This window comes from Melopsittacus undulatus, chromosome 5, assembly GCF_012275295.1.
Source record: "Melopsittacus undulatus isolate bMelUnd1 chromosome 5, bMelUnd1.mat.Z, whole genome shotgun sequence".
Taxonomy (NCBI): Eukaryota; Metazoa; Chordata; class Aves; order Psittaciformes; family Psittaculidae; genus Melopsittacus; species Melopsittacus undulatus.
In genome coordinates this window covers 57,361,830-57,495,094 of record NC_047531.1, presented here as the reverse complement: position 1 = coordinate 57,495,094, position 133,265 = coordinate 57,361,830, and the positions used below count along the sequence as shown (strand labels likewise).

The following is a 133,265-nucleotide window of genomic DNA, read 5'->3' as shown; positions in this document are numbered from 1 at the left end:
TGACAGTTCCAGTTGTTTTAATATTATTTAGCTCCTGCCCTGGGTAACAGTAAAGTGGTCCCAAGATACAAAATATCAGTGCAGTTGCTAACCTGCATTATAACATAATTGCAATACCGGGGGAAAAAAAAGTTACATTTGCATTTTGCAAAACGCTTTTTCACATAGTTAAAAAGAAAGTCTCAGTAAAAATCGTCAAATTCGAAATAAGCCTGAAAGAAGCATTAATATGACAAATACCACATTTGACACTGCTTTGTAAGGAACAGTTCTTTTTTTTCCACTAAATATACCTGCAGAATGGAATTCCTGGCAGCTAGAATAAATACTGTAGGTTATGAAGATAACTTCAAATTTTGCCATAAAAAAAGAACCCGATGGAAGCAGTAACACAACTCCTCAATAATCAGCACATCACAGAAGGGTAATACTAATAATGCTCTGAGTCCCCACCATGTATTCCTACAGCGGAATGCTGTTGCCATGGCTGTTAATCATAAATGTACAACCATCCTGAGGGGCCCATCACAGGACTCCCCTTACACTGTCTTCCCCTGACAGCCAGTGACCTCCAGCCTCGCTGCTGCAAGGCCTTCTCTCACCTCTGCCACCATTTTCCTGAGTCCTTCTGCTTTTCTCTTTGTGCCCCTTAACGGTACCCCACATCGCATCTTGGGTTGAAAAGACAGTTTAATTCCTCACTGCCAGCCCAAACCTGGAAAATCAGTGAGATTTTATAAACAGCATTTCAGAGCTTTACACAACAGCTAAAACTGACCCTGGGATATCAAACCACCCTGGGATGGGGAGGCGAAAGTATTTCCAGAAGAAATCTACTTTAAGTCCTTAGAAACACCTATCTCTCCACATTTAGCTTTTCCCCGCTGCGAGTTAAACACATTGCAGCCTTCCTGGGAAAAGAGCTCAGCTGTCTGAAACCAGAAACAACATTCCCACCAAAACCTTTAAAGCACTACACACAAGTGAAAGATTATTTCACCCCAGTCACGCAGCACCCCTGAGCTCCGACGGTCCAGCCTCTGTGTCCCCACTCGAAGGCTAGCTCCCGCCTGTGCGGCACAGAACCGGACAGAGCCTGCAGTTTATACCCCAGAGGAAGAAGGGAGGGAGGCGAGAAGGACGCCCCGCCATCCCGCCGGGCGAGCTCTGTCCCAAGCAGGGGAAGCAGCGCCCCTCCTCAGTGCCCCTCCTCTGCGCCCCTCCTCTGCGCCCCTCCTGAAGGTCGCTAAAGCAAGACCTATCCCCACCACTAGATGGCAGTATAGCGCCCCATGACGCCGGACAGAGCTCAGGTTTCTATTGGCCAGGAGGAGCAAGTGGGCGGGGCGGTGTGACACAGCGACTGCAGCCCAGGCTGTGACCCGAACCGGATTTAATTCCCCTCGCGGTCGCCAACGGCTTGGGAGCTACCTTCACTCGGGTCCAGTCACCGCCGCCGCCACCATGGCGCTTAGCGATGCCGACGTCCAGAAGCAGGTAGGGCCGTGGGCCCAGCCCGGAGCGGGGGCCAGGCCTGTCTCCTCCACACTGCCCTCGGCCCGGCCGGGGGAAGCTGACGGGGCCGACCCAGAGTGAGAAGCGGGTCACCGAGGGCTGGACAGGCGCTTTCTTGACAAGAAAGGCCGTGCTAGGTGGGGGTTAAGCTTGAAGGGCAGTCTGTAAGGGAAAGGGAGAGTCGGAGCGGGTGGGGTAGTGACAGCTCTGAACCTTGCAACAGCAGGGCCAGCTGCGGCCCGTTTACGTTTTCGTTGTGGAATGGGGTTTCCTGCTGTGAGGGTAAAACACTGGCAGGGGGTGATGAAGGGGAAATATTTTGTCTGGGAATCTCACTGAGAAAGAGAAGTCTCTGAAGAAAGTGATTTTTTCCCTGGCAGCATTAATTTGCCACCCATTGCGAAACTTTGGTGAAACATTTTCATGATACATTATGCCAGTTTACAATGAAAGGGATCATGAGTAGCCTTTATGCCATCTACAGTGTTTAAGTGCACTTTATGACAGATAAATATGTTGTCTTTGGTAACTGCTGTCTCTTTAGATGTTGCTTTCTTAGGACTTCCCATCTTCTCTTTTTTTTTACAGCTGTATTACATCTGATTAGCTGTAACTTAGATTAGGGCAGGCTATTCAGCATTCTCAAATGGCTTTTCACTTTTACATCCTAAACAAAGTAGTGCAATATGGGCTTCTCTTGCAGTGGAAACTTACAGCTGTGACTGTGGACACTTCTTCCTGAGGCAGGACTCTTTGTCCTTATTGACAGTAAACACTGGCCTTGCCTAAAAAAGCTGCTTTGAGCTGGGTTGAAAATGGTGTGCCATATTAAGGACTGCACAGATCCAGTCAGCACTGGTCTGTGGAGTTTCCTACAGGTGATGAGCAGATCAGCCAAGTTCCCTTTGTCCTTTGCATCAGAAGTGCTTTGCGTCTCACTTTCTCATTCAGTAAACATTGTCTCTTGGCAAGGAAGCATCACATTGAAAGTAAAATCAGTAGCTTGCCTTTTTCCAAAAGGGGAATGGTACGTTCTGTTGCCTTTTATCTGCAAAGCTTGTTTGGTTAATCCATGAAGATGATACAAATAAAGCTGACATTGGAGTGGTGTTGCTCAGCCACCACAGGCCTGAACTTCCGAGGTTAGTTCAGGATCTGTTGATATACTAAACAGACAATGCTAATAGCATTTCCTATTGTTTTATACTCCCGAGCCTAGGGTGATTCTGTAAACTGGAAAAGAGAATGCTGCTGATTGCATGACAGTTCTGCATGCGTACACATCTGGTATGAACTTGCCAGCTAGTGCTCTGAACTACATGCCAGAGTATTTACAATCATTTTCACTTTGAAAATCATCACTAATTAAGAGTCAGAGATGAATTAGAGAAGAATTTTTCCCATTGATAGACTTGCCTGCTTTATTCTATCAAAGGTGTTTAATAGATTGTTCTGTCTAGCCTGGCTAGTCACTTTTGGCTAAAGTTAATCTAATATCTGGAACTTCCCATGGAAAGAGTGGTCAGGTACTACTCATGGGAAAAATACGTTCTTCCTTTCTGTAGGAAATACTACTATGGTAAAGTTATTAACTTCATTTAAAATTAATTTACAATTTAAAAATACATATTTTTTGTCAGTGTTGTTAAAACTAATCCTATTTATAAATGTGGAAGTCTCACTTAGGATCTCTTTTAATTCTATGAAAAGCAGAAAAGGATTTCAGTACAACAGATTTTGAAGGACATAACCCTGTTCTGTCTTCTGGGGGAAGTGGATGCCTTATTAGCTTGCTTCCATCTTATTCCTCTTCATTATGCAGGGGGTGTTTCTTGAACTCTCAGAACTGTTTCAAGTACATTTCTAAAATTCAGAAACCAAACCAAACTGGAGGAAGTGACTCAGTAATGTAAGGATTACTACTCCTGTCCAGAACCCTTAGTTACCTTCAACAGTAGACTGTTCAGCAAAATAGTTTCCTTATTTTGCATGTGTCTGCTGTCCTTTCCGAAATGCCGGCAGAGCTAAAGCTTGGTTTAACCAGTTGTCTAATCAGGTGAGCAGGGTAGGAAAGTGGCACTGTAGGTGGACATGCACTGGGAAGTGTTGCAAAATGGAATTAAAAGAAAAATTGCTGATTTGATTTTGAGGATGTAGATATTATTGTTCACTTTTTCTACTGCACATGCTTAAGATCTGCCACTTGTCTGTTCACTTCTGGTTTTTCATCCATAAGGGCATAGCGCTGTTCTGCACATTGGCCAGTTTTCATATTGATATCTTTCTTAGTTCTTTAAAATATATCATTTTAACATGAGGTTATATAACTAGAATCTTTTGTGCAAGTGTATTCAGACCAGATTGTCTGCAAAACATGTGTCATCACTAAATGCAAGCAGAAAGTCATTAGGTTTTTGTGGTCTGCTCAAGTACACAGTCCACTCCATCTGCTCTTGGAAGGGGCTATGCCTGTTTAAAGCTACAGTTTGGTTGGGCACAAGTCCTTACTGTCTTGCCCCAGATGTGAACCTAAACTTATGTCTGGTAACAGAAAGGCATGTGATAAATAATCAGAACTTCGTATAATTCCCTTCCATGTCTTTAATCTGTCAGACCTATGCTTTATAGTGTTTTGAGGTAGTTTTAAAAAGGTTCTTCGATTACAATGTATTGGTGTATATCAGGCTCTAAAGGAATATGTGATGTTCTTGATGTGATCTTGGCCACCTATTGCTGCTCCCCAGCTTCTCCATACCAGTAGGCAGCTACTTTATGAAGCCATTTTGAGTGGCTTCATAACTTCTGCTTGTGCAGATCTGACCAGAGTGGCCAGTAGTCCTTTGCTTCACCAGTCATGTGTTGTGAAAGGCCTAGGTTCATTCAGATACCATCTATGCCTGATGTAGAGCAGGGACTCAACATTAATTTTCTATGTTTCCTGTAAATGTCTTAACAAATAGAGTAATTGCACTGTGAGGAAGGTGGGTTTTTTTGGATTATGATTTTTGATTTTTTTTCACTAAAACTGAGAGAGGGAGGAAGTTGTTCTCACTAGTGAAGAATGAAAATACTCAGCTTCACAGTTATAGACATTTACTTTTGGGGTTTGGTTTTCTTTGGAATCTTTTTTGCATAGTTGCATATCTAATGTACATTCTAATAGCAGCAATGAAACATCATTATGTAGAATTATTTTAGTTTTCTTGTAATCTGTGGTAAAATGAATTGACTCTTTTACCTGTATGTTCAATTTAATTCATTGGAAAACAACATTATAAAGGAGCCTGTTAAATGAGGAATGCATACACTTCCTCTCATCAAAGTCCTTTTCAACAGGAAATACTTTCTTTTCTCTCTGTTGTTACAGATCAAGCATATGATGGCTTTCATTGAGCAGGAAGCCAATGAAAAGGCTGAAGAAATAGATGCAAAGGTAAAAATGGGAGTTCATTGTCAGTAAGTGCAAAATGAAAACTGCATCTGACATCCTGTTTTGATAGTTGTGGTCAGAGCAGTCCTAGAATGCTTCTGTGAGTTACAGCTTACTTCATATTTAGTTATTACACGGCAAAAAAAAGGATGCTACAAAATAAAGTTAATATTTGTCAGCTTTTGACTAATGAAAACAAGTCAGAACAAAAGTTTTCTTAGTGGTTCTTAAATATAAATTTATTCATATGCAAGTTCACACATTCATTTTTAAGCAATCTGGAGAGCTGAGTGGTAATATGAATAGACTGGATTAAGTGGAACACCTTCCCCACCTCCTATACCTAACTTAACATCACTGAGGATTAAAGGAGTTCTCTGCATAATGATGAATTCTGCTAAGGTTTGTCATAACAAGCTGTTACCTGAAATTTTAATTTTGTGACTTCCCTAGCATGTCAGGCAGAAACGTAAGTAGGAAATGAAAGCAGTAATCTTACACAAGCATTCATATGTATACCAAAATGATAAAAAAATGGGTTAAACTGGTTGAATTATGTTTGTGGAAGTTTGTAAACAGGTTCATACCTAAACCTATGTTGCCACATGCAGACTTAATTCTAGATGTGATTAAGAGGTATCCTGAGGAACTGAAACATATAAATTTATGTTTAAGGCATGAGCTGAATTACTTGCAGAATTCTTCCCTTAGGTTAAGCCACAGGAGACAGAGTTTAACATTAACCTGGTGAATACAGATGTTTAATAAAGGAAAATTAATGATGCCTTACAACTGTAACAATCTGCACTATACCAGTACTGAAATAGCTTGTTGGTATTGGACTCAGCATGTGTTTTACTGATAATATTTAGTCTTCCTTAAACATTTAAATCTATATAAATATTTAATCAGTACTAGAGTAGGTATTCCTGGAGATATGCAAATAGAAGTCAGAAGTTGAGATTGGATTCTCAGGTATAAATAGGAAAATTTGTCATCTCTTTTCACATGCTGCCTGGATAGGCTTTGTAAAAGGCAATAGCTATACTGTCACTCTCCTCATGTAGGACCTCCTCAAAGTCATGAAGTTTTTGGACACTGACAGCTGGATTGCTTGTTTTAGGTAGAATCAGGAAGAGATCAATTCTACAAAACCAAGTCAGACCTAAAGCTCAGATAAAATGAGTTTTATTTAGCAATATCCATATATAAATTTTCTAATTTTTTGCCTGAGGAATCAGTACTTCAAAGAAATGTGCATCAATCAAAAGATAAAGTAAGCTGTATGTTAGTTAGCAAGGTTCTAGTTCAGCAGAACACTTCCTGTACTTCCTTTGACTTGCATACTGATTGAAATGTTTTCTGTACATGGAACCATAAATTGTATCATTCTAGTTTATCTATGAATGTGCTATGAAAGCATGGGTGTTTCATTTTGATTCTGACTTTTTCAGCCCATGGAATCAATTTCCACTCAGTTGTTTAATTTTTCCTACAGGCAGAAGAAGAATTCAACATTGAGAAGGGTCGCCTTGTTCAGACACAGAGGCTGAAAATCATGGAGTATTATGAAAAGAAGGAGAAACAAATTGAACAGCAAAAGAAAATGTAAGCTGTTTAGTTTAAATGTCTGACTTCAGAGCCTGAGCTCTCATTTTATTGCTTATTTTATACAAAGTGCTTTTCCCTGGCACATTGTAGCAAATATATTTATTTCTAATTATGAGTTTCTTGGTTTTCCTGAGGATAAACTATCAAAGGTGAGCTACGGTAGTATAACTGTTAGTAAGTGTGGTGAAACAATCTTTCAGACTTCTTTATGTAGTTAACATCTAGAACTCTACCCTGGTCTGTTACTCTGGGTCAAATGATCAATGTCAGGTTTAGTTTTGATGGGCTTTTACTGAAGGACAGGGTTCTGCAAGTCATTTGTGCAAGTTCAGAAACAAATTCAAACGTGTTAACAGGCTTTGTTGTTAAATGTACTACTGTTAACTTTAAATATGAAGTATACAGTTAAATGTTGCAGTTCTTCTGTCAAAGTCTGGTGGATTGATTTAGCTTTATCTGCAACTTGCAGTCAGATGTCCAACCTGATGAATCAAGCAAGACTGAAGGTCCTCAAGGCAAGGGATGACCTTATTACAGTGAGTATCTCTGTAGTAAAGATAACAGAGCTTTTGTTTCTACCACTTGTTAGGAAATGTTTTTAATCATTCTCTGAAGAAAAACACGATTTGTAAATGAGTGATGTCATACAAAACATACAAAAATGGCTTTCCCAACTGCTCTGGAAAGTTATTAAAGATTTAGTCCAACTTTGCTAATCTGCTTTAGCTTATTTTCACAGTTTCTATTATCTGCTTTTAGGGAAGTACAGTTCTCTGCCAGGATCATTGCAGGCAGGGTTGTGTCTATCGTTTGGACAATAGCTTCTTTCTTTAAAGAGTAGGAACTCTCTCTTGCACAGTTTGAAGTTCTGTTTGCCTGGAGCAACATTTATGCATGAAAGCTGGCATGGCTTATGCAAGTAAGCTTAAAACACCACTGACTGGGTTTTTCTGCCTCGTTTGGTGACCCCTAGTTCATGAAAAGGTTTGTTGTTTGCTCTAGTAGGTGACCTATCTATGTGTTGATGTACAGGATGAGTATCATTTATTGGAGCAGGCTACATGTAGTCTTAGTTCAAGCTTACTATGTTTGTCTTACATCAGGTGTAGTGTATTCTGCTCATTATACAGCTTGCAGTTTTCCTATTATCTCTTACTCCATCTCAGAAAGAGTGTTCCATACTCTGCTAGATGGTGCTGTTGAGCTATTGGAAAAGCTGTGAGACCTGTAGAAGTAAAAAATAAAAAATCAGCTACTGTTAAAAGTTAATGCTACTATGAAAAAGGGAGTTAGCAGAAAAAAAGTCACCAGTTTATTGATTCTTTAAACCTAGTTTCAAACTTTCAATTGTATTCACAGATGGGAGGAAGGTGGGTGGCTGAAGAGCTAATTCTATTGTGATAGTCTCTGCGGATGAGTCTTCCTCATTTATCTGCTGACTCAACCTCATGCTTCTGAGTAATGCATAACACTCTTCCTCATTTTAAAACATTTAAAGTCACATGCTGCTAGCTCTTTTTTTCCCTTATCACATCTTTGGCCTCTTTCATGAACAAGAGACATGAGAGGTTCCAGAAATGCTGTTTACTCTAGGATGGACAGTATAACTAGGCTTCTAGGTTTGACATTAAATTGTGATAGTCTTATATCCTAGCATTGATTGTGTTAACATGAAACGCTGAGGCAGGACAGTAAAGAAAGGTTTATACCAAATCATACAATTTCTTTATCTGATGGTTTACTTCAAGAAATTGTGTTTGAGTTGACTCAAATTTCTTAAAAATTCAATCCCATCTGATACTGATTTACTGAAACAGAAATAATCAAAACCAGCTACTGCAAATTAAAAATAGGCTCTTGCTTTTAAATTTTAACTTGCACTAACTTACAATTAAAAAAATGTAAGCTGAATATTTCCTGATAAAAACATAGATTCTATTTCCTTGCTTGACCACAAAGCAGAAAGAATCTTATTTGGATAATTTTAATAGTTTACATTAGGCAGTGATTTACAGCATATTTAGTTTGTCTGAATTAATATTAACCCTCTTACCACTGAGTTCTCATTTTTTAGTGAAAAAGGAATTATTGTCAGGTTATAATGGGCTTGGATCAGGGCAGGGAGAAGGGAACTGTTTGGAAAGGATATTGTGCCATGCACAGAGATGAAGGTCTAGCTTGGATGAACACCAGCTGGAGTGTACATTTACGTGTTGGCAGGGTGTGATAGCTATAATAGGAGTACAGAAAGTTGGTAGGCATGAAACCAAATGCCAAACAGATGGGCTCTGCTGATCTGATTTCTTTGAATGTAGGATTTGCTGAATGAGGCCAAGCAGAGACTTGCTAAGGTGGTAAAGGATACTGCCAGGTACCAGACACTGCTGGATGGACTAGTTCTACAGGTAAATATTTAAATTGTAAAAAATAGATTATCGCATCCTCATAGGTGTCTGTCTTCAGAAATAACCCACTGGAAGTTAACTGTTGTGGTGGAATTTAGATCAAATGTTGCTGGGTAATCTTTGAGTTTTAAACATCACTTCTATATCTTTGAATCTTGGATTCCGAACAGATAAAGTTGCAGCTTGTTTTGAGGTGTAAAACTGCTATACCATGAAGCAGTTCCATTGTAAGAATAATTGTAGATATGCACACATACATTATAACATGCACTCTTAGGATGCACACTTTAAGCTCTGTAGTAATTAGCTGAATCAAATGCACTTTGGCAAAAGCTGTTTCTCCAAACCTAGAAGTCAATATTTAGCCACTTTTTAAATCTTTTTGGCATTTGCAACTTAGAAGTCCTGGGTTTGACACATTTCCTGTGGAATGGCATGCGCCTGTGTCAGACATACAGACAGAAATCAAAGCTTTGCTTACCTAGAATACTATCCTCGAGCCCGAGAAATTAACTGCTAAAAATCCTGTGAGCATTCGGCAGGGTCGATTGTGCGGCCACTGGTGCCACCCTCTGGTATGAGCTCAGCCTGTTGCTATAAACTCAAAATCCAGCTGGGAGCTCTCCTGTTCGCAGTTTAATGTCATTTCTTAACAGTGTTTCCTACTGTCTTGTGCTTCTAGTTCAGTTGTTTCTTTGTCACACTTAGGTTTGGTATTGTTGTACATCAAACAAACCTGTGTCACTTTTGCAAATTGGCCACATCTGTCTTGGCTCATTATATTTGATCCAGTGAGGGATCTGTAGTCACAAGTAGTCACAGTTGGACTAGGTGGTCATTGCAGATTTCTTCTAGCTGGAACTGAACCTCTTCTATACTCATGTAATACTACAGGAATTGCAAAGCAGTAGTTCTTAGAACAGGCATTTGAAACTACTGCATGTCTTCTCCAAGAGCTGCATAGGACAATGTCAGCTTGGCTACATGCTCAGTCTACTTAACAGCAATGATCCTTAAGTACATTATCTGGGCAACTCAATCCTATGATACATATGTTTAGTTGCACTTGAGTTCCAAATGTGAAGCCAACAAAGAGACACATAATCCATAGCTGTTGAAAGAATCTCTCTTTCCCAGTATTGGTGCTGTTTTCTCAGAATGTCTGCATGAAGCGAACTTGCAAGCAAAGAAGCTAGTATTGTCAGGTTTTGGATTTCAGATTGATCAGCTTCATTCCTTTCTTGGGTTTGTGTAATTCTAAGACAATTAAAATGTTGATTTTCTGATACAGTAATGGTTATCTTGTGCAGGGATTCTACCAGCTGCTTGAGTCCAGATTAGTTGTTCGGTGCAGGAAACAGGATCTCTCTATGGTTAAGGTAAGACACTTAGGCTAGTTTGACAGTATACTGCTCACAAAGGCTGGATCCTGACTGCAAATACTTGCTGCTCAGGTCATATCTGTGTGACATGAAAACAAGCTTGGCTTGCTGCACTTCTGCTGCAGATACAGTGCAATAGAACAAGTGTGCTTTTCAAGCTGGGGATCATTTTCTTGGATATTACCTAGGAAATTTTAGACAATGCTGCAACATTAAGAATAATAATTGGGTTTGGCTCAAAAGCCATACTGAAATACATTTGCTTAATTAAAAAAAAAACATGTAAGTCCCTTAATTTTATTACTACAGATGATTGAGTGGCCAAACCCAAGTAGTATGCTAGCATTTGTCAGTACTAACCAGAGGTTTATCTTATATCCTAGACTGCTGTACAGAAGAGCATTCCCATCTACAAAAATGCCACAAAAAGGGATGTGGATGTCCACATTGACCAAGACAACTTCCTGCCAGAGGATATGTAAGGAAAATGGGAGCCTTTTATACAGAGCACTAAGTCCATGCAACTTTTCAAGCCATAGCTCCTACTAGAACAGCCTCAGAAAATTACGTATGGAATATCCTCACAGTGTGTCTGCTGCTGTTCTAGAGGAATTTGGCACTTCTTTGTGTTAATCAAGCCCAGACTCTGCAGTTTTCTCCAGCCAAGCACTGTCTCAATCAAAAATGTCAGTAAAAGTTTTGTGCGACCTCCAGCCTGGTTCACAGTGCTGGATTAGAGAATAACTATGTAGAAACTTAACCATTGGTCTTTTAAAGAGAGGGAATGCAGATGTAGCCATGTCATCTATCTCAAGAGAAAGCAAACTGAGTGATAAGGTGCTGCAGAATAATCACTTGATGGGGTTTGTGTCTGTTATGTCTGCAAGGGTCTATTTCCATGTAGTATGATAGAGACTGTGGCACAAACCTCTATGTTCTGCTAGTTATGTATGGGCCAACAAACAATACTTTTAGCACTCTTCCTCACTTCCCAAATCTGAAAGCTGTCTACTAGTAATAAAATACAGTCTGAAGCTGTTCTGAAGTGACAAATTTCATAGCTCTGCTTGCATTTAGATCATGCTAATGTGGACCCTTGTATGTAGCTGTGGTCTCTGATAACTCCAAAGGTGCTTTGCACTGCTGCTTCACTGGATCCCTCTGTGATTCCTGTTAAGACATGGTCAAAAAAAGATTGTTTTTCAAACATTAAAAATCTTATCCACATATCTGACTTGCGTATAAGTGCTGATTTTGGATAATATCTCTGCCACATTCTGACTTTGAGATGCTGCATGGATTTCACAGATATTTTTTATTTCCCTCTCTAGTGCTGGAGGAGTTGAAGTCTATAACAGTGATGGTAGAATTAAGGTTTCCAATACCCTGGAAAGCCGGCTGGACCTTGTAGCACAGCAGGTGAGTTTCTTTAACAGCCAAGGTGAACAAGATATAATTAACTAGTTTTGTCTTGTAATTAAATCTCGATGTGTCACAATAGTCTGTGGGATCAATTTCAATGTGGGTGACAAGGAAGAAGTTATTTTTGAATGGAAAGAAGCAAGTTACCTACTGTTCGTACTTCTCTACAATAAACATGTCTTTCCTTTCACTGAGGGCCTAGTCTGCAAGTTTTCTTAACACTTCCAGGAACGGTGATTCCACCGCTTCTGTGGGAAGCCTGTGCCAATGCCTCTAAGCCATCCTTTAAGTCTGTAGAGTAGCAGGCAACGTGTGATCAGGTAGAGGCTTCAGAAAATTCAAATGAATTGACTTGTTAATTTTGAAGCCTAGCCTAGCCATCCTGCAGTGCCTGCAATGAGGAACGTGTACAGTGATTGTATTGCCTGTTGCATGTAACTGATGTACTCTTTCTCAACAGATGATGCCAGAAATCAGAGTGGCTCTCTTCGGTGCTAATGCCAACAGGAAGTTTTTGGACTAAACCTCTATGAGAGAAGGTGGGATCTGTTCCACTGCCATACTGAAGGGGATGCAAAAGCATCTGCTAATTTAAAATCTTGAAATATAACATTACCGTGTCATCCAATATCTGTTCTTCAATGGAATAATTTTGCATACCTGCTGTGCTTAGCCTCTCTCCTTGTGGTTAGAATGTATTGCTAAAAGGATGTGAAGACATACATATTCATCCAGAAGTGACACTAGGAAATGAAGGCATTTGGGGCTCTTGGCTTTCCTTGCACTGTTGTGGCTCTATAAAGACAAGTGGTCCATTTAGGGTCATTCTCTTTGCCTTGGCCACATCTCTTTCAAATTGTCTAATCTGTGAAGTAAATTACTATGCTACTGGTGGAAAATTCCTTTTCTGTCACAGAGGGCATGCATTTCTTCCCAAGTTTAGTAGTTTAATTCATGTTAGTTGGTCAGGCATTTCTCTGTTCTGTATATGTGATTAAAAAAAAAAAAGCCTGAGCCTGTAAAACTTTATTTATTAAAATGAAATTGTGTGTGTGTATGGAGTTCTTTTTAGCTTCTCTCTGGGGGATTGGCAGCAACCTGTGAAAATGGGTTTGTGTGTATAAGGACTTACTGCTTGAGGGCTACATGTAGTAACTGTTCTGTGAAGCTGCAGTTCGAGTGCATGGAGTACTGTTGAACTATTCACTTGAGTAGCATTGTATTGTAGGCAAGCCTTTTGAACAGGACTCTAGGATGAGCTTCATTTTTCCTGAAAAATGGGTCAGTAGTTTTGTTCCCTCAATCTTCTTTCACAAAAGAGAACTAGAGTAACACAACTGCCCTACTTAGATACAACAAATACGGTCAATTTCCAGTTACAGGTTTGTTGCTCCTGTGCAGGAGATCCAAACCAAACCCCTGTAGTAAGTGCTGTTCAGGATCTGAGGAACAACAGCTGACTCTTGTAACTCTTCTATTAGAGTAACTATTAAGTTAAATAACACCAGTGTAGCTATATACATTATGTAATTTGTTAAGTTTTACTAAAGCTTCTCCTTTGCTTCTGCTGTGATGACTAGTATTCTCTCCACATTTTAATGGTGTAGGACAGAAAAATTCTGGAGGTGACTTTCCATATTACAAGCCTCTGCCTGACTACCTGACTCTTCACCTAGTGGTCAGTTCTTATTTCATGGAAATAAGAAACTGGTGGATCACTGCTTGAGTATATTTTGAAATAACTCTAAGTACTGCAGTGATTGAGGAATGGTAGGAATTTTGCATTGTGCTATGAAGAATACTTGTCAAGCTGCAGGAACACTGCTTTAGGCAGCATTTTTAACCTGAGGCCCTTGCTTCTCAAGCTGAGGTGCATGCCCTCCTATAAAGTAGACATTAAATGCTAGATAAGACTTCTACTGCCTTATTTCTTCAGGTGGGCTTTATTCATTAAAGAAGAAATTGTATTAGAAGTCATTGACACTTTCTCTGATACCAGTAACATAAACATGCTTGGCTGTGACAAAAGAGATTCTTTGTACAGGTTCTGATGCTCTGCTTCTTCCATGAAGGTAGCAAGACCTTCTCAAATCCAGATCTTGTATACTTTTGAAAAGCAAAATAATAGCTCATTGACACTGGAATTGCTATTTACTATTTACTTTCCTGTGGTAGTTTTGTGTTTTCTCTCATATCCTCCTGTTCAGGAAACAGGAAGAAGTAACCGCTGTGATACATGTATATAAAAATTAGTGACCTCAAGGATGTGTTTAGTGTTGGTCAACCACATGGGTAGCAGTAATTCAAGGAAGATCTATAAGAAATGGCCTGAGCTTTTCATGTATCGCATCTGACAACAGACTAGTGGGTTTGTACCCCCTACACCCTCCCCACAAGCTAACTGAAACACTTGTGCTTGCTCAGTTTATTTGCAGGATTGCAGGCACTCTTAGCTTGTACCATGGCAGCTGGGACAGGAACTTCATCCTTCATTAGCAATTCCCTGCAAGTGTGTTGCAAGAAGATACCGATTAATTTTACTCCTGGGACACGCACATGAGAGAATATGATTATAAGCAGTGCATTACCTGGAATATCATTGTCCTTCATTCCAGGCAATAGGGTCTGTTTCCAAATCTTATTACCTCAGAGATGCAGAGAAAACCAGAATATCCCAACCAGGTTTAGCTAGTGTGGTTAGCAACCCTGTTGTGAGTTCTCTCAGCTTCTCTTCAGCATTTGTACACAGGTTTTTACAAGTAAAATGTAAAACAAAAGCAACATTTCAGGTAGATTTTGGAGTTCCTACTGCAGAATCGTTGCAGGGGTGTTTCATTATTTGAGCTGTACTGCTGTTACAGGTGGGAGTAGGATGCACAATTTCCTCTTATTTACCTGCTGACCTAGGGCAAATCAATGAGGATATTGATCTATTCATCTTTGTATAAACATGTAAGCTATCACAGCTGGGTATAGTAAACAAGGCCTAAGTCAGATCAGCACATTAAGAAACTGGACAAATACAGGGAACAAAAGAGGCATTAAATCAGGTTTCAGGCAAGAGAATTAAGTTGTGATGGGAGAAGCAAGCATTGAAGATTAATGCAGAGTGCAGAGCCGGTTCTCTCTGGTGCTGAAAGAGGAGTTAGGGAAATAGATAATATACTTGTTCTGCACAGTTGGCAGTGGAAAATTTAAGAGCAGGTTTGGCACCAAGTGATCAGCAGAGGACTTAAAATGTTACTGCACACCTGAGTCACAACGCCTTTTTAGTACTTAGTTTTCACACTGAGAGGTATTAACATTAATTAGAGAGACACATGCTGTGCGAATGATCCCTGGAGGTGCACACAAGTGTCAAGGTGAGAGAAAGATTAGAATTAAACAACCAGAAAGTACCAAGAATTGAGGCCTCTATGTCTTTATTGCACCAGTAACAGTCGATAGAGTAGTAACTTCTGAAAGGAAGCTCCGAGCTGGCTGGCAGGGGTGACTGCTACCCATCAGAAAACTGATAGTGGCAAGGATGCTGCTGTTGAAGTGCCCAGCTCTCCACTTCAGAGCCAGTCTTGGAGGAAAGCACAGCCATGTTTTCCATAACCAGCCTTGTTAAAACCTAGCAGTGAGGATGTGGCTTTTGGGTGACTCCATGAAAGCCTTGCTACAGGCCTTTGGGTGCTCACTGATTCCAGCGTGCAGCTGGAGGCAAGCTGGCAGAAGGAGGATACCTTGCTTGTCACATGCCCCTGTCCAGACTGCTGATGTTAGCAAGCAGTGGGAAATAAGTAACAGAAGAACATTCCTCTGTTGGAAAACAGAAGAGGTAGAACATACCTTGCACAGACCAATAGTGTACACAGTACAATGAGGCTGGATCCATCTCTGTAGATCCATGATCTGTGCCTTAAATAGTCTGGGAGATTAAGAGTGAATTATCCTTTTATTTAATTCCAATGGAGTGAGACACAGAAAAGCTGGGAAATCAAAGTGAACTACCACAGAGGGAAACTCAGAACAAAAAATTGTGAACTCTAAGCTGCTACTCTGTGGAGCAAAGACTCGAGACTGCAGTAAAGCAACTTGGCAAAAGGTGTTTAGCCTTGAGCGAGAGTGCAGACAGACTGCAGCGCGGTTTGGCTGTGTTTGCTGTTTGATACAGGCAGCTCAGAGAGGCAGGTGGGGGCTCCCATCCTGCCTCTCAAAACGTGTTTGTAGGGAACAGGCTGTGACAAGAAGGCCCTTCCAGGGCTGGGAAGATCCTGCTGCTCTCAGCCAAGGTAGAGCTGGCTGGGAACCCCCAAATCTGTCTTCCTAAGCATCTCTTTCAGAGCATCCCATACCACTTCTTTGGCTTTGCTTTAGAGAAAGCAAGGAAAACATCTGTACAGAGCATTCTCAGGTTAAGAATCATACTGCCAGTGTGCCAAAAAATGTCATTTCCCAGCCCATGTTACATGATGGATATCAAAAGCTGTAGAAATCAAGGCAACCACATTATTTTAGTTAGTTCAAGGCTGGTGTGTTGGGAGAGACTGCATAAGGAAATTATAAAGGTAGTTTCTCCCAGCATTTTTTTCCCATCCTATGACCAGGAGTACTTGCATGAGGTCCTTTTTTTCAGGCAGTGCTTGGACAGCATGTCCCCTATCTAAACACCAAGTTATTACACTCCCCAGCCTAGCACCAACTGGAAACCCTGGGGCTATTCAGGATCCTGGATTTCATCCTACCATCTGCCAGTGGCAGAAACATCCCTACTTTTCCCATGAAACTTTCAGAAGTCTTCTAACAGAGAGATTGGGTGATCATTGGTTTCTGAGCAGCTTTGACTTCATTTCATGAATCTCTAAGGTCTGACAGACTTGTTACTTCCTAAACCAGCTGCAGGGTGTGCAGGAAGTTCAGATCCTTTCTCCTTCCTTTCTTCCAGTTGCCCCTGTGGGTTCTTCAGCCCTGTGTATTAGCAGGTATTTCTCTCCCCATCTGCTGACCTTAGCAGGTAGCTACTGGTATAGAGCACCTACCACAGACAAAACCTTCTTGGAACATCTTCTGAAGAAAGGCTCATGCTTTCCCCTCAGAGGGCCTCCAGAAGGAGAGAGGAGCCTTGCTATCAGCAGCAAAATGCTACAGGTTAGTCCCAGAGCAACTCCTGAGTGAGAGCACAAGAAAATTATTGATCTTACTAAAACAGAAAACACAAGTATTTTCCCACCATGCACATGGTGTTGAGAGTTTAAATGCAGCTGCTCATTCCACATGTGTGCTCCCAGCTCCAGGCACTTTGAAGAAAGATGGTAGCATCACTAGCCAGGGCCACACTGGCAGCACCCACCCATGCACTTGCAGGTCTTCTGCCCCATTCCCTGCTCCAAAAATGCACTGACCCACATGCACCAGCCCAAGACCACCCAGCAGCAGCAGTGGTTCAAGGCACAGGAATCCAGCAATGGTCCTGATAGTGGTATGACAGAAAGGGATTCCCTCATGACTTCAGCTGGTGGTTGGCTTTGCGTCATGGTGCTTGAAATAGATAGCTCTGAGGAGGTTTTTAGCACTTAGAACTGAGATACTATTTTATGCTGCTCTTACACACTGATGTTATTTCCTTCTTCAAATAAAGAAATCATGTGGCTTCCCAGATAGGTGTCCTGCAATGAGCTCCATGGATTACTTACTTATGTACTGGGTAAAAAGTTTTATAATAGATACGCTTATTGTGATCATGCCATTTTTTGATGCTATGCTAAAATTGGGTCACTAGAGCAACTATTGAATAATTTAGTCTCTGATGATTATCCTCTTTACTTAGGCCTAAACGCTGCCAGACAGACAAGACTCCACACACCTCGTATGTATAGGCAGCAGCCCCATACTCCTTGCATATTTGTGTACTGATCTGTGTGAATCAAACACCCTGTAGGGCTGATACTGTTGGATCCACAAATGCCAGAAATGAGACACCTGAGATACCTACACACCATCTGCACAATGCATAAAAGTATATGCAGCTGTCCCCATGGCTGTATGGGCATACTTACATCTACTCACTATGGCATATTCATGGTGCAAATGCACAGATGCTACTGAAAATGAGTGTGGGTGACCTCATACAAATACTGCATCCACAGAGCTGTGCAGAGTATTAGTGCGTTCAGCCTTTGCTAAGTGGTTGCTACTCCAGAGCAGCAGCAGCTCTTGCAGCCCTCCGACTGTCATTGGGACGATGTGGTGGGAGATCAAGGCAATGGGAAACTTGGGTTGGTGGCAACAGCTCCCACAGTGCCTGCAGTGGCCCCCTGGCTATCTGAAAACATTGTTTGGGGTGGGAGAAGTCCCCGCACAAAAATGATCCCTAGGAGAAGAAACACTGGTGAAGCAACAAGGCCTCCTGAGTCTGCAGCATCACTGGACTTTAGGAACAGGCACACAGTAATTATTAACACTAAGGATGCCCATGTCCTGCCTGTGACAATAATCCACATGGATGAAGCTGTGTCCAGGGGGAACCATTCTTGACTAAGAGCATGAACATCTCATCATTTTGGAAACGCCAGTATAACAGCAACTACTGGCTGCAATGCAAGTTAAAAGCACTAATCTATTAAAAACAATTAAAAATGCTCTTACTCCAGCTATGTCCATGCCATTCTGCAGCAGGACATTCCTTGGCCTCATACACACTGTATTGGCAGGCACGAAGTGTTTGCTTTCATCCAACCTGAAGCATTTGCTTTCCAGTTCCACCAAGTGACCTCTTGTGAAGTCATCTGGAGCTGTAAATTAGATCGGAACCACCATCTGGCTTTTTTTCTGTTCCTTATTTAATATATTGCTACCATATCTCCCAGCATCTGATGGGGTTTATTGCTCTGCACTAATAATTTCTTTTTCATCTCCTGTTTCTCTTTTTCATTAAGCACCAGCTATGCACAGTGCGTAGAATTGCTGGCTGCATGTGGGATAGCTGGGCTAGAGATGGGTCTTGCCTTGCTGCCATGGTGGGCTGACAGCAGGCTGGTGTCTATGCTCTGGGCCAGAGTCCCTCATGCTCCCTTTGGAGATAGGCTGGGCACTCACTGGGTTTTGCACTGTGAGCACCACTCTGTGTGCCCCCAGCAGCTATAACTATAGGTTAGCTATAGGTAGCCAGCATGTGCTTTTCCAACCGGATGGCTGGAGGAGCACCGTGTGCTGAGGACACAACATGTCTCTGAAGCACAGGCAGGAAAAAGTCAAGGCTATGACTTCCTGCAAGAAGAGCTGGGCCAAGAGCCTGCTGGACTTGTGAATTAGCCACTGAGGGGAGGCTAATTAGAGGAGGGGAGACCTGACACAGTGGGAAGGTCGGAAGGCACGTGTCTCCCAGACAAAACTCAATCTGCAGCACCTATCAGGAAGGTTTGTGCTCACTTTTTGTCTGTGTACGAGGTCCCCCTAAGCCTCCTGACCCCTCATTTGGCAGCGGTGGGGGAAAAGAGGAGAGAGGCAAAACCCTTGAAGCTGATCAAAGCTTGCCTGCTTTAGTTCTGTAAAGTGGTTTCCATGCTGCTGAATGAGTTGCTGGTATTCAGGCATCAACCTTTGTTTTGATTTTAACCTTTTGGCCGCTGATTTAGGCCAGTGGGTTCCAAACTTCTGTGATTGTAAAAGTAAATACGTATATTGGGGGGCATACTCCCAATATATATGTTTACTGACAAATTATATGCATGTACTAACATGTACTAACATTGTGTAAGTTATAAAACATATTGAAACTAGAATTTAAAAGAAGGATAATATAAAGATGAAATAAGTATTATTTTACTTATTAATAGTACAAGTATTTTCTTCCTGTACCCCCCTGGTGTTTTCTTCCGCATGTACCCCACTTTGGAGACCTCAGACATACCAAAAAGGCTTTCTGCATTGGTAGATGTAGCAACCTCTGTGCTGGAGGGGTTGCATTGCATTCAGTCCCTCGTGCATCTCCAAGGTCGCAGGGCTTCCCCAGAGGCTGGAACTGGGAATCTCCCCCCACGACTATGAGGGGATAAGAAGAGGGTTTCCTTGTTCCCATGCGGCAATGTGCACCCCTCGGCTCCTCTCAGCTGTGCTGGGTGGGGTGGGAGGTTCAGGGGTACTGCAGATCCTCCCTCACATCCCACCCCAAGAAGCGGCAAATCCCAGAGGCAAGGAAGCAGGATGGAAACCCACTTACCCCCCACAGCCCGCTGCTGTTAGTGGGAGCAAAGGGTGCCTTTCCCCTCTGGTGTGGCTCAGGCTGCAGGGAGTGCCAAAGACTAAATGGGTTTGGAAAGCAAACAAAGGAAGGGAAGGAAAATATCTTGGACAGAAGATAGAGAGCATAAGTTATAAGTCTTTTGGGAGGTGGGGGGGGGGGGCGATGGGGGGGTGTGCGCATGCGTGAATGGAGGATGCAGTGAGCAGCAACTTTGATCTCCCAGGACATCTGGCATGTGGGCATCCACCATACATCTGCCTATAGGGCAGGCCCAGAGACATGCGTGACTGGGAAAGGGGGATGACAACCCAAAGCAAGATGCTCTCTGTTTCCCATGATCCGCACACCCTCTTCAAAGCAGGCAGGGAGCATCAGCCCCAGAGAGAAGACAGGTGCTGGTGGAGTCAAGCAGCATCCAGCCCCTGCTATTCTGTTCCCATGCCTGCCTATGCCCTAGGGTGAGCACTCTGGTGTTCCCTAAACTGCTGTGAGCAACATGGGAGCTGTGGCTGTGGCATGGAGGGAGATTAGCTAAAGCAGGGCCTGGGGAAAGGAGAGAGTGAGCTATGGGACCCTTGCCATTGGTTTGATTTCATCAAAGCCTGAACATGGATGGTATGAGCCCAGACGGCATGACACTGACATTCATGCTGGGACAGGCTTGGGGTGCTGGGCAGGATGGTGAGGAAATGCTTGGTGCTTTGGCAGTGATGGACCCTAAACACCAGCAGGTCCAAAGACAGCATGCACAACACCCCCAGCTTGCAGCCACTGGCTCTGTTTAGCTGCAATGGTGGTCACTGTGTGGTGGGATGTCACAGACTTTGAGCCCTGGCACTGCTGACTCAAGTGCTTTAAAATTGAGCCCTGAGAGATTTGCTTACAAGGGAAAGGATTTGTTTCCCTTTGCTACGTGAGCAGGGTGGGCATTCAGGCTTTTCTTTACAGGTAATGTATTTAAATGAAAGATGACTGACAAATACCATCACCTGCAGCTTGGGAAACAGAGAAACCAGCCCTGCCCAGACCCATCCCAGAATCACAGGCTTGGGCTATAAGCCCTGCTGGCAGGTTTCTGGCCTTTCAGGGGCCTGTACTGGGGTACTTTTGTCCCTGCAAGGCTCCAGAGCAGCTTTCCCTGAGCTGCTGCAGCAAAGCATTCCCTGCTGCAATATCCTCTCTCCATTACCACCAAATCCCAGGTGTCCCCATTGCATGGTGCCCACAGACATGCCCCGTGGTCACATGCACGGGATGGCAGCTAGCACATGTCCCCATATGATGGTCACTGCCTTCTCCTCTTCCAGACCTGATGTCTGGCTGGTCATGGGTTGCACCAGTAAAACAAGCCCTCATTCCTGCAAAAAGGCTGTTTCAGTGGTAGGCTTTGTTCCTTTCTACCTATAGAAGAAGCTGCCCCTGACCCTGCCTGGGCATCCTCTTGAAGAGACAGATTGGTGATGCGGGGTCATAGCTCTCTCATACATAGGGGATGCTACCACTGTACTTGGTTCATAACGGCCTCCCAGCAGCTGGAGGGAAGCAGTAAGTGAATGCTCTCAAAGCTGTCTCACACTGGGGGCTCTCAGCACCACGAAGCACTGGGACCTGCAGGGCAAAGCAGTGGAGGGAATGTGGGGTTTGTGGGCTGGGATGGCTCTGAGGGAGATGGGCACTGAGCTGGGTGTTGGGCATGTGCTTGGAGACACATCTTTGGGTTCAGTATGAGTTGGGCAGTGGGCACAGAGGTGCAGAGGGGAAGTGGCATTGGAATTCAGGCACACAAGTTAAAGTGTGGCAGCAACTGACATAGGACAGGAGGGTGATGCCTCCAAAGAGGTCTGGTTTGTCTTCTAAAGGCTTTCTGGGGGACTTATGCATCCCTCCTTTCAGTCCAAGAAGCTACCTCTCCCAGCATAAGGTTTTCAGTTTGAAGTGTAAAAGGCCTTTCCTTTCCCTTTTTCTCCTCTCTGAGCTCAACAGATCCTCATCAAACAAGGAGCCAAGCAGCACATCATGGTCTGCTGTGCCTGGAAATCAGCACACAGCTCCTTCCCAGGGAAAATCATACCTGTTTCCCATGCAAGTGGTCAGTTGAGCTGGAAAGGATGGTGCGAGGTTTCAAGGCCATGCTTGATGTTACAAAAGGGGCTAGGGAAAATACTGCAACCCTCTCTTCTGACCCAAAAACTGAGTTGCCTCTCCAAGGGCTGGTCGAAGGGGGATCTGGGACAGAATAACTTCCCAAGGGAATTTGTATTCAGCAGCAGGGAAGTTTGGTAGGATGCTTTTCCCTAGGGAAGCGGAGATCAGAGGGAGGGGAGGCAGGGGCAGGCAGCCAAAGGAAGCGGGGTAGACTGGTATGCACAGGCTGCATTCCTCGGGGGAGATTCGTTTCATATGCAGGTATGTCTTCAAAGGGGACACCGGGTGCTCCTGGGATGAATTGCCCCCCTGGGAACTTGAGTGAAGAGGCAGATACCTACAGGAGCTGTTTCCCAAGGGATAGATCTAGTTTACTGCTGATTTTCCTAACAAAACATAGTGCTGCTGGATTGGGATCTTCCAAAAACCTGGAAGTGCAGGGACCATTAGCAGCCAGGGCTTTGGAGGTGGTAAATCGGCTGGCATCTCCCATTTTGCCCAAGCTCCTGCCAGAAGTATGATCCTGATGCAGCTGGCTGGTCTGCAGGGCTGGCTCAAGGCACAAACCCTGCAAGACATCTCTCCTGCAGCAAATCATGATCCAGCATCCATTTGGGAAGGAAAATCAAAGCAAACTTCCAACTCTTAGGAGCAAGTCCTGTGGCTCCATTTTCCTCTCTGTGCCCTCCTGCCCCTCATAAAGGCACCCTGTCCGCCAGCCAGAGGCAGCCCTGATTTTGATGTATTGCAACCCTCCTCCACCATAGTCAAAACAAAGGTCATGGCCCGAGGAAATTGCAAGCAAGTTTTGCCCATCGGCCCCGGAAGGACGGGTGCGCTGGTGACAAGGGGCTGAACTCTTTACGATCCCTCTGCCCCGGCAGCCTCCCTGGGAAAGGACTTTAAACAAGCGGGCAGGGAACATGTGGCCTCTTGGTGCTGACCGAGGAGGAGGGGGCAGACCTGAACCCCACGCCAGGCACAAGGTGAGCCCCAGCCCCTTCCCACCTTCTCCTCTAGCAAAGCCGCTGCTGTCTCTCTGTTGGGCAAGCACAGGGTCCTGGGTCACAAAACGAGTTTGCATTTCTTTGCTAGTGCTTGGGAGACCCTCAAGTTTTGTTTTGTGTACATAGAAATACAGGTACAACAACACCCCCACTCAGACTGGGCTTATTCCTGGGAGCAAGGTGTTCAGGTCTGTTGCTACCCACCAGGGCAAGCGGCTTTGCCTTGCCTTTCTGTGCCTGTGCCCTCTCCACCAAACAAAAATTGCAGCTTTGAGGGCCAGAGGAGGACAAAAATCGAAGTCTTGAGTATAGGAGTGTATGTGTTTTTCCTAATACCTATAACTAAACATTCCTGCGAATAGAAACCATTCCTTTTAGCCTCAGTCTGAGTCCTCCTGACCTACCCCAAGTGCCTTAGTCCTGCCCTTCTACACCTTAGCATGGTGTGCCCCATGCTAAGTGTGGTGACTAACTCTAAAACTCAAGATGGAAACTTTATCTGCAATATTCTTTATTTTTAGGGAAATACACAACCAAACCCCCACTAAAAACACTGATGGGTGCCAAGGGCACTGTGGTTATTCCTTTGCTGTGAGGCATCCCCCAAAGATGTACCATTCAGTCTAACAAAGCCTTCCTGGAGCCACAGGTCTCCAAAGTGCCTGGCCCATGACAGAGGTAAGGGGCAACCATTTATCTGTGCTCCCAAACTGGGCACTAACCTGCTCCCTATTGAAATTGATTTATCCACCCATCCACAATTCAAGCCTACATGGATTAGTGAGCAGCTCTGAGACAGCTGGATAAAAAGCTGGATGTGGGAAGCATCCCAGTTCTTAGGGAGGAGGCTAGAGAGGAAGCCAAGAGTTTAAATCCACAGCCTAAGAGCTCAGGAAAGCTCTTTCTTAGCAAAGGGGATTAAGCTTTGCCAACCCATAGGAGGAAGGAAGTAGGAGAAAAAAAAAGAATCATGGACAGCAGAAAGTAGGAAGAAAGGTAAACAAATAGGTGGACAAGTGGCCTAGCTTGATACTGTCGATTGGTAGCATCTTGTCAAGGTTAAGATGTGGCATTTCCTACAGCACAGATAAGCTTTGTCTTTGCCTGGGCTGCGAGGCAGCTCTAAAAGCAGCAGCTCTCTGCCCCTTCTCTGGAACTGGTTCCAATTAGCGCTGGCTCCACTCAGTGCTGGCTTAGCCCCAGGATTAGAAATCTCCCCCTGCCTATCCCCTCTGACCCAAACACTTCCTGGGACTGATGGAGCGCCCAAATTCCTCCCCTTCCTCAATCGGTCACCCCGAACCCTGGCCCCTGGAGGGGGTGAGAGGGAATGTGACAGAGAGCAGCCCTTCACCTGCCTGGGAGCAGCTCACCTCAGAGGAGCCAGTATCCTCAAACAGCCCCCACAGGGACCAGAGAAGCACCCATTGGGATGCTTGGCTTCACCTGCACCGCTGGCCATTTTGGGGTGCTTAAGGTGTTGGGGTACAGCAGATCACATCTTAGACTCCTCCAAAAGTCCAGGGGCAGGAAGGTGCTAACAAATGCTCCTGAGGGCTTATTTTAGTATGAAAAATGCAATGGAAGGATAAGTTACTCTTGGACCAAGCCATGGAGGGTGAAGTGAGTGTCTGAATGGCCCCAGGAGCAGGAATGCCCTGTTGAGGATTTACAGTCAGCTCTTAAACAATTCATTCACCAGGGTTCAATGACCCATCTTTGTAAAATGCTGGTGGTGTGAGGCATCAACTTGCTGCTTAGGGCACACAGAGGGGAAGAAGAGCTATGAGGACAGAATGAGGCCCCTGGTTTGGCCAGTAAGTGTGGGGTCCTGCATCACAGACAAATGTTTCATGAGCATCTCTTTGCAGAGCCAGCTTTGGTGCCGAGAGCCAGTGGAGCACACTGGGCTCAGGAACAGCCCCAGCCATGGCTCTGGCAGGAGGGGCAGATGGAGCTTGAGGCACAAGCAGGCTATGCTACAAAGCTTGTTTGGCAGGAGGAGATGTGAGCAAGAGCATCTGTTACCGGCCCTGGAGGAGGCAGAGGGAGCTTTTACCAGCTAAAGCTGGGAAGGAAAGGGAAGGGGCCCACAGCATGCACATGGTAGCCATGGTGCCCCAGCCTTCTGCTGGTCATCCTATGTGCCCCCAATTGCTGGCACCAGCATTCAAGGGAGAGCACCTTGATTTTGTCCTGATGCAAAGCTGCTGAGTCAGCAGAACCGAGCAAGTTGGCTACTTGGGGAACAGCTGAGCAAGGGCCAAGTGCAAGCTGCCTCCATGCGCCTACAGCAGGCATCTTCCCACACAACACAGTAGGGCCAGTTCCCAGATTTGATGCCAAAACCCCCACGAGGAAGAACGCTGTTGTCTTTAAACTCCTCTGTGCTGCCAGGGCTGCAGCCACTCCCCATCTCACATGGGAGATTTAATCAACAGTGAACAGCAAGTGCTGCTTTGACATCTAATACGGATTAGGACCACCTCACAGGAGCTGGAAAGGCTTCCCATTCCTCTGACAGCCCGTGAGGGGCGTCACACTCTATGCTGCTTAGCATTAAAGCAGCACAAAGGGGAACTGCATAAGCTACATCAGTAGCTCCTTCATAGCAGCATCACTTTGTAGGGTTTAAGGGCAATCACCCTTTTTAAAGCAGAGAGGTTTTGGGGGAATAGGCTACTTAGACTGCGTGATGTTTTGAGGGGGGAAGCAGGCTTTCCAGCACACCAGGGACTTGAGAGGAAAGCAGTTGACACCATCTCATTTCCACAGTGGGGTTGTTCATAGGCAGACAGCTGTGCTTCAGAACGGGAAATGATCCCAATTAGCTTTCCAGGTGCTCTCTTGTAAATAGATTTCAGGTGGTACAACCATGTCTGACTGCAGTCCAGGGCTCTGTCTCTCTGAAGAAAGCTCTGTGTTCCCCCCAACCACACCCCCCCTTACAAGGGCAGAGGGAGACCATCCAGGAGACAAGAAAACACACATACAGCCAGGGTGATTGCTATTTTAAGAACTTACTTTATACAAAATAACCAATTCATATGGAAATAAAATCTACAGACCTCCAAGGATCAAGCTTTTAAAAAAGTTCTTTAAAAAAATTACCCAACACACAGTATTAAACTAACTATTGAGGTAACTGTCGCTCTTGGGGAACAAAGGTAATCAGCAGACCAAGACAAAATATACACAATATAAAAATAAATAGCATTCCCCTTTCCAGTATCGACCAGGAAAGTTCACACAACTTTGCAGCAGCAGGAGAGAGAAGAGGATCCCTGACACTGTGCTCTATGGGACGGGGAGGGAGGCAGGGGCAGGGCTGCTGGGCAGCAGGTGATGGATGGAAAGAGGTGCAGCACCTCAGCCCCTGCTGGGGAGAGCAACTCCAGCACAAACTCCTTCTTGCACTGAGAAACTCAGGCTATCAACCCAACCCTTCCTAAACAGCATGGGCAGCCATAGAGCTGTTTTCAGATGAGCAGGACCATGAGTCTTACATCCCACCCCCCAGCCAAACACCCTAGTGCAGAGCCCCTTGCAGGTCAGATTTCCCCCACTGAGGGTTGCAGGTAGGGGTCATTTTCACAGCTAATGCCACAGCATTAGCTCACCCTCCCCCTGTCCTGGGACAGTGGCAAGCATTTGACCATGCTTTTGCAGACTTTTGCCCAAATAGCTGTGAACCCCCTCCCCACCCCAAACAAAAAACCACAGCAACATAAGAACAGCCTCACCCGACAAGAGAAAGGCCCCCGTTTTCTCCTTGTGCCCCCAACAGACAGATTACATTCTTTACAAACTTACAATAATACAAAAAAACCCAACATCACCCAACTTCAAAAAAAATGGATGTAGTGGCATAGGCTCTCCTGCTACCTGCCCCATCAATGCCAAATGAAGCAGCAACGGGTCACTCTCCTCCCCCAGAGACATTAAGTCAGCAGTCTACCCACCCTTCACTCTGTGGCAGCAGCAGATACCCCTCTTCCATGTGCTTGGTTTTGTGGACAAGGATCAACTTCAACTTTCAATTTCCCTTTCTACTTTCCCAAACACAGAAGCAGCAACCAGCTCTCTCCCGGCCACCTAAATCAACCCAACGGCTGCTGGGAAAGCAGGAATGTGGTGTAGATAAGATGCAGGGCCACCGACATCACCTTGCTTCCCACTCAAAAGTGTAAAGCCCCTCAGTGTGTTTCACAGCCATTTGCTCCCTGAAACAATATTGGAAGGTCAAGTTACACTGTTGCACATTATTACTGCTCAGAAAATCACCATGCAGCTGTGTTCATCGATCAGTCCAGGAAGAGAGGCAACAGCTTTCATGGTTGCACACAGTATGTGTTTTAAACCTAAGCACCGCTGGAGGTAGACAGACCAGGATCACATGCAGGAGCCTTGCACAGAGGCCAAAATCAAACCCTCATGCTGGCAGAAGGACAGACATCACCACGCCAGGATGGCAAACCCCAGGGGCATGTGAGAGAACAACAGCGAGCCACTGCGGACACCTTAATTCCATGAGGAGAGTAAATGCATGCTCTCCACCTGCCTGCCTTATGGAGACAGCTGCCAAGTTCAACCTCCTGCCCTTCTACTCATGTGGGCAGTGAGCTTTCATCTCTGACAGTAACCAACTGCAGCAAAGTGAGCAGAGAGAAAGAAACTTGAAAGCTAGGAAAGGGAGGAGAGAGGAAGTGCTGGCATGTGACACAAAAGGGGATCAGAGGACTTTCCAGACTAAGAGTTGAGCCCTGAGCTCCTGTAGCTGCCTGGTTGGCTTCAGAAAGGGAGGTTTGCTCCTCTGATGTACTCCACAGTGTTTGAGTGCAATAGGTGTCTGCTTTCCTCTTACTGACTTGAAGGCCAAAGGAGTCCCTGTTGGGTGTCTGGTCTAGCTTTATCCACAGCAAGGGAATTTTACCCACAGGGAGTCAGTTCTACTTTTATTTAGAAGGTACACCACTTACTGCCCTTCTGCTAGCAAGCCAAGTGTTTCCAAATGGAAGGTGCAAAGGACAGAAGGTCTTGCTAGAGTTGGTGAAATCCCAATTAATCCCTAGCCCTAACTAACCCTTCCTCTCCTCTTCCACTGGTGGATGTAACTCTTGCTCTCTCCTGGATGTGCCATCCTCTTTGACATCCACAGTTCAAACACAGGAAGATCGTTGCCAAAACAAATTTAGGGCACTGCTGCAAATAAAGGGGAAAACCCCCTCAAGTGATGCCAGGGCAGCAGTGTTAAAACTACAGAATGCTTCAAGGTCTCTCAAATACTGCATGTTAGCTGGGGCAGGGCAGTAACCAAAACTGGAACAGCATCACGCAGCTCACTACACCTGCACTTCGAAGGTACACTTGTACGTTGCTATCTAGTTTCAAACACATAAAGCCTTGTCCTGAATCTCCTTTCCTAGGGGTGGACCAAGCCTTGCTCTTGTCATTCCAGTAGCTCCTCTTTGGAGACAGCGGGAAATTGGTCCCTCCCCAGATCTTTTTCAGAGGGAGGTGGGCAGCAGAGAGTGAAAACCAGGATGCATAGTTCATTATGTGCTGGCTAAAGGCTTTTTCCTTCCGCATGGGCGGCAGGGGGCCTGCCAAGCCCAAATGTCCTTTACCCCCATCTGTATGTTAAACAGGTACAGATGGGGAAAGGCTGGAAGGTCAACGTTTGAGATGCTTTCTCAGTTACAATAAGCACCCGCTCTTGAAGCTTGTCACATGGCCTGCAGCTGCAGTGCTGCTTTTCCAGCCTGCTATCTCCATCTCAGCCTTACAGAAAGTATACGGCACTCACACACCTGCCCTTCAACCATCAGCATGGACTTACAGCAGGAATTCTGCAAGAGCAAGCTCTTCTACCACCAACGCACTGCAATGAAAACTTTTTGAGGGGTTGCCCTGATTAAGCATAGATGCAGTTGCATGGAACCAGGAGCAACCACATAAACACAAATCCCCCTGCTTGTCTTCTCCGAGCCACCCCTGGGGATAGTACTTCTCTGTCACTCAGTTTGGCACCTTCTGAGAAATTCCACAATGCATATTGCAGCACCATCTCCTTGGAAAGGGAAAGCAGAACAAAGCCATCAAGAACAAAGCAACAGCCCTGGCTGAACACAGAGATGCACAGAAGACTGTCAGAGATCAGTAGAGGGAATAAAGGAAGGTTGTTTTGTCATTATACTTTCATTTTAAATGGAAAAGCGTTGGGGTGAGAAGCTGCAGGAGAACTGCCTCAGTCAGCAGAATGAAAGACAGCCTCTGTGACTAGCTTTCAGATAAGACATCAAGAAACTGATAGCTCTCCAAGACCCCGAGAAACCACACTTACAAAAATACACACAAGAGATTAGTTTCAGAAAGTCTGCATGGGAAAGGCATTTGGCAGATGAGAAAGAATCAGAAGCTCTTCCAAGAAAAGTGTCTCCATGTATTTTAAAGTCACAAATCAAACCAGTTGGACCTTGAAGCTTCAAATTTACTTTCCTCTTTTGTCCTCCTCATTGCAGGCTGGTGCCTTGGATTGCTACCAAGTGGTTTGGTGGGTCATACCATGGAATTTATAGACTGCAAACTTCTGCTAGACACAGCTAAAAATCACTGCAAAGCCTCAAGTGACTGGCGTTCTTAAAATGCTTAGTTGAACTGCCAGGGCCTGCAGTCCTTCAGATGCCCAAAGCTTCCAGAGTCCCAGAGGGAGTTTATACAGTGGCATTTACAAGTGGCAACTGAACATCTCAGGAGCTTGGGAACACCACACACCACTTGTGAAGGAGGAGGTGATGGGCAGAACAAGAGGCTAAAAATCCAGAGTAGCACACAAAGCTTTTCTGAGAATACTGGAAATCTTTGTCATGCTCAAGCATGATCAGCATCATTGTTCTATGCACTATATAGTTTTAAGTTTAAGGTGACATCTGTAATTATAGCAAAACACATCCTCTGTATGGGAACAATAATAGCTACAGGTAACATTGCAAAGTCGCTAGCTCAGGATGCCTTCTGAAAAAGGATCGACTGGTATATATCATATTACAGCAATGCTGACGGATGAGAAAGAGGGCTTCCAACCAGGGTCTGGAAGTTCCTAATTGTGTTAAAATATTATGTAAGGTAGGGACAGAAGTATGGCAATCAAAAGCTAGGATGTTTAAAAACGCAGCTACATTTCTTCTGCACTGCATGCCAGCCCCTGGCATAAGTATATAAAGAACTGCTGCTTCGCTCTCTTATAGATCCTTCTTTAAAACAGTGTCTTTTACAATATCTACAAAGCAGCCCTGTGCAGCATGGGATGGGAAACCATAAACTATAAAACTGACATTTTCTGCTGCTCCACACATGTTTCAACACCAGCAATCTGCTCTGTGCCCTTTGAGGGGGGCCAATTTTCCCTGATTTGCTCAGATTGTACCTAGAGTGAGATAGAGCTCTGGTTTTAGGGGGATCCCTAAATATCACCATAAAAGAAGAAAGCAAACTCCAAACACTTATGAGCAAAGCATTTGAAAGTCTGGAAACTCTGAGATAAGATTCCACAGGCAGCTCTCCATCTTACTGTGTCCTGCCCCCAGGATAGCCCTTATCCCTGTAGCCCAGCCATAGTCCTCTTAGGCTATATTAGTACTTTTCTAATATAAACCATGTGTCCTTACAACAGCAGCTTGTTAGTCACCTTAATAAGAATTACTGACTACATCAAAAGCCATTTACCTAGAAACCCTGTCAAAAGGAGTCAGTCACTAATCCATTTTGTCTACCATCCGCAAGATAAATCCTTCTCCCAGATTTGCATTATGTCAGGTAAGGGATAGTATCTTCATGTCACACACTCCACATAGGATCCTCAGGGTATCTGCCACTATCCAACACTCCACTATGCTCTCCAAGAAGACCACAAGTAATTCTTGCTCTTATTTGTTCCCTGTTTTGATCTGGGCTTGGTATTCATCCAGATACCATGACCACTAAAACCATGATTTCAGTGTCAGTTCCAGCTGAAGGCCAAGAGTGCTTCAGCTTGCTTAGGTTTTTTTCTTTGTAGCTTCTGAAAACCTCCTGTTCCACAAAGTTCACAATGAGCTGAACGAAAGGCACTTCAAATATTTGGGTAACTGTGAGACAGAAGATACAGGCTGAAGTACAGCAGGGATGGATGGAAGAATCTACATTCACATTTCCAGAATTTCAAATACTTTGCTACAAGTTATATTTTATAGTTCCTCTAATTTTTAAGTGTGCTATTTCCAATTCTTTTTATACTTACAATGAACTAAAGATTGCTTTAAAAGGAGAAGCAACTGTGTTTTCCTTTGTCTCAGGTTTATTGTCTTGAAGAGCTGCTACACTTGGGGTTTTTCATATACACCTACAACTGCTTCAGTATCTCCATTCAGTGGGAGATCTAGGCCTGCATTTCAGAGCAGCTTGGGCACCTCTGAAAACCCACTGCCAGCTGATGAGCCAGCAGCACGCCCTCAGATCTAGGACTGTATCAGATGAGCCATAGCACAATGTTCTTGGCTAGGGAGAGCAGTTACCTGCTTCTCAGTCAATGGGCAATCTTTAGGATCATCTATTCTAGTTTATACCAATCCACCAGTGACAACTGCTTCCTGACAGATGAGCACAAATGAAAAGGAAAAAAGAAATCTACCCCCAAAAAAATCTCCCTTTTGTAATTTAATGGCATCTATAGATAGGCATTGTAAGTGATTCACATTACATTGAAGTCTTCCTTTGTTAAGGGACCAGCTGTCCCAGGCAACTCAAGGTTCTAAGCAGACAGCAGCTATAGTTCACAGGCTAACAGCAGCAGTGGGTAACAAGAACTGCATTTATAATCACACTTGAGGGAATAGCATGAAGAAATTTAACTCCTGTTAGGCTTGGAAAATGCCTTGGCCCTGCACACCTCAGAGGCAAAAGTACTGTAGCAACAGAGCAATGAAAGTTATTGGTAAGAGGGGATTAATGTGGCAGCCCTTCCCTGTTGTAATGATTTTAAGAGAGAAAGTTTCTCATCTTTTAGGATTTTTGTGCTTAGAAGAGCTTAGGACAGAAGGATAATGGCTCAGTGAGATGCTACCTGCCATTTGCTCAAGCAGCTTTGCCAGCACATCGTAGATCTATACAGCAGAACAAAGGCAGTACAGTCATGCATGCCAGTACAATCCAGCTGAAGATATAGGTGATAGCACCATCCAAGACAACAAAGCAGCCAGAAAAATTCTCCAGAAACCTCCACAGACCCTCTCCTAGCTGATAGCACAGACTAAAGGGCACATTGTTCTGTTCTCACTTCTAGTGCTCTTGCTAGCACAATTTGTCCAACCCATCAGCACATCCTCCTTTTAACCATACCCCTGTACCCCTCAGTGCAACCAGCAACCTGTCCACTAGGGTTATGGTCCCAGCTGATCTTGCTGCCCAGCCTTGTAGTGTAGAGACTCCCCTGTTTTACCCCAGTTCCCCCAAGAGTTATCAAATCTGTTTGCCTGTTAGCTTAAGATGTGAATAAATGCAGATGAGATTCCTACTGATCTTATTTGCTAAACCTGCCTTTGAACATCAGTGGCTGACAAAGTACTGCAACTGGTACAAGAGGAAAGCCCCTGCAGACTGCATGCAGCCTCCAAGTGAAGCTGCCACTAGCCCTGTAGGACCTGCTGTTACCTGTCAGTGATGACAAAGTTAAACCAACTCAACTCTAGCATACTGCCTTTTCATCCCTCAACCTCTGAGACATGCCACCTCAGCATCTGATTTGGAATCAGTGTTTTCTGATTCACCTGCAACTTGCAAATGCAAAGTTCAGTTCCACAGGCCAACAAATGGTTCACATTGCATTAAACCAACAATTCCATTCCTCCAAAGCAGCCTCATGCTCTTCCTCCACAGGAACTGAGAGTGGTCAGGAACACTGGGGTACTGCCTGCTTTGCAATTGCTAAGAAGTGAATATAGCCAAGGGTCAGAGAAAGAACTTGGCTCATGTCCTTGGGCAGCAGGGCAGTACAGATTTGCACAGTTTGTTCTAGTGGAGAGGCGCAGCTCCACCAGCAGCTGCACTGGTTTCACCAAAAATAGGCTAAGATGACCAGTTAGGCCATTTTCTGTTTTCCAGAGCACACATTTCTCCTATCAGAAAGGCAGAAAGGGCACTACACTAGCAGAAGGGACAATGCCTTGGGTATCCCATTCTGGTTTCAATTCCTGGTCCTGGTTTCCTTGTTCCCCCATGATGACAGGAGCTGGAAGTGCACTCAGGCCCTGGATCCAGAGGGGCAGAGGTGGGTGTGAGAGGGGAAGAATGAAGAAGAGAAAGAGGAGGACACATTATGCTCCTGAGCAATTCCTGCTACTAAGTCAACCAACCATTGGGTCATATCTCGGTTGCAGAGGACAGGAAGGAGGACAGCAAGTCATCCGTCATTCATTCCCTCCCCTCTCCCCCCAGACCCTCACCCTATCCTGAAAGATTTCAGTGTGATATGATTGTAAACAGTTAAGGATTCCTCCAGTGCTAAGCCCACTACAAGCTGGGCCCACCCCCTCCCCCATTATGTACAATACATTCACCAACAACAGAAATTTATTTAAAAAGGCAACAGGTTAAATTCTGTAAACTGGATCCAGCTCCAAAACACACATGTTAATACTACAAGTAAAATTCCATCATCATCCTCTTCCACCCTGAAAAATATACCTGAGTTTAGCAGTCAATGAACATTTCTGCCCCCACCCTCCCTCCCACCCCAAAAATCCCTCAAACCCTGAATGAGACGCAGTCTCCAGTCACGGAAAGCCACTAGTGTGTGATGCTCGCCCTGCGGTGGCGAGCCAGCTGCTCGGCTGGCTGGGGCCCAGCACCGCTCCAGCTTCCCAACACAAAAGCCATTGCAGCACCGTGTTCCATGGATCCAGGAAGCTACATGCTGCTTGGGCGAGGGGAGGGTGGGAGGAAGGCCTGCCCCTCCTCCCCCTTGTCCAAATCGTGCGTGGCTTTCATCTTCATGAGGTCCTTCCTTCCTTGGACTAGCTCTGGAAGAGGAAGAACAAGAGTTGGAGGCTTTAACTGGCAGCTTTAGAAAGGAATAACCTCATGACTGCATGCAACCAGTTCAAAGCTAGCACTATCGGAACACCTAGGTTACATTTTACAGCCAGCTAAGACTATAGAGACATCCCCAACTCCTCCACATAGCAGCAGTTCACTTCCCAGCTTCCCCCAGTGCTTCCAACTTCATCAAATACTTCACTCTTTTAACCAGTGGGAAGCAAAAGACTTGCATGTGAACTCTGCTTCGTCTAGCAGCCCTTACTTGATCCAGAGGCAACGCTGATGGTTTTTGTGACGTCAGATCTTCCCGGGACATGGTTGCTGTAGGCATCTTTGGGAAGGGAACTTGAGCCTGATGCATTTGCATTCTGGAGCCAGGTTGAATAGAAAGAGTTTTAGCACATGAACTCAAGAGCAAATCCCATTACTTCGTTGAAAGCATACATAAAACATTCACATACAAGCATGCACCTTGTGTAAACTTCTTTCTGGCTTCCCCCAAAACACAACCTTTAATCCATGCCACCCCCACAGTGACTTAAGTGTAAGCTAAGCTCCCTGAATACTAGATGGGGGACTGTTGTGCTGGGACTATGACAAAGCTTTAATAGTGGAATCATATTTATAAAATCTGAACAGGGAAGTTTTGGAGTAGCATAGTTTTCCATGTAGGAATAAAATGTGATAGGTAAAGTCTCAGTGAGAAGTAATTATATGTCAGGGATATTTGAGACAGAGAGGAAGGGCAAAGCAAGAGGAAGGGGAAAAAAGGGAACAACATTACTTAAGTAAAGGGATTCATATCAAGAGGTTAACTTCTACTTTAGTTAGCTACTCTGCCCCCCTAATGAGAAAGATGTGATAAAATACTTGCAAAGAAAATGGCAAGAGTCCATTTGATTAAGAGATGCACAGCCCTGAATGACATATTAACAAACACTGTCAGATAAAACAAAGCCCTGGTGTGGGGATGGATGGGACAGGTTAACTGGTCTCCATGTTAGCAATTGCCACTTGTTTTTAAGGATTTGTACGAGACTCTCTCCAGCTTAAGAGACCTCGCACTCCAAAGGTCTAACAGTCACCAGTTAGCCTTTCAACTTCGCTTGCCATCTCCTCTGACTTCAAGCATTATCCTTTCAAGGATATCCAACACTTATCACCACCCGGCTTCACCCCCCTCCCACCTTGCCTTCTCGCAGAAAACACGATCTTACCCCGAGGGTCTATACAAGTCCTGGGGTGGCCCCCCCATGCCACCTCCACTGCCTCTCTGCTCCATCAGCAAGGCCTGAAAGTGACCTACGTTCTCCTCTCGGCAGCGGTACAGGGGTCCCTCCTGAGAGAGGCCATTGGTCTGGCTAGAGACCGGATGATGAGACAGGTGAGCATTCATGGGCGATCCATATGTCCTGGGCTGGAAATGACTGGCGGGATGCCGGGACGCATAAGGAGAGCCAGTCTGTAGCATCACCCCATGGGGAGGGAAAGCTGATGGGCTGAATCCCATCCCTGAGCCCAAGTGTGGTGGTGGGGCTCCGTAGAGAAACTCCCCTGCTGCCACCGAGCTCTGCCTCTTCGTGGCTGCGTTGTGGTTGTCCAAATCAAGAAACTCTTTGGGACTCTCTGGTCTTTCCTGGGACTCCTCGGACTTCTCATCTTCAGGCCCCAGATCCTGCCCATCGCTTGGAGAAACCTCTTTGGCACTCGCTATGTCCATGCGGCTGGGAGAGGCCAAGGCAGTGCTCAGTGCCTCGCAGTCCTGCAAGCCACTGGTGGACCCCCGGTCCGGGAAAGGGGGTCTGGCCAGGGATGGATGGGCAGTAGGGTGCCCGCTGGGGCTGGCCTGGGGATGGAGAGGCCTCTGCCAGTCCGAGTAGCCCTGCGGACAGGCATAGTAGGGCGGTCGCTGGTAGTGGTGGTAGGAAGGTTGAGGCTGTGGCTGGTAGGGGTAGGGCATGCCCTGGGGGGGCCGATACCGGGGGAAGACGCCAGGGTGGGCACTGCTTGGCTGGAAACCCCGTGGAGGAAAATGCTGAGGGTGGGAGGCAGGAGGAGGAGGCTTCCCCCCCATCATGGGACTGAACCCCTGCAGGCCTGGGTTGATGTGGTAACGCCCAGCTGAATTTGGGTATTCCAGACCAGGCATGTAGAGAGGGTGGAACTGGTTGGGGGCAGCCCCCATGGAGCTGGCATCCATACCAGGGAGGCCAATGCCCTGTCCCATGCAAGGTACGGCTGCTTCAGGCAGAGCCTTCCCCCTGCCACAGAGGGGCTTCTCCAGCAGGTTGGCAGCGAGCCCCTTCACCTCGGCACCAGACGCTGGCCCCTCGCCCGCTGCCCCATTCTCAGGCAGGGGACCTCCTCTCTCAGAGGTGGGCACCAGGTCCCTCACACAGCCTGGGCCACTGGCATAGCTGCTCTCCGCCTGCCATGAGCCTTTGCTCTGTCCTGCCTTCAGATCACCCTTCACACTGGAGCCATCTCCCTCCCCATCTGGGGGCAAGGCATGCCTGGTGCACTCCATGGGCAGCGGGGGCTTGGGATGAGGTAGGAGTTTGGCATAGGCTCCGTCGGGAATGCCAATGCACTGAGCCTTTTCGTCCATGCCTGCTGGTGGCTCTACTGGAAGAGAAGATGAATAAGTCACGCATTGGTGTAACTTCAGGAAATGGCCCTCCCAGCCCAGCACAGACACACACTTAACTCATGCTCACCAAAAGCACACATGCCAAAGATTAATTCCTGTCAGCTTAACCAGGTGTACCAAAATAGCCTCTCAGCATCCTCTGCTGTTGTTTACCCAAGCTGCTGGGCAGCTCTATCCAATGTGTTCCTAACATCTGGATGGAAAGAACATTCCACTTTGTTGTAAATGCATGAGAAAAATGTGTGACTTTCTAAAGCCATGAAGGTCCTTACATTGTACATACTCCAAAGCCTATAAAGTTCCACCTTCTGCTCTGCCTCTCTACAGGACTGTTGGAGCACAGCATCAGGACAGCTGCTCTTCTGCAGGGCTGCAGCCCCCCTCCCACACTCATCACAATCTTCCCTTCAGAGACCTCTAGCAATCCTGAAGTGCATTTTCACAGAGGTAGGTGACCTTTAGCAGCTGTTTCATTTCAAAGAGCTCTTTTAAAAACTACTTGTGAGGTTGCACCTCTCTTGGAAAAAGGTAGCACACGTGGACTGAACTCTCAAGATACAGGCATGCCGTAATTTGCAAGTCACACGTCCATTGGAGTAACACTGCACTCGTGGGTTTGGTCTGACACAGGGGTGTGCAGGGGCTGCCTAATGGAGAGGAAGAATTGGGAAATACCACTGTGGGGTCCACATAACAGCAAGATGAGAATCTGGAGCAACAGCAGCTTGATTTCAAGCTGTGCTGCCCCTTCTGGTCCAGAAACCCCAGTTGCCCACAGCGTGGCAGAAGCACTACTACAACCAAGATGCTGCAGAGCCGACTGCAGCCATATTTTAACCAACTGTGATTTGGAGATGCGACTGCTCTGCCCTGCAATCACTCAACGTCCTCCCCCAGTCTCTGTTCTATATCCAGCACAGTTAAATGATGATGACTTTTAAGCAATGCCACACAAGGAAAGAGTTTGCTCCTAGCGCAAGGCACACGAGGGATCCATAAAAGATGCAAGGGGTTTGATCTCTAGTTTACCAGCTAGAATTAATGAAAAGAAAATTTTTTTTTGATCTCTGAGTTTTTTTGATCTCTGCTTTAGGTTTGGTTTATTTTTAAGTTGGGCTTTTTTGATCTCTAGTTTACCAGCTAGAATGAAATTCAACTAGAAAGAAACTTGTGATGGTGCACGTGACACGCTGCCATCCCACCTGAACTGACACAGCTGCGTGGAGAAGCCATACTTGGAGAAGTATATTTAAACCATTTATTCACATAATGTCTTCTTTCCTTACCTAACTCTTTGTAGATCCCATGTTTATATTAATTCCAAGTGAGCTCTAGAAGCATCACAGTCTATGCTTTGCATTTGCACCCCAAGGCAAACTGATAGCTAGCAGGTATAGCTGGGACAGAGAGGACCTCTGGCAAGCTACAGTGAAACAAAACCATCTTAGAAAATCTAAGTGATGGTTGGAGTAGAAAATATACTCCAATTCAGATTAAAGAAATACACACATGTAAAAACTGGATGCTCCATCCCTAGTGATGATCAAGGCCAGGTTGTATGGGGCTTTGAGCAACCTGGTCTGTGGAAGGTGTCCCTGCCCATGGCAGGGGGGTTGGAACTGGATGAGCTTTAAGGTCCTTTCCAGCCCAAACCATTCTGTGATTCTGGGATTTTATTTAATCAAGATTTTAATTATTTTCTAGAAAAGAAAACCCTGTTTTGTTGCTGAGCTTCAGCCACTGCTTAAAATTGACTCTGGCAAGCCTGAAGATCAGGGCATGTTCTCCAGTTCTCTAGGAAGACAAGTCCAAATAAAGCCATGTTTGCAGACACAGCACATCTGTATGACAGTCAAGGTTTGAGTCCCTAGAAATTTGGAGCCCAAGAGCAACAAATCCAGCCTGGGGGTGCTCCTGTCTGCTCCCCACAGCTGCACACCAGCACGGAATGGGAAATGGTGGCACTGTCCAGCAGGCGGGAGCGATGCCTGCAGTGAGCATCAGGGAGGTCGGCAGGGCAACAGATACAGACAGGTAGGTCACTGGAGAGGTTACCTTGGTTGCTGTCCATCTCCATGCTCTGTGCAGTGGGATCCTGTGAGCCCCCGTTGCCCACGGCAGGCTTTGGGGGCTGCACGCCGGCGGCAGAGGCAGCATGAGCCAGCTGCGGGAAGGGCCCAGGGAGGTGCGGCGGTGGCGGCTGGCGAGGGTGGTAAGGCACACCCGGCGGGCACACGCGGGAGGACAGCTGCTGCATGGCGATCATCTCCGGGCTGTCCATCATGGACTCCCCGCCCTGGCACCCCCTCTGAACCTGGGGCGGTCCCCCAAAGAGAGCGGCTGGTGGCTGCGGCATCCTCTGCCCCGTGGCTTTCCCGGGCGGTCTGATATATCCTGAGGGAGGCACCCCGTGAGGTAGGAAATTGGATTGCTCAGTCCACTGGCTGGGAGGCAGCGGTGGCCTCATGGACCGTGGGTCCATCATATGACCCAGGGTGCGGGGCTGGAGTGAGGGCCCCGGCCCCATGGGTGCCTTCTCCTCTGGCCCCACAGCACCCTGGCCGGTGGGGCCGTGGCTGCCATTCCAAAGGGCTGGGTGTGCACGGTTCAGGTACTTGTAGGGCCGGTACATGTGCCCTGGGGGGACCTCCGAGCCCTCTGGCGGCCTCATGGGGGGCCCGTTGTGCCTCGGGGGGAGGAAGCCCTGCTGGAACTGGGCTGGTGGGTACACGGCATCTGGTGGGGGGCCGCTCATGCGGCCCAGCTGCAGGGCACCCGGCCGGGGGCTGAGGCCAGAGACATGGGTTGGTCCTGCACATGCCTGCTTCTCAGGGGCTGTCAGCCTGTGTCCACGGTGCTCGCTCAGTCCCACGGCCGGCTGGGGAGGAGGGAGAAAGAAAGAGATGGGGGGGGTCTCAGTGAGAGCCATCTAGCAGGGCCTGGGATGCTGGATCCCTTGGCTGTAGCGGTTCTTACCTGCATGGCAAAGTGCTGGTGCTGCTGGACCGGGTCTCCAGGATGGGGCTCAGGCACTCGTGGCGAGCCGTACAGTTTTGTGGGATCCGATCCATGCAGGGGACCAAACGTTCCTGGCACAGCTGGTCTCTGGGGGACAGGGAAAGGTGCAGGAGGGAGCAATGAAACGGTTCGTGGACCACAGAAAAACAGCAGAGCTGCTGCAGGTGGGGGGAAGCAAAGGCTGGAGGAACCACAAGAGCAGATGGGCTTTTTGGAGGTATACATGAAAAACCTGTGGTCTCTTTCCTACAAGGTGACACACAGCTCTCCTGCCAAAGCCACTCTCTTACAACCCCTCAACACATCCCTGGGCTCAAGGGTGCAGTACACGCACTTGTCACCCAACTACTTAGGAGCAAGCAAGAAGACTGGGGGGCGCAGTGGTTCATTCTGAGGACAAGAATATGGAACCAGGTCAATGGGGTAAATGAACGTGCTGGATTTCCTTCACAGTGCTTGTTGCCTCCAGCTCTCCTACTGTCTCCCACTATCTGCATTGTAAGAATTGCTTTAAAAGGATGAAGGGTAGCCTGGATCTCAGAGAAGCAGCTGATACACCATATCCACAGGACATAGCTAGTTGCAGTGGAAAAGGCAGTGAAAGATGGGTGAGGAGCAGCCCAGAGGGGAGGCAGAACAGGTGGCATTCAGAGAAGAAATGAGCTAAAAGGAGGTCATTGCTGCAGTCCAGGGTGGCCTTGTGTTTGGTTTCATTTACTGCTTTTATAAATACTCAAGACAAAATACACACAGATGGCACAAAGCTATCAGGCATCTGTAAGCAACTGAGACAAAAGAAGACCGGCTTGTTGAGCATCATAAAACTGGAGGTTAAGAAAGGAAATACAACTGCTTTCTGTGCACAATGGGGTAACTCTCCAAGGAGGGAACTGGGGGAGCCAGGGCCGGCGCAATCCCACACAGGGACTTGCTGGCTGTGGGAAGCATTAAGAGATTGTCCCCAGCTACTGTGGCAAAAACTGAAACTGTACCAGTTTAAATGTAGGGGCTAGAAACCATAGCCCTGACCCTTAATCTCTGGGAAAAGGTTATTGCACACAGGAGGGATTTTACAGTCAAGAGTTTCATTCCCCTTTATTTCCCTCCCTCCGCAGGCTTGATGGGTAAAGAACAGCAGAACCTGCTCCTTACCATCTGTCCGGGATGTGGCACAGGGCTGGGCATGCTGCCATACTGCAGAGAGCGAGGGAAACCTCTCCCGTTGGAAGGACCCACTTCTCGAGGAGGCTGCATTGGGTTGCCACTCTGATCGTCTGCAGAGGACGAGGAGAAGGAGGATGAAGACGAAGAGGAGGAAGAAGCAGGAGCCCTGGAAGCAGCTCGATATGGTGGAGGTTTTCCTCCATTTTCCAGGCGTTGCTGCCTTTTCCCTGCTCCATCTGGGTCTCGCGACCGAGTCCAAACATTGCCTGTGCTGGAGCGGCCAGTCCGCCTGCTCCTCTTCTCTCGTCTCCCATCTTCTCTGATCCAAAACTCCTCATCTGTGTCTCCATCTTCCCCAGGGAAGTGCTTCATCATTGCTCGATGGAAACACCTCTCTAAGTTGTAAGCCATCTTGGTATATTCTGCAGTCAAAAAACCCCAGCAACATCAGGGACAGAGGCTTACAGAGAGAAGCAATTAAGTAACATCAGACTTTCCCCATCAGATACATCACCTCCCCTCCACCGAGTTTCTTTGAGGAAGACTTTTGTTCCTAGCTAGTCAACTTTGGTTTATGTTCTCAAACTTGATAAGCAACACAGCACCAGATTTGTTCAGTAACCCCACCAGAGGACAGGCACATAGTCATGACAAAGTACCTTTAGCAGCACAGCCTGCAGAGTCAGCATTAACTCAGTGTTCCAGCAGAGTGCCAAGAATTACATTAAGAGAAGCACCACCTCTGCTTGCAGAGATGCGTGACCTGCACAGCTAGCCAACAGTGTGCTGAGAGAAGAAACGTGAACTTCCAGCAATGCTATTTGATTACATTCAAAGGCTTTTCTTGGACTTGTTCAAACCTCTAATGTATGCTACAAGACAGAGGAAAATGAACAAACATATCTATGTACAGTTTCTAAAGCACTTGCTGACCCTGACACAAAAACTGTTGCCAGCACCAGTGTCCCTGTTGCGTCATTTACACAGGACAGTTCTGCTCCGAGGGGCTCCTACTTTTCATTGGAGTGGATAGGAAGGAATAGAGATGTGAGAGGTGTTAATGACAAGGGCTTGAAGCAAATGACTTTCCAGTTATTTCCATCAAACTAACCCTGAACTTCCTTGGGAAACAGCTCTCCCAGTGGCAGTGCAAGAATGCTTTTACTTGGGGCCCACAGCAACAAGCTGGGTAGCTCTAAGTATTTTCCCTTTCAAGGTGGTGCTAGTGAGACACAGTCTGCAGTGATGACCCACCATATGGGAAGTGACTTTTTACCTAAGCAACACATAGAATTTTAATTGGCATAGCAGTTAAACCCAGGGCTTCCTGTTTGCAGACTCATGTTATTCACTCAGTAGCAAAGGAATCCAAAAACTACATTTTTTCCATCCCAAGGACTACAACCCTGGCTCATTCCTCACTTTTCTGTGGTACTCAACAAAACCTGGGAGTTAGCTGCACTCCAGACTCCAATGCTTTTCAAAGTCTGTGCTAGGTATTATGAGAAAGACAGGTACATGTATATACACAGGCACATGAAGGAATAAGCTCAGAAAGAAACAAACTGTCTTCTCTTTGTATGTTCTGTCTTCACCCTCTACCAATATGGGAGCCCCTTAGTGTGCCATGCTGCAGCTTGGCATGACCAAATTGTGCTAAAAACCTCACTAAAACCCCAGGCCTTTTTACTCAGGAGCTCTGACTCTTTTGTTCAGCCTTCCAAAAATACCCTGAAAGTGAATGAGCAGAAATCAAGTGCTGGTGAGTAGGAAGAGATCACTGCTTACTCGCTTTGACTGAGCACTGCAAATAGACAAACTTAGCATTGTACTGCTCTTACCACTGCCTTCACCATTGTATTTAAGACAGTTCCTGAACATGGTCTTCATATCGCCCACAAATTCTTCCTTGGTACAGTACTGACCTCCATTCAACTTCTTCTCCATGCTAGAGATGTCCATGGGGGCCTGAAATGCAACAAAACCTCCCTTCAGTTACAGCAAGCACACTGGGGCTTACAAAGTTGCACAGCTAGCTTCCTCATGTAGGGTGAGAGTGGAGTCTGCTCTCTTGAGAGAGGCAGCCTCTCATCTTTGGTTTCCTTGACTTGCAAGGTTTAGAAGGGACTACTGGAGTCATGTAGTTTGACTTCAGAGGCTAACATAGCCCACAAAACTTCTGAACACTTAGAAAAGGCAGCATCCCAGTCAACAAAGTGCATTAGTCAAGATGGCTGGAGCACTTTCCATACCTTAATGATTTGGTAGTAGTTGGGAGCATACGATTCATCAACAGGTTCCAAGAAGGGCCAAGAGTCCTTGTGAGCCTTTACCACATCTAGAACTGGCAGTAGCAAAAGAAAGGTGAATGATTATGCACACCCCCCCAGGGCAGCATTTCAGTTTGAGCAAGTCATGCAAAGGGGAAAGCTGGGGCAGGACTAACCTTTGTACATGGCTGTGAACTCATCATCAAGTTCAAAGCTGTAATGGGAAGAACAACAGTGAATATGCAGACTGAAGACATATGAGACATGCTGTTGTACTTCATTTTCACCCCATGCACACTTGCCAGGGCATGGGGGTTGCATGCCCGTTGACAAATAGACCTTATCACAAACACACCTCTAGTGTGGACCAAACCCACATGTTTCTCAGTGTACTCCATGCTGATCTCCAACCTCACTTTTTCCTCCTCATTCCTGTGAATGATCACACTCCTCTCCTTCACAGACTTACTATTTCAATGCATTCACATGCTGCAGTGCCCAGCTGCATACTCACAGGTCCTTGGTCCTTCGCTCTTCTCTGGCAGGGGAACTGGGATCCAAGTGGGAAAGCTCAGGGGGGAGCTCCTTCCCTTGCGCCAGCAGCCAGGCCCGCTCTTCACGAAGCTTCCTCCTCCTGGCCCGTTCTGCAGTGGGGAAAGAGAGGTGTAAAACCATTCATTACTCCTTGTCAACATCATCTTGCAGGGAAAATAAAGGTAGCTCCTGCAATTTTCAAGAACGCCGGTGAAACGTCCTTGTTCTTTCTGCAAAAGCAGCAACATCACAGGAGCAGAGGAGGTGAGAATACAGCACACCATCAACATGCCTCTTCGTTTTCCCTTAACTACAGTCACTGATTCTGAAGCATTACTGTGGTACAGATGCTTCCCATGGCAGCTTCCAGACAAATTCACAGCTGTGGTGAGATACAAAGAAAGGTGTTCAGTTCACAGAAGTAGGCATAGATCAGGGCTATGGAAAGAGCTTGCTTGATAAGTTATTATCCTTCAGAAGCTTCACCTCAGGCAGGTAAACTCAAGGCAGCTGGTTTATACTGTCGTGGGTGAAGAACAGTACTGGGGGAAGGGTGAAGTTCTGCCAGCTGGGAGGCAATGAGAAACTGGGAACATTGATATCCTCCACCATGGTGGCTAGCTTTGGGCAGATTGCTCAGGTAGGCCTTCATGGCCAGCAACCTGAGTGAGCAAGCTGCCACACAGGAGGGCCACTGGGACAGCTTTTAAGAGGTGAGAGACAGGAAGAAGCAACGCTGGTAATATAACCTGTGGTTTGCAACCAGACAGCTGGCTAACAGATTGCTTCATAATAGAAAGTTTATGGGCTCGTATGAACCTCATTTCCTTTCTCTTATAGGAAATCTGAATTCATTTGACTTGCTAAACACCTGTGGTTGTACCAGCTTTCTGCAGGAGCAGAATTCTATGAAAGTAATGGCTCGAGGAGAGATGTCATAGGAGTAAAACCTCAGAAAAAATGGTCACACTGGGGAACACCCAGAGTGAACGAAAGATGGGGAGACTTGACTAATACCCTCTAGCAGAGGCTCCATCTTTGGAATATGTCAAAGACCCAAGCGCCAGCTGTGGTGGAAACCAAACTTGGGATGGGGGTTGAGAACACAAGAAAACTAGGAATAGCTACAAGGTGGATATTTCCAGAGAGGTCCATGTCAGATATGTCAAAGATCAATAAATTGAAGTCCAAATTTCCCACTGGAAGTCTCTGGGTACCTTTGAAGTTGGAAGGACATGCCTTGCATCTGTAGAAGCTCTGGTTAGATATGAGTAAGAAGTTCTGTGCTGTGAGGGTGGTGAGGCACTGGAACAGGCTGCCCAAAGAAAAGGTAAATGCTCCATCCCTGGCAGTGTTCCAGGCCAGGCTCGACAGAGCCTTGGGTGACATGGTGTGAGGTGTGCCCATGACAGCCTGCCTGTAGCAGGGGGCTTGGAACTGTATGATCTTAAGGTCCTTTCCAACCCAAACTATTCTATGATTCTATGATTAAATTGCAGTTAACGGAGATCATCTGCGTCTGTCCAGGTACAGTTCAGTATTTTACGGTTCTTTTGTAAAACTAGTGTCACTTAGATGACACTGTAATGGATGCCTAAGTGAGAAAGCTGAGAAAGACATGAGGGCATGACTTGGGCAGCAAAAGGAAGATCTCGTGGCAACAGCAGCCACGGGGTAAGGTGGTGTACATTTTAGAAATAATCAAGGCCTGCCAAGGATCTGACCTGGTAAACTGGCATGAATCAGGGAGCACTACCCTGGTACCAGACTGGAGCTCAGTCAGGATTAATGGCAGGTCCCCCTACCACAACAAGTGATTAATACAGCATGTTAAACATCACAGGCAGACCTTGTTGCTATGCTGTTGGCCCAGGTTGAGTCCTACCCATCAGCTTTCAAAATGTCAGCAATGTCCTAAAAACAGCTAGAAAGTCATACATGCAAGGGATAATGCTGGAGCAGCATCTGGGAAGAGAACTGGGAAACTCTAACCTGCTGTTGTGGAAGAAATCTATAAAGCTGCCTTAACTCATAAATTCAGGAACAAATAGATGGGCCCCACAGGAGGTTTGCTACCTGGGGTGTGCACTGACGGGAAGTGAAATCCCAGAGTGGAAACAGGAAGGTGATCTAAAAACAGCATACAGTCCAAAACAGGGAAGCAGGTGAAGCACAAATGAAGTACATCAGAGAGCAGATATTTCACCTTGTGTTTTATATCTTCCCTCTGCAGAACACCTTACAATATTAATGTTAAATTCCTAACAGACTGCAAAATACATAAAATCTTTGTTACCCTAAAACCTCTGTCGATGGATGTCCAGTTTTAACAAGTCTGATGCAAGCAAGATAATGACTTCATTTTCTAACCACTTTCTGTCCATCATAAGAACTGTCATGGAAGTAATTGCTAACGGCAAGTGTATTTGGCAATCAGGAAAGGTGGATATGAAGCCAGTTTTACCTGGAGAGCTGCCGTTTCATCTAGGGATGAAAAAAAATACTGCAGTGATTTAACTGAACAAGTCAGCTATTTATATAACCTTTCCAAACAGCCTTTGTGCCAGCTTGAAATGGACACTTCTCCTGACATAGCCTAAACTGACTAGGGACAAATTTAAACTAAACTGAAATTGCACAAACCAAAATAAAAGCATGTCTGCCAAGAAAAGCATGAATGTAGCTAAATTAGCTTAAAACAGTTTATTGCCCAATCCCATGCCAGTTTCTTTGAGTGGCTCTGGTGGCTTTGCATCACCACAGAATTACAGAATAGTTGAGGTTGGAAGGGACCACCAGAGGTCATCTAGCCCTACCTCCTCACTCAAGCACGGTCCCCTACAGCACATTGCTCAGGATTGTGTCCCAACAGCTCCTGAATATCTCCAGGGAAGGAGACTGCATAACCTCTCTAGGCACCCTATTCCAATGCTCAGCCACCTTCACAGTAAAGGAGTTTTTTCTCATGTTCAGGTGGAACTTCCTGTGTTTTAGTTTATGCCTGTTGCCTCTTGTTCTACCTCCTGGCACCACCAAGAAGAGTTTGGATGCATCTTCTTAACATCTGCCCTTCAGATACTTATATACTCTAATCAGATGCCCCTGAGCCTTCTCCAGGCTGAACAGGCCCAACTTTCCCAGTTCTTCCTCATACAAGAGATCCTCCAGACCCATGACCATTCTTGTAGCGCTTTGCTGGACTTGTTCCAGGAGCTCTGTATCTCTTGTACTGGGGAGGCCATGGCTGGACACAGCACTCCAGGTGAGGCCTCCCCATGGCTGAGTAGAGAGGGAGGATCACCTTCCTCAACCTGCTGGCAGTGCTCTTCCTAATGCACACAGAATACCATTTGCCTTGTGGGAAACAGAGGCACATGGCTGGCTCATGGACAACTTAACAACCAGGACCCCCAGGTTCCTCACCATAGAGCTCCTTTCCACCAAGTCAGTGCTCAGCCTGTAATAGTGCATGGGGTTATTCATCCCCAGGTGCAGGATCCTCCACTTGCCTTTGCTGAATTTCTCTGCCCATCCTGTCTAGATCCTTCTGAATGACAGCACAGCACTCTGGGCTATCAGCCACTCCTCCCAGTTTTGTATTGCAGCAAACTTGAGGAGGCATTCTATCCCTTCATCCAAGTAATTGGTGAGCAAGTTAAACAATACTGTACCCAGATGATGTAGTGATTGAATTTACCAAGAAAAGGACATGGCTCATAGTAGAATAAGATCTTTTTACAGGTACATTTATCTTTGAAGCTCTTCTGGAACTTCAAGATTAATATTGTCTATATGGATGGAGAACTAAAGCACAGAGGCTATGCAATTTGCCAAGGTGAGAGAGATATATGTGGCAGATATAGAAGGCTAGATGATTCTCAGTTTAAAGCAGTGGATTAGCTAGGACTGGCAACCAGGAATATATGAAGGCCAAGCAAGTAATTGGATTTTCTAAAGGTTAAAAAGGTAAGCAGGTAAAAGAAGCTATTCTTAGATAACATCTGGTCTGCTAGCAAACATCTGGTAGCAGACTGTTTCATCTTGGAAAGTTTACAAGATTTGCATGAACTTAATCCTTTTTCCTTTTTGGACTCTTTATCCATTTAAATATCCACAATTCTGATACCACCACATATTACCACCACAGCTTTCTGAAGACGAACTGCAAAAGCCCAGCCAGCCACTGCAGCAAAAGCAGCAGATAAAGGAATCCCCATAACGGAGACTGGTAGAGAGAAGGTGGTCAGAAATGAGCCTGTTCTTAGACACCAGTGCCTACATGTACTGGCTGAATGCCTGTTACCTGTTGCTTGATCATATTAAACACAACACAGCTGCTTCTTGCAGAACAGCTTAAATCAGCATTTAATTCAAAACCGTGAAAAAACAAGACCAACACCTGAAGCTGGCACCTCTGGCACTCTATTTAGTCTGGTCCCCTCATCTTTAGTGATAAGGCCAATAGCAATATAAAAATACTACTCTTGATACTCCCAGCTGGGGCAAGGGAAAAAATAAGCATGGCTTGAAGACAACACAGCTGAAGGATGCACTAGATAGCAGCCGCCAACAGTAAGGGAGATAGACAAAGAAAAAGAAGTTGCCGTCAAACCAACTTATCCAAGAGAAGTGCCAGAAAAGATATTCCTGTTAGCAAATCTGGCAGGGGAGGTATAAAAATGACAGATCAAGATCTCCATCTCAGCTTTGGAAGCTTCCACTCCTGCTTCACACTGGCCGCATGCACGTACCTTCCACTGCTTTGACTTTCTCCTCCATCTCTCTCTTCCTCTCCTCCTTTAGCAGCTGTTCCTGCTCCCTCTTCTGCACTGCTATGAGGATTTGGCGTTCCTCCTCTTCCTCTCTGCGCCTCTGCTTCTCCATTGAACTCAGCACATTTGGGTTTACCTGTGACAAAATGGTGCAACAAACACTGTAATGCATAGGCTCATTGAAGTTTGAGCAGAGGCGGGTTTACCCTGAGCAAGCATTAGAGCATACCTACAATGAGTGGCTGGGAGGAAAAAAGGGGGGGAAAAAAGGATGTGTACATATGAAATCTCTGATGAAAAGCAACATGTAGAGGAAAGTTATTTGTCAAGCAATGAAATCCTACTGACACAGGGACAAAGGAAGGAGAAGCGATGGGTTAGACAAGCCAGGGTGGACCGTGTGTATTTCCCTTCTGGGCAAAGGGCTGTTGACACCCGAACACAACACCACTACCCCTTCCAGCGAGCAGATCCCCAAGGTGCAAGCATGAGCAGAAAGGACTATTCTGTTGAACCTGGCCCTGCTATAAACACAGAGTACTTAGGATAGGAAAAGAAACTGGTACAAGGTGTCATTTGGAGTGCTTTCCTTTCCTTTCCACACAAGACCAGCCATATTTATGCATGTTAATATCCCTTGAACTAGCTCTTGCTCATTTGTTTGGCCAGTTTTCCTGCTGGGTCTCCCGAACAGTTTTCTCAGTCAAGGACGCCTGACTCTTTATTGCTCCACTTCCTCACCTCCCCAGTGCCAGAAGGCTGCAAGGCTGTGCTTGATCCCACTGAGACTGTAAGCTTCCCAAACCAGGGTTGTCTGCTCCTATTTCTCCAGTAAAGTGCAAAGTATGTATGTGGCAGTAGGGAATTACCTTTATTAGCTGAATTTAATTATAAGGCAAATGAACTGGTCATCCACCAGCCACTCTCACCTCACTGACATCTGCAAGACCAAGATATGTGTGCTTTATCAGCAGGGAATATAAACTGAAAAAGAACAATGGGCATACAGCTTTCTACACCTTCATTTTCAGGGAATAACCAGCAACCACCACTTAAGGCAGAAGGCATTTCCTGAGGATTAGCAGTCAGTTGGAGTCCCTTGGCTGCAGCTCAGACCATCAACTTCTACCATTATTAATCCCCTGAAAAAAAAAATCTGGCACCATAATTACTGTTTTGTCCTTGTTTCATAGCCTAGAAGTGAAACCTCAGGATGTTTTGATAAAATGTTGTCCAGTTTCACTGTACATTCATTCCCCCTGTTTCCCCTTCCCTACACAGCACTGCCCTACAGTCTCCCTTTGCAGCTCTCCATGAATGAGCACTGTGTATTATATCCCTGTTTCCAGCAGCAACAATATATATTAAGAGAATTATGCTTCAATCACGAATAGGCATGGAGAAGTGTCCAAGAGTGGACGATGGGACACTTGATGACATCAGGACATTTAGAGACAGACTGGACAGCAAGAACACCTATTCTGTGCTGATCTTTTTGGGTGGAACGCACAACATGATCTCACCACAAGTGAACTCTGCTCATCTTCTTTTCCTTTCTGGATCTTTGTCAAATATTAGAACTTCATGCTTCCACCCTTCCCTAAGAAAACCATTCTGTGACTCCACATGCTTTTAGGTTAGCCAGCTTCTCCTCACATTCAGTCTAAAGTTAATTTCTCATCCCTTCACTCCATCCAATTATTCCTGGTTACACTCATCTGGGTGAGCATTAATTCTCCTCTTCTTCTGCCACACTCAAGCCCTTATGGGCTTCCTCAGACACTTACACAAAACTCCCACGTTTGTGCAATTAGGATAATGTTTCCTTATAAAGCAATCCATCCAGCTCTCTAATCATTCCAGTTGTCTCTCTCAGACCTTTCCTTCAACAGATCAATACCCAAACACCAGAATGCCCAGGAATGAAACTGCTGTGCCAAGTACAAGAGGCCAAAAACCTGCAGAATTGAGTTCTACATTTCCACTTCTGATTCTTTTCATATCCCTTTCTCAGTTGCTCTAACATATGATTTTCTACTCCTGTATTGCAAACAACTTCCTTTCAGGTCTGATCCTGACCACCATCAAGCAGTTTCCTCCTAATTTTCTTGATCAAAAGAAAGGTACCAAAAAAAGCTAGATTCTACAGCAACTAGAAGAGGTGAGAATGAATCAGCCACCAGGTTGGTACACCAAGATATTTTATTGAGGAAGTGACCGTCAGCCTTTAGATTCTCCAGCCAGTAGATTTAAGCCATCCTGGCGTGCCACACTGATTTCTTCAATTGCTGGTGCACAGCTCAGACCTTCCTTTTCTCTGGATTCATACAGCTTCCACCATTCTTGTCCTATGCACACATGAACACAACATCCAAGCTGCAGTGTTCACACCAGGACCTCTCCAAGCCTGCAGAGTGCGTTCAGCACCCTATACTCTAGTGACGCAACACAGAATCCATACCATATTCCAGATCAACCCACCAAAAATATGGCATCAACAAAGCAACAGAACAATTTGAACCAAAGGAGAGGATGTTAGCTGAATTAGGAAAAAAAGAAATGGGAAAAGCAGAAACCACAAACGCAGTGTAGTGAGCAACAAGGACTGCGACACACATCCACAACTGCGCTCGCTCCCTGCAGTGCTTGCAGGACAGCAGCAATGCTGGCATGGGCTCTTTGAGACACTTCAGACACATAAATAGCCTGATTTTCAGAGGTACCTTCTGCCTGGCATCCAACTTAAACCCATTACAGATGAGTGTGCTCAATTCAGCATTAAAAAACATGTCAACCCAAACAAACAAACTCCTATCAGATGTGGTGGAAGCAGACGCCTATTGAAACGCTAAAAACAAGAATCAGACACAAGTTAAACTTCCTTCCTAGCCAAAGAGGTGCCAAAGGGACGTTCTCCAGCTTCCTCCCCACTCGGAGGATAAAAGCTAACTCTCATGTGTGACCGCAGCAACAGAGTCTCCTTCCCTCCGCCAGAGAGCACTCCAGGACACAGCATCACTGCCTTCCCCCCAGGGACCCCAAGGGCTAAACTCGTGCCTTTTGCTTTGCTCTCCAGACAGTGGGTATCAGGCTTCAGGGGCAGAAGGCCAGGAGGCTCGGGTGCCCTGGCCCCCTCCAGCCACACGTCCTGGCCCCTCATCCTCTAAACCTTCCTTGCTCCAGTTTCCGCAGCACTACCCTAATGAGGGTGCTGCTCAGGAGGCTCTTTAATGAGGAGCTAATCTGAACCACCTGTTGAGAAATCCCCCGCAGGATTAGGAGCCTACGGAGCAGTTATATCTCAGACCAAAGCAGCATCCAGCTCACAGAATCGGGGGTAAGGCGTCACCCCTGCGCCAGGCTGAGGTTTTCTCCCCCAGACTTGCCTGCTGCCCACCCTTCACTCAGCAAACAAGCCATCAGACATGCTGGCACCTTCCCCGAGCAGGGATGATTGCCACATCCTGCTGGGGAGCTGGCGTGAGCATCACCACCCTTGCACTGGCTGGCTCCCCGCACCCCGGCGCAGCGGGTGCCAAGAGGGCCCCCCGCTCGCTGGAAACGTTTCACTGGCCCACAGGCAGCAATTAACAGCCCTCTGCCGCCGCAGACCTGGAGCACCTGCGGTACTGATTAGCATCATTCAGGCTCCATGTGTTTCCCACTCCCCTCCTCCTCTGGGATTTCTGCTGCCTGTGAACAAACACGTGTCCCTGGGCTTCCTGCATGGTGGGCTTTGCAGAGAGCAATTCTGGCCCCAAACTGACCATCTCTGGGGTTGTATTTTCCTCTCAGCAGGCTTTTATCTGCAGCACGATGAGGGGTTCTTCCTTCCTCTTATTTACCTATTCTAAGTAATTATATTTATTGTGGGGCACTGTACTTTCTCCTTTGTTTTGCGGGAACCCCTGACCCTGGCTCATGTGGAATATTCCCTGCAGTTTAATTTCCCAGTGTTTGACAAAATACCAGGTAACTATGTTCTCATTAATCTACAGCAAGAGATTATGCCACAGCCCGATAGAATCAAGCCATTTTTTTTCCTGCAAAGCTAATCCCGTGTTGCCTGACCGATTACTTTAGGTACTAGTTGCCAGTTCAAAGACCCCCCATCTCCACTGTACCATGCCCCTGGCTGTGCCAGCGTGACTGTTGGGGGCTGTGTGGTGAACTGGATCAGGAAGCTGATCTACGTTAAAAATAACCCTGACCAAAGGAAAAGGTTATATTTAACTTCAGTCATTTTCCTGGGTCTGGTTCACTGCACAGCCCCACAAGCACCAGCGCTGTTACACTGATGCGGTGGAGAGGAGATGAGGGTGAAGAGGCACGGAAAGAGGTGTTTCAGACAAGGCTGCAGTTTGGTAAGCATTTCTTTAAGCAGCCGAAACTGTGACTTCCACTTCCATCTGACCCCCTCCTCTCTCAGCTCCGTCCTGCATCAGTCATTCTTCTTTCCCTCTGTGCTATCTACACCCTCATGGGTTTGCAGCCTCACGTTTTCCCCTTGGCTGAATTTCTGTCATTTCCCTTTGTAAGCCGGTTCTTCTAGCCCTCTCATCCTTCTTCAACTTTTCTTTGAACTGCCTCGAATGTGCCAGCACTTTCATTGAAGTGGAATTCCCCAGACTGAGCGCAGATTTCCATATGCAGCTGCACCGGAGTCTGTGGCGAGGCCGGTTACCTCTGCGATCCAGAGGGCAGCACCTCCCTGCTCGCCATAGAAACCCCGAGTGTCAGCCTGCCTTTGACGGGCATTACCACCCATCTCTCTTTCAGCACAAGCACTTTCAAACGACTCCTTCCCACTGAATAGTGATGCTGCGGTTTATTTTTTCCCCCAGGAGGCATCTGCTCTCGCCTCCCTCCGTCGTCCTCCCCCTCGCACCCCCCCTCACCTCCTGCTTGATTGGTTTGATGGGCTGATGGTCAGACATCCACCTGGGAGAAAATTCTGTCCGCTGCAGACGCTTCTCCTGAAACAGGGTTGAGAAGTGAGGGAAGGAAAGAGAGAGTGGAGGAAATTAGGGCACATTGGTGATACTGGCAGGAGAAACTCTGGGGGCTAGAAGCGACCATGAAATCCCTATTAGCTTTACAAGGGCAGAAACCAAGCAAACTGAACTCAATCCAAGAACATCACACTGACTGCAGAGCACATTTTACAAAGCCATCTAGCCGAAGGATCCTGTGCCAAATCTGTCCCACCTGAAAACATTCTGCTGATGGAGAGTACCCTTCAGAGTTTCGTGGCTCTGACATACCAGCTCGTGCAGCCACTACCCCTTCAGCAGAGCCAGCTGAGAGAAACAGCAGTAAAAGCAGAATCACAGGCAGTTTGCATAGAAAAGCTAGGCTGTAAATCAAAGCAGTTCAAAAGCAGATAGATACCCTGCTAGCAGAAAAGGAACAAGGAACATGGCTGAAGACAGTAACCTCTCCAGTCATCCTACCTATACTGCTGTGCAATCATGAACCAGATCCTTAAGTATCCACTCTAGCCCTGCCACTCCATTGGGGAGAGACTTTCTCCCCATACACAAGCTGAACAGCTCCTGCATCCACACTTGCAGGCTGGAGGCGGCGGGAAGCAGGACAGGGTGACAGGCTGCTTGAATTTAGCTTTCCTTCAATCAGCAAACATCCATGCGCTTGGAGGCGGTCAAAGGGAGGTAAACAGGATGTCATGTCTCCTCACCTTCTGTGCAATCATGTTGCAGATCTCCGGCAGGAAGTCTTCACTCAAGAGTTTGTAGAGCTGCCGCTCTCTAAGGGAAGTCCTCTCTCTGAAGCTCTCTGTGACCTGCCTCCACTCCTCTTCCGTCTGACACAGCAGCCACCATGTCCCACGGCCAGGCCCTTGGGACCCTTCAACAACATGAAAGGATGTTATCTCCACAGCAGTTATGAGTAACAGCTTTTCTTTACCCCTTCTCTTCTCTACTCAGGCCTCAGGAAGGGCAAAGGGTACTGGCAATGGCCACTGTTATGGGAAACATGCTCTTTGCTATAGACTCAAAGCTCTCTTCATGCACCAGAAGCACTGCTACATCCCCTAGCAGCACTAGAAAGTGATGCCAGGACAGAGGAAGCACACAGGTGAGGAAATAATGGTGCCACTTTGCAACACATGGGCAGTATGACATCCCTGTAGCAAACCTCCATTCCAGTTATGACAGGCCACAAAAAAAGATTTGTAATGGAGTCTGTCAGCCAGGGCAGAACACAGGGTAATGCAAATGTCCGACACTATGGCAGCAGAATAAAACCATCGAAAATGAATGTTATTTGAAATAACCTTTTTCTTTTAGCACTGCAGACCTTGGCTGCGGTGAACAAAACCTTCCATTCTCCCCAAATGAAACATTTTGTTTGCAGGCACTTGAAAGAACAGAAGAGGAACAGAAAAGGAAGTAAAGGATGGGGTTCATAGGGCTGCCAGATGAGAGGGAAGTTCCAAAAGTTCACATCCCATCCCTGCTCAACCCAGAGTGGGATCTGAAGCAGATCACCCACCACTCTGAAGCATGTCCCAACTACCAAGACACTCGGAGCTGTTCTGCCTTGTGTGAAACATTTGAATATTAATTGCAAAGGAAGGGCTGTCTTGCGTGATGGTTGGAACACCCACCTGGAGAGGGGAAGTGTGGTTCCTGCTCCGCAAATGTTTACACAGAGCAGAGGAACCTCATGGGTTGCGACTTGCATCCTTTGCCCCGAGACACTCTTTAAGCAAAAAGGGTTGTGGCCCATTTTTGGGGAGGGGGAAGATGTTGGTTCAGGCTCCTTCAGGCTGAGGGGTTCTTGGCTCCCTCTAGATTTTCTAGAGCTAACCGCTGGCTACTGGAAAGAAACCCATGGTCACTGTTCCCGCAGCAGCAGATGTCCTGCAGCTTCTCACCGCATTTTCAAGCAAATTAACTATGAAAGATGCAGAGAAGCAAAAAACAGAGCCCTTTTCTCTCTGGGCCCTTTGAGGATCTCAGCCACCAGTGGCTCTGTCACACAAGCTATCAGGTTGCCCCAGGAAGACTGGAAAGCTGTACCGTCCCTCCAGCCACCTGCCCTCAGTCAGAAACCTCCATACCATGGCGGGTGTGCTAGCTCCAAGTAACAGGCTAGCCTATAGTTTAACCCACCATTGGCTTCAGCTCCAGTTAATGCACTAGGGACTGGTAACCGAGATGGCAAAGAACCAACCACGTGCTGGTTTCTGCCTCCCTGGCTATGCGAAGCCATGTCCTGCCCACTGCAGTGGGGAGCTTACCTGCACACTGCACCCTTATTTCCCCTCCCTTGCCAGCTGCCTATGGGCAACTCCTTTCAATAGCAACCAGGACTACAGCACTGCTTTGTGCCAGGAGATTACTCTGCAGTTGAAGTGACACAATTTGCTGGAAGATAATGATCTGATAAAACCCTCAGAGCCTCATGTGCATTGCTCCCAAGCAGCCACCAGGAAATCTGAAGGCAAAGGGCAAAGGGAAGGAGGCTTGGCAAAGACAACACCACCCTTGCCTTTTATTGTGGGGTGATGGGCATGCTGAGCTCCTGGGTTACATAGAAGCCACTGGGTGCACATGTATGACAAGAGAGTCCCACCTCCCTCAAACTCAAACTCCCTCCTCCCCTCCCCCTGGGGCCTAGTGTAACCCAATAGGGTAGGTTTGTTCATCTCAAACTAATCCATGATAAAGTAGGAAGCCCTCAGGTGCCCAGGCTCCCAGCTGCAGGGCAGCCTGTAATGCCAACCCCTCCTTCCAAACTCAGCCCCAGACACCAGCAGAGACTCCCCCACTCCTGAGAAAGGCATCTCTCTAGGCTTTGATGATTTAAGGGCCATGTTAGCTGATTGTATCAACCCTGACCCGGCAAAATCTCTTTACCATTTCTTATCTGAGTCTCACGGATTAGCAAATTCTCTTCTGCCTTCTCCCTGCCAAAAAATAAGAAAGAGAAGAAGCGACACAATAAATATATTGCTTCACATCATTGACCAACTCACAGCCAATTCTGAGGAGAAGAATGGGGAGCAACTATTCAATGCACAGCGAAATCATGATAAACACCACCATGTAGAACACACACATGACCAACATGTATTTTCACATATACATTTATCATAGCTTCATAACATTTTAAGAAGTCAAAGCTGGAGTTTGGCAAGAACAGTATTTCAATTCTCATGGGAAGCAGCCCAAAATCTATACTGACTCAAGTGGCCAGGGTTTTTGGCTTCAAGCATTACACCACTGAAGTGTTCTTTATCAAGAGCATATCCCCTAGCACAGCTCAGAGGAACTGCATCCGAAGTGAGGCGGCTGGAAAGTGATACCCCCTGTTCCACCACACTGCATCCAGCTCACTCAGAATTTTCTTTGGAGAGGGATCAAAGTACCCACCAAGTCTGAGCTTGCTTCACTTCAGAGATGCAATGAAATTATGGCTGCTTGGTATACACATACTTATTGGGGGAACCCCAGAAGTACATTATACTTCCCTATGCATATATATGCATTTTACATCTATTGCAAGAACATCCTTTCCATACCTCAGTAGGTTTTCCTCCAGAAGTTTTTTCCGCTTTGGAGGTCGCCCTCGTCTCTTGCCTGTTTTCGCAGGAACGTTTGGGGTGTTTGTCTGCCCCCCACATCCCCTGCGAAACAGCAAACCCTCCATGAAATATCTGCTGAGCAAGGGCTCATCATCCTGTGCCTGGCAGGATGGGAGAAGGGCAGGGAAGTTGGAACAGCTGCTGGGAACCCCACTAAAGGAAGGGATTAAATCAGAGCAGCAACAGGACAGGGAGGGGAGGAAAGAAGGGATTCCCACTGGCTGGGAGCCTGATCTGGGAGCCGCCGGCACGGTGCGGGGCAGACGGGGAGGAATGCGGTGGGGCAGGCAGCATCATTCCCACAGCAGGCTCTCCTGGTGCCACAAAGGCTGCAGGCTGGCTCTGACACAATGCACGACGGTGGGGCAGCTCGCAGTCTGCTTGGCAACTCCAGTCTCGCCCGCATTGCCCCAGCCCTCTCCCAGGCTCCCCCCTGCAGCCCCCTGACACAACAGCAGTCAGGCGGAGTCCCTTACAGCCAGGCTGGCTGTGCTGTGCCCCCCTTGCCCCCTGCGCCCAGACACAGGGGGAATGCTGTGGGGACTGTTACCTGTCTGGAGCCAGCTCTCCATTGGTTTTTGCCTGCACAGGATCCTCCTTGTACATCCGCGTGCCATAGAAGTACCAGTACAGGGCACCGCTGCTGTCCTCGCCCAGTGGCTCCACGCGGAGGCTGTCAGCATCCAAGCCCTGTGCCCATCAGGAAGCCCCCAACCAGACGGTGACAAGTTGAAAAGTGGACACATTGTCACACAAAACATGATGACACCCTCTGCAAACACCTCCCTCCTCCCATCCCACCATGCCACAGCAGCAGTACAGCTGCTCCTCCAGGCCAGAGCTGGGAAAATGTTACTCCAGGGGGAAGGCGACGTTAGCTCTCTGTGCAGGGAGGGATTGAGATTGGCATCTCTAATTTGAATGGCCTCTCTCATTTTAACATTTCATCTCTGGTGCTCCTGACAGGGAAGGTCTAATTAGTGCTGGAGACAGTCACACACAGCCCTGAGAAGCTCCCTCCCCCCTCCCTGCCATCACCCTTCCCCCAGCTCCCCCACTACACTTCATCCCCATCCTTTCATCTCACACCATCCTTCAGCAAGGCAGCCTCAGCTCTTGCAGCCCTGCCATTACTGCTGGAGCATCTCCAAATTCACTCTTCTCAGGAAGAGTAGCCAATAAAGCCAATTTGCTTAGTGTCTCCCATGCTATGAATACATCCGCTCAGGATGAGGGCCCCAAGAGCAGTCCTGAGTGCTTGCCTTCGGTCCTCTGCAAGGCGGTAGAGGAGATAGAGAACTGCTGACCCACTGCATTGGTACCAGTTACCTGGCCTTACAATGCATTTAATAGCATCAACCCTTCTGTTCCCAGAAAGATTCACTGATCTGGCCCAGCTGCCCCATTTCCCCCTTTCCTGCTGCCCAAGGCACCTTGAGAAGGTCAAAGACATCATCTGCATCGAGGCGGTAGTCACAGAGGCGGTGCAAGATCTCCACCCGGGTGCGCAGAGGCAGCTCCTGGAAGGTGGACTCCCGCAAGGGGTTGGGTTTCCCTTCCTCCAGCTCCCAGCGGTAGTTGATGATGTCCTCCAGGTAGCTGTGAAACGTCTGGGATCTAACCAAGGAAACAAAGTCCCACACACTCACTGCACCTTGCCACAAACACCTGGTAGAACCAACAACTTGTACGCACACAACACAGATACAGCTGACATCTGAAGAATAACCATGCCCCACAACAGCTATGGTTAGGTGCAGCTCTACAGAGTTCCCAAAACACAGTAATCTCATTGCAGCCAGCACCATGAGATTTCACATTATACACATAGAGCTTACAGGACTCTGCATTACTGTTATTTCTTTCCAAGCTGAAACAACAAGCTAAATATGCTAGCTCAGCCCCATGGGCTGTGCCTTTTGCTAGCACCAACGTCAACCTTTTACTAAAATAGGATTCAACAAAGCCAACAAGTCTGATTCCCTTCCGTCTCTGCCCACTTCATGTAGAGACCCTCCTCATCAGCTTTCCATTTGCTTCTCACATCTGCAGTAGCCCAGCCCTGCTCATCTTTCTGCCTCTTATGTAGATTTCTATGCCCTCATTCAATGCCTTGCAACTTCCCATAGCTGCTTGACTCCTACTTGCTTTGTTGTATGCTTCCTATATTCCTGTTGTGACCTCTGTTTTCCCCTCTGTCCCCAAAGGTGCTGACGCTTTCTGCCTGCTCCTCCATCAGTGGCTCTGGCAGGACATCTACACAGCAGCCCAGTTAACGCACACAGTTTGGACTCTGCCATGCAACAAGGCTCATTCATACAACATGAGTGTACCTCCCAGGCAGGGTCCAGCCCAGAGGACTCTCTCCTCCCTAGTCTCTGAGATAACCAAGTTGAACACTTGAGTTTTTCATAAACATTGCTCTTGGAATGATCTTTCTCATTTTCTAGCTGGGCCACATTAAGTCTCTGTTCCGCTCCCAGCAGTTCACCATATAACCCAAGGAAACACACATTTCTTGCCCTCATCTGGCATTCCGGGTAAATGTCCCCATCTGACACACATTAGACTGCTGACGGAGCTTAAGGCTAAAAGAACTGCTGTCTATATTAATGAGACTTGAGGCCCTTATTCTGACTACTGAAAATTTCAGGGGAGGGAATAAAAAATGGCTGCTGAGGCCATGTGTCCCTAAATATAAAACTTCCCTAAGATCTGTTCATATCACTTTTGAGTCCTGAGACTTGCCAGGCTCTCTCAGCCTGCTTGCGTACCCTGAGCACAGCTAAGGGGGACCCCCCCCATGCCCCAGTCATTCTTGCACACACGGGAAGTCCATATGCCAGCAAGAACACCACTGGGTACATATTCCCACCAGCTCTCAAAAAGGCAGCTCAACTTGATAGGTTTTTGGCACAAACGGATTACTCTATATGATTAATGGAACTGTGCCAGTGCTACAGAACTGCATTTGCCTGAGAAATTGCTAACTACTACAAAAGCTATTATTTTTTAACAAAGAGATGGAGGAGCACGATCCAACTGGAGAAAGGTTGTTAAAAGCCAACCAGAAGTTAGCTATTAAGAGTGCAGGCTTCATGCGTTTGGTAAAGACTGGATGTCTTTGCAAGGACCATGACCGGTCAGTGACTGTAAGAACGAAGGAACAGATACCACATGATTCCTCAAGCTATGTCCATCTGGCAGCATTTCTCTTCCTCCTCGAGTGAAGTTGATGCTACCACCCTGCAGATCAGTCCTCACTAGCCTGCTTCTTCCTGACGTCAAATGCAAACTGACCTCCCACAGATACCTCCTCTTACTGGATGAACATTACCAGCCCTCTGGTTGTATTTAACAACAGTTGCTTTGATGTACCTGGATCTAGTGCCTTCTGCAGTCTGGAGTCTGCTATTTTGTACATGACACAAGCAAAGCATTAGCATTTCCACGTATCATTGCTTTGCCCCACTAATATCAGCAATGAAACAAATGCAACTTGAGACGGTCCCCTGCACTGACAATGTTCAGTCAGCAAAGGAGGACTGACTGTTTTATGAAATGATTTCTGAGCTGCCTCAAGTACTAATTTTAGGGTAAAAACTAACCTCTTTTAAACGAAATATTCAGTGCACAGTACACCTACCTGAAGTAGCTGTGCATTCCCACAGTGCCTTCCTCGTATACCTCAAAAACCCAAATCAACTTCCAGCAAGGACTTCAGCTTGGCAGAAAGTGTGATACTAGATCCTCTTTATAAAATTTTTACCTTTAAAAGTGCTGTTTGATCATACACAGCTTAAATGTTAGACATTTACTGAAGCCATTGATTAAAACAAAAATAGAAAGACAGATTTGTCTAGCTTCCAGAAGAGAAATAGTGATGAAAACATCCTTTCCTGAAAGCAGGAAAGCAACACCTGTATTCATGCTGAGAAAGCAACACCTTATTGATGCACAGAAGGAAAAAGACTGTAAACTCTCAGAAGACATCTGAGTTTCAGCCCCCCACTTCAGTTGTTCAACCCTATCAGAGCTCAAGACAGAAGATTATTTTATCAGATCTGATATAGAGGCTCTGGCTATTTCCAATAAAATTGACTGAAAAAAACCAGTTTCCCTAGGACCCTGAAAAACTAGTGGGAGACATGGGATGCCAGGAAGAAGCAACAAAAGCAATAGGGTTTTATCTGCTCTTATTTTTCAGTTTTAACCCCTAACCCTAACCCCTCACCCCCCTTTCTTTTTTACCCTAGGGAAACAAGAAAAAGAAAGGGGAAAAGGGAGCACCATGGATCAGACAGACACTTTTACCACTTGCACAAGTACACTTATCTTGCACTGCCATTTTGGCTGCTCTCAGAGAAAAGTGATCCAGAAAGCCTTTCAGTTCCAGAAGATCATCTGAAGTCTTTGCCTATATAACTGACTCCCCCTGGGGACTGGCTCTGTTGACTTAACCAATTTGGTTTGAGTTTGACTTTCACAGAAGTGGCTAACACTAGAAATTTCCTCCATCCACCCAGTGTTCAATACATTACAAGCTCTGTTCTCAAGAGTACTTTTGAGTTCCTACTCCCATCCATTTTCAAAGACAGCTACTGTGCATTTGTCGCTTTGAATAAGGATAGAAATGAGAACCAGAGATGGGAACCAGATGTCTCAAGGCATTCTCAATCACTCTCAGTCTTACCCAATTTATATTTTCCCTCTTAATAGGGACTGGCCTCTTTCATCCAGACAAACGTGGGGTGCTCGTCTTCAACCTGTCTGCTGCACCTACGTTTAGTCTCACTTAGCCTGGCTCTATTACATTCCATTTATAAAAGGTTTCTGAAACAGCCCCCTTGGTTTGGAGAAGAAAATGTGCAAGTAGTACAGCAGTCTGTGAGAACCCTGCCCTTGGGGTCCTTCCTCACACAAAGCAGAAATGCTCAGGAATGTTTAGCATTATCTATAAAAAATAAAAAACTTCATATCCATAAGATTAAAGAATCAGATAGACAGGAATTGCCTGGATGCAGTCTGTCAAATACCCTTTGACCAATCATTAAAGTAACAGTGATATACCTACAGGTGTGGCAAGTCCTACAGAGTCTCTGCTGCAGTTGAGAACCTGTGAAAACCCTTTTACAGGCGGGAAGAAGACAGGAAGGAGATCACTGAGCTAAAGAAACAGATGTATCTCTTCTGAGGTTCTCAGCATCACTGATGTAAAAACACTCAACCAGTGGAAGCAGTGTTGGATCCACAATGTCCTTTCTCTACAAACTGGTAGTATTCCCAAGGAGGATGAACTGGTACACAGACACCTTCTGTCTCAGGATATATACCCAAAGGAAAATCAATTCCCTCCTGAAAGTAAATTGGCGGTTCTAGGAATGATCTATAAAAAACTCGAGATTGTGGACCACAACTGTCACAGTATCTCAATCTTCTGACTCTCCCTGCCATACAGCACAAGCCATCTTCCATGCAGCTCATTAAGTATTGCAGAAATCACCTACAAGAGGTCAGAAAAGTTAGAGTACTCTGTAACTGTAAAACTTCACCCTTCCCACTGCCTTTCTTCCCATCCCAATTTCACTAGCACCATTAATATTTCAGAAAACTCAAAGTGACTCACTTGTCACAACATCCCTTACTTTGCAGCTGCCACCCGATGCGCAAAGCAATTTGGATAGCTGTAGTGGGGAAGTGGTGGAATAGCACATGTGTATCTGTGGGATACATTTCACATGGGTGCAGGCGATTTCTCATGAGCCCAATGCAATTCTTAGTCCTTTCCCTGGCTGTGCTCTGAAATCACAGATCACTGTCAGAGGTCCCTACCTTCTTTTGCAATTATTAGAAAGGAGGTCAAAGCTGAATTGTACCTGTGGTTGAAAGTTTAAATCATATGCTGCAAACCCCTACACATATAAAAGAAAACGTGGGGCACAGGGAAGGATGTGACCTAGCACCTCAGTGTCAAAGGGGAGGAATAGCAGCAGGCAACCCACAAGAGTCCCAATGAGGTTGCAGCTCAAGTTGCCTGTGATCTTTAGTAGCAGCTGCACAAGAATCAGGGCATAAAGACGACGGGAGCAAGCCGAAGGAGGGGGCTCCTCTCCAACATGGGTATTAGCGTCCAGAACAAGCCAGAGAAATGATACACCCCCTGAGAGCTCAGCGCTGCAGCCCGGCCATCTGCCACCCGGCTGCTTCCCAAAGAGGGAGGTTTCTCTGTGCTCCAGGAGAGGGGAGCCGAGGACTCCTCCCCCATGCCTGGTGATCCCAGTTCGGCAGCCTGCCTTCCCCATGGCTTCCCCTGCTCGCAGGAGAGGCACACTGCCCATCACCTGGGCTTTTAGCGTGCGGGGCCATGCTCTGCTGTTGGAAAAGGAGAGCGGCCAGCGTGCCCATCACTGTGCCCGGTTTCCCAGAGGGGCTCCATGGGAGACCTCTGGAAGAAATGGTGAAAACTTCACAGGGTTGACAGGATACACGGACAAATTTGGTCAGAGCCCCTGGTGCAAATGAAGCAAGGAACAGCTGCACCCACAGACCCCAGCCCCACAGGCACCCTGTAGGGCAAACTCAATGTGAAATTCCTTCTGAGCGAACCCAGCAGCATTGGGGCTGGAATTATGTACACACACACACGTAATTTTTTATCCTCATACCCAGAGGAAGCAGAGCCACTTGTGCTTTTAGTTTTAAAGTCTCCGAAGTAAATCAAATCTTGGCTGAGAAACTGTAAACAAAATCAAGCCAAACAAACAAAAGCAAAACCAAACACTGATTCAGTGAGAGAGTCCCTGTGTCAGTCTGCACTTCCCGCAGGCAGTGTGCCATGGCCCGACTGTGGAATTACTGTCACAGCACACTTCCCTATCTGGTCTATTGCTGCCAATTTTGTTACAAGTCCTCCCGCCCCCAGTCCCCTCAAAACAATGAAACACACCCTCCCCAAATCAACTAAAGAAAAACTCCACAAAACCCCCGACCCTGTGGGAGTAAATATTGGATTAAAAGAATCATTAGGGTAAGGAGCTGGAAATCCTGGAGATAAAAATCTCTCAACAATGCTCAGATACTGCTGGTACACACAAATAAGCCTTCTCAAAGTTCAGATGCCAAATAATTGCCTGGACCCACTAGCTGGAGTATCTATCATGTTGACAGTGTTTTAAGTCTCTTGTTTCATTTAATTTACAAAATGCAACGGAAGAGTAAATACTGGAACACTCTGGAGCTAAAGCTGCTGGGAAAATGGCAAGCCTGACCTATGTCTAATCCCAGACAGTATATTGTTCTGTATTTGAGATGAAAACCAAGAACCCTGACAAAACCAGAGGATGGCAGAGAGCAGAAATAACAGTAGACCTCCTCCACCTCCTGCCCAACAGCACTATGTGGGAGGAACGTGGAAAACAAGACTGGGAGAGCTCAGCCTTTCCCTCAAAGACTGTTCAAACATGAATAGGATTACTCTCACAGTTCCTTTTACAGAGCTGGCCTGAAAGAAAAGTAATAGAAGTGATAGTTCTGTCTGGCAAAAGCTTTAAAAGCTGAAAAAGACTTGGGTTCCAGCAGCCACCCAGCACAAGCATTGCTTTTACAAGGTTCTCAATATAAATGTAAATATAAATTAAAAAAGACTCATTAGGCATCTAGTTCACAGCACACAAGAGAACTGGTCTTGTCTCGGTGATGTCCTCAGTTAAAAGAAACAACAGCAGCAGCAACCACGGTCTTATCAAAGAACAGACATTTTATCATGGAATTAATTTTGTGGACTGAAGATACTTCACCTTATGGGCTGGCACCTTTTTAAGTTCTGAATTGGCAAAAAGACACCAGCTTGGTGTTGGGAGTCACTCAGGTGTTAATGAGAGCATTAACTGGCAAATGGCATTCAAGATATTTCTCCCCTCTCCAATGAAGGCAGCTTCTTTGCTACAGCAGAGATCAGGAAATCTTCATTCTTAACAAGCACGCAATGCTTTGGCACAAAGGCAAGCCCTCTGGAAGGTAATGGGAAGGATTCAGGGTTTGCTGGGATGACCTCAGTCAAACATCATTAACAGGGTCAGGAGAAGCAAAGCCTATTTCAGAGGGGAAAAAATAATGTAAGGGCCCCCATGGTCAATCTATCGTGGCTTGTCAGAAAGAGAAAGCATAGGCTGACCTTAGAAGCAATATGAGTTACTACTACCAACCTGACCTTGAGCTCTCATGTAACAATGGAGACTTTTTTTTTTCCTACTGTATTAATGAGCTTTCTTATCTGAGGTGGGGGTGGAAGCTTTATGGACCAGCTTGTACTTCACCTTCAAACAATTTACCCCACCAAGGAACCAAGTCAGGCATGAGGCAGGAAGGGAAAAGATACTACCCCATCCTTTTGGGTGAGAAAAGGGTTGGATAGGTATATTTCCTTCCAAGCCCTCTGTGTGAGCTCGCTCAGAAGGTGTGCAAGCGGACAGAAAGCATACTGTCATCAAACCATGGGCAAGCTTGTCATGAGGATGATCAGACTGGCAAAGACTCAAGGGCAACAAGCACCTTGAAGAGTCTCTCCTCAAAACACTTCACTGCAGCAGATCAAAATAACCGAGAAGCTGGAGGTACAGGAATCATGATCTTAAATTTTAACACCCACATTTCATTTCCAATTCAACTAGCAGTGCCACTACTGCACCACTGTGCTGCACCACTGGTGGGGACAGACAGGTTCCAGCCATGGAGTCTGGAGGGAAGCAGTAATGCCTATCCACACCACACTGGTGACAGACCTAAGCAAGGTCCAACCCCAGTGTCGTGGTTTAAACCAAGTCCCCCAACTCCCGGAGAGTTAGGAAGGAGAATCCAAAGAATGTAGCCCCCACGGATTGAGATAAGAACGGTTTAATTGCTAAGGCATAACACAAATCACTACTGCCATTACTACTACAAATAATAATGATACAGCAAACAGCAAGTGAAAAGAATACAACACCCCACCAGCCACCGACCCATAACTCACTCCACCCTGCCCGGCCGAGCACCATGTGCTCCCTCCTCCATTTAGCTCTCCAGCTTCTCTTTCCCAGTATGCATCCTGGGCATCACGTGCTATGGTATGGAATACCTCATTGGCTAGCCTGGGTCAGGTGTCCTGTCTCTCCTTCCTCCCGGACTCCCCTCCTCCACCTGGCTGGAAAAAAACCTTGAACAAAAACACCCTCAAAACATGCTCAAACCATGACACCCAGTAAAGCCCTTCTGACAGAGGAAACAAATACTCAAGCTCATCCTGGTTTTACATGCCCTGTTTTGATTGATGCCTGGAGAAAACCAGGTGGCCTGTAAGTGGCTGTGGACAAAAGGAAAATGGCTGATGTTAACAGACCCTGAATGAGACCACAGAATGAGATGGGAGGGAATCAAACTGAGCTCACCAAAGCTCCAGAGTGAAGTTTCTCCTCCCAGAGTCAGAAAGATAGCAGAGATTGCTGGAGTACAAGACCCTCACAAGGCATGTACAGGCCTGCCTCATATCCTTCACTGATAGCTAGAACCAGTTTTCTGCACAGATATATATGGCTCAAACTGCAAGTTATTCTGTGGCTTACCTGTGTGGCCATCAGGAGCACCAGCAGTGAAGGGGAGGAGAAAGACACCTGGAGACGCAAGCATGTGGACTGCACTGAAGTCTACACCCAAGTACCTTTGTCTTCACCATTGCTGAACACCAGAAGACATTCCTTCTATGTTACAATCATGGGTTTGTTTCAAGGGTCAAAAAATATAGCTGGTTAGCAATTATTAAGTAGTAGTAGCTCTCCCTTAGTTTGGTCTAACTTCTGGCTTTGGCAGTCTGAAACATGAATGACCAGAGGTTTCCACACCCATGAAGGATAAAAGCAAGTTTTCCAGAAAAGCAAAGGTCAGCAGAGTGATTTTATCACCCTGATCCCTATCCCTTATGTGTTCACCCCATAATTTTCTTCCAGAGCTCCAATGTGGCACTGAGACCAACTCCAAGAGTATGCTGAAGAGATGCTTGGAGAAGACACCAGTGTTCTAGACCCTCTAATGTGATAAAAATAGTTAGGACAGGAAGTTCTCCAGCAGAAAGGCTGCTTGATCTTGCTAAGGAGATCTAATTTCCATGGTTGAATGCCAGGGAATCCACCGCCTTCCCATCTGAACTCCTGAAGTGTTCATGTTTAGGAGTAAGAAAAAATCAGTTAAGAAAACCCAAGGCTGTCAGCATCTAAGAACAGTCCAGTCCTGCTTCTTGTCTTCCTCCATCTTACCTCGAGCAATCTTCCATACAATAAAAACTGGGGAAGTTGGAAGGGGAGCTGGCAGATAGGTCGTATCCCACAGAGAAGCAGAATAGGAACAGCTATGGAGCGAGGCAGTGTCTCCAGGGAGGCAGAGAGAATGGAGAGCTGATGTAGGCTGTCTGGTCTAATAAGGGATCACACCACAGGAGCATGTGTTGGCTTGACAGAAGCAAGTGCATCCACTTAACCTAGGTACAACAGCTGAAGCAGGAGCCTTGCTTTGCTACCACCAAAAAAGGGGAGCATGAAGGAAGAAGAGAAGCCATGAGGTCACCACAGCTGCCCACTCTTCAGGAACATTCCAAGTCTGCTCATACAAACTTTTTCCCCCAGCCAGCAGCAGAAAAACTAAGCAGCCAAGGAGGTTCCTAGCTTGGGCTCCTTAGCACTACCAGACTCCCACTCTTGAATGAGATGGAGATGTCCTTTTATCTGCTGTGAGCTGATATGTGCTGCCTTCTACCCCTTTTCTCTCACAGTAGGGACAGGAGGCAGCAAGTCCACCCCTCCAAAAGAGATGCCAGCTGTAGGAACTGAACTCATCTCACATGCCAGCATGGTGAAAGGCATGCTCTGATCTTCCCCAGCTGCCTATGGTCCATGCTGCTTCTGTGATTTGGCTTTTATCTAGCAACCACCCTATGCATGACACAGCCAGTGGGGGTGACTAATGGTGACTTGTTTGTTATTGTGCTGAGAGAAGGCAGAAAATCAACAGAGATACCGGCACAGATAGAGCACTGTCCCACGCTGGCCTCTTCTGAAAAGGCTCTTCCCTTAGGCTGGCAAATGCTGGGGACAAGCAGCAGTGCTGAGATAAGTGTCTATTTGATCTTCTCTTCCCCCGTTTACCCTGGCTTTTTCACTGCTTTATGTTCACAAACCTCCAAGGCAGCTAATCAGTGCTCTGTGACCCCTGTTAATTGGGCTGTGTGAGAGAAAGGCAGCACTGGCAGGAGAAATCACACATACCTGTTACTTTGAACTGTCCTGTCATTTTCTGTCTCCCTGCTTGCAGGAGCTCCAAGCACCTTTCTGTGAGCCAGGGCTGCTCTATTTCTGTCACCATCCCCAGGATCAGCAGGAGGTGCCACAGGTGTTATGCGTGGTTGTCCTATCTTTGACACCCCCAAGAATAGGGATGCTGTTGCTTCTCCTTCCGTGTAAGAAGGTGAAAGCAATATTCGGTGAAGGAAACACAATCTGAAGGCACTCCACCTATGCCCAGCTGCTTCTCACTCCTGTTATCTGCCTCTCTGTTGATCCCCCTCTCCCTCCCCACCACAATACCAGGAACAAGCTAGAAGATGCCCAGCATCCATCTCCCTGTCTCAAGAGTCTAGCAGCCTATCTGACCAAGTAATCCAGAGAAAGAAAGCAATTGTTGTGAAGATGTGAAGCCATTGGAGGAAAGATGGGTTGGATTTGCCAAGTCTGGTGGATTACGCAGTATTCGGAGGATGAGGAAGACACATATGGTTAACTAGATGCACACTGAGTGCGGGAGCCTGCATTTGATTTTTTAGGTAGGAATTAGGGCTGCTTGTGTGTTTTTGTTGTTTGATTGAGGAAAGGAAGAAATAGGGATAGAATCATAGGATGGATATGAGCAACAATAAAGCCAGAGCAACTAGAAACATCATGTATGGTATCAAAGGAAGAAAAAGTCCTGCAGACAACGGGGATGAGCAGGAGGATATGTACACTGCCCAGATGGATTCAGAGAATATTAATGGGACTAAAATAAAACATGATGTCTACCTGTTTTTGAGTGCTAGCTCAACCCTTCTCCTTCAAGCCCAGTCTCTGCACAGTCTCCACGAAGGGAAGATTCGTGCTCTCTATGTATGCAGGGTTTTGGGGTAACAGTATGGACAGAGGAGCAGGAACTCCCTGCACTACTGCTGCTGCAATTTGACTGGAAGCTGATAATGGCAAATCAATAGGTTGGATGACTGGATTAAAAAGAGGGGAAAATAATGCTGCTAAAAGATGCTGAAACATCACTGTGGTGAGCAAACTGTATTGCTGTATGTACTTGTGAAAACAGGAATTGGGTTAGCAATAGATGAACAGAAAGGATTATTTACCTTGAATGAGTACAAAGAAAAGACAATTTGAAGCAGCTTTTAAAACTTTTCCCTTACTTGTAACTGCATAAATGCTATTAAGTGTGATTATGCTATTTTCTATGGGCATTGTTGGATTTGACTCAACGATGACCAAGTTTGTACCAAAGGTGCATTTAAACACACTTGCCCAGCTTTGCCAACATACTAATTCCATAGATATGCTGTACTTGACCATTTATTCAATTTTTCCTCTAAGACACTACCATGAAACCATCAGTCAAAAGGTGAAATAACAGTAGCCTTCAGTGTGATGTACAACCAACCTATGAGAGCAACAAGGGAAGAGCTAGAGGAAACTAGCTCTGTAATCAGCCACTAATATGCATTTTCCTACCTACCATCATGTTGATACATGTAACACAGCTCCAACATGGAGGAAAGCAGAAGATGTTGCAACTATTTTTTCTCTTCTTGCCTAAAACCAGGGAAGATCCTTGAGATATGGCTGAAACTGTAAAATACTGTGCATTTGGAAGCTTCACAAAACTCCTGGTAAGCTTGTCTGCCAGATTAACCTGCCTGTCTGAATGGGGAAGAAGACTTGAGTACCTGTCAAGCAATAAGTGGTTTCTGCTTCTTTTTGGGTGTCCATCAGTCCATCAGTCCTAAAGGAGACAAGATGCATAGGCTGAGCAATGCCAGCTGCTCTTTTCCTGCCTGGAGGAATCAATCTGTTCAGCTGAGGGAGCCCAAGAAAGAGGCAATATCAGTTACTGAAGCTTTACTCAGAAAGGGAGGCAGAGTTGGTACTAAAACAGGGTGGTACCAGTGCTGATGCCATCACACATTCTGTCTGAGGTGGAAAGGACCAAGAAAAGAAGTTATCTCACCCTAAGTGCCTATGATAAATTAATGATACAACTGAAAATGTCTCTCCATAAGCCTAAAGAAATTTTGGTGTCAAGCTGGCATGTGATACTGCAGAAGGAAGATGCCTCTTGCCATGTGATGACATTGATCTTGGCTGGGGAAGGGCCAGGGAAAATGGCTTTTATTAAACAATGAATTCCCTGGCATGCTAGTGAATAGGGTTGGAGAGCTGAGGAGAATCAGAGCCCAATGCTTCCCTATGCAATGAGATCTATCACTGCAGCGGGACTGGAAACATAACTTTTTTTTTTCCCTGGCATTGTGCTCAGATCAAGTGGTAAGAATCCCCTGAGACACTGAAGTGCAGAGTTTTCTGTCAGGCTCACAATCAGAATGAGTGACAGCCGCCACTGGCAAAGGCAAAATGGCAGGAGGCAGAATTCCTGGGTCTCAGAGGCAGCACTGGGGTGTGTACTGAAGGGACAGTTGGTACCAAAGGACAGGAAGATAACGGTGACAAGATGTCATGACGATCAGTACTGGAGCTGGTGGTACTGGTGCACAGGACAGAAGTGTAGAGTAGAAGAGACAGCTGAAGGAGGAATGCACTGACCTGTAGGGTCCCCTGGTGAAACATATGATCACCAAGTGAAGATTAAGCAATAATGATGCCAAACTGGAGATTTTACAAGCACACCAGCAGGCAGCAGGCGCTGACAGACTTAATGGGATCAGTAAATTGTATCACTTTTTGGATTTTTTGCAATGAAAAAGCAAAGAACCTTGGTTCTCCTCAGAGCATATGCTCATGAAGCAATAAATCCGAGACACAGCAGTTCCCAGGGTCAGTTTTAGAGCTCAAGGAGTAACTCCTTGGCCTCAAAAGAGAACCCTCTGACCTGGACATTTCTGATTACAACTTAAAAGAAGGACGTGCCTTTCTCTCCCCAACAGACAAGGACAGATTTTTGTCAGACAAAGGCAGAATCCCCAAGGCAGGGTAAAATGCTGATCTTGAAAGGCTCTGATCAGCAGGTGAAACTCCTTCAGTGCTCACATGGATGGATGCCTCTCAGAACCCCATAGGAATTCAGAGTGCTGCATTCTTCTCTGCCCAGTTCTTCCCCAAGGCTTATCAGACACTGGGGATGGGAATCACTTATAGGCATAAGTGATCCCACAGCCAGAGCAGAGTTTGAAGCCTGAGGGCTTCTGCATTGCTTCTGTGTCAAGTACCTTCAGCTTTGAATAAAAAAAGGCAATCTCTGGAAGGATCAAAAAGGAAAACAAAAAGAACTAGTGTTAGAACTATTTATTAACTAACACAAGAACTAGTTACAGGTTGTTAGATATAATAAAAAGGAAGAGAGGTGGGCGCTCAAGTGGGAAACAAATACTGGGGGAAGCCAACTCAGTCAATCAGTGGAGAGGGTGGGTAGGGTAATGTTGGTGTGGGGTGAGAGGCCTGGTAAGCTGCAGGCTGCTTGCTATTGCTTTGAAGTGTTCTGCTAAGGGAGATTTTGGTTCATGCATACTGGGTGCATAGCCTGTGAATACTGATCTGACCTGGAAAGAATGTGCAGGGGGGGATGTTGATGGCCACACAGATGAAATGAAGTGTGAGAACCACTGCTGCACTCTCTGCTCTTGCCATATGCTGCTCCATGTGCACTTTGACTCTTAAGGCTTGTTTTTTTTCTCTTTGCTTTGTGTTTTATTCTGTGTGACCTTGACAGCCAACTGCAGTGCATGCCCAACAACAAGCCACTCCGGATAGGAAGAAATGAAGATCAAGCCATAGCAGTCTCTGTCTCGGGAGGGATGAACACAGCCTTCTGGATGGTCCAGAACATACCTGGAGCCCAACTTTCACCTAGTGAACTAACTTGGTACGACAGCAAGGGCTTTGATTGGTCTGTGATGGCATCGCGTTTCTCCCATCAATTATCTTCACTTGCATGTAACCATACTTCAATATGTGTTTGTCAGTTGTCATCCACACACTTCTTTCTTTTTACTACTTTTATTTGATGGTGATGCTCTTTCTGAAGAGAAGCAGATCAACCCTTGGGAGCTGGAGACAATTAACTTATGAAAGACACAGCTACATCTGTATTCTGAAAGAGCAAAAAGGAATGAATCTTACTGTGCTCCACATGCAGACTGGAAGAGGATCATTACTTACTATTCATTTCTGGATCCTTGAAGAACAAGTGAAGCCAGCTTAATGCTGCATTGTTCATTCCTAGTGCCCATCAACAGAAAGCATGCTCTAATTCGTAGCCGTAAGGAAACACGACAGTATTACTGTGGCCATAAGCTCTTCCGATTGTTATGGGGCTATAGAGAAGACCTTAGGGTATTATAGTGATGATGAGCACTGTGGGGAAGAAGCTGAGTTATTGTCCTGAGATGATTGGGAAATAGGACACATGCCTCTATTATGGCACAAATCCATATGAAAAAAAGCCTTTATGTGCCTTGCTGCTCATTGAAAAATACGTTTAGTGTGGGACAAGGGAGTTCCTTCTGAGGCAAAAAATACCTAGCATGGGGTTGCCTTGAAGCAAAGTTTCGCAAATTCATTAGATCAAGTCCCACACATTACAAGTTTCTGGGGACGATGGATAACCCGAAGTTTTAACAGATAAACAGATGGGGCCTAAAAAAATCCCTTTGGGATTCATTTCAGAACAGGTCTTTCCTCTCCTTTTCTGTAAAAAACTACACTGGTTGAGCCAGGAGGAAACTGAGGAAGGATGAAAGATAAAATGAGAGAAAAATTGAAAATACAGGTGACTTAGAGCAGAGGCTGAGATGGCACACCAGATTATCGTAGAGACTTAGCAGCTGGCCAGCAGTGCCCCAGCGCTCTGGGGCTAAAAGGTGCCAAGAAAATAATTTGAGAACTACTCCAGTATTCTCCCTTGGACTAAAGATTGGCTTCTGAACATGGTTGATGTGTTAGAAGATGGCCTGAAAGACCAACTGTGCTGGAACAGAAATCCTGCACTGGTGGTTTGGAATGCAAGCCCCAAAATTGAGGGCAAAGGTTTCACATGGAGAGAACTTCAACCCTGCCGCACTCTCTCCATCATTCTTTGTCTTCTTCCTTCAAAGGAGATGTTTCAACTTCCCTTCTCAATTTCTTTCTTCATCTTTGCTTTCTTCCTCCTCTCCGGAGCACTTGGTTTGCAACATCAAGGACTTAAAAATACAGCTGTCCATTTCATATTTCAAACTCTGACACTGGCATGATGACATCATTGCAGTCTCCAAGACTGACCTCTCTATTCATCCTTTTAAGTTTAGCCACCTCTTCCTCCCTGTCAATGTTTGGCATAACTCCCTCTCCTCAGATATTCCATCTATTTGTCTTTCATCTATCTGCTCTAACAATAACAGCACAGCTCTCAAGTCTCTCTTTTTCTTCCACCATTTTCAGTTCTTGTTCTCCACCACATTTATGGAATAGCACTTCCAGAATGTGCAACCAACTTTTCTTCAGATTCTTCTTTAAAGATTCATTTTATCCATCTGAGAATCAAAGACATTTACTTAGCTTTATTTATAGTTGAACTCTATAATTTTATTCCACTGTGCTTCTCATTAATCTCTGAATGACCGTGTTATTTTACTGCTGTAATCTCATCCTTCCTTTCCCAACACCTGCCAGCTGCCTCATTTTCACTTTTTACCCTTTAAAAGGCTCACCTTGTATGGCTTGGCTATTATTATAATAAATATTAATATTAGATTCAAGATGAGAAATGCAGCCACTTCATCTCCCTTGCCCCCTCACGGTATCTCCTGTGCTGATGATACTGGGTCAATTCCAGAGGCCATCCACCAATCTCCATGATGTATGCAAGGCAGCACTTGTTAAAAGTCAGGCTGTAAATAATGCTGATCTTGTTGATATTCACTTGGCATTCATGAATATGATTCTGAGTTAGTGCAGTGCTTTGTGGCTGGGCCATTGAAACAGTTGTTATAATCAAGGTTACCAGCACAACCGCAAGAGCCAGCTGTTAAAGCCCTTTCTGAAAAGTGGTGGTCCTCAGGTCTGCTGTGACTGAGCTTAGGTTGGCTGCCCCAGATGTTGTGGCATGGATTGAAGCATTGAATTCATTCAGGTTGTCTTAGTACCTTGGCTTAGCTATTCCCACAGCCCAGTTCACCACAGTATCCTTGAGACTGAAAGGTTGGTATGGGTTTGCCATCTATGCTAGTTGACTTGCCATTTCATCCCTTAGACCAAGCCAACATACAACGGTTTTTAAAAGACACAACTCACATGTTCACATGCAGAAAGGCAATTTTAGGATGTTTAGTCTTTTAACAGAGGCCACTTTTAACAGAACGTGAGACCTAGGGTAACCCCCACAGTAACCTGTAAAGATACAGTCCACACAGAATAAAGGACAAGGGTGGACAGAAGAAACAAAGCAGAAGGAAGAAGAGAAATACCCAGAGCTATTAAATACAGTCCTTAGAAATGGGCATTTTGTGCAATGGGTTAGAAGATTTCAGATTATCCCTTATCTCCTTCTGACGAAAGCTCAAATAAGTGATTACAGACCAAGCATTAGAAAATCAGCAGAACAGAGACAGTATTCTTGATTGGCAATTCAAGAAGTAGGGAATATAGCTCTTCAGATGCTGCACTGGGAGTATTTCTCAATGCCACCACTAAGGCTATGAAAGAAATAATTAAAACAATTGCAGGGGAGGGAAGAGGAGTTAAGGAATATCCTCTTATTATCCACATTAGAACAAACAGACACAAATTAATAGCCAAAGACTCCGAGATTAGTTTACAGATCCAGAAAGAGCTTAAGATGGGTGCAAAACAGATGATCCACCCAGGAAAAAAAATTCCAATGCATTACGGGAAGAAATAACATGGGAAAAAATAATTGAGGTTCCTAAGGAAGCAAACGCTGTCTGTGGTGCCATAGAAGTCAATTAGATAGTTTTCAGCTACAGTGAAGGACCAGTCTCTTGGGGTTTAAAAAGAGAAAGAATCTCACGGGGCACAGGCAGGAGCAGAAGTGTTGTTTTTGTTCCTCACTTTCTGGCACCTTTGCTCATGTTGAAAAATAAAAGTTCAAGCACGTTACAAGAAAAAAATAATTAAAATATTTTCCAAGAGACAATAACCTTGTAGAAAATGCCTCCCAATGAGAAACACGATATGGTCACTGAAACATTTTATGCCATCGCATTAGATGTGATCACATCACAGTGCAGTAACAGAGCAGTGAAGAATGAGTTTCACCCAGAGAAATGTTGAACAGCAGGAGCTTTTCTGGATTATTTTAGTTGAGTGTACACATCCATGTCACACCATCACTTCTTACTTAAAAACAGCTGCAGAAGGCTCCTGCTGCGGCTGCTGCCGTTAGCTGAAGCTCTGATCTTCCTGTCTTGATACAAGTCATCAAGTTGCATTTCCTGCTGGAATTAAAGTGCCAGCCCCTGGGGACTATGCAGCTGCCCAATTTATATCAGAGAGGATCTGAAGCAAGCAGCAGTCTTTTTTCCAAGCAGTTTGCTTTTTATTTATTTATTTTTATAACCCCCACATTCTATTAAGAGTTTTTCCCTCCCCACTTTCCAGGCATTTGTGTTTTGAAACAATTAAAAGGAAACATAGACATTTCAAGCCCTGTGCACAAAAGCTAGAAGCAGGAAAAACGTCTGGGTAAACTCATTGGCGTCAAACCAAAGGGTGCCTATAGCATAAAACTGAGAGATCAAACAAAGAGTGTCAAGGACATCAGTTACTACATCTTCAACAGTTAGATAGTATGGTTGGTGTGTAAATACTATGAAGGGTATTTATAAAACAACAAAAGTTGCAGTTCATGGCCCAAAAGTATTTTGGGTCAGAACAAAAAGAGGAGAGCAACAGGGAAACTGTCCTGGACAAGGGCTCAAACCACCTAGTGCCAAGCAGAGACAGCTACAGTGTCATTGCTACAGATGTTAGAAGCCAGGAATGCAAACTACTGTCTTTTCTGTTCTGTATTTCTACAGTGCTTGACATAGCAAGAACCAGGTCAGCAAAGAGTGTTCTTAACAGCTATGATAGGTTACAATAAATAGAGTTTGGAGAAGATCATGTGGCATCCCATTAAGTAGTCTCTGCAGTTAAACACAGATATCCATAGCTCAAAGAAAGTCTTCAAGTTACCAGACATTCAACACCCTCTAACCATCAAGCAGGGTAAAAACCAGTCTCTCCCACATGTACAGGATTCTTAAAAGTGTCTGTCATAAAGAATATTGAAAACAAGGCAAAGTTGCTCTATCTCAACACCAAATATCACAGAACTCTAGGAAAGTATTAATCCCTTTTAAAAAAAAAAAAAAGGAATAGAAAGGAAATCAAACTAGAGCATGATAAATAGTGCTTTAGAAGGGCTCTCATCTATGTTCCACTTCCAAAATTACTTGAGAGCACATTATAATTAGCAAAGGTATGTGACAGTTTTATACCCCTCTATGATGCATGATTAAAGCCAGGCAGCCCAGCTCTACCACAAGTTCTGCATGCCATCAAAACAGATGTGACAAGAACTACAAGCTGCTCCCAGACAGACTGTGAGAAAGCATAGGCAGATAACATTTTGGCCATCAAAGAGGTAAGACCTGAAACAAAACTAATTAAACCTTAAAACCCCTTGGAGAGGTGAGCTATGTTTTATATGAAGTTACATGAAGCATCTTGTGCTTGAGCGGTAGTTCTCCAAGAGCAAACTCCTACCTTCCCCTCTGAGATGCAATAGGGAGCAAAGTTTACAGCCAAAAGATTAACAGCTCACAGCCTTGGCATGAGAATGTGGAGCAAAATAACTGGAGAAATTGCTGCTGTAATGCCGCTGTGATGATCTGTGACACTGCTGTTCCCTCCAACCCGAGACAGATACCTGCTATCTGTCTGCAACAGAAAAGTATGGAATCCTGGCTCATTGTGAAAAGCCAAATCTAAACTACACATAAATTCTGCCTCTTACATTTATATTTGCATGTCTTTGCTGAGCACTCATAGAACTAATTAGAGGCCCAAGTCCTTAACACTAACAGAAGGCAAACTACATACAATAAAGAAGTTGTGTATCTGCTAAGGACTGACTATGTGTCTTGGACTCAGGTTAGAGAGAACAAAGATGTTGGAAATAAACATGAAAGAAACAAGGAGGATTTTAGGCTTTGAAAACACACATTCGTTTTGAATAAATATTTTGTGGCTGGTCTGTAAGTGGATGCACTGAGAGGTGTATCCAAGCCATCACTTCCATTCTCATTTATCTACAGATTTTCGTATTGAGATTCCATCTTAGTGCTTCTTCCTTTGTGACATCCTTCTGCATACAGCACCTTTCCCTCTGTTTCCAGGTAGCCTCCCCCATTGCTTCCTCTGCAAAGCTTCAGAGCCCACATCCCTAACATAACCCAATGGCCTCAGGCAGTTTTCCTGATATATTCTCTGCTAAGAGTTTAGGAGAACCTCAGAATATGGAATTAATGAAATTTATTGAAGACAAACCTTCCATTGCTTCTACAAGTTTGAGCTGGTTATAGTGAACAAAACATATAAGCATCTATGCTTATGCCTATGCATCAGCCCAAGACTCTGAACAACAGGGGAATCTTAGGAAGCAGGACTGCTAAACACCTCTTTTAAGCTACTGCAACTGTTGCCAAGCTGTCTTCATCTCCACAGTTACGCTTTGCTATTAACATGGTTCACATGAGAACAAATAAAACATGCTGCAACAAGCCTTTGTTATCACTGGGAGCATATTGCACTGCGTGAGTGGCAATTCTCTGAAGAATGATGTTCTACAGATGTCTTAGTTTAGGAGTGTATTTTGGTGGACACTAACAAAGTGTCTCTGGATGTTGAAACATCCAGAGAAGGTGTCAGATCACTTTCCAACATCCTGCAACTGAACTGATTCCAATACTCCTCTTATTTCTAAGAAAATAATTGCAATTGTCCCTCTGTAAAGGAGCAGGATCTTCCATGCACATGAGGTGGCTGCAGAGCAGCAAGTCTTATTCTATGCAATACATGTAAAATGTTGAAAACTTGTGATGATTTAAAGACTTAGTGTGATATCACTGATTTGACCAAAAAGAGTGCAGAACATAACAGCAGATGTGAATGTTCACCGTGTGCACCACTGCTACAGCACAGCATCAAACACGTTTGCACCAGATCTGGACAAAGAAGTTTGCTTGACAACGGGTCTGTAAAATTGAAAACCTACAACTCGACCAAGAAGAGCTGGAATTCCCTTCCACTTGGTGAAGCATCTGGCCTGATTGCTGGTGGCTGCCGATCCCTGCCATGTCATCACTCTAAAGCCGTGAAATATCCCTGCAACAGTGTTAATTAGCTCCCCTTGCAAAGCGCTTAAGCCAAAGAGCGAGGTTACTCATGAAGACCGAGGTTACTCACGTGATGTCTCTGCGCTGATAGCAACCTTGAAGCAGGCAGGCGATCAGGTCGCTGATAAACTCCACATCATCCCTGTGAAGAGCAGCTTCCAGTTCCTAATGCACAGAAAAGAGAGAAAAAAAACAATTCCAACCATCAGACTAATTCCTTACAATTTACTGCTAGCTGATCAGGACCAAAAAGACCCAAGCAGCCTCAAGTACACATACAGCAGCAGAGCATATGCTAGGTAAGCCAACCTTCCCCATCATTAAAAATACTGCTACTACTACCTTTCCATTGCAAGAGTTTATGAGAAGACCTTGAAAGGCTTTTACTGAATGTCACTCTCCAGCCACAAGACTAATGCTTTTGTCTGGACACTCTAAAATAGGGTTCAGTGAGGTTGAGATACTATAGCCTAATAAGAAAGCCATGATTTCTCCCGTGTTCAGCTGATGGGCAGGAATCAACAGTTTCATTCTCCGGTTTTGCTTTCCATTTGCTAAGGGTGGTGAGTTCATTTAAAAGATGTGCTCAGAAAGCGTGGCCCTAAAAGCCACTTACACAGAGAAGTAGCAGTTTCAGATGGGTAGCCAGAAATGGCTAAAAGCCAGCAAGAAAAAGCCTCAAAATAAACCAGGCATTTTGATTATTTAACTTATTTTTCTCAGTTTTGATTTGGTTTTCCTCTACTAAGAGAGAAAGAAAGGGATATCAGGGTTATCAGACCTCATGACCCAAAATGTCAACCCTTGATGAAGGGGTGGAAAGTATCACAGCTTACTTCAGCATGATGCAGTTCACATCAATGTGTGATGCAGGAACTGATCCACAAAAAGGATAAACTTTTGAAATGTAGTTATTACAGATTTCATATGTTGTGAGCAATATTCGTTTTTTCAGCTAGCAATGTCAAGCTGCTTTCAAAATATTACTAGGTTAAATTACAGTTCTATATATATGCCAGAAAATCATTCACAGTAAGAAAAATCCACTTCCTATAACACTTATTATGAGTAGTATACAGCACTTAACAAGATTTAATATGGCTAAACAGCATAGGCATAAGAAGCTATTCTTTTGAGCTTGCAGAGTAAATAATGGATTGAATACAAATTCCTGCTTGAATGTTACTCAACAGACTGTTACACAAATGGCCACGCTAATGGCTACAGAATAAAGGTTAATGGCCAGAGAATAAAGGATAAACGTTTTGGCACATACCCAGTAAAAAAGAGAAAGTGCTTTTTTATTAGACCCAGTAACTGCGGTAATAAAATTATTGATAACAGATTGCAGATTAAATGCCGCTTGTAGTTATTTATTGGAAATATATTAATGGCATATTTTCATTATCAACACTGCTGTTATTTACCACGTGTGCAGCATCCAAAGTGCTTTACAAGTAGAAGCTTGACACCTGCACTGTGAAGTATCTTTTATATATATATATGTATGCGTGTGTGTATGCGTATGTATGCGTACACACACGCATATATATACATATATATAACTACATATATACAACATAGCAAGAACCAGGTCAGCATGTATATATACACATGGAAACTCAAGGAAAGGAAAGGGCAGTGAGCAGCCAAAGCCTAACATAGCATTCCTGCTGCAGAGCTAACTCCCCAAAATCTCTGTCCCGGTCTTTAGATGACTACCCTGCTTAATGACAAGTTAATACAAAAACTGCTGTTGCTGCTTGACATCCCTTGGATAGAGTTATATTATTGTTGTGTAAATATTAATCATACTTTATAAATAGCAATTACTGAGTAAATTCACTCAGCTGTGAGTATTTTGGAGGTGTTGACTTATTTTATTTAGAAATTACTTTAGTGGGCATCTGCCATTTAACAAAATACACCTGAGGAGGGGAGAACCAAAACCCAAAGTATGCAATGTGCTAAAACATCCCAGATGTGTTACCACAGTAAACTCACAGCTTGTGAAAAATGACACGTTAGGACGCAAAGTAAAGGGTGGGGGAAATTAAGTTTCCAGGATGCTCCCCCCCATTCAGCCTTATCCACATACACTTGTGCACTAAAGCTGTCAGTCAGCAGCCTGTCTTTGCTAGGATGTGACAGCCTTTTGTATGAAAGAATATTTAAATTGCTTCCCGTGAGCCTTTTCAGCCAGCTGTTTGACTTAACACTCCTTAAGCAGTGGCCACAACCAGATCAGATAGCCCCTATCTGCAGCCATTGTTTTCCAGGCCCAGGAGTGACTTTTACCTTTTCAGAGCCACTGGGTCACCCTGGGGGACATTCCTTGGGCACTGGGCAAGGTGCTGTTTCCTGGGCAGGGACAACCAGCCTTTCCCAAAACACTTGGCTGGGTATTTCACCCCCTCACTTCCTGCCTTTTGTCTCCCAGGTGGGTGCTCCTTGTCCTTGCCTTCACACGTATAGAACTGGTTTGTGTACCCAATCTGATGGATCTTGCAGCCACTGGCTAACAGAGGCACTGGGCACATAGACTAGTGCAGGGCTGGGTGCAGAGTCCTGGGTTAAGGGGACACTTCCACAGGTTGGGATTAATCCACACAGACATATCACTGGGCTAATGAAGCATCTTTAGCAGGCGTGAGGCTGTTGGCACCTCTGTAGAAAGGTGCTTGCTGTGCTCCCCAGTGCCATGGGTGCTGTCTGGAGCCTACTCTGGTCCCTACTGATAGCACACTGAGTGCCAGTGCATTACGGTAAAGGCACAGTCCAAGTATAACCATGATTATTGGAATAAAAGATACTGACATTGTCCTGTAAAGCTTTTGTCTACTGTTTTCTGTTGCTGCTTGTGATAGGGCAAGGTCAGTGAGAGGTGCTTTAATTTCCAAGAGCCCTGTTTAACTGAATACTATCCCACTGGATTTTCCAGCTTCCTTCCTTGAACCGCCTAAATCCTGGACTTTTTCCACACACCCAGGATGCTGGGAGAATGCAGGGAACCAGGAGGATGTGATGCAAATCTTAACATCTTAGGATTGTAAACAAAATGTTAGGATGCCTTTGGGTTTTCACTTAAGGCTTCAGCCCACATTTCCCAGGAGAAATAAACCTTGTTTTTCCAGCCCTCCCCTCCAACAAAGGCCAGCCAGCAAAGTGTCACAGTGCTTGGGTGGCACATCTGAGCTGAAGTGATGCCAGGGACTCCAAGAGAAAGAAACCATCAAACCCCCCCCGGACCTCAGGGCAAACCCTGCCCTGGGCACCCGTCCCCACAGCCTGGCCAGGGCAAGCAGCAAGGGGCTGGGCTCCATCCCAGCCACCATCCTCCCCACGCCTCCAACCCTTTTGTTTTTCCCCTTTTCTCTTTGAGCACTGAGCTGTGAGCACAGAAATCTGAACCTTGCCAAAACGCTTTGGGGACGGCACAGAAAGGAAACAGAAGAGGCAGCAAATCAGCAGAGAAGAGGGGGGGACGACGACCACATCTCCTCCTGTAGCTGCAGAGAGCAACAGACAGGAGAAAAGCAGGATTCTCCCCCTCTCCAGCTGGCGTCACACCTCATTAGGGAAAAGCCTGTTTAACGTCTTTCCCTCCCCCCAGCCCGGGACTAAATCCCCCCTGAGTCAGGCAAGGGCTGTCGGGAAGAGGCGGCCGCAGGAGCAAGGGTGACCACCTTGCCCTGGAGGAGCACTGCCCAGCAGCAGAGCTAGCCAGTGCAGGCGAGAGGGCACTGCGGTGTGCCAGTGGAGAAGGGCATGTGCTCCAGGCCAGGCAGGTATGGTTAACCCCACACTAGTGTGCTGCTGGCCAAGGGCTGAGGCTGAAACAAATGCTGCTCCCCCAAATGTATTCAAACCCAGCATCACGTGTTTTGTTGCGGTTGATGCTCTGGTCTGCTCGACACCATGCAAGTGACCCAAGCCCCATGCTGCCCAAAATATATTGCTTCTTGATAGCTGCAAAGATGTGAGAGGAAAGGCAGTTTGCTTCCTCGGTGAAAGTAAAGAAACTAGTCCAAAGCTGTGACAGCAGTGACACCGCTGCCACCAACACCAGTGCACACAGTGGATTTTTGAGCTCTAGGAAGCAGCGGGTCAGATTCCAGCTCCAGGCAAGCGGTCTGCATGGAGGATGGTATCACAAAGTTTGGGGCCCTTCTTTCAGAAGACTCCTCCAAAACCACAGGGAACCCAGCACGTGAAAGAGCCCAACTGAGCAGACTGGGTGCTGAGGTTCAGGACTAGTTTAAAGGCTTCCTCCTTGCTGGAGCTGAATCATCTATAACCGAATCTGATGGACATAACCAGACTAAGCACAGCTAAGCCTTGTTCAAGTTAGCCATCAGTTTAAAAACCCCAATCCGTTCAGCTGTTTCCATACTGCTGCTGTTATCAGCTTTCCGTTGCAATACTCCCAAGTGACTCAACAGGCTTTTGCAGAGGCTTTAGGAGATCACTGAAAGCTACCAATGGGCTGCGCCAAGCCAATTCCAATCCGTGCACTGAAATTTCAACACTATTGATGGATGGAGTCAGGATGTTCTTTTTCCCCTCACAGCCAATTTAATGACAATGGGTACCTGTGCAAGAGCCTGGCAAAATCACACTGGGATAACTGGGAGATATTGGGATTGGGTAGAAAAATAGGAAGTCAGCTGCAGGCCTGAAATGCTTCCCACAAACACCATTTATCCCCGTGTTGTGTGAAGCTGGTGTGTGCACTTCACATCTCTGGCTAGGAGCTCCTGCTCTCCCACCAAAGAGCCACATATCCAAGGAGGTTGCAAGGATCTGGGGAGAGAACACTGCTCCCCCCAGCACATCCCCAAGAGGAAAATGCGGCACCCTCCCTTTGGCTACGGAGTACACCCAAATCAGCAGCAGAAGGCTAATGCAATGATCAGTGGGACACGGTCATGGAACTGGGGTGACAGGATCCAATTACACCACAAGCCAACATCCACAGCTCAGGTGTGTTGGGACACTCAGCCCCTAGGAGGTACTCAGCACGTCTGAAAAATCATGCCCCCAGGCAGAGTCAGAGTGCTTTCTGCAGCCCGGTGCTATGCTCTCCCTGCTTGTGATTGCTGCCATCATATGGAAATAGTACTTAAAATAATGAAACCTCCTGAGTGCCCTGCTCTGCATGACAAGGCAGGAGGGCACTGGGGGAAGTCAGGGGCATTCCTAGTGCCAGGATACCCTGGAAGCACAAACAGCGGTAGGTTCAGATGGCTGCCCAAAAGTCAGACGAAAATTACAGCTCCTGACCCTGGTGAATTCTCCCAATCACATTATCTTAATTTTAAGCAGATATTTGGAGACACCACCCATCATCCAAATCTGCAGCTAGATGCATCTCTCCCAGCTTCCCCACAATCCTGCAGGAGCCTGCACACTGTCCTCTATGAGATGCTCCAGGGCTTTACAGCTTCCTGAGCCAAAGGAGACTCCAGCTTCTCCACTCCACCTTTCCACCACAAGAAGAGGAGGTGCTGAATGCCCTCCTGCACTCCTGGCAGCAGGGACCAAGTCAGAAACTCTCATTAAGGAAACATCATCTTCACCTCAGTGCTTGGGGACCACGGGCAAGCCAAGCTGGCCTTCTACAGTAGCTTTGGGGGCATGAGCAGAAGAGGTTTACTGATACTCAGCACCACAGTGGTCCTGGCTTTTCTCTGAGCCACCAGAGCTCAGAGTGCAAGAGCAAGGGATGAAGAGCAAATAAATACTCTGAGGAGGAGAAAGCTACCCTGTCAAATGGGGACTATAATTTGGGGAGGGGGATAAAGAAAGAGTAGCAAAAGTATTGCCTTCTGTTATTTTAGGTCTTCCCTTTATGTCTGCCAGTGCTTTCTGAGATCTCTACCTTCACTGACTTTCTGCAAGCAGACTTTGAAGGCTATTTCAAGCATGTTGTAAATAGGAGCATAATGTTACTCCAAGGCTAAGCAGAGGTGTGAGATGACAACTTTGTATGAGAGAGATGGTTATAAACAGAAAGCTGGGGACAATTTGCCTCACATTAGGGCTGTTTGCAAAGGACAAATCCCACGTGCTCCCCCCCGGTGCCCACAGTACAACGGGTAACGTCAGTCACCGTCTCCTCCGGCAGCTCTCTTCAGCTGTGGAAGGGGATGCACAAAGATTGAACTCTGCTCAGTTCAGACCAAGTAGGTCTGAAAATGCAAACTGTTTCCAGTGCCGATAGATGGTTTTTGATAGAATTCTCCAGGCTTTGTTTACAGGCACACTCTGGTTTTGTCTTCTTTAGCCTCACTACCAGCATGTTTGAAAGTTTGAGATCACTGTGCTATCAGCCACCTATCCCACTCACCAGGACATACATGGCTTCTTGCTCTCCATCCACGTTAACCTGCTGCTTGATCTCTCCTTTGGGACAGGGACCCTCCCCTGTTTGCACAGCATGCAGCCACTTGCTCTCCCAACTGGAATGCATATTATGCACTGCTGCATAATACAAACAAATGTGAGCAGCTCATGCTGGGTGGCTAAACTGTACTTAAAAGAGGTTTCAGACTGATCAGTCCAGTCTCTCTCATGCGCCATAGCAGTGCATCAGTACTAGTAAAGCCTTCCTTTCCTCCTAGCTCATCTTGCCCACAGTACAAGTGATTTGGGACAAGAACTACAATCATTATGATTCTTACACATTGTCAGCACTTTATTAAAAGACATACAGCTTCTACTCATTCCTTTTCTCCCCCCCTGCAAAGTGTTTTTTCAGACGGACACGTGAAGCTCTGAAGTAATAAGCTAGTAGTTTCTGTTCAATAGTTAGCCATTAGTACTTTATGCCTATAGAGCAGCTTTCATCCCAGGGCATCAAAGCATTTAAAGAACATTCAGTAAAGCCCTGTAGCACCTGTGTAGGAATGGAAGGCACACACCCACATGCGGAACAATTTTACAGATGGAAAAACCACCACAAGCCCCAGCATCCTTACCAGGAACATGCTTCACTCAGTGGCGAGGTTAAGAGAGAAGCCATGAGGTTTGACACTCGATGCCACCACAATCATCTTTTTTTTCCCCAGCAGTTTACTAGTAGCCAAAGCATCTGAAGATCATGCTATTTCCCTCTGAAGGATCATTTCTCCCTTTCAAAATAATCCCCTCTTCCTTCAGAGCAGATAATCTACACCATTAACTATAAGCCAGTTATGCTGGCTGAGAGGCAAGCATTGCACTAGGCACTGTGCTTGCTTTATATGGGAGAGAGACAGGAATTTCAGGCTCAGCAGAACTGATGGTCTCCAGCCTATAGGTTGCAGACCCTATGGAAAACTTCCAACAGGCCTGTGAAGGGCAATTAAGAAAAGCAACCTTAACATGAGTCTGCTGAAATTTCTAATCAGGGGTCCATGCCTTTACAGGAAAAACACTGGGGTCATGCCCTGAAAAAACCCAGACCAAAACACCCCCCACAATGTGTCTGACCACTATTGCCCAAGCCACGAGTTCAGCTCCTCTAGCTGAAAATAACCTCCAAACACAGCTGTATGAGAGGAAACACAGTCTGATTGAATTACATCCTGTTTGCCTCACCTTCAGAAGGATATCATTTATTATCACCTAGAAAGGATCTCTCCCAGTATGTGTGCTTGTATGGAGTATCACATGTGTTCAGACTGTTATACTACTTGTAGATTGTGCTGGTTTAGGCTTTCAGGGGGTTTTTGTGCTGGGAAGATAGGCTGAGGAAAGTGGTAAGCAGATCAGGACCATTCTGAAGCTAACTCATAATACCATATAGATTATATATTGTTAAGCTCTCACAGTTCCATAACAGTACTAAGGTGCTGGTAAAACCAAACCAGAACAACCCCTAACTCCCTCTTCTCCACAGTTGCTGGATTTAACATTCCCATTAATGGGCTAAGTACTGCTACCTGCTAAAGAATACAAATTTTATCAACTCTTTTACGCAGCACCCTGGATGAGCACAGCTCTACCTGTTCTTGGTGATGTTTCCGGAAACAACATCAGTGGGTGTGCTATGGTCCCTCCCCAGATGATTTGGCTGCTCGATAAATAAAGAACAGCTGATCCTGCCATGTCACCATCTCCTGCGGTAAGAGGCTTCCTGGGTACCTAGTGGGAGTTCTGCTAAGCTTTTAAGCCCATTGGCAACGTGGAGAACAGTCTGTAGCTCCAAAGCCAAGAGGCTCGAAGTAATAATCCGATTTCAAAGCCCCTCCTCCTTTCCAGCCAAAGGCAGCAAGGGAGGATGAGATCAGACTGTAGATGCTCTTCATTTTAGGTCTGGCCATTGCACTCATCTGCTCAGCATGAGCATGGGGAAGGGAAAGGATGAGTGCCAAAATCTGGAATGGATTGCTTGACTGAAGTTTCTGCAATGATTTCAAGACTTATTGGGAAAACAATTTTTTAAGGGGATTTTTGCTGCACTTGATACAGCCAGACTGGCCCATCTAAACCAACCTCCACATTTCTGGTTTGTGCACCGGCCTAAACTTCTGGGGGATTTACTCCCTGCCATCAAGCACCGCTGAGACCCCGTGTCATTCAAGCTATGCAGCTGGCTTGCACTCTCCCCTCAAAACTCCCGCAACAGAAACAAGTGGTGCCAGCATTTACATTGCTCCCCCCTACAGGATGTTGTTAGCTGCCAGTTGATAAGCAATCCATGAAAAAGCTATTGCTATCATTGAAATAAACAGAAAGACCAGATCACCCCTTAGGTGTTCAGGTGATTCCATTACATCCCTTCTGCCCCTCAAAGAAATATGACAACCTGGCTTTTGAATGGGGAAAGACAGGTCCCGTGCTCAACCTTGCTGGAAAAGCAGGATGAAACAGTAAAATACATTAAGATGAAAACAGGCTTTATGTAAAGCCTTGCTTTTTCTCTTTAATCTGATCTCCACAGCCAGCCATTCTTCTGCCTCCCCTTCCGATGCTGTGTGGAGCGAAGCCTGCAGCATACCCACCACAAACAAGCCCAGGCTGGTGGCTCAGCAGGGATATCAGCCTTAAAGAGCTGTCGGCACTAAAAACTCTTCCTCCTCACTCGGGGTCAGACAAAAGAAAAAAGCCATCGAGAAAGAGCCTGTAGCCACACACAGGTACCACACAGGTTTCTACCACCACACATGGCCAAGATGAACCGGGGGGTGAATTCCATCACAGTGCTATAGGGAAATCCAAGTTCCAGTGTTTTTTCTATTAGGTTAGCAAAGAAGAACTGCAAATGTATGAAGTAGCTGCTGACCGGTACCAACCTGATGATGCAGCCAGCCAGCTACTCAGATGTGTGAACTGCCTGTTTGCAACAGGCTTAGTCTCAAGCCTAAGAATGAGTTTTAAAAACACACATCTATCCCTTGGCATAACAGTTTGTAGAACCATAACTAATAGGTCTCTTTCATACCCTTAGATAACTGTCTGCACTACTCTGGATAGCCAAAAGCATCAACTGGCTTATCTATCAGACTATCTGAGCTTATTCCAAGCTTATACAGCCCAGACATACTTCAATAGAAAAATTAATGGGTTTTATACATTTTCTTTTTCTTATTATAAGAAACACAGATGCTACCACCCTAATGTGAGATATATGCACTATGGTCCAGGCTTGTCATAGGAAATAGTGGTTTAAGCCTGCCAAGTATTGTAATGTGAGTCACAGCTCCATACACAGCATTGGCTTCATAACACATGTCACTGCAGGATCCAATGTCAAAACAAACACAGGAAGTTCCCTCTTCCAGTGCTCACACTCCACCTTCAGCCCCCACCAAAAAAAAAGTCTGTATTTTCATCAGATATGTGGAGAAGCCACTCCGAGCTTTTAAAGCATGGCTGGGGCTTGGAGCCTCCACTGCCAGTGACTGCTATCCAGCTCACCTTCCCCTCAGCCAGCTTCAGTGCTTCCACAGCTGTCCTGTGGAATATGCGATCTGCCCTGCTCTGCTGAGATGTCATCTTCCATGGGTAGGATGTTAGTAAAAACCTAAACAGGACTCAATGGGGTTTCTTGGTAATGGAGATGACTGCTCTCAGAATGGGAAAGAGTGGCTGGAAATCTGCTCATGGAAAAGGACCTAGGGGTGCTGATTGACAGATGCTGAACATAAGCCACCTCGTGCCCAGGCAGCCAAGAAGGCCAATAGCATCCTGGTCTGTCTCAGCAATAGTGCAGCCAGGAGGGCCAGGGCAGTGACCATCCCTCTGTACTGGGTACTGGTGAGGCTGCTCCTTAAATCCTGTGTTCAGTTCTGGCCCTCACTACAAAAGAGATGTTGAGGTGCTGGAGTGGGTCCAGAGAAGGGCAAAGCTGGTGAAGGGTGTAGAGCACAAGTGTGATGAGGAATGTCTGAAGGAACTGGGGTTTAGTCTGGAGAAGAGAAGGCACAGGGGGGACCTTATCACTCTCCATAGCTACCTCAAAGTAGGATGGAGCCAGGAGGTGGCTGATCTCTTCTCCCAAGTACCAAGTGATAGGACAAGAAGTAATGGCCTCAAGCTGCATAGGATGAGGTTTAGATGGATATTAGGAAACATTTCTTCACAGAGAGGGTGCTCAGGCATTGGCACAGGCTGCCCAAGGAAGTGGTGCAATCACCATCCCTGGAAGTGTTCAAAAAGCGTGCAGATGAGGCCCTCAGTTACATGGTTTAGTGGTGGACATGGCAGTGCTGGGGTAACGATCAGACTTGATGATCTTAAAGGTCTTTTCCAACCTAGCTGATCCTATGATTCAGAGCTGGGAGCAGCCAGAAAATGAGCCAGGAAGCCCATGGGAATTCCTGGTCCCTTCCCCACAGCTGGGGGAAGGCAGAAGAGAGAATGATCTGGTCAGAAAAACAAAGCATAAAGCTGGCAGTCCCAGGGATTTTAGTGTAAAATCTCAGGAGCTGCTTCTTGTGACGCACTGTGAGTGACTTGCCATTCACACAAGTGTCACCAGTGCAACTGTCCTGGCAAAGCCAGAAGTGGCCATGAACCACCATCTCCACTGGAAGGAGCTCAGTTTGCATGTGTGTTTGACAAGGGAAATGACACAGAGCCCTTCATGTGCTTAGGAGGTGGACTCTCTGTGTTTTACTCCACATCTGGTAATGCTGCTCCATAAAAAAGGTGATGGAGTGCTTGTAGCTCTCCTTCCAGAACAAAGGATTAGTATCTTCTTCAACACATATGCCATACAGAGATTCTTCTTTAGCTTAATTTAATGTTATCTTTACTGGCAATAAATGTTGAGGTTGCTACAAACACTTGGCTATTTATGCAATAATAATTACATCTGCCAGAAATGGCAAATTATTATTAGTGTTAATTATTATATTCATAAATGTTAATGCCAGCTACACTCTTAAAGCATATATTATAAACAGCACTGTAATTTGAGTGAAGAACAGTAAACTACTTGCCCAGACACAGAGGAAATCAGGTCTACTGCTTTAACACTTATTCTACAGGCATTAGTTAGAGTATCTTTTGCTCCTAAATTCTTTCCTGCCATCCAGAATAAGAAAAAAGAAAAATAAAACCAGACGTTTCATTACATTAAAAATACAAACCCAAACCCAACCAAAACCTAAGAGTCTGTTACATCTTGTAAACCATAGTAGCCAGCTTTGTTTCTGACATTCAGCACAGAAGCGATGTCACTGGATCATCCAAAGATCTGCACAAAATGCTTTGGTGGGATGAAATAGCTGCTCTTCCTGAAGTGGGGGAAAAAACCCATGGTAACAGATAATTATGTAACCAGCTTGTAAAAGTGTTATTAGTGGAGCATGGGATCAGGAAAGCCCTGGCTTTGATTCTCACTTCATGCATTCAGTGATGAGAGCTAAATCTTTCCTCTTTTCCCTCTCCTCCCCCCTGCCAAAAGTTAGATAATCTTTAGCCAACCCTGTAAAACACTTGCAGCCTTTGAGTACAAGCTAGGCTGGGTTAATGTACTGCTACTTCTCTGACATTCAGATGCTGTGTTCTACCTTGATAACAGAAGAAAACTGGAAGGAAAATTCCTCTGCTGTTCAGATAAGGTAGCTTGAGGACTCAGGGGTAAACTCTAAAGTTCAGCATTTTAGTTTGAAAGGATGTTTCCAGTCATTGGCTACTGGAATTCAGCTCTTCAAATCTTGACTAAGTGATAAACTCAATAAGAAAGAGCTTTGCCAGGAAGTATCTCTTTCTTTCAAGGAAGAATGGGAACATCAGCCATTCTGTACAGTAACTAAGCATAGCAAAAGACCACACGTGGACCTTGTTCTCAGTTATCCACAACTGGATGCCTCTAGAAACCTCTCCTCACAAATAGTTTTGCTCCTCCTTTCTTAGGAATGACAGAGGCAAATCCAAGCAGGAGAAAAATTAAACTAGTGGCAACAGACCTTGAAGGTCTGACAGTGACCTGCAGCACTAAGGTCTTCAACACTGCTTTCATTTGCCAGAACATAAATTAGTTTCCTCACTAGGTACAGCACCGGGGTTAATGGAAGCTTTATAAAGCCTTCTCTGAACATAGAGATTATCCTTTGCAAAAAAGACTAATCTTGTGGTTTAAAGTACAGTACTGGGAGCCAGGAAACCTATTCCCAGCTCTGTCAGGCTGGGTGACTTCAGGCAACCCATTTGACTCTTCCTCTTTTTCAATATGTGCAAAATAGAGACAAATACCTAGATCTCCCATGAAACTTAATATTTATAAGACAACGAGAACCAGCTTAACTATTCACAGATCCCTCAAAGCAGAAGAGGACGGCAGGCCCTTTTATACACAGGCTTGCTCAAGCCTCTCCAAACATTAAGTCCCACGGATAGCAGCAAGGACATCTGCACCTGGCACTTCATACAGGCATAAATTACAACATTGCCAATTACACTTCCTTTTTCAGCAGTGAAGGAAACGTCTCATCCTGTCTGGCATTTGTGTCCAAGGGAGCAAAACCAAGGAACTAAGGAAAAATCAAGTTTAGGGAATGTTATGCTGGCTAGGCAACTCTCAAAGAACAGCTTTCCTCTGCAGGATCTGATTTCACTGCACGAATGTTAAAAACCATTTAAAGACAACAAAATAAATTCAATTAAAAAAATAATCAAACATTTCAAAGATAAAATACAGAAAACATCAAAAAGTGTGAAAAGACCCAGAACATTCAGTGCTGGGAACAAGAATCACTACTCTTCTTTCCAGAACAAATTCACCCCAGACATGTCGACTATGAAAATCAATACTTACTTAGAGTCTTGTTTCAGAAGGTCCCTACCATTCCTCCCAAACGGCTGCAATTACCTACTCTTCATCTTTTAGTTTCCATATTTGTTTCCTTCAAACTTTTAAATAAATAAAATAAATATAAAACATTTGGGTATAAAACAATCCCATGATTTCCAGCCCTCCTTAAGAGAGGGCATGAAGAGCCTTACACGCAGTATGCACAACATCTCAGACTCACATCTTCAAAGACTGAACACACCTCTTCTTTGCACCCCCAACATTTTGACTGATGTATTTACATGCTGCTGCTGCTTGAAACACTCACTTGCCCATAAGACCAGGTGATTCTGATCTGGTCACTCCCAGAGGACTCAGTCCCACTGTGTTGATGGGTGGTAACATTCCCTGTGACTCGCTAATAAACTTCAGCAAGAGGAGCTCCAAAGGCTGTTTCCCAACTCATTCCCTTCTAGCACACAAAGATTTCAGGAAGTCATTTTAACTCAATAACCTCCACGTCACTTCCATCCAGTTGAAACAGAAGAAGAAAAAGTAAACAAAGAAAAATCATATCCTATTCTGCAGACTACAAATTCACTCATTCCAAGCTTTCTCACACAGAAGAGATGTAATGTTACTTCCTTTGCCTCCCAAATAAATGTTGGTGTTGAAAATATTCCACCTACACATTTACTACCAGCAGCCTCTGTCAGTGCTGGAGCACATCCATAGCCAGCAATCAAGGAACAGAATTCAGTACTACCTCTCTATTGACTTCTAGCTGAGGTGCAAAGATAGGAATTTGTTCCGTACCCACCCCCATACGTCCATTGATCTTAGAAGGAAATAAAAACAATACAAAAATGCCCGGAGTGACTTTCAGATAAGCTAAGGCAGCATAGTAAGTCTTAAAATAAAAGGCAAATTATTACATTTTCCTAAGAGCACTTGAGAAAGAGCTACACCAATTTGATCCATTGCTATTCGTTCCTTCAAACACACATGCAGTCTCTCCGTCACTCTGTGCTTATTGGCTATATGGAAGGTAAAGCAGCAAGGAGCACTAAAGGATTAATCCTCACAATAGCGGGAAGCAGGAGTCCTGGCTGTGAGGGAGGCGGGTGGGGGAGAAGGACGAGCATGTAAGGCTGCATCCCTGATCTTTGGACTTACTTTTGATTTCATCTTCTGCCTAAAGTTATCTTAAAAGGGAGCTAGCACAGAAAGGGTGCCCCAGTGACTTAAACGTAAATAGTGTTATGGGAATTTAGTTTTAAACCTGCAAAGACTACAAGAAAGGGTTATATGCAAGATAAACGGGAGGCATGGCTCAGCAGGGAACGGAAGAGCTAAGGCACAAACACTTTGTATTCTGTTTGTTGGGAGTCATACAGTAGCTGAATAGATTTATGATTCAGATGTTTTAGTGTTGGTTATCAGCGATTAGCTCAAACTCTTAGAAAAACAGAGAGAGAGAGAGAAAGATTAAGCTTTTGTCTGCCCCAGCCCTCATCCTTCCTTCGCCTGGCAGCAGGGTTACTGATTGTTTCTGTTCCTTTTTTAACATTAGAATGGCTCTGAGCCACACTCACTGCAACAGCAGATCACAATGCCAATATCATCATAAACATTAGATTCAACAGCTAATTCATTTAAGTGCACCATCATTTATTTAGGTACAGCCTACGCAAGTATGTTTGTAAGATGTGGCTATAAGGGAACTTTTTAAGTGTGGAGGCTTTTCCAACCATAGAGATCATTTGGGAAACAGAAAGAGCTGACAAAGAGGAACCGGTTTTGTTAACTTAATCTTCAGTCTTTTTATAAAGTCAGTAACATACACACAAGAGGGCTTCATGCATCTTTATGGCATTTAACTTCACAACAACCATGCGGGCTTCTCACAGATAAGCTAAGTGACTTGCCCAGGATCACACAGGAAGCCAAATGCAGAGCACTAAAACCAAACATAACAACTCTCAGACTAGACCTCTGACCGTTGCAGCATTAATCCATTTCTAATTTAGTTTAATTGAACTTAACACTCAGTTAACATATTTATTCCAAGACACTGTTATGTGGTGTGGAGCTATACGTTAGAGGAAGAGATTCAGACTCTTCTGTGAATCACATCTCTACATGTAAATGCAATGATGCAGCCTTAAGGACAGTCATTCTCAGCACCTCTGCAGTCAGGGGACCTGAAATGTGGCTGACCTTCAAAACCACACTGCAGCTAAATGCTGTGGTTGTGGAAGACAGGGCAAGAAGGACACTAATCCTGTCTCACTGCATCTGCAGAATGATGTATATCCCCAGCTCAGACCAAGGCTCAAAGTGCATATGGGAGCAACTGAATACAATGCCCAGTTTTTCAAATGCTGAATCTACAACAACCCCTTTTTGTCTAAACTGTAAGGGACTGCATACTTTTAGGGGAGAGAAGGGGAATCAGAGTAATTTAATAATCTGTAATGGTACAGCATAATATCATAATCATTTAATATCATAATATTAAATGATACAGCAACTAAAGATTATGCTGCTATAAAAACAAGAGTTCCCCATATTAACTTGGTTGTGGTTGAAACACAAAGCAATACTAGGACTTGCACAGGAAGGCATCCAATGGCAGATTGCTCTCTTACAGATCCAGTCAGGACAACACATCCAGGACAATTCTGGACAAACGCTTACGTGCTGACCCAGCATACAGCATAAGCTGCAAACACTACACGCTTGGTTTATCTCCAACCTCATGCGTGCATGTTCACTGCTCACAGAGTCCATCTGTGTACAATCTACCACATCTGGGAGGCAAACAGGCTGCACATCTGCACATCAGTGATGCAGCGGGTCCATCACAAAGAAGGAACATCAGGCTTATTAGGCAGAAGTTACAACAGATCATCTGAGTGATTTCTATCCAAAAGCTCCCAGACAGGAATAGAGGAGGCTCCAGACTTCCCTGGGCTGCTTCTTAAAATATTGCAGGGCTGCTTTCCTTGAGATGCTGTACACAGTGAGACCAGATTAAGCTCTATTAACAAAAGACAGTTTTAAACAGAGCAAACTAAAACTAAACTTGGAATTAACTGGACTGGTGTAAAATTATACCTTAATGCACATAGAAACCAGATGAGAAGACAGATGGTGAAAGGAAAGGAGAAAAAAGAAGAGTGGATTAGATATACATACGTGGATTTACATTCTGTGAGCTTGGCACACGTCGTAGAGGCATTTTTTATTTCCAGCATAATAGAAGGTTGCCTGACAGTGCTGGTACACTAGATAAGGGGAAAAAAGAGCAGATGCTTTTGAAGAGCTTTGTAGTATGAGTCTTCAAGCAGGAATTTAGAGATCAAGGTGAGTAGGAGCACTGGAGGAAGGAAGTTCTTTCAGATATGGTGGAAGCATAAAAAAAGAGATGCAAGAGAAAAAAGGAAATTTTGGTGACTCAAAAGTAACTGTCAGGGTCAAGATCATAAGCAAAAGTGCAGAGATGCAGCTTGGGCAGCAGCTTGTAGAACCCTGAAAGTAGAAGCAATACAGTGGAGGCTGTCAAAAATTAAGTAATAATAGTAGGCATGCCTAGGAAAGGAAAGTAAACCATCATTATACCTCTTATAAATGTAAAGTGAATCTGCACCTTGAACTTACGTACAGTTCTGGTCCACATATTTAGAAAAAACATGAAAGACAGAAGAACTGAAAAGCTGGAACAAGACAACAGTGATCAAGTGCATGAAACAGCTTCTGCAGGAGAAACAACTATGCAAAACAATAAAAGACTATAGAATCAGAAATGGCACAGAGAATGAGTGCTTGCAGTCCCTTCTGAAAAGAATGGACAGACAGCAAATGAAAGTCTCAGGATACAAACAAAACCAAAAGGAGACATTTCCTTGCACAAGCAATAATCCCTCTGCCTGTCTCTTTGCCATGGAATATCACAGATGCTAGAAGTGTACATGGGTTCACAGAAGAAACAAGCAAGTTAACGTGTGTGTGTGTTTGTGAAGAGATAAAAACCTATCAAGGGCTCTTAAATACAAAAGGAAGTTTCAGAGCTGCAAATATGAGCCAGAGGCTAGCGGGCACAGTCTAGGGAAGTATCACTGCTTGACTGCCTCATTCTGACACTCTTCCCTGGGTATCTGCTTTACAACAAGAGACAGGATGCTGGGCTAGGCAGACCTTTGATCTAACCCTGTACATGCATTTTTGTATACAAGACAGAAAATTGTTTTTATTCCATACTGAATCAGGCTGGGGACAGTAAAGTTTGAATGGGAAAGAACATGATTTAGATGTCAAATTCAGAAAACACTGGTTGTTTAGAGCTGAATGTCAGAGAGAGAAAATGTGAGGGTCCTGAAAAAACATAAAATCCTGTTACGGCATTAAAATAGAGGACAGAGATTAAACTTCTGACAGCAAGTATGTGCATGAATACAGAAAACTGCATTTCAGACATAGAAGGGAATAGAGTTGATTTCACAGAACTTGGGATGTATGAAGAGAGGCAGAAAAAGAGGGGATGAAAGAATGGTATTGAAGAAGACTCCCAACATGTAAAAACTCCACTCTCCCCCAGTGCCTCAAGCTATAAGCAGAGACAAGAGAAAAGATGAAAAATGCAGTTTGACATGCTCATTCAACTTCAAGAGATGAATCTGAGACAAGGCAGTAGAGATGATCATGTCATTAATGTTCTGGACAGACATGGGGAGATCAGAGTTCATTTCCCAGCTGCGACACAAACTTCCTTCAAGAAGTTGGGCATTTTACTTTGTTGTTCCATAAAACTGAGAAAATACTTTCTTAATGAACAGGAAAGCTGTGAGGCCGAATTCCTTAAACATCTGAGACACATCACAGTCTCTGGAGAAGCACAGCTAGGACAGCAAATGCCAGGCACTAGCATGCCAAGGACTACATTTCACGGGCTGCTAGGAGCAGACACAGTGCGGAATGTAACCTCTGTGGCAGGGACAGGAGAAGTCGTTCCATCACAGGAAATCAGCTCAGGGAAATGAGGCTGTATAAGGTGTGAGGTGAAGAGGTTTTGACGCTAGTCAAACTGCAAGATGTGCAAAGTATTTTTAAGGAGACCAGAAGTTTGCAATGCATCTGAAGACCAACACAGAAAACTATAGGAAGGAATCATCATAACACTACAAGGGTGGGAGATAAACAACATGATTTGGTATAATAATGTGCTAAGTATTGCAGCATCTGAGTCTACATCCAAGATGCACTTGTATACTTAGAAATAAAGAAACAGTGCTTAGCCTAACATTTTCAATGTTTTCTACAGCTTTCCTATCCCCTCAAACAGGAATATAAACATTGACTCATTTAAATATTAACTGTATCACTAAAGAAGATACAAATTTGCTCTGACTGGGGATACCAGCACCAGTGCAAAATCTGCAAGGACAGCAATGCGGGCTGTTCGGTTTCACTGAAACTTCACACTCTTTGTTAAAGCTAAATTTGGAATGACTATAACCAATAGAAGCTGAAGCTTCCTCTGACTTTTAATCAATCATTTAAATTATACTTAACATCCAAACCAAATATTTGCCAAGAGGTGTAAAATGACTCCCAGACTGAACTGGCAGAAAACAGAGGAGCCCAGAATAGACCTTACTGATAGGATAAATTGAGCCTTGACATGTGTGGAGCCCATCTGTGGGTGACAAAGAGTATGTGCTTCGTTTCTGTTAATTCCTTTCAACCTGGATGAAATTTCATGGATAACTTTATAGCAATACTGTCAGGCTGGTGCCCAGCTTCCCTACCTGCATCCCTCCCTCTGCTCACTCTCAGCATTGCAGCAGCTCCTGGGCATCACCAATGACCAGGCATAGGGAGGTTTTAGCATTAAAAATTCTAAACCCACTATTAGACAGCTGAATTTTCTTTCCCATGTTATTTTACAGGTGGATCAGCCTTCTTCTGTCACTGCCACCTCGTAGTCATTCATGCCAATGCAGCACAGCACATGGGAGGATGTGGTCGCTGTCAAGCACCTTCTTACAACCTAAGCACTGCCCTTAGCACATGTGGGAGCACTGAGCTGCAAGCCAAAAACTCACTTTCTTCTTCCAATTTCTGAATAAAAGCCTTTATGTGAGATGCTGAGGTGCTGGCTTCATAGAGCTCAGGAGGACCTGAGGACCAGAAACCAACTGGGTCAGATAGCTAACTGCAGTAAATCACTTTTAGAATCATAAAACCATAGAACCAACTATGTTGGAAAAGACCTTTAAGACCATCAGGTCCAACTGTAAAACCAGGTCCACCACTGAACCATGTCACTAAGGGCCTCATCTACATGGTGTAAAGCTTCTCATTTAACACAAATTAATACTAAACCTCATCATCAAACCCATTTAATCAATTTTAGTGCATTTTTTTATTTAATTTTTTTAACCAAAAGCACTTCAGTAAAGGTTATAAGCAAATAGTTTATTCTGTAAACAGAAAGAAACAGCCACGATTTTATAACTTAAAACGTTAAAATTAACCCAAGTAAACATACACTGAAGCCATAAATTGCTTAAACATGTACACACAAAAACTCTGAATTGAATGTAAAGACTGAATTTGGCTGTAAATCTCCGGACTGTAGCAAGATTTGTAGACAATCGAAGTTTTATTAACATAAAAGACAAAAATTACTAATATCATATTTAAATGACAATTTGTTGCTTGCTTGTTTGAATAAAAAAGTTAAACCCTCAGATTTTAATAAATGTGTTTAACCTTTCCCAAAGTTTTAGGGTAGGGAGCTGTCGAGATACTCGGAAGACCTTTTCAAACCGTATCTCCAAGAGCAGGAGGCAGGAGCCCTTGACGGGTGCTGGTACAAAGCAGTTCAAGAGCAGGCGCTGTAAAACGCAGGGCAGCCTGCCACTGATGCCTGGAGTCACATAAAATTAATTTAAATTGGAAACAAACTGGCCTGGGTAGCACTCGCCCGAGTTTCTAACAATGTTAAGAGCTAAGCAGCACATTACGTATTTTGCTGGCAGCTTGATCATTAAAATTAAATAGGAAGTGGCAAAGCTGCAGGGCAGGCGATACTGTGCATTCGTGTATTAAAAGCAAAGGTGAGTCTGGGAATTACAGACACTTGTAAACCTCACTTTAGTACCTGGTAAAATGGCTCGACTCGGTAGTTATGGATGTTAGATTAATGCCATACAGGAGGCACAGATTAACATGGTATTTCCGTAAGAAAAATGGGCACCACCATCCACCGTAAGAAGAGTCAAGACAGTGGTTAAGGAAAAACTGGTAGATATAATTAATTTGAATTTTCAATCAGCCTTTGGTAATATTAATCACTGCAGCCTATTAGGGAAACTAGTCATGGGGTGAGAGGTAAACATCTGTCAATAGATTAAAGCTAATTTAGAAAAAACGAGCAGCATGAATAAGTGGCCAGTTTTCAAGGTTAATGGGGGAAGTCCCAGGGGCGGATACTACGATCAACATTTAATATATTAAATGATCTGGAAAGGGGCATATACAATGAGAAATATGAGAAAAACTATTGCCAATATTGCTTTATAAGTTACTTAAAACCAGAGAACTCAAAAACTAAATCTGCAGGATCAACCCAAGTTACAGCAAATAAATGTTAGTACACACAAATGCAACGTTATGCAAATTGGCAAGGAGAGTTTGAAGCAATTGTGGACATGGATGAGTTCCACATTAATTGTAACCATTCAGAGAAAGATCTAAGTGCTCTCATGGACAGCACAGGGAAAACATCTGCTTAGTTTCCAGTCATTGTCAAAACCACAAACCAGATGTGGAGCTTTGTATTAGACAGAGATAAAGAATAACATGGAAAAAGCAAATTCAGTCTCAAACATTGCATTCAATTCATTTGTCCTTGTAACAAAACAAAATATAAGAAGCCTAGAAGAGTGACATAAATTGGAGCTCCAAAAAGATGCTCATCTAAGAACTCAATTACAAAATACACACATTACAAAACTCAAACTCACTGAACCCTAGTTAGCTTGACTTTGGATAGCCTACAGTCCATTAAAAAGTCTTCTGAATAAGAGCTCTAATGATTTTCAAGTTTCTGGGCTGCATTCAAGGGGCGATAAGTAAGAAGTGAAACAATCCAAGCGTATGATACATAAAGCAGGCAGAGAAAGCCATCTGGATGCACTTATTCTCCATTCCCACCCTCTTTTTCTCCCAATAAGACAGGAGCAAGGAGTTGTCCAACTAAATAAAAGACAACAGATTTAGAAGTGATGAAAGAAAATACTGCTGCACCCATACAGATGGAACTAACCCACAAAACTCAACTCGGCAAGGTATTTATTGAAGCAATAACCCTAATAAGATTAAAAACCACAAAACATCAACAATGTCAGCAATTGGAGTCAAGAGATTTCTGCAGCTTTCCCCTTGTCTTTGCAGGACTTTACTCTTTCTTCCAAGGTATCTAATACTAGGCATGACTAAGGACAACAGTGGCCTCATCCAGAACCTGATCAGAAGTTCAATGAGTGGAGGGCAAACTCTGGACATGAAAGTAGCTCAAAATGGAAGAGGAAGGAAACAGGGAAGACATGATTTTAACTTCATTGTGTGAATTGCATTCAAGGAAAAGACGGTTTAAGTCGCCACAAGAATAGCTGAAAAAAATGCTGAGAAACAGAGCTTTTCATGTCCAAAACATTCAGCCTTTTCTGAAGTAGTAGGAAGCACAGTATTAACTCTACAGTTACTATCACTGACTCTTCCATCAAAAACAAATAGTATTTGAGGAGATGTCAATCTTTTCTTCTATCAGGGAGGTGAAATATCTCCATCAAAAACTGACCACTAAGCACAGCCAGCTACCCTCCAGAGCACTGACATGCATAGCAAGATCATTATGTATTTCCCATCTAATTCCTTCTTCTACCTTCCAGTAAATCCTGAGTCACTTGTTTAGTACTTAGCCCAAGCCTGCCAAAGGAATGCATGTCTGAAGTGTCCCCATTCTCCTACTTCATCAAATAACCCTCATATTGGTTACTGAGATGAACCCACTATTTACTCATGATACCAACCATCCCCTGCTTTCCTATTCTCTTTACTGAGGACAAAAGGCATACAAGATCCTATTCCTGACCCTGAGCTATTGGAAGGATATTATCTACTGCCTTCCAATCTATTTGTCCGGTGTTAAGTATTTCAAGAAGAGAGCTTACTATTCCTGCTTAGGAACCCTTCCTTGTGCTCAGAATCCGTTTTCTCCTCCTTTCTCCTGCTATTTCTGTCACCCAATTTCCTTGGCTCCCTTGGTGTCTGTGTCCTTTAGATACTGGTAAGCAACCAATATATTCAGGCCTTTCAATCTGTCTTTACAATAGGATCATTCTCCTGCTGTTATTCTGGTTGATACTCTCTGATTTCCACACAATTTTTAAATCTTTCTGGCATTAAGTTGTTTGGAAACAAGGCTACACAAAAGGGCAGGGACTACTGCCGGTCTTCCTACATTGTACAGTATAACATACCTTCATATATGGTCAGTAGCTTTCCTTTGTATTACCACTTCTTTAAGAAAACATTATGCAATGTTATGTTCTTATAACCTCTCTTGAACTAGAAGTCTGCCTTACTTGAAAACATTTAGAAGAAGGTGTCAGGCCCACAACAAACATGACCCACTGATTCACAATGTTTTTAAATTATAATCAACACTGGGCTCAATTTGGTTCTCTCAACTGGGCACATGCTTGGATCATGTTTTCAAAGTATCTTCAAGAACAGAAGTAAAATATGAAATACTGATTTTGACCAGAATTCACAAGACATAGCACACTCGTTCTCACATCGCAAACATTCCCACCAGTTACCTCTGGTTTAGTTTATTTATGTCCAGATATGATAGCATATGCTTTCCAACTTGAAGTTCTTTACCTGTTCTTCTAATCTCTTTCTAGATTCTTGCACTTTTGAATAGCACTCCTTCAGCATTTTTAATGTTCATGAATTTAATTAGTACACTGTCTATTTCCTTCTCTGAATCATCAGTGAATTTGAGACAAACTACTTCTGATCCCTGTGGCAGCCTCATACATATCCTCTCATAGCAGTTTACAGTTACAGGCTTGCCCAGGGCAGAGAGGGTGGGCCTGAGGTTTTTGGTTATTGCTTTTACAGTTCTCAATATATATTAAATAGCATTATTGAGATAAACCTAATGTTTTCCAAAGTTATAACCATGCGTTATCTACCTTGAATGATAGCACATAATATAATGTCATTGTAACAGTGCTTCACTTCCATTTCTGAACCAAGGGAAACTGCAGGAAGCATAAAACTAAGGAAGAGGCTAGAAGTCAAGTAATTGTCCATCCGAGGAATTACTTTCTGTATCTACATGCTATTAATCAGGACAGTCTCATTTGAAGTCCCTTCTAAAAGGTGCTGTGCTTTGGCTGTACCAGCAAAAGCAGTTGGCAGATGAGAGCAGGTTACTGGAAGATGGGGCTCACTCAGACACAAATTTTCTGGAAGCACATGCAGTGTCTGGAGCTCACCCATGAACACCACACCGCATGCTCTGCAGACCGCAACATGTGCCAGCAGGACAGTGGTTGAGCAGCCTGGTTTCCTTTCCTTCCTCACTGCTCCCTCCCTTCCTTGTGAGCCCAGCTCTGCTCTCTGCCACCAAGATCTAGTCTTGATTTTGTTTTCTGCTTGCGAAAAAGGGACACAAAAAAGGGAATCCAAAGGGTCACACATATCTACATGCTGCTATCATTCTTTTAGCAAAACTGAGACAGCACATGTTTTGTCTAAAGCACAACAGATGAATATAAACATCAGACTGGGTCAGCCCAAAGGTCCATGGAGCCCAGTATCCTGCCCAAGATAGCAAGTACCAGCAAATACTTGTGTGCGTAAGAATGGTGCAAGCATACCATAAGGCTTCCCCCCTACCAGCTCCCAGCAAGCTGTGGCTTAAGACTTCCTGTGCCAGAGATTGTATCTTTGTGCTTAATTGCCCTCGATGAACTTCTCTTCCATGAATTTGTTTAATTGCTTTTTGAACCTATCTCAGCTTCTGGCATCCACAACATCCTGTGGCAATGAATTTCAGTTTAATTATGTCTTGCATGAAAAAACACTTCCCTTTTTTGTAGGAAATTACTTCCTTTAAAAAAAACAAAACCAAACAAAACCAACAAACACCAACCAACAACTAGTCCTATGTAAAACTACAAGTTCTGGTAGAGCATTACAGTGGCTTTAAAAGAAATCAGTGTGTTCAGCTGTCCTCTCTGGCCTTCTGCAGAAGGTTACTGCCTGGAGCACTAGACAAGGCTGCTGGTGAGAAAGGTGAAGTGCTACACAATGGTAGCAGATGATGGTCCTATAGAGCTGGGAACTTGAGGTAAATCAAAAACAAATGGGTTGCCTACGTTCCTGACTGTTGTACGCACTTGCAAAAGTCCATCATTACAAGACAAGATTTGTTCCTTGCTATACCAAAAGAAAAGGTCTGCTTTCTAAAACATTTTCTATGTTGTGCTTTGATAACTTAGGTGCTGCAACCCAGTGCAAATGATCACAAAGAACATCATTCTTTCTTTGCCTCGCTTGTGTTATTATTGAGTTTTGTGGGTTTAGCGGTTATTTATTCCCACAGGTTCACAATAAATAAATATAAGTGTAAAGAAAGAACGTAGAGATAATATATGAAATCTCTTTCTAGTCTCCCCTCCTTTCTCAGTATTCCAAACCAAATAGCACAAGAGTATATGTTGGGTTATTCTACTACAAGGCAACTTTGGCAAACTGTACCCTCTATCCAAAACTGAAGTCCAGTGGAGCTATTGGGGCCAACAGCAAACTCTGTAACAAACTTAAGTGCTGATGGTCCAAGAGGAGAGCCGACATGGCCATCAGCAGTTCCTCCTTACTGCTAGGTAGAGAATTAAAAGGGTTAACTAATTCCCTGTCTCCTGTTCTCCTAATCTGCAGCAGTGCTTGAACCAGGCAACTCTACATTATGAACAGGCCCTCTTAACCCAGCTGAACATCATTTCACTTAACCCAAAATGAGTGCAAGTGGCTACACCCTGCAGTTAGTTACAGGATTCTTACAATGGCATTTCTTATAGCTCTCACATCATATGTATAGTCGTTCCAAAATGATTTTCCTATAAAATGTGGGGGAATTTGTTAATTTTCTGGGGACTTGAGATGAATTCAGGGAAGTGCTAAAGGCCTTTGAGCACTCAGGTGTATTAGCCTCTACCTTTACTGCACAGTCAGAGGGTTAGCAGCCTAAACAATTGCAACACTTCCAGCATAGACAAACCACCTTACCCTATGCCAAACACTTGCTAAGCTCACTGCAGACCTTGGGGCAGGGACATAGAGGAGAAAGGGAAGGACAATGCCATGGGGAGACCCAATCCCCTGGTGAAGACATGCTTGGAGCTGACAGCTGTCAAACACTGCCTTCCACATGTTCCAGAACACTCCTCCTCACAGGTACCCTCCATATTTTACTTATTTTTGTTAATACTTATTGCCAATCTGCCCCCAAGAGCAAGATCTGGGACCAGCTTCTCTTTGGGTGGGTGACAGCAGTCAAAGCAACAAAACTCAGCATCTAGCTCTCCTGAAGCCAGGCCCTTCCCCTTCACCAGCTGGTCACAGAAGTGCGCTCAAACCCCATTTTATTTATTTATACACGTTGCCGCACTCTCTATTCCTGGCAACTGGTGCTCATGACATAGTGGTCTGGGACATGCTGGAACAGGGCTCTGGGTCACCTTGTAAGTGGTGGCAGCAGCTGCCTCCTGGATCAAGAGTTTTATTAACCAGCAGCTCAGGAGGGCTCTAAATTAAGTTCTCTGCTCTGTTCCACAGAGGGGGGGGGGGGGGGGGGGGGGAGAAAAAGAGGCTGCCATCAAATCCCTAATTTCTTCCAGCAGGAATCACTCAAGTTTCCCCACTGCTTTCTCCTATCCTTGCTGAGCTAAGACACTTAAACCTGGGTTTCCATCAGCAGCCCTCCAGACTATGGAGGACCACTGGCTATTACAACTGCCATGGCTTTTCACAAGCTACACAGCCCTTTTTTGGCTGGTGGCAGTGGTGCACAGCTTCTCTTGCACCACAGATCCAGCCTTTGGACCATCTCTGCCTCCAAGATGCCTGTGCAACACTGTCCCTATAAATCCCAGTGGCAGTGGGATGGGCACCAAGGGTGCTCCAAGCCCAGTATCGGTTGTTTGGAAGGGGAGACTGTATAAATAGCTGTCGTGTACATACTCTGGAGGAGCAGCAGGAGAAGGAGGGAGGGAGGGGGAATCTGAAGTGTTGGGCCCCAGCTGTGAACTCCTCTTGTTTTTGTTTTAGGGTAATTAATGTTCTCTTGTATAGAGCCAGGGAATGGGCTCCTGTTTCTGCAGCTTTCAATGCTATCAGCAACCCTTGCTGGACTGGGAGCAGTGGGGGGAGGCTTGTATTTCCTGCCATCCCCATTAAATGAGGTAATGCAAGTATGGGGCTGGAGGCAGGGCACAGCCAGGGGGAGCCTACCCGAGCCCTGATGGAAGCCCACCAGCCTGCTCCCGAGAAACCCTCTGGAGAGCTGCCCGCCCCTTCCCGCTTCTCCATCCTTATTAATTTTGCTGCGGAGGCAGGGGACCACCATACCCCCATCCCACCACCCCTCTGCCTGCTCCCCTCTCCCACCCCAAGCGCCTGAATTAGATACATTCCCCCTGCACTCCCAGACGTCTCCATCCCGTGGTCCCCTGACAGAGCAATCATTTATCAAGTTGTTTCACGCGTTGTCGGGGAGGGGGGCCCCAGGGGACGGGGGTTTGTTTCGTCCCTTTGTTGGAGCTCCACAGGACCGTCCAGCTTAGTCTCCAGCCAACTGCTGAGAGTTGCCGGAGTCCGGGAGCAAATGTTAAAGGGGCTGCCTTTCATCTGCGGGCTGATCCTGCTGCCTTTTCATTTTATTCTTCCAGCTTCTGGGATGTTACTTGCTTACACACCCCCACACCCACCCCACTATCATTCTGCATGCATGTTTTTGAGGGAGCAGGAGCTTATTTTCCATGTGCCTGTCTCTTCTCCCTCCTTCAGCAGCTTCTCCTGTCACCAGCCCACTCAGCCTCTGGGAAATGGTGGGTTTTTTTCCTTACCACTGGCCTTTTTTTCATCCTTGAATGTAAGATATCATAAACCTAATTGCATACAGGCAAGTCCTGCTTGTGCAGCCCATCTCTTTCTTGCATGCGCTTCGGCTTATTGAAAGCTTTTATCCCCCTTGCTCTGCGTGCTTGGGAGACGAGTAACTACCTAGAGTGTAACACCATCAGAACACAGTATTTAAAGAGGAAAAGAGGAAAAAAAGGTGACACTTTTTGGCAAAAGAACTAAGTAATGATAAAGAAAAAAGAACCGTTTCAAGCACTCTGGTACTTTAAGCGCTCTTGTGTTTTCCACATGTAGGGCTGGAAGACAGATGATCTGGTTTGTATTGCACACTGCCCGCACTCATGCAAGAAGCTTGTGGCAGGTCACCTAAGCCCTCTGCACTTCGTGGTACCTCACTGCCCAGCCCCTGGTGAGCCTGCCTGCCTGCACCGATTAACCAGTCACTAACATATCCTTTGGATTCCTGGGTGGAAGGAAACATGGAAATACAGAGGACATTAAAGCAGGGATGTCTACATGCACCCCAAAGCAAAGTTCTTAGTTACACGCTTGGGAATGGCTGAATAATGAGAGGGTAGCCCAAGGAGCTGTGAATCCCAATGCACCATTTGCTTCATTTACTGAAGTGCGTATGAAGTGCTGCAAATCTTATGGTTACATTTATTTTTGGACAACTATAGTTAGTTACAATTTGTTTTCTAGCAAGCTGCCAAGTCTGTCCTCTGTGCTTATGTGTGAGCATTTCTCAGCTACAGCTTGTTGTAGTCTTTAAAGGATGGGCAGAGCACGAAGGCCAAATAAAAAAGTCCTACTTGCTTAGCAGTTAAGTAGCCATTGTAAATTCCACACATTTCACAGCTGAGAGGGCAGGAGCTGCCTGAGATCTGATGTATTCCTCTCACCACCTTGCCTCCATAACTCTTCTTTGTGGAGAAGAGCTGGATTCATTTGCTTCCCAAGTCAATCAACAGAGTTCATGAGTCAGCCAAGGGAATGCTGAAAAGCAAGAGGGTATGCTCCTGCCCCCAGGAACTGATTACTCTGCCTCTTAATTGTTCCCAGATTCTATTATCCCTGAAGAGACAGAGCAGCACCAGCCAGCTTGTTGACAACATCCACTACATACAGAGCCTACCTCATCAGGCATACAGAAATCTGCATGTTTGCAAGCCACAGATCTGTGGAGACTATAACAGCTAGGTTATTGAAAAGAAAAAGTTAGGTCTTGCAGATGTCTGTCTGAAAATCATCTGTCTTCTGAATCACAGTTGCATATCCTACAATTTTGAGTCTGTTGGCAATCACACGGTCAGAAATCCATCTGATATCAGGACAGTTCAAACCTATAAAGAGTATGGCCCTCTGTATATAGCTGATCTGGACAATTCCCTCTATTCCTTTTTTCTACCAATTTCAGCAGCCTTAATGCTCATTTCCCCCTGCTTTTTCTCCTGTCCTTACCCCCAGCAAGGACACCCAAAGCTTTATTTCACTCTTCACTCAGTACTAAATGGAGTATTTGGGATTTTGCACAGCTGCACAGCCTCACTTATTACTACTTCCTTCATATCACCTGCGCACACTGTTGACTCTCCGCAACAGTTCAGGTGACAGCATGTGAAGAAGGAAATGCTACTTGGGTTGTGAAAACAACCTGAGGTCTGTCCCATTATTCAAATCCTTTAGAACAGTTATTAAATGAGTTATCACATACATCTCCATTACACTTCATTCAGTGCATGGGAGTGTGAGACTAGGAAGTAAAGACAGCTGTTCAATATTGATTTTTATCCTTCTTATCTTTATGTACCCCTATGCCTAATTTGCTACATAGCTTCCAAGCCCTGCCACCAAATAAGCTATTAATCGCTTCACAGACCTTTTTCTATGGTGGCCTCCACATAGCATCTCAATCCAATAAGCATTAATTCTTTTCTCAACCTATTTACAAGTTAATGATTTTTAATCTGATTTGACAAATGAGAAATTGAGGGGGGGGAAAAATGACCCATGCTAGCAAAACTCACCTCTCCATTTAAGCGTTCATTGGTTGCACCTCTAGTTGAGAATTTTCCCCTCACTCCCAAAAGAATCACACAAGGCCCATGCTTAGGATTTTTATGGCATCATTTAAAACACTGAAGAGTTTAACTGTTATTTTTCCCAGGATACAAGAAGGTGGGTAGGTAGCAGTACACCCCAGAAGCAGGGAAAGCAAGGGATGTAAAGGTGCCTTGACCAAAACTACTCAGAGAACTTCTGGCTAGTTCTTCCCTGCAGCACCATTGCAAATTTTAAATCCAGTCCCAAGCTCCCAGCACTTTCTAAAGCTACAGTTTGGCAATACAGTTAAGGTCGCTTCAGGTGGTTCAGTGCCAAACCTGAAATGCCACAGAGCACTACCGAGCATGAGCTCAACACTGCCATTTCCAACACATCTCTCCAGTTTAGCTCTGCACTGGCTGACACCCATGGCTATTCTTCTGCTGGCTAATTTAGTTAACTGAAAAATGAGCCCTTGTTTGGATCATCTGGATGACCAGCAGCCAGCGATGGAGATGCAGGGGAGGAACCAGGGCCCCTGGAGCTCTGGAGCACAAAATGGGCATGAAGGAGGCTTGTGCTTCAGCTGATGCAAGAACTTGTAGGGCCTGTCTGTGATGTGATCTGGGACCTCATGCCAGTCTCACTTGGCTTCACCTATGCTCCTTCCCAGTTCCTGCAATAGCTCACAGTTGTGTTACCACATATGAGGATAGGCACATGTCCCCAGCTGCTTCCAAGGTAAGCACTGCCACCAAGTCAGGTAAATGAAGGTTTCTTGTTTGAAACACAACATAAACAACTCACCCTGAGCCATAAGTCAGTCTGGATCTCTGCAACAAAGATGAGCACGGAGACTGAATACGCACTTTACATCAGTATGTTTATTGGCAGAACCCATCCTTACTTCTCTACTCTCATGCCTTTTCCATCCATTTGAGGACAGACAATCAAAATAATTTCAGGTACAAAAAAATTCCAAAATTTATCTTTTGAAACTTGGATGATTCCCCCCCCCAGCCCACCATAAGCATGGCCTCACAAAATTCAACTGATGAATGAAAAGGGGCTGTAATAGAAGAGGGGAGAGACAAGGACCTCATACATGCCTTGGCATTGGCTAGATAGACTATACACTCATTTCACCAAAACATATACTTTCTTTCCCCATAGCAGCCCTGTTTCTCATGATCTGCCCATGTTCAAACTTCTTCAGCAAACAAGGCAAGAGTCACATAGCAAAGAGCTTTGTCCAGTGCTTAGCCTTGGTTTATACTCCCAGCACTATCTGCCCTGGAGTGAGCACTGCCATTCTCCCATAGAAAAAGCCTACGATGCTGTAATTAAAAACAATCCTCATCTGCAGGTACAAGGTGATGAATTAAAGGATACACAGACAACTGCAAATCTATTGTTTCCTGCCAAGTAATTGAATTTGTAATTATTTAGCATCAGTTTCAACACAAAAAACAATAATGCACAATAAAACGCTCACTATCGTGTCACGGCAGTGGTTTAAAGCAGCCACATTCTGTATCACTGCTACCACTTGAGCTACAAATTACATTAGCAGGCAAGCAGACAATATTTGTCTTTGGAGCCTTTGCTGCAGGACAGAAACACAAAAAGCATGCAGGAACAGCCCCATTTTACAGGCAACCTACCCAAAGGCAAGCAGTTAGAAGGGGTTTTTTCCCCCCAGAGCTCATAGTTAGCTCTTCAATCAGTTATATTATTGTTAGCAGTTGGATTTTCATGGTATCGCTATTGCTCATAACTGCCCTATTAAGAAGTTTGGGATTCTGCTTCTGGCTGGTGTCATTTTCTATGTTTATAGCAGCACTGAAGGTAAAGCACTGTGAACATTAATTAGCCATGCTGATATCTTCATTACTAAAATATGAGGGTCAAAAAAGGAGGTTTAAGTTTGATGCCTTGTCTGAGCTGGTGCACTCAGTTCCTTCCCATCACCCATGGGGAGAGAAACACCTTCAGAGTGATTCATGCCAGTCTAAAATAGACTACTCTCCTCTTAATTTCTTTCCACTGACAGTGATGAACCCCTGCATGATTAGTCTGACATAACAGTCTACTTTGGACACTACATTATTCTTGCCCCTTTTCTCATCCCCACCAGTTATTCCAACTCCTACACCATGGCTGGCACTACTGTTTGCCAGGCCACCCTATGATCCAGCTCATAAAATTAATCCAGACAAAAAATAGCTGCAAGGAAGGGGAGTTGAGGTGTTCTGGGTTTTTTTATCCACTGGCCAGATCAGCTCTCTGACCTGTTTCACTGTGGCCCCACGAAGACTTGTGCTGGCACACCCAAGAAAGAGCTGGTAGGGACGCAGGGAGTAGATAGCTACCTAGCTTTTGGGGAAGTAAAGTAGACGAAATGAGATAGGTCTAAAAAATACCCCCAAAGGTCAGAACTCTTGGGCTATCTATTCTCAATAATAATAACAATAAAAATATCTTCCTGTCTGGTCTAAGGCATTTCTGGCAAGGCAACAGCTGCTATTTAGTGTGTTCCTTACCCACAGGTCCCATTTGGAGTGCTTGCATAATGACTCCTAAAGTAAGGTATCAGTGCACAGGCAACAACCATCCCTCAAAGGCAAACTACTCCCTACAGCTATTCCCTACAGAATGAGAAAAGGAACCAGCAGTTTCAACCCTGTCTTATTACTCATCACAGTTCAAGTAGAGCTTCAAAAACAACACCCCAGAACCACCAGCAAAATGCATATGCATCCCTGGATCCCAACTAAACACCTCTTCTTCCCAGCTCTCCTTCTGCCCAAGCTGAATTTCAGAAGGTTTAGACCATGTATTGCTAAATGTTCCTTAAAACAGCTCTTGTAGCAATTCTGCTCTCTTTTTTGAGGGGGTGGGAAAAGAGAAAAGAACTGAGGAAAGCATTATGCGTTCTTCAGACCATGGTTAACGTGACCTACTGCAGGCAACAGCCTCAATCCAACCAAGAGGCTGGACTAGAGACTTCCAGATGTTTCTTCTATGTGTTTTTGTGATTCTATGTTGTGGTTTCCTTATGAGTCTCTCCTGAAATCAAGTCTTGTTTGGCCTTCCTTTCATAATGGTCTTCACAGATCACTTACACCTTCAAGGTCTCAGCCTTCATTTAGCATCACCTCTCTCTGTTTAGATGCCTTCTTTCACTCTGTTTTCCAAGGATGACATCACACAAAGCCAGATGCACACCATGAACAACCAGGAAAAGCAACAAGCAAAGCCTATCCAGAGCAGGACACCAGTGCAGCCACCATGACCAAAGGAATGTGGTGAACAAGCATTTAGGGCTGGATTCATGAGACAATGTGAATGCTAAGAGGTCTACACAAAGGTATGCTTGAATAACGTTCAACACACCTTGGACCTTTTGGTGGAAGGAGGTGGCATTAATGTACTCAGGCTAAAATGAACATGTCTCCAAGCTGCAACAGGTGCCATTCCCCATCCTGCTTCTTACTGCGTCTGGGAAAAAGTAGAAAAATAAATCAGGGAAATTAGGATGGTTCCTTACTTCCCAGTTATAAAGGGCAGCAGAGGAGAGGATTCCTCCTCTTCAGTTGCATAGGAGCAAGCCACTTTTCTGGTGCCGCAGGGTAGACCTTACATACTTCTCCTACAGGGGGAGGAACAGAGCCTCTCACTTGCCCTCTCTCTGGGCAGGAGTCCCAGACTACAAATAAGATGTTCTATGCAGCAGCTGCACATTTATCCTGCAAGAGGGCTCTGCCCTAGATAATGTCAAGCATCTGCCTATTAACCAGGAAACATCACATAAGAAAATGTCACCAAAAATACATTTGTTCTTCTGCTCCTAAGGAACCCAAAACCACCCCCATGCAATTCAGCATCCCCTGTGCATCCCCTGCTCCTCTAAGCCACCAGGCTAGGGCAGGGCTCACACTCAATGTGACAGGCTTTTGCGCAGTACACTCAGCTAACTCCTCAATGTCCAGGCACATCCTCTTGGCTCAAGTGTGTATAGCCCTGATAATTTTTTTTGGGGGGTGGCAGTGGGGAAGTAAGCACTCAAAAAAAGAGAAGATGGGGGACTTGTGGAGCCCCTGCCATTTGTTTAGCTCAGACACAACTTCAAGCACTGCTGTAATTGTCTAGAAATCAAACAAGTGGTTGATAGCACCAATTAACACCTTCCAGTATAACAATACCTTCATACCATCTCTCCCCATTCTCTCAACAGCTTAACATATTGACACCCTGAATGACTTCCAGACAGCAGACAAACAGTGGTAATACAGAAGGGAGCTAGGAATGAAGGGGTGCACAGTGCCCTAGCATGACAAGAGACAGCACAAAGTACTAGCAGCTATAAAATCTTATATTAGAATAAGAAGTTAGGACTTGAGACAGTCAAGAAGGTGAAACTAGTCTGGAGAAATATCTTTTACTTGGCCTCAAAACACTTTTGTGTACGGTTTCCCAGCTAGAAGCTGAGAAGATGTTTTAGACTGACCTTTCACTAAAGAATACAGTATTTCTGTATGAAGAAAAGCCATAGGAACCAATTAAACCTGGGGAAGATGAAAAAAAAACTTTCAATTTTCTTCAGAATAAATAAGTAATAAAGAAAAATAAGTTATTGTGCTTAAGTTACTTCTTTAACTTCTTGTGTAAATGTAGGTTTGCAAACTTAACCACATGCATTAATCTTGCATTACAGGAGAACCGAAGACTGTTCCGAAAGCACTCCATATTCAGTGTATGGATTGGGTACCACACAGCTGCAGTCAGCTCTAGACAACAAATAGGGAACCTCCCAAAGCAAAAACTTTGGTTTCAGGTGGGACACTGATTTCACTGAGTGCAGCATAAATCCAGACTACATCGACTTGAACCCACTGAACTTGCTCCGAATTTACACCACTGTGACTTGAATACAGACAGGGAGAGGGGCAAAAGCTTCTGTTTTATCCAATATACTGCTTTATTACAGTAATAGGACTGTGGATATGAGATTGCCAGGATTAAAGCAAAGCCACGTTTGTAGATCCACAACATCTATTAGATCAGCAGCCACAACTGGAAAAAGCAAAAAGGTTCTGGATTCAGAGATGGTCCGGGGAGGTTGGGTTGGGGGGGCTGTTGGGTTTTTTTTATCCTTTCCAGAACTTGTGCTACCATTTAATACAATAAAAAAATTATCCTTGCAATAAGAGAAGGCTAATTACCCTTCACGGTGACACTGCCCATCTACCTTAAAGTTCAGCTCGAGAGGTAGCTGCAGCTCGGGCGCATTCCCAACAGGGAGAAGCCTCAGGCTTTGCTCCTCACCGAAGGACGGCTGCTGGGAAAGGAGCAGTAATCCCAAACCGGCTAAGCAGGGCTGCCTTCCACCACCGCCCAAGGGCCTTTGCCTCCAACATTGAAATGCTAATCCGACTTTGTAAACCCATAAACAAAAACAAAGAAGAGGACACAAGAGGTAAAAAGCCTCCCTGAACTCCACCCCCAAGCCGAATCTCCGGCATTCAAGCTCTGTCCTCCGGAGCATGATTTTACCCACAGGAGTGGGTCCCACAAGCTCCCACATCAAAATTGCTCGCAGGCAGCATCTTTATGGTCAGATGCATTTAAATGGCCACTTCCAACCACACACTAGAATACCCTTTGTTTCAGGAATCTCCTCAGAAAGCAGCTTTTTACTGCAACAACGGGCCAGGCACAGACTCGCCAGCCTTACTTATTGCCTTTTTACAATAGGACACCATCAAATATTAATAATACTAAAACCTAACTGGCTTCTGCAGCTGGGCTCAAGCTTGACCCTGCATGTGCTGAAGGCATCTTCCCTGCCTCCCCCAGACCCACACTATTAAGACCTATGCCTGCCCACTGGCTCACAAAATTGGGTTAGCTCCTTCCCAGAGACCCCAGCTAAGAGTCAGATGTGGGTACTACAGCTCTGGGTCTGCCACAGAATAGCGTGGGCTGTGTAGAAAGGACAGCAAGGGTTAGCTGGTGGAGACAACAGGTCCGATGGCTTCCCTTGGAGGGAACTTCCCCTGCCCAGGGAGGTTGTGAATGCTCCATCCCTGGTGGTGTTCCAGGCCAGGTTGGACAGAGCCTTGGGTGATATGGTTTAGTGTGAGGTGTTCCTGCTCATGGCAGGGGGGTTGGAACTTGATGATCTTAAGGTCCTTTCCAACCCTAACTATTCTATGGTTCTATGACGATGACAAATCTCTGGGATCAGTAGGCAATTGCAATCACAAGGCTCACTGCCCCTCCTCTTGGCTTACCCTGTGCTCCTTTCAAACCCTGTCTGCATACCTGCATTTGTAGAGTCAACACTGGGAATCATTTCTCACCAGCAAATGCTCCCTACCAGAGGGAGCACCGAAACCCTCCAATTACCCCAAAGCTACTCTTTTGTTTCCCATCCTCCCAGCTTTCTTTATTCTCCTGGCCTGTTTTTGCAGGCATTTTGGACTGCCCATGACGTGGAAGACAGCTTTTAAAGACAAAGCAGTGGCTCACATATTTATCCCTCTGCTGAGAATCAGCTGACTCCAAGGGCACTGCTGCTACCATTGATCTTGGGGGGAGGACAGATCCAGCAACATGGACTGCAGGGGAGGGGAAAGCTGTTCTGCAGTTCCTCACTGGGGTAGCTGAAGCCAGCCATGGTTAACTCAGGCCAGAAGGTCCAAGGCTTTTCTCTGCCAAGTTTAGTTTTGGATGACAGTGAAATGTGCTTAATTTGACAGTTTCATTTTAACATGTATGGGCAAAGTCTAGAAGGAGACAGTGGCAGCAGCAAGAGAACAGGATTGGATTTTTGTAAGGTTTCCTGTTGCCTCAACCCAAGCGCTCAGTACTAAAAAAGGTACAAAAAATGACAGATGCTGACTCTTCACCCTAGCAATGAAATAACCAAACAGTGTCTTCAACACCGTAACAATACTCTCATATGTTGTAAAAATTAGCCTTTCACTATAAATGTCAAACTCCGTGCCACACCTCCAGCATTACAGAAGCTGAAAGCTTGGGCACAGCATCGCGGCCGGAAAACACAAAGAAACTTTCTGTTTATTACCCTTTTCACATTTTTGTTTTTAAATCTACAATAAAGGAAAGTGATGGCACTGATGTGACTTCTGTTCCTTTCTCAGTCTATAGGATAGACACTTAATCCTGTGAGCATGTCAAAATGCAGTTCCTCAAGCTGCCACTAAAGCAGTAGGGAGAAAGAGGTGGTCAGCAAGTTTGAGTAGCGGAATGCTGTCAAACACATGGAAACAACCTGGATATTTGGGGCTGTGTGCCACTAGGGACAGGGAAAAAGAATGCTTCAAAGGTACACGAGAACATCTGATCTCTGCTTGACTGTGTCTCCTGAAGAGCTGCAAGTGCATCTTTCTTCACTAATACTTTGCTCTTCATTAGGTGATACAAGGCCACCAGCTGGTGCCTGGGCACCAGCTTCCATAAGCCTGAACTGGAGGGTATAATAGCATGCCATCTTCTCCTCTTCAGGTTCCTGTTGAGAAAAGATCACCTTGGCAGCCCAGCACTAGCTACCTCCTGACCATCACCTCCTTCTGCTCACAGTCCCCACACTGGGGAAGCTGCCTTCTCTATTTCACACAAGTGCACCCTAGGCACGCAGGGCAGTGAAGGGTTAATTTAATTAGTTCTGTGTGTGCTCAAAGAATTACAGGCAACTTCATTTAATTATTAAGTAGCCAATCAGGTAATCTCTGTATCTGATTAGCACGCTAATGAAATAATGTCTTCCAGTTCAAAGCTGTCATTCCAATCAGGAGACAGCCCTTCAGCTAGAAGGAAAAGCTGGCCAGGTTTCCATGGGCTCAAGCTTTGGATTTTGGAGAGAAGATGGGAGCAGTGAGTGGAAACCATACTGCCTTCTCTCTTGTTGTCGCTGCCTCTGCACAGAAAAGGACAGATCTTCCTTCCAGACAGGCAAGCACATTGATTCCAGAGATGCTCCCTGATGCTCCAGGCAAGTGTCCTGTGTCACCACCACCTCGTGTCCCTTCTCCCATGCTCCCAGATGCCCAGGAAGACTCCAGGCGACCAGGGCCCAGGGAGAGCCAGGCTGTTAGCATATCGCCTAAGCACTGCCAACTGAGAGATCTGCTAAATATGTGGGGCATGACTGTGCTATGGTCCACATGGGAGAAGAGTCACACAGCAAAGCCATTATAGCACTAAGAGGAAGCCAGAAACCCTCCTCCCTCCCCCACACCATGCTCTGCTCCTGTGTCATATGCAGTTATTTCCAGCCTGGGGAAAAGTGCAAGGCGGCAGCTGTCACACGAGGCAAGGACTTGCCCCTTTTAAACAGGGATTTCAGGACTAAATGACCCATTACAATTAACACAGCTGCAAGAACTGGGACACTTCCACACAGGCAGAGAGGGGCTTTGGGAGTGGGGGAGGAAAGGAGGAAGACAAACAGAGGGTTAGGATCATACTTCCAAGACCTGGCGTGGAGTCTCCCACCCCTCTGCTTTTTAAGTTATAGCTCAGCTGTCCTCTTCCAGCTGCTACCACTTAGCCTAAGCCCAGTGAGACAGCCCAGCCCAAGCCTGCCACACGACCTCCTACATCAGCTCCTTACTGATATGATCATTCCTCAGAAACTCCCTTTCCCAAAGAGCAGTGCCGGCTACTCCACTTTTGCATAGATGCTAACCTTAAATTAGTTAGCCCACATTTATCAGAGGAGCTGCAGCAGGATGTGGTTCAGCACAACCAAACCATCCCAGCGTTTATCCGAGGAGCCCAGCAGATGTTGCTGTCCCAGCTCAAGCCTGTGCTGCTGCATCTGTACTTCTGTGCATCCTCTACTGCCGGTTTAAATGCTAACTCAGCTCCAATAGCCACAGCTGACAGCATGCCTTTGCATTTCGAAGCGTTAGATCACCTTCCCGGTGGGTGATGCTTCCACTCTCCCAGCACATTTCTCAGGAAAAGCCTCCAAGATGCTCACACCAAGCAGCACTAGTTTTGTTCCAGCCACCAAGCTGAAAACAAATACAGAGAGGATCCCAAGAGGAAGCAGGAAAATTGCGAGCAACCCCCAGGCAGCCAGCTGCCTTTCTATGAGAATGTTTTAAGTCTTGATGTTTTTTGTTGACCCTTTTCTTCCCTGATCATATCCCATGAACAAGAAACAGCACTGCTGAGAGGGACGGTGTATCTCCCTCCCTTCTCTCTGCTGACTACAGCCATTCCAAGTGAAGGAAACCGGTTAGATCAAGAAATTCAGGCTTGGACAGCACAATGAAGCATCCACTAATAATCAATCCCTTCACAGCAGCTTTCCTGCCAACTGGCTACGGACTAGGCAATGATTATAAATTGTAATTACTCCTCCAAGGAAAAACAACACAACATCATATGGCGGTCTGTGTTCAACCTCTAATTCTGAAGCCAGTCCCACTTACAAAAAAGTCTTTCTAATGGCCTGTCCCAGAAACCTCAGCCCTGAAATCCAAAGCTGGGTTCATCCCGTTGTGTGTTTCACCAGTCACAAAAACACCCAAAAAGTGATAAAACTTGTGTCATTAAAGTTAGCTGAAAACACTCAAACTGCCAAGGGGGCGAGTTGCCTACAAAGGTACATTGTCACCTCCATGTTTCTGGCATCTTACTGCCAGGGGAAGCTCGCAGAGGACAACCTGCCACAGCAGAGCTGCCCAAACACTTACTAACCAGCACACAGATGCAATTCGAGCCTGACTTAAGCTCAAGCAACTGAAGCAGCAACCTGGGGACCCACATTCCTTGACAGCCCTGCACATTCCAGTCCCCTTATCCCCCAGCCCTGAAACCAGGTCAGGGAGGCACTGCATGACCTGATCTCCACCTCTGATAGCACCAAGCCTTGTCCCATCCCACCCTTGTCACATCCCACCCTTGTCACAATCAGGCCACATGCGACACCTCCCCCCCATGCCAAGACACACAGACCAAGGATACAGATACCCATCCATGCATGCGAGGGGACTCCCTTCTCAATGCCACGGCTATTTGTGGATCAGCCATCATCCAAAACTTCCCAAAATGAGAAAGCCCAGGCATTTGGTAGGTCAGGCGCTTACTACAGCGAGTAGTTTGTTTAGCCGAGGGACTCGTAACACCCTCCCAAATTACACATTGCCCTTTACGGGATGCCACAGCAGCTGGAATCAGCTCCCTTCTCACATTCCTTAATAAGCACTTCCATCGGATAGCAGGGTGGATGCAGGGCATCAGCTGCAGTTAATCATAACCGAGAGCTGGGCTCCCTTTCCTCATGCTCGTGGCACTATCTACAGTCTAAGAATATCCAGCACCACCCACCCTGCTGGGGCAGGGGGAGTCAAGTGGTCCGAGCTCACAGGCATTACAGGTCTCCCTGTTACAGGAGACTTTCACTCTGCCTCCCCCAAGCAGCAGCCTTCAGCGGGGCCCCTCGATAGCTGGTTGAGATCCTACAGATCATGGAAAGATAATCCATTGCACTACTAATGCAGTACTGCAGCTGTCCATGGAGAAAATCCCCTTTCAACCCAAAAAAAAAACCCCTCAAGCCCTTTGATCCTCTCCAACACACAATTATCTTAAGGGCAAAATAGTCTTCTGTGCCTCGGCACCTTGTATCAGGCTGAAAGAAAGGAAATCGAGACTGCTATTCCCTGTTTATTCTACATGGCTGCCCTGTCCAACCAGGCAAGCTGCTCCAGCCTCTTCAGCACAGGCAAGCAAATCCTGATGGATAGATACCTGCATTGTTGGGTGACCAGAGCCTAAGGGAAACTTTTGTGTGGAAATGGTTTGGGATTTTTTTTAAAAAAGAAAAACCTGAATCTCTAAGAAAGGTGATAAAGTTTTGCACTCTTTTGGGTTTGTACAAGACTGTCAGCTACAGTGAAGTTTAACTGATTTCAACGGCGCGTTCAGGTCTGACTTGGGAAACAACAATTTAAAGGGTCGCCATCAACTCCAGTGTGAACTTTTACCTATCCAGAACATACACAAGAAACTAGCGAGCCTGGATATAGCACCAAAAAGGAACCCCAATCCCTTCTCAGAGGCTGATGAGGGCCTTTCCCCAGGTGCCCCCTCACTGCATGACCTCTTGCTACCTGCATGGTCTCACTCCACCTGCTACCCAGGGCTGCTGTGCAAGAAGCAATTTTCAGCAGAAGTGTCAGCTATAAAAAGCCCTTCCCTTCCCCTTCCCACTGCCTGTGTCCATTCCCGTGTCACCGCTTCAGTCATGCTGGTACATCCCTTTTGTGGGGCTGCGGAGGGAGCCGGCTGGGGGAACCAACCACTCCTGGTTAGACATAGCTCACTTGAAGGAAGAAAGAGTCGCAGTTTTTAATCTGAGTGAGCAGTTTTATTGCCATCCGTGATGGGTGGCAGGAGCTGCCGTGGGAAGGTGGCTTGAGAATTTATGTCCTCGGGTTGGTTGCATCAGACAACGCTTGTGAGTCCACACTAACACCACAAGGAAAATGGCCATATGATGCCAAACTCTCCAGTGGAGAATACAAAAAGGCATGGTAAAAAGGTCAGTTCTCTTGATGCCCTGAAATCCTATTTGTTTTGGAGGCACACACAGCTACACTTTGTATAGGGAGTTTTATAAAATGCATCTAAAAATCCCAACCAAGCACTGTTCCTTGTACACATTTCTCCATCAATCACCCATTAATAAGTTTTGAATTCTTGGCTGACTCAACCAAAAGCAGTAGGAGTGCTGGAGTCTTGGACATGCAGTCTCTATAGACAGTGCTCACAATACTTGGCTCCTGCAACCATCCTAAACATGTTGACATGCCAATGCACACATGTGGCCTGGAAACTGCATGGAACAAGATGTGATCTTTGCAAGAGAGGGATGCAGAAAAAGGGAAGTAAAGAGAAACACTGAGAAAAGCAAGATGTGGAGACATGAAGGGCTACCATTCTCCATGTTCAGACTGGGAATCCTTCTGAAATCAGAACTCACTTTTACTTGCAAGGAAAATGTAGTTTGTATCTGAAAACACACTTCACTTTTACAGAGTGCCTTTAATGTTACTTACTCAGGAGTCATGAAGCAACTCATGTGCTGGACCAATAAGGCCTATGTGAGATCTTAAAATACCAGAGGAATGCACAGAAGGTGTCTTGCTTTCTGTTTTTTTGTTGTTTGTTTGTTTTGGGGGGGCAATTTTTTTCCTTATGTTTCAGCATTTGAACCTTCCCAGCATACCAGAAGAGGGAGCCTTTGGCTCCTCTCCCATGCTCATTTGTTTTATATTAGCAACAATGACAAGCTCTATTAAGAGGCAAGCTCTTTAAGTGAACTCTCACCCTTTGCCTCCTAAAACAAACAAAACACCCAAGCAAGGAAAAAATCCAAACCCCACAACCATCTTTGCCTTGTGTTATGGATGTATAAATATTTTTGCCTCCACACAACTCCCTGCGTACAGTGCTCACCAGAAATGAGAAAGCTAGCTCTACCTTCCAAACCCTTTGGTTGTACAAAGCTCCAGCCCCTTTTGGGCAGGCTTAGCTGGAGAGTAAGAGCCAGAGAAGTAACAGTTTTCCAACAAGGAGGAAAAAGACTCTCCAGAGCAACTTTTACATCACCAGCCCCAGCAACCAGAACTAAGCTAAGGTTAGAGTTTCAGGAGCCACAGCGGATTGACCCGGCAGCTTCAGACCACCAAAAGCATGAGGTCCTGCTTCTGCTACAGGACTAAAACTACCCCAAAAGCCCCACCAGGATCCAGCAAGCAGATAACAGTCAGAAGCCTGAAGAAGGGCCTGAAAGGGAACATGGTCTTCTGGCAGCCTCCAAAATCAAAGCTTTGGGTGTTACTGCTCCCTTGGCAAAGCATGTGCTCTCCCCCTCCCACCAGGCTGAACATGCTAGCTTGAGCACACTGATGTGAAAACCAACAGACTCCCAGCACTATCACCCTGTCACTGAATTGAGCTACACTAATATGAGGAAGAGCTGAACCAGTGTAAGTACATCTAAGATGGACAGCTTGCACTGCCTAAATCAGATCAGTACCAAAACTACATTAAACTGGAGGTCTGACCTGAGGCAGAGGTGGCCCGAGGACCATAATGCCCCTTATGTTTCACATTGTTTAGTATTATTAACTTTATATACTGCCTTCTCCGGCCAGCCCTCAGCAGTCCTACCCTGGATGATAGCAGCTTTACTTTTTCACTGGAAAGCCGATGTTTTAGCTAAGCATTTATATATAAAAGAGATCTCAAGAGTTTTATCAAGAAGTTGAGCCAGCTCTGAAAGGGGTTGCCACATTGGGCTGTGAGGCCACCTCCAAGCAAAGCAAAGATCCTGACTGCCTTCAGCCCAGACTGTTATTCCCCTATCCCCAGTAAAGGTGGATTTAAAAGACCCCCAGAAAAGCAGGGAAATGTGTGCTCTTGCAGCAAGCAAAGCTCAGGAACACCACTTTCCCCCCCATCAGCTGTTTTCTGTTCCTCACACAAAAGGCTGCAAACCCCTCCTAATTGCAGGAGCCCTCCACCTAACAGACCCTGCTCTCTGGGCCCTCCTCCCCAGGAACTGGGGAGAACTGGGGCACAATAGGAAGGAGCCCTGCTAAAGGGAATAGATCTGTTAAATTAACGCATTTTCTGTCAACCAAATCAGCTGCCCCTAGTGCTATTGTTGGTGAAACAATGGAGACCCCAGGAATGGGCACCCATTAAAAGGAACAAGCCTGCTGAAAGGATACACTCTGAGGCACAGCCTTGTGTGTTTAACAGGATTCTCTACTGTAAGGAAGGAGGAATCACTAGGCTGCATTGTTCCCACCACCACAGCAGATGCTGTTGCTTCTGGTAACGGGGGGGGGGGGGGAAATAAGAAAAAAATAATTTCGTATCTACCTACACTGAGGTTTACCGGATAAACTTTTAATTCGGGAACTTTTAACTCCCTGGCTGTTGTCATTTCTGACTATCGCCCTTTTCTTGAGGAGATTTTTGCCTGAAAGAAGTCTATGAAAGCATCCATTGCCATTACAAAAGTTAATTCTTCACCCTTCATGCAGGCACTTAACAGATGCCAGGGGCAGAATGGCACAGCTCTGCCGGCATTATTCCCCAGGAGAGAAAGACTGCAGTTAAGCAGGTCTACATATAAAGCTGCAACACTTTAAAGGTGTTACTTTTAGCTGGTTTGGTCAGAGCAAATTCCAAAAGGAAAGAACTTTTTGAGGCCTAATTTAGATGCACTATGCAGTAGTTTACATCAGCTTCACTGAATCGGTACGGGTTTGTGGTACTTGAGCCTCTGTAAACAAAGCAGGCTGCAAAGTCATATTCAAGCTACTGCACAAAACGTTTTTTTCCTCCAAGCAGGGGAAGATTTGCAGATTATTTTAAGTTGTTTTTTAAGTAAGTTCAGCTTAAATCATTAAACTTGTGGGTGCACAAACACTTCAGCTAACACCAGACATGATTTTCAGAGTCAGCTGCACTAGCAGAAGTAACGGTCTCCAACCCCCATGTACACCATCTAAATCTCCAAAACTCTTATCATGTTCCTTTTTCTTCTGCCTTCAACTGCTACAGTCATTCCGCAACTCCCCTGTCACCTAACTCGGATCCTTTCAAAATGTTGCTGTCAAAATAACCTTCCTTATCCATTGTTCAGACGCCTTTTGGCTTCGTGCAGTCACTTCTTGTTTCTTTTCATAGGCTTAAGATAATGTTTTAACCCACATATCAGCCTCCTGAACTACCTATTCCTTCTTTTCATATCCAATTACACTAGACTCTCATTATATAAAATGTAAACACTTGTTAAAAAGTTTAAGATCTACAGTTGGCAAAGATGTGACTTGCATTTGAAATGAAAACTGATACAATGCTTTCCAATTTGCAGACCACTTGAAACAACAGCTCTGAGAAGTATCTCTCTGCCTCCCCCTCCATTAATCTCAATGAACTCTAGAGCCCAATACTGACATGTAGAGTGTTAATGATTCTATTATGAACAGAATAACTAAGGCAGCAAAAGTTGAAGACCAGCAAAGTAAGAACTGCAGCTTGAACAGACTTGAGGAGAGGAATGGGGTACTGCTGAAGCACCTATACCAAACAGTGGATGGGACAGGTAGAAAAAAAAACAGTAAGAACAGTACTAACCCTCCATTTCATTTGTTTTTTAAACTTGATTTTCAAACAATTTGCAAACAACAAACACCCAGATCATGCCCTCTTCTCTGGTGAAGCTGATGCTGCCTGTGGGAAGCAGAACCACCAGACTGACTGCTGTATAACCCAAATTCACACAGAGATCCAGAAACAGGTCTCTCCACACAATGGGGCTGACACTTTGTCTTTTCAGTATGTCCAAAGTCCATCATTTTTCCATCACTGCTTACTCAATATACAGCACCTCTCCATGCACTGCCAATTACTATACCTTTCCTCAAACAATGAGCTCTTTCTAAAGCCAGGTCCTTTGTACAAGAGTGAAGTTTTAGTGAGCAGATCTGTTGTCTTGCTCATTTCAGGCAGCCAATGACCCCTTCCACTTTAACACTGCCACCACCAACAGGCAAAGGGCAAAAGGGATGAACATCCTATGCCATTTTACTGAAAAAGCATTTAAACCAACTCAGACTTCCCCTCTTATGAGTAGAGCTGAGCTACATGAATTCACTGATATTTTTGTCAGCTTACAGCACCTACTTGTTGCATTGATATTTATTATATTCTAAATTCTTCTGATCAGAAACTATCTGGCCATCTTGGCTATCAAACAACATGTAGACACTGTACATGCTACTGTAATACAGATAATAATGCAGCACCAGACCAGAATAGCTATAGAGGAGTGAAGGCTTAGTGCTGTGCAATTAACCCCATACAAACCACTGACAGAACAGGAAGGTTGTGCTGGTTTGGTGTCATGGATCACAACGGATGAACCTGGATGGCACACAGCAAGGGGCTCCAGAGTAATTTCAGCAGAAACTAACATGACAGGACAGGGGAGGTCGAAGCATGCTCAGCCATCCTGTCCACACTAGGAAAAATTCTAACATACTTAGAGTTCAGCATGTTAAAAAGCTCTTTTTGCCTTTAAAACTGTATTTGGTTTGCACAGATAGAAGAAACACTGTTCTTTACTCTCTCCTTCAGACAGCCACAGCACAGCTCTCCCTCTCTCCACACTCTTCCTCCTCCTGGGAGACCCACGAGAGCAGTAGCAGTTGCTGGTTTTGTAACAACCACATCATAATCCGGACAGAAAGAGCCTGTTCAAGAACCAGCAGGGCAGATACTACCCTATAGGAGGAAAAAGGTGCACAGGAGCAGCAGTGCCCAGCCTGTGGGCAGGAGGAATGTACCTAAAGGTAGAGCCAGAGCCTTAAGTGCTAGAAAGGGGCAAGAGGCAAGGAAAAGCATCTTAAAGCCATAGTGAAGTTAACAGCAGAGGCAATTTGCCCAAAGGCGCTTTTAAAAACCACAGGAAAAGATTTATGTTTTCCCTGTGTAATGTGGCTTTGCCCCCTTTTCCAAATAAACTAAGTTAACAACGTTTTGACTATTTTCAAGCACGTTCTGGAAAGTCACCTCCCCTCGACCTACCCAGGCAGAAGTTCCTAAATGTTTTAGCCCACAGCTCTTGGGAGCACATGCCAAAGAGCTGGGTGGCCGTGCCACACTGGCTTCTGTCCAGTGTTTTCAAGTTGCGCTGAAATACGGTTGAAAACGTTAAATATTCCACTAGTATTTTTGATGCAAGCAATCCCTACAGCTGCCAAAAAGATATTTCAGTTGCAGAGGGGAGGGCACACTGCCAGGAGACACTTTGTCACGAGAGGTGTCCCTTATTACAGTGGAGACTTGAAGAGGGAAACAAATCACTCCTTATCATCACCTGCACTAACTTGACTATGGAAAGCATCCTTTCTGTCCATCAAGGCAATGCCTCCCAAAAAAATGATGGATGTGTCCCATAGAGCCAGACCTCCTCCTGCTGGATTACTGTTAGAGCAGGGAAGGACAAACCCACTCGATGCAGATTTTACAAACCATCAAGTAAGAAACCACAACATCCAAGCCAACACTTTTGAAGTGGTGTGGAAGTTTTACACAGCAGATGGCCTACAAGGCAGCCATTTAAAAGGGGAGGAGGATAAAAAAAGACGAGACCTACCCCAGAAGGCAGAAGCGCTCTGCCATCCTCACAGATGCACGTGAGATCACGGCGTGAAGCCGAACATGTCCCAGAGCACCCGCTCCTGGCCCACTGAACTTTTGACCCGCTGGCAGTAGCTGAACCCCTCCTGAGCCCATCGCCGGGTGATGTTGCGGCAGAGGTTTGAAAAGAGGAGCCCTATGCCTTGTCAGGCGCCTGCATCTGCTGGAGCCAGCATGGGGGCTGGCTGCGCCCACCCCCTCCCCGAACAATGCCCAGGGCCCGGCGTGATGGATGCGTTTCTTTCAGTTTCGGACACCCCTTCCCCATAGTCTCGGGCTACACACTGGTCCAGCAACGAGAAAAACAAAACATCTGCTGCCCAGGTTTCTGACATCCAGCTGCTGATGGCAGCCCTGCATCTGGAAGCTTCACTTTCTTTCAGGCCAATAAGTAGAGGGAGAAATGTTTGCATTTGAAAAGAAAAAAAAAAAAGGAGAGCTCCGTGCTGCTTCTCTGTACTAAAGCCCCAAACTTCTCAAATACCACTAGCAAATCTTGCTCAGCACAGGAAGGATGGGTCCAGATGGCCTATCATTGCAGAGCCTCCCAGCTAGCTATGGGCAGGCCCACCAGAAGAAAAACATATGGGGGGGAGGGAGGGGGGGGAGAGAAAAACAAGTAAATAACTACAGCTTTAAAAAGAAAACACAATACACCAAAACATATTGGAAGATTGGGTTTTCTCTGGTTTGGGAACTACAGAGACTGCAGCAGTGAAACCTTAACCACACTGCCTGCTAAAACCGGAGAGAAGGAGGGAGAGAGCAAGGAGGGGATATTTATTACAAGCAGAAATAAGGTTTGTTTAAAACTTTCACTTATTGTAACAATGTTGTAAGAGTTTTGCACCAGGTTCCCTGCTGGAGATACGTTAGTATCAGAAAAAGAAATAAAAAGCCACCAAACTAGGATTTAACTTGAGAGGTGCTCAGCCCTCCTGCAAAGAAGATATCCTCCCCAAAAGGCAACTGCAGCCAGAGTAAGGCCATCCTTTAGCAATACTGGGCAGAGTCAGATAGACGTTTGCTGTGAAGCTCCAGGGGTCTGGGCATGACCATCTTCCCACTGACACCCTCTGAGATCGGGAGCTCAATTCCTGCTTCCACACATGAGAAAGCAGGTTCACTCAAACCACCTGTTTTACTCTGCAACAAAACGGATCTAGGTACTCACCCTGGGTTACCCATGAGGGGCAGTAACTTCTCACACAGCTTGCACTTTGCCACAAGCACCCATTCCCATGATAACCAAAGGCAAAGCAAGAAAATGTCATTTGTACATGAGCACAGTTTCCATTTTTGATGGCTGGCTAGGGGATTATTTCCTGCCACTAGTTGCCTTGAGTCCCAGTTTCCCATAAGCCCCTAGAAAAGCCACCTCCATTTTATTCAGACACCCCTGAAACTTAAAGTTCATCTTGAATGTAGCCAGTATGGGAACTGGCACTATTAGGTCCAACACCAAGGAAGGAACCTGCCCTATGCAGCTAAATAAAGTACAAACCACAGAGCAGTACTCTTAGAAAAAAAAGGGTAAGATCCATCACTGGCCACCAGTTTCACACCATGAACTGTTTTGTGCAAGCTCTTTGTGCACAGCGTCATTCCCAGATATCCCCAAAACGAGCAGTGAAATGGAAACAACTGAGCCATGCAATGGGTAACAAAATGGTGAGCTTCAAGGAACAGCAAGTTTTGAAACCACCTACAAAGGGCTCCTTCACACCGTGCCAAGGATGGAGATGTACTCCATGTGCCTGAAGACACTGAGATCTGACAGGCACATCTGTTCTCTCACAGCATCCCACTTTTAACCTCGATTCTCACTGTCCCTCGGACCAACACCATCCTTCCAAGACAGTTCCTGCCAAGCCATCCATGTGCACCAAGGTGGTTTTGGGGGGCAACGTTTTCTATGTGCTGCTTCTGTGCTCTGCAACACTCCCAACACCAACCTGCATTCACTCCTCCTCACCCTGGGCATCCCTTCCCCCCTCCCCAAAAAAGCAACTTCATTTGTTCCGGGTGATGTTAACTCCCACCTCCACCCTAAGCCTGCTCCAGGAAGCAAAGGGGAGCCCACATTTACTTCATTTGTGAAGCAAGCCAGATGCTAATTGCCTCCAAAGGTGAAAGGCTAGTGCCTTGGCTCTTTTATCATTGTAAATTCAGGTTCCTTCAAGACTTTGCGCTGCCGGGCCCGGGGAGCCTCCCCCTTTACTGGTTTGGCATCAATAGGAGGGGGAGGGGAGTTCCCTTTCGCAAGAAGTTGCATCATTGCGAGACCTTATCCCCTCTCTAGGTTTCGCACCGCAGAAGGGATTCCCCCTCTTCAGAAATTCACATCCTCCTCGAGGAGTTTTGCTCTTTAAGGCTTCGCGCATCCCGTTGAACTTTTAAGCATCTTTGGAATTCGCGTTCACGGGACAATTACTGCCTTTAAAGAGAGAAAAAAAATAAATACAAACACACGCCGCCACGTTATTCACCCGGGTTTATTGCCAACGCGCTGGCAAGAATAGCTTTTCACAGCAAGCACAAAAGATTTCCTACCAGGACACACTTTGTTTGCAACGTTTGTAGCCGGAGCACAAAATATTTACGGAGCATTAGCCACACGCACGAAAGTAAGAATTAAAATAATAATAATGAAAAAAAATTACACCCCTTACCCCCCAAAAATCCAAAACCCACACGGGAAAAACGGGCACGAAAGTGAGGAAGCCGAGAGTTTGCCCTACGCGGGGAGCACAGGCGGTCGGTCGATCGGTCGGTCGGTGGGGAAGGCACAGCGGAGCCTCCGCGGAGCCGCACAATGCGCAGCGCGGTGCCCTGCGGAGCAGCCCAACACGCCGGGATGAGGGGAACGACTGCACCTCCCGCCGCCCGCCTCGGCGGCGACCCTCCATACACACACACACACCGCATCCACCAGCATCGGCACCAGCCAGGTGGGGACCGACACTCCCCCTTCAACAAAAGGGACCAACTTGAGCGCAGGCTGAGTGGTCTGGGGAAACCTCCCCACCCTCAGCAACAGCCGCGGGGATCCCCAAGGATAGTGGGGGTCACCGGGCCGGGCCCACCTCTCGCCGCCACCATTTTGGGCACGGGGGACCCGCCGCCGGCTCCGTGCCGAGCCCGTCCCCCCCGCCACCTTTGTGCGCGGACACCGGCCCGGAGGAACAATGCGGCCCGGCGGCGGCCGGCCCCGCTCCGCCTGCGGCTGCCCCTCCGGCTCGGGAGCCGGGACTGGGGGGGACTCTGCCCACCGCTGCCGCCGCCGCACCAGGACGGGCGCGCCGAAAGTTTGCGAGCGCGCCCGAGAGGGACCCGGGGAAGTTGCTGCATCTGCCGCAGGCGGAAGGGAGCACCCGCGTTGCATCGCGCCGGGATCCAGCGGCTCACTGGGGCAAAGGAGGGTTGGGGGTGCCGGGGAGCGGCGCGCGGGAGCCGCCGTGCAGCGGGAGCGCAGCGGGGTCGGCGCCGCGGCACGGTAACAGCCCGCGGGCTGGAGCGCGAAGCGACCTTCCGTCGGCTGCCCACCGGGGCGCGCACTGTGCAGGGGAACGGCGTCCTCGGGGCTCTCACCTCGATCTCGAAGTCGGGCAGGCGAAAGGCGGTGCGGAAGAGGGAGCAGAAGTGCGCGATGGCCGGGACTTCCCACCAGGAGCGGAGCTCGTCCAGCGCCACCGCCGCCTCAGGGCCGCCGGTGCCGGCCACGCCGCCGCCGCCGCAGCCGCCGTCCTCCTCCGGGCACATCTCCCGCGGCCGCCGGCCGGCTGCCTGCCTGCCCGCTCGCTGCCTCACTCCGCGGGCGGCTGCGTGCCGCCGCCGCTCGGCGCTGCGGCTCCGCCCGCCCCCCGGCGCCACGCCGCTCAGCGGGCCGCCCCCCGGCGGCCCCGCGCTGCCCCCTCGCTGCCGACCGCGCATGGGGCTGCTCGGCGCCGGCGCGGGGGCGCTAGGGCCGGCGGGGGCGCTGCTGCCGCCGACCGTCGCTGCGCGGGCCCATCCTCCGCCTCCTGCCCGCGCCCTGCAGCGCAACCGCCGCGCCGCCGGGAACAGATGGGCCCGGGGCGGAATGGGGCGGGGGGGGCACAGGGAACGGGGCACCCGGAGGGGCGGGGCGCTGGGAGTGGACAAAAGGCGTGAGGGCGGGGTGGGGGCTGCGCGGCCGTGCACGAGGAGGGGGCGGAGCCGGCGCCCATCACAACAACAGGCCCTCCGCGCCCGCCCTGGCACGCCTACCGGGGCGGGGACACCGGCCGAGGGACGAGGCCGGGCCCTGTCCCGGGCGCTGCACGGGGTGAAGCGGCACCATGGTCTCGTCTGGGCGGTGGGAGGCGGCGGGAAGAGGTGTCCCGGGCTGAGCCCTTCGGGGAGGTCTTAGAGAACGTCCCTACCGAGGGGGGAACCGCCGCCCCCCGCCTGCGGCGTGCCCGTCGCCTCAGGGGTCACCCGCCTCAGCCCTTCACCCCGCCCTAGCCCTTGCCTCAGCCCCGGCGGATCTCCTGCTCCGGTCCAGAACGCTGGGCCTGGCGGTCGGATGCCGGGACACTGCCTCAGCCGCGGTGCTGGGCTGCTCCCCAAGCGTTATGGTGCGGTGGGGAGATGCTGGGGCTGGCTCCTGGGGGAGTCACTGACTCTAGAAGTATTCAAAAGACGTGTAGATGAAGCCCTCAGTGACATGGTTTAGTGGTGGACTTGGCCGTCCTGGGGTAACCGGTGGACCTGATGATCCTGAAGGTCTTTTCCAACCTAGTTGACTAATGCTACAGGGAGGGGGAACACTCCAGGATTTCTGTTCCAACTTTGTGGTTTTGAGCGAGGTAACCCAAGTGGCAATTCTTATTCTCCACATGCTGCTGTGGCTGGCACAAGGAGCCAGACTCCTTCCTCTGCCCTGAGGTGCCTTACTGTCTCACCCCTATACTCAGTACCTCCATTTCTCCTAGTTCTGATATGAAGAGGATAACGCTGCCCTATAGTGAAATCTATTGTGGAAAATCATTCATCAATAGAGAGGTATTACCTCTTCGTGGGGCTGCCTTAGTGAGCCGTAAGAGCTTCAGTGCAACACCAATTGGCTGTAACTTTGCATGCTTTCACTGCACCATTTTGTAACCTCTCAGTTTGCCTCCCTAACCCACCTTCAAAACAGTTGCAAAGTATCACTGTGCACAGCTGTACTAGCTTTGGGTTTTACCTCCAGTGAAACCATTGTAAATATGGAGTTTAACCACAGTTTAGGAATTCCTTCCTTCTGCTTCTTCCTACCTTCATCTGGCTGGGGGCATTTTTATACCAGTCCCACTTTCCTAGCCTTTCCTTTCCTGTATTTGGCTAACTTCTTAATTTTTAACCTCTCCCCTTCACACCTTACATTCACTTGCTGTTTCCAGTGCCATCTCCACATGTCTGAGGGTGATGGACTGCTGTTTGTGCATTCACAGGCTCAGCACGGGACAGCAAAACAGAGATGCCCATTGCTCAGACAATTAGTCCAGAACTGATGGGACTAATCCCACAGCCGGGTGACCACCAGAACAGATGCGAAATGCCTGAGGTGGGATAGGAGGGGGGAGCAGGACCTTCCCTTTCAGAAACAGCCTGAACATCAGCTGGATCCGGCTGAGGGGAAACCACACTGCAGATATCCTGCTCTGTCTCCAGCTTGGAGGCAACAAAGAGGGAAAGGCCAGTGGCATCAGTCAGTGTCATCATATTGCTGCTGAGCTAATGCCAGCTGACACAGAGCAGTCTGATATTTCAGAGTCTGCAACCTCAAGCATGTACTTTTGAGGCTCTCAGGGTTTCCTCTCCCTGCTGCCCTTCCAAATGAACTCATCAACAGAGAATAGGTGAAAGCATAAGCTCTGCGCCGTGCCCTAGGCCGCTGACAAACAGCCTGACCCAGGAAAACTTTGGCTGAGGGTAGGAACAGCTACTTTAGAGAAGAAACAAATCAAGAGACAGCAGTGCTGTTTGGCAGGAATGAACAAGCTCCAATTTCATCGTCCTTTTTCATATTGCAGGATCAAGGGGTACGCAGCAAAACTGGAAGAAAGCAAATTTAAAATGGTGCAAGGAAATATTTGTACCATCTGTAATTAACACATGGCATTTATTACCATGAGGCTTCATAGCAGACAGGAGATTAGCAGGATTCAGAAAAGGATTAGACATTTTTACGGATACTGAAAACATTCATGGTCACATTAGGCAGGATATAAATAAATTTTAGAAGGGATATAAACCATGAGGCTTCAAGGCACAACATCTCCAACTAACTGATGGCAAAGGATTAGGGAGCAACTTCCCTCGTGGGCAGGTTATTCTATAATTGTCCACTACGAGGTTTCTCACACCTTTCTTTGAAGCTTTAAAGAGCAGCAACTGTTGAAGTGAGAAGACTGGATTAGGAGGGCCACTGGGTTGATCGGGTATGACAACTGCTCTGTTCTTTGGGGGGCTGTGAGGGTCATTTGAGAAACGAAGCAGCAAAGAGGATAATATACTAGAGGTAGCGTCTTATTCATTACGCACAGGAACTCACAGCAAATTCCCTTTGCTGTACATTTCAATCCACAGCATAGATTTCCTAGGCCTTCCCCACCAAGGCTTTTGCCAAAATGTGCACTTTTTAATTGGTTTATTGGTTGTCTTTCTAAGCACTGGTATTTACATCTGTTTTCCCCAAAACTCTTTTGACTGTATTGTTCTCAGGAGACCAGTATGTTATACTGAAACCCTGAATCTGTTTCAAGGCATGACAACTCCAAGACCTGATCTTGACCAAGGCAATGTCTGATCTCTCATGTACTATCTGCCTGCATTGGATTAAACTAGCAACTCCAGCTACAATAGGGTAACTGCTGAGGAGAAGAGTACAGGCTAACTGATAGTATTTTGTCAACATACAGGATCACTATAAACCACCAATAGCCCTGCATGAGAAATCTTGGGGTGACAAATCCTCAGACACAGTTTCCTTTGGGCTAGTTACAGAACTCTGCAGTGCTACTTAATGCCTGATGCTTCCATGGAGCAAACTTTCTGTTCCCTGGCCATGTAAGGGGAGTTGCATATCTGTCTCGCACTATCCCAACATTCCTCCCTGAATTCCTGTATGTCCAGCCATAGTTTATCTTACTGCTGCATCTTTGCTTGTTCTTGACACCAGATCAAATAGCTTTGTAGTATCCCTGCTCTCTATCCCACTAAGAATTCTGTGAGCTTTAATGAAGACTCCTAACCTCTCCGTTAGAAGAGCTATGCTCCCAGTTTTGCTTAATGTTTTTGTGAATTAATTTGGCTCCCTCTATCGTCCCCATTATTTCTGTTGGACTGTTTTCTACTGTTCTTTTTATGCAAGGATGCCAGGGGCTGCCCATGATCACTTAAGGTTGCTTCACTTTGCTAGATTCTTACACTGTTCTTAGATCACTTCTTTAGATTTATTAATCAAGAATAAAAATCTCTGCTCTCCCACTGCTGTTCAGTGGCACTTGGTGAATACAACACAGCATTTCCTCTTCTATTTATCTTTGACAAATATCTCTGTTCACAAATCTGTGTGCTTCTCTGCTTCCAAGCCACC

General features: G+C 45.8%; 2 protein-coding genes across 4 annotated transcripts; one reads left to right on the top strand and one right to left on the bottom strand.

Annotated features, from left to right (window-relative positions):
* Positions 1–1,337: 1,337 nt before the first annotated feature.
* Positions 1,338–12,826, top strand: ATP6V1E1 (ATPase H+ transporting V1 subunit E1). The gene is made up of 9 exons (XM_005144361.3): positions 1,338–1,497; positions 4,883–4,948; positions 6,444–6,553; positions 7,026–7,092; positions 8,872–8,961; positions 10,272–10,340; positions 10,727–10,821; positions 11,675–11,762; positions 12,226–12,826. The coding sequence occupies exons 1-9, from the start codon at positions 1,465–1,467 to the stop codon at positions 12,286–12,288; spliced, it is 681 nt and encodes a 226-aa protein (XP_005144418.1). The 5' UTR covers positions 1,338–1,464; the 3' UTR covers positions 12,289–12,826.
* A 20,905-nt stretch (positions 12,827–33,731) lies between these two features.
* Positions 33,732–129,429, bottom strand: CECR2 (CECR2 histone acetyl-lysine reader). 3 transcript variants are annotated; one of them, XM_034063353.1, is made up of 19 exons: positions 129,257–129,429; positions 78,974–79,068; positions 58,673–58,856; positions 57,790–57,929; positions 57,177–57,281; positions 56,512–56,561; positions 54,324–54,493; positions 53,524–53,601; positions 48,605–48,761; positions 43,834–43,963; positions 43,496–43,533; positions 43,302–43,393; positions 42,891–43,017; positions 41,038–41,471; positions 39,844–39,972; positions 38,923–39,745; positions 35,435–36,842; positions 34,480–34,585; positions 33,732–34,198 (listed from the first exon to the last, which is right to left on the bottom strand). In XM_034063353.1, exons 1-19 carry the CDS (start codon positions 129,425–129,427, stop codon positions 34,193–34,195), a joined length of 4,443 nt encoding a protein of 1,480 aa, XP_033919244.1. In that variant the 5' UTR covers positions 129,428–129,429; the 3' UTR covers positions 33,732–34,192. The 3 variants fall into 3 exon arrangements, with proteins under 3 accessions (XP_033919244.1, XP_030900820.1, XP_030900821.1); XM_031044960.2 differs by lacking the exons at positions 78,974–79,068; positions 129,257–129,429 and having other exon boundaries at positions 35,435–36,839; positions 58,673–58,829; XM_031044961.2 differs by lacking the exons at positions 53,524–53,601; positions 78,974–79,068; positions 129,257–129,429 and having other exon boundaries at positions 58,673–58,829.
* Between the last annotated feature and the right edge of the window lie 3,836 nt (positions 129,430–133,265).

What these genes read in the sequence shown, in the direction of transcription:
- ATP6V1E1 (XM_005144361.3), top strand. Translation starts at nt 1,465, where the DNA reads ATGGCGCTTAGCGATGCCGACGTCCAGAAGCAG. An exon ending in AACTTCCTGCCAGAGGATAT is followed by an intron (nt 10,822 to 11,674) that starts GTAAGGAAAATG and finishes TTCCCTCTCTAG; the next exon opens with TGCTGGAGGAGTTGAAGTCT. An exon ending in TGGACCTTGTAGCACAGCAG is followed by an intron (nt 11,763 to 12,225) that starts GTGAGTTTCTTT and finishes CTTTCTCAACAG; the next exon opens with ATGATGCCAGAAATCAGAGT.
- CECR2 (XM_034063353.1), bottom strand. Translation starts at nt 129,427, where the DNA reads ATGTGCCCGGAGGAGGACGGCGGCTGCGGCGGCGGCGGCGTGGCCGGC. An exon ending in GGAGAGCTGGCTCCAGACAG is followed by an intron (nt 57,282 to 57,789) that starts GTAACAGTCCCC and finishes GCTGTTTCGCAG; the next exon opens with GGGATGTGGGGGGCAGACAA. An exon ending in GCAACATGATTGCACAGAAG is followed by an intron (nt 53,602 to 54,323) that starts GTGAGGAGACAT and finishes ACCCTGTTTCAG; the next exon opens with GAGAAGCGTCTGCAGCGGAC.